The sequence below is a fragment of the Rutilus rutilus genome (genome assembly GCF_951802725.1).
Source record: "Rutilus rutilus genome assembly, chromosome: 4".
Lineage (NCBI taxonomy): Eukaryota > Metazoa > Chordata > Actinopteri > Cypriniformes > Leuciscidae > Rutilus > Rutilus rutilus.
Genome location: NC_140212.1, coordinates 42,811,220 through 42,955,398, shown reverse-complemented (window position 1 = coordinate 42,955,398; position 144,179 = coordinate 42,811,220). Strand labels below are relative to the sequence as shown.

Genomic DNA, 144,179 nt, shown 5'->3' with positions numbered 1-144,179 from the left:
CAAGACCAACGAGCTAATAATCCACAAGAAACTGTTAACCGTAACTGACTGTCATAAAACTTTGAACTGCGTGGACTGACGTCACTGCCGTTACACGATAGGATGAGGTGCGTACATGATCCAAGTTAGCCGTTATACAGCTCTTTTAGTGTTTGTGTTATTTTTGTGTTAAAGTGGTCATCAAAATGTTCTTGATATGTACACATCAGAACCCAAAACTTACTCACAGTTTAAAGTATTAGGCTAATAATTATTTTCAAATGCCCAGATTTAAAATCGGGAGTAACAAAAAAATCCGTTCTGGACAATGTTCCCTCTAAAAAAAAAATGTTTTTCTTGCTATCTGAGCAAAAACATTCTTTATATCAGACCTGTACAGAATAGGCCACCCACAGTGGCAGCTGGCACACCTAAAAATAGTTGCAGTCTTAATTAAAAATGTTTTTCTAAACTTGGGCTATTGTTGTTTACTTAGAGTATTTGTTCCTTTATAATGTAATTTAATGTTTAACCCTCATGTGGTGTTCATGTCATTTTTGACTGGAGAAGATTTTCTTTTTCCTGAAAATACTAGTTAATGTTATCGCATTGAACTGAAACTTAGTGACTTTGTTCACAGAGACTATAACAACTTGTCCAAATTTTTTATTTATTTTTTTTACTTTTTTTGTTGTTGTTTTTTTCACCTTGTTACACCTATGGTGTTCCCGGTCAAAAATGACAGGCCTACACAAAATAGCTTATAAATCCCTCGTTATGCTATATTATCCCCAAAAATTGGATTCAATCTTTTTATCAACTTGTTTTCTTTCAATTAGGACTGGTTTTGTATTCAATTTTCAAACAGTTTAATTGTAGGAGTCATTTATCCGAGCTTATGCACCTCAGTTTTTGAGTGAAAAAAGCATTATTTGTTAATAATTTTGGCAATATTGAGAAAAATGCCTACTATCAAATAAATGAGGCCTATGAATAATCAGATGCAAATATAAATATAAAACCAGTCCTAATTGAAAGAGAACAAGTGGACAAAAAGATTGAATCCAAGATTGGGTGAAAATATGGTATAATGCGTGATTTATAAGCTATTTTTTATAGGCCGGTCATTTTTGACCGGGAACACCACAAGTGTGACTATGTGCCATATTTTTTACAAAACAAAAGTTTCAAAACAAAATTCCTGGTGAAATATTAGAGTAGACTAGTGTGATCAACAGTAGCCATTTTTTTTTTTTTTTTTTTTTTTTCATATTTCCAAATTTACTCATAAATTATTTGTTTTTTACTCAAAAAATGAGATGCCTACTCTCAGATAAATGAGGCCCATGATTAATCAGATGCAAACAGAAATATAAAACCAGTCCTAATTGAAAGAGAACAAGTTGACAAAAAGATTGAATCCAAGATTGGGTGAAAATATGGTATAATGAGTGATTTATAAGCTTTTTTTTATGGGCCTGTCATTTTTGACCGGGAACACCACAGGTGTTATAGGGTTTTGAACACCACATGAGGGTTAAATTATTATAGAAAAAAAAATAAAAAAAAACTGCCGACATTCGGACTGCCAAACAATCCACAAACAGCCGCTGACGGTAACAAGATTGTGTTGTTGAGGCTCGCAGTGCGAGTTCCCTTTCGAAAGGGAAATGTATTTAAACTGATGTATTGTAACTGATGTATTTTGAGTTTGTGGTGGGAGCTTTGTTTTATATGTATAAATATTCTTATGCATTTATATAATTTGTATATTTAGACTATACGAGTAATATTCTTTATTATAGGATAATTAGATGTGGGCCACATCTGGCCCGGTTGTGGCTGACTTCTTGCAGACACACTCGGGTTGAATAATGTGTGAGATGTGTGCCACACGACTGGGCCAGATGTCATTTGCTATCTGGGTACATCCATTGTTCTCCTCATTTGTAAATCGCTTTGGATAAAAGCATATAAATGATTAAATGTAAAGGCATATTTATTTATTTTTTTATATTACTCTACGTTTTTGTGCTGGATTAATTTTGCTTTTGTATGCTACTAAGTGAACAATAGATAAAAAAAATAATAATAATTCTACCTAAAAAAAAAAACGTATCAGTATTAACTGGAAAACATCCCCCTCGAAATTCAGACCTTTTATTTATTTATTTATTAAACAATATAAATTTACAAACTCAAGAAGGGAACAATAATATGCATGAACATATATACAAATATCATGTAATTAAATCTCCATTTGATATTTGTGCATATACAGTAGGCCTATAAAAAAAAACAACATCATATTAAGTACAATAAACAAAACACTTAAAGGGGGATTGCAAGGAAGAACAAATAAATAAAATAATTTAAGAATGTACAAATTCTTAAAAAGAAAGTGCATGACTTTATACAAGTCACCAAGGGATTGATTATCTTTTGGATAAGTATTTTATGGATGCTAGATAATTTTTAGATTCATTTTTTAAACATGTTGCAGAATGTTTGCTGTTACTCCATTTGCTTTTATGTACATGATATTTACCCCATTTCCAGACCTGCTGTACGGTTATTTTGCACAGGTGGTTTTATGCTGCCACTTCAGAAGTCATAAGAGCTTGTTGCATTCAAGACTTCTTGCTGATGATTCTGTAATTTCGGTCAAATGCAGGCATTTTCGCTGTGTATAAAACATACAATACGCTTCAAATGATCTCACATATGTAAATATGCACTACATTATTAACAAGACAAGACTGATCTACACTGTAAAAAATTAAACCGTGATTTTTACGGTAAAAAACCGGCAGCTGTGGTTGCCAGAACTTTTGCCGTCAAAAATACGGTAGCAACGTTATTGGTTTTACAGACTTAACTTAAAATTTACAGTAATAAACCGTATTTTATTATCTGATATAATGTGAATTTACCATCCTATTGAACTATTAATATCTGTTTTGTACCATTGTAATACACTCATAACCACCAATCACAGCAGTGATGAGAGTCACATGATCAATCAAAGCTCATCACAAGCAGCTCTTCCACAAGAAAGTTAATACTAATTTATAAAAGCTGCATAGTGTCATTCACACAAACATTAAACACCATCATGGTAACACATGAAATTTAAAAAATGCAATAAACATTAATTTACCAATATTAAATGTAACATAAAACCCTAATGTACGTAACTGATTAGAAAAAATGGAAAAAAAAACTATGAAGAAACAGTTATTTCAACAAAAATACATCAAATGTGAAGTGTCACACAGGGAATTGTGGGAATGCCAATTTACGGTTTTTCACTGTAAATTATACAATGAGTTGTTCTTTTTCACTTTCAAAAACTGTAAATTTAACGGTATTTTACAGCAAAATTACATTAAATGTACCGTTAGATCTATCACAGTTATTTACCGTATATAGTACGGAAACTTTCTGTTAACCAATTAACAGTTTTTTACTGTAACATTTTTACAGTCTTTTACCGTTAAAATTACGATAATTTTTTACAGTGTAGCTGTTGTGTGGAAAACTCATCAATTATTCCCGTGACAGCAGCAGTTCTGCCTCCAACAAGTGCACGGCACACCCATCTCTAATTGAGTTGCTATCGTCCGTGTAAAACAGCGCGTGAAGGTCGAGATCGGCTTCTTCCACGACGACACAAAACACAAGAACTTCGATCAAGACTGCAACAAGATTGAGCTCGTCCAGGTACTCGTTCATGTACAGTTTGTGTTGTCAGGTCGTAATTAACAGAGTACTGAGTTAGTGATGCGCCGAGATGAAAACGCTTCAAATCGAGACCGAAACTAAACATACTGAGACGGAAAAGTATACTTTTAATTCGACTTTGATTGTAAATATTGTAACATGTGTCCAGTATTTCCTCTTTGTATATGGCATTCCTCTCAGAAGTTCTGTCTCCAGCAGTCATTATTGTGGACATGTTTGGGGCGGGTCGACTACACATTTTCTGATGCAGATTTCATTTCTATCGACTGAATCTCCTGGAGACATTATTAAGAGCGTGCAAAGACTGGATGCATTTAACACGCCAAAATATTTAAATAATACAGGACGCGCGTGTGGCTGTGATTGGTGTTTGTGGTGTTCATAGTTAACCACAAGGTGGCAGTGGAATGCCGAAGTGTTGAAGTGCTGCTTGGGGAGTAGAATGAGAGGTGATATGTTCTAGAAGACAAGTTTGACATGTGTTAAAATAAAAGAGCATCGAAGGAATTACTCCGGTCTTGTGTTTAATACTTCAATACAACAACAGTGTTAAGATTTCATAATTTTATGGGGTTTCAAATCAAAATATGACTTTCTGTTACGAAACAAGACATAAATTTCATACATGTCCACTGGACACCGGAACTTTTTTTGGAAATAGGCTCATTTTCCAACTCCCCTCGAGTTAAACAGTTTTACCGTTTTCAGCCGATCTCCGGGTCTGGTAGCACTTTTAGCATAGCTTAGCATAGATCAGTGGTTTTCAAACTTTTTCTAGAGCGACCTTTTAAAAAAAAAAATTTATTGATGCGACCCATAGGCCTATATAGGCCTATTCTTAAGCCAAGCATACATAATACAATGGGGCTAAAGGCGCATTAGACTTTATTCTCATTTAAAAGTGCTCTGTTGTGCACAGCTGGCACAAAAATTCAGCTCAGCACTTTTCTTAAAGCTACACTGTGACATTTTTTTTGTTGATTCTTAGCAAAAAACACTTAGTTCTTTCAAAAATATATGTGCTCATTAATGTATATTTACTTATTTCAAGTAATAAAGTATTCTCGTAAGTTTATAATCTGCCATTGAAAGTACATACGGGTGAGGGGTTCGAATGCCGGTCGCCATGTTGCCCCTCCATCTTGAAACTACATTGGCCAAAGAGGGACATACAAGCTTCGCCTTTCGCGTTTTTACACGCAGTGGCACCGTGACAAATGTGAGGGGGAGATTACTCGCGACTGCCGGCAGATTTGAAATAATACGGCCACCGTAGCAGTTAAAACGCCTTCGGAATGGGAGGAGCTAGAAAGTAATATTCAGTTGGTAGTCATATACAATTTCACCGCTAGATGGGAGTAAATCCCACACAGTGTAGCTTTAACCGCTTTTGATGATGCACGTGCAGTGGCTTATCCGTGACGCGATCGCAACGCAAAGTTGATTCTGCACTCTTTTGATCTAGCTAAAGCTACATGGATGCTAATTAACGATTAACCATAGTAAGAATTTGGTAACACTTTATAATAATGTTCAGTTGTAAGGCATTTATAAGTGGTTGGTTAATGATGAACTAATCATTTACAGAACATTCATAAATGATTAGCAAGTGATATACTAACATTTTATGTATGTTTTGTAAATTCCGTTACAAGTCATTTACAAGTGATTAGTTAATGATTAACTAATCATTTACAAAACATGACTATGCGTTCATAAATGATTAATTAGTGATATGTTCATTATTTTATGTATGTTTTGTAGATTCAGTTAGAAGTCATTTACAATTGATTAGTTAATAATTAACTGATCATTTACAAAACATGACTATGCGTTTCATAAATGTTTAATAAATTATGTTACATTTTTTTTAATGTTTTGCTCACATCAGGAGCACAGTGGTTAAAGACTCCATGTGTTTCAGAGAAGACAGCTGTCTATACCCTAACCAGTCAGCACTTACACTGCAGTGCACACTACACTACACACTACAGAAGACAGCTGTCTATACCCTCACCAGTCAGCACTTACACTGCAGTGCACACTACACACTACACTACACACTACAGAAGACAGCTGTTTATACCCTCACCAGTCAGCACTTACACTGCAGTGCACACTACAGTGTTCAACACCTGTTATAGATGTGTAAACGCATGAATAAATCATTTACAACCCTTTCTGCATCCCCTAATCTAAAGTGTAAACTATTCATCACTTGTAAATGTGTTACACATCATTCGTAGATTACCACTTCAAGAACCAAAAAGGCATAAGATCAACGAATCGAATCTACGAATGTATATGTAACACATTTACAAGTGATGAATAGTTTACACTTTAGATTAGGGGATGCAGAATGTGTTATAAATGATTTACAACACTTTCTGCATCCCCTAATCTAAAGTGTAAACTATTCATCACTCGTAAATATGTTACTAATGATCTGTACATGTATTCAAGGCATTTACAGCACTTTCTGCACCATCTAATTGCTACATACATACAAAAAATACATTATTTATTAAACATTTGTATATGATTAGTTAATCATTTACTAATCAATTGTAAATTACTTCTAACTGAATCTACAAAATATACATACAATAATTCATATATCACTTATTAATCATTTATGAACGCATAGTCATGTTTCGTAAATAATTAATTAATCATTTACTAATCACTAGTAAATGACTTGTAACGGAATTTACAAAACATACATAAAATGTTAGTATATCACTTGCTAATCATTTATGAATGTTCTGTAAATGATTAGTTCATCATTAACTAACCACTTATAAATGCCTTACAACTGAACGTTATTATAAAGTGTTACCAGAATTTTAACCAATTAATATACTATCGTTTGCTGTACGCTTAAAAAAATCACTAAAAATATTCCACAACAAATCCTTTAAATTTAATCATATTCAGAACAGAACAAGAATGAAAAAAATATATATATAAACAAGCCAAAACGAAATAATTTAAAGCGAAAGTGAAAGTAAGCGGCGTTGGGCGTAACTCTCTCATTCGAATAAATTTTTTTTCCATATTCGCGATTTATTTGGATGCTAAACTATTATTTATTATAGGCTTCTAAGAAAAAATGAAAATGAGTATCCCCCCAAATTTTAAATATTTATTAGGCTTCAAAAAATCTAACAACTTTTAATTTAAGTGAACTTAAAACAAACCTTACATAAACCCATTATAAATGTCATATTTACCTGTGCCTTTCCTGTCTAACAGGTATGAAATATACAGAAATTGAATAAGATTATCAAAACATTCCGCACTGCATAAATTATAAACTAAATATAGATAAATCCTTATTAAAGCTACAAGCATTCTTTAGTCAAGAGCAGTTAGTAATTTCCTCTGTTTTCTTTGTCCTTTGGTTAACTTTACTGACAGAGAGAATTAGCTGCTGCCACTTTAGGACCAGCCGCTGCTGACGATCTCATGCATCCCATTCTCTCACTACTCTTTACTTTCATTTAAGATTTTATTTAACTCGTTTAAGACTGTTCTTGTGAGGATACTCGACAAAACGGACATTTTGGCGTGTTGGTCGTGTGTGTGTGTGTGTCAGGAGGACATTCACTGACAGCACATTCTCTTTTGTCTTGTCGTGCATGAATGGTTTAAAAGCATTTGCATGAATAAGAGCGGGATCATATAACGATAGCTTAAAGTCACCTGTTGTTTCTGGCGTTTCATCGCCACGTGCCGCAACCGCGATACCACGGAGGAGCAGGACCGAGCCTATGTCGATGCGCGCGTCAACATCCAGAAACATCACGTGCACACTATATAAATAAATAGCAAACAGGATTTTGGATTTTGAAAAGTGGCCAACCTTCTAACAACGTTTTATCAACATGGGCAAAAGGTTGCTATAAATATGTTGTGTGGTGAAGGTTGTTACAGCGTTGTCAAATGTTGACATTAATCCACCGTTGAGGGCCATTGCTTAAAGTTGTGCCAACGGTGTCTTGACAACCACTGGACTACATATGTACTTGTCACTGCCCTGAAGCGCGAAAATCAGCCTTTTAAATTTCAACCGTAATGGGCTCATTGTGTTGTCTCGTTCTTCATCGAGCAAGGATACGTGAGTATATTGCGTTTTATTTACCTCAGCTAAATAAGATACGTAATTATTCAAACACAACCTACAACTTCATTTTCTAATGTGACTAATGTAGCCTCGCTCGCACTGTTTAGTTTTTAATTTCATTTGTCTGCTATTTAGTTTCATTCGTTTCTTTGCTCCTCTGGATTTGTGGATGTTTCCTGATTCCGTTTACCGAACTTTATCGTCCAGCTTTCGACTACTGTCTGCCATGTACAGAACCGGCTTTGTTCATTAAATGTTCTGATCTTTGCTTTTTATGTTATATTTGTTATACTTAAAAGAAATTTGTATATTCATATCTTTTTTCATTTTTTTTTTTCACAAATGTATGACTTTTGGAAGTGCAATTTGATTACCATATATGCAGTTAGTTTTAATAAAGTTGAATTAACGTAACCTTCTGTAATTTTTACTCTTCAAAGTGTACACTTGCAGGTGATGATTGTAATTAGGCTAATTTACTGATAGCCCCATTAAATAATAATAAGGATAAACAATATTTTAAAAAACGATATAATGATCTAACATATGACTAATTAAAAATTAACCTCAAAACATAAAATGCTAAATGGGGGATATCTATAGGCCTATCTAGCATAAAAACAAAAAATTGTCAGAACGTCATCTGTCAGTTGCTGAATGTCGCGCAACAACATTGCTACAACCAGTAGCGGTTTTTGGCACGGGCGAACCGGGCAATCGCCCGGGGCGGCATTTTTTGGGGGGCGGCATTTTTTGGGGGGCGGCGCCGCCGTCACAGAAAAAAATGAAATAAAATAAAATCTGCGCCGCAAAGCGGTTTTCTATTATCTATCATTTCACTGTGTGGGGAATTGCCAAATTTGCGCCCCCTGCAGCTGCAGGCGCCCCTGCTTACTGAGAAGATGCCACGCACAGAAGCTGTTTGTTTGAGAAGGGGAAAGGGGAAAGGGGAAAGGGGAAAGGGGAGGGGGGGCGCGGAGGCGCGGGCGCGGATGACAGTTCACCTCTGGGTCTCTCCCAAATGGAACGGACAGGGGGGACGGGGGATCCATATAGTTATCTAAGTCAGTCACACCTCGACTTTCTTCCAAATAACGCACATTTCATTCATAATATTATAAATACAGGCCTCTATATTTCCTGCACATTTTAGTTTTTCTGAATTGTCTGAATGGCTAATAAAAATAGGTAATTGGTAAAAAACAATTACTTGGTCACCACCACCAAGGTGAATTGGTTTAGTCTTGACTTCTGGTCGTGACTCGTCTTGAGTGACAGTTGGTATGGGGGGGGATCAGGGGAAATCTGTTGATTGTCGATGTCGAGTGACAAATGAGATGGACAAGAAAGGTCAAAGCCATCAGGTGCCCAATTTAGAAATGAGCGAAAGATAAAGGTATTTATTACATGGCTTGGCTGAATTCCAATGTAGAATGCGGTCTGTTATTTCTTGATAACAGATCGCTGCGAACTATAACAGACTGTTGCCATGCAAAACAGCGCGTTGCTATGGACGTGGAACGGACTATTTTCTTTGGCGGAAGCAATACAATCGTTTTTAAAACAATAAACTCCTTTTTAAATCAATAATGGGGGTCACGCCCAGGGTGTAATTCAATGTTCAGTTCAGTCATTTAGGTGACCAGGGCATTGCATGCATTCTATTAAAAGTCCAAGTATTCAACTGAATTAATAAACCCTGGTTGGGACTAAGTTATCACTGTTCACTACGAATGAATGAATGACATTAGCAACCCAGCAAACATTTGGACGTTTAATGACCGTTGAAAAGACGTCCGTCCGACACGTCCTGTCATGGTTGAAAAATAGTTCCAAAATGAAAGTTGAACGGACGTCTTCGACGTCATCTGACCGTGAATTCCACGTCTCTTCTGCGCGTCCCTGGACGTCTAAATGCGTCGTCATCTGTGTTTAAATGTGTTGCTGCATAATTTAAGTGTAGAAGCCTGCATATAAAATAATCACACACCTATTGTGTAACATCGTGAAAGGCAATCAAGTCTTGAGGTTTACACATCTTGACAAAGGTTCTAAAAAGGTCCAAAATTGGTCCAGTCAGACCTGAACGTCAATAAAACGTTTTAATTACGTGTACATCACAAACAAGAACACATTATTTGTGGACATAAGCAAAAAAGAAGCATGTTCTGATTTAGAACAACATTTTATTGATCTTGAACAGCCAAAATTTCTCTTTATTTTTTTCAATGTTTAACATTTGTTAACCAAACTAAAGTACCAATTACAAAATACTGAATTATTATATAAAGGGATAGTTCACCCAAAAATGAAAATTCTGTCATTTACTCACCCTCATGTTCCAAACCGTTATGAGTTTCTTTCTTCTGCTGAACACAAAAGAAGATGTTTTGAAGAATGTTTGTAACCAAGCAAATAGAGCAACCATTGACTACCATTATTGGAGAAAAAATTATTACGGTAGTTAATGGGAAGCGACATCTGCTTGGTTACAAACATTCTTCCAAACATCTTTGTGTTTAGCATAACATAGAAAGGTATACAGGTTTGAAACATGAGGTTGAGTAAATGATGACAATTTTCATTTTTGGGTGAACTAACACATTGGTTGGCTCATTTTTTTGTATCCACCACCCCCAGCTCTTCCTGGAGTGTGTTTCAGGTGTTCTGCCATTGCTGCATCAGTTTCAGAGTCTGTAGCATTTGGGCTCCACCTCTTCACAGCATCTAAGGGAAGAGAATATATTTATTTTGAAAATAAATTAAATTAAAAATTTGAGGTAAATGACATGCACTTATTTTCGAAATATTTTTATGGTCTACAGCCAAATTTAAAAAACCATTGAACAAGATGAATGAATCATGAATGAAACATTAGAAAAAGGTAATCAACATGCATTACATTTTATTTTATTGTATAAAGATGTTCTGCTTTAAATTGGTGTTAGATCAGTTTGGGGGGAACAGCATTTGTCCCCTGCCTCTTCAATACCACTGTGGTGCCCTTGAGAAAGACCCTTAACTAGGTGTGTAACTGTGAGAAAGTGAACAGGACATTTCTGATAAAGACAGGTGGGCGGTGTTGTCCCCTGAATAGATAAAGAGTACCAATAAAAATTACATCAATATACAAGGAACAAGAGATTTTTTAGATTGGCATATGCCCCAAATTACCTTGAATTACATCATATAAAGGTGTGACTACTTTTTCTTTTTTTCTTTTGTTTACCTTTATTTAAATTAATTACCAACTCACAATTTAATGCATAAAACCTTTTAATTCAGCTCAAAATTTCTTACATTGGGTGTCTTTGTCGACCTCTTGTGGAAAATAAATAATATAACATGATATTTCATGACTCTAGATGGCCTTATATCTCTATATGGAGCAAATGAACTGTTCCTCTGGGTCCTTAAGTCAGTTTGTCTTCACTATGCATTCAGATACACATTTAGACATTATACAATTATTTTTTGGTAAAGTTTTAGTATTTTTAGTTTGAATTTTGAGAATTTTTTGGTTTTTCTATGTGTACTGAGCAATTCCTCGCATTCCATTCATTCCTAAAGGGGTCATTTTGACCCACGAGGGAGGATTTGTTACTTTTTAAATTTCAAACACAAAACTCCTCGAATCTATTACTTTTTTGTTTTGTGTATTCATGGTTCAAGTGCGACAAAAGTCCTGGGGTCTTTAACACTCAATTTTGAAAACCATTTAGCAAAAAATGTCCAGGTCCAATGTAGGCAGCTAGCGGATACAATTGAAATGTATCTTGAAATACAATGCGCTTTTTTACAGCAAATGCTGTACTTGAATCATCACTGACTTGATGAAACTTTAGGTGCTAGGACCCCTTAATATAAATAAATCAATTTAGCATTAAAATCTTTTTCATTTGAATTAAATCATTGCTGGTAAATAATTTTACTCTCTCGTGGAAAAGATTTGAACTTACCCTGAATACAGCCATGTCTGAACCTCAAGACCTTCACAACTCGCTAGCTAAACTCTAAACACAAAATAAACCATTACATTTATTCAGAATACATTGTTTCTCATCACTAATGGCCAATAATCACTGAAGCAGTGTTGCAGTTATTGAGATAATTAACCATGAGACACCGAGCAGTGTTAATTTAACACCGGATTTTACTATGTACAATTTTTTTTTTTTTTTTTTGAGAGTGTAGATGTCTTTGTCTGGATTCCTAGAAAACATCACTGATTCTTAGGATAAGAAACAAAACATGTTTTAGATGTTAAAAACTAACACTGTCTACACTATTAAAAAAATCTTTTTTGTAGACAAAGGTCTCAGATAATGAACCATAAGGGAATCATTTAAAAAATATATATTTTCATAAAAACCTAATATATATTCACTTCATAACTTAATGTGTGTCAACTCCTTCAGACGCACTAAAAAGCATGCTAATTTAAATGATTCAATCCAAAAACAGTGTAAAGTCTTCAATTATGTAAAATTGGTGTTCAGTAAAGGAGCCAAGTCATAAAATTCATAAAACACTATTATGAACAATCCAGTTCCTAAATTCCTTAATTCTCCTTTTAATATTAAACATATCATCAATGTTCTTAGGTAAAATACAAATAATATGATGTAGTTCCATTGATATTTTAAAATTTTTACATATTAAATTGAAAAAAGAAAAAGACATTTCAAAATGAACAAAAACCTTTACCTGACGGAGTTTAACACTGATGGAGTTGACAAAGGTCCAGCTGGGGCCACATACAGTATATATAAATCGAATCATGAAACAATATTAGAATAATGCAAATAAACATATTTAAAAAAAATAATCCCCCCACCTTAACCACGTGTTGTACAGTCAGCCGCGGCGCTTCCATTTTCTACTATGGTTTTGTACGTTTCTTCATTCGGATCTATTTGCGATCCATTCCATTCTAAACAAACAACGCAGTTTACATGCTTCGTCCTTGTTACATTATTCATTAAGATAATAATTAATAACGCATAATTATCAGTGAACTTGATAAATGTTGCAGAAATGTTTTACTATGCATGCAAACAAATGCCTTTCAACTTATGCGTGCAAAATTCAGAATAAAATGAATGTGCAGCAATTTGTACAAATAGAGAGTCTGTAGGCCTACTATGTGTTGTAGCCATTAAGCAAGCTCATTTAGTTTAATATTTGTTAAAATATTATAATGTTATTTTTTCATCTATGTTGATTATGAAAAGTGAACGCACGGCACGAGTAAGATAGGATGCGCAATATATCGAGAGATGTGGGTCAGACATGATTTTGACCACTTTTCGTTTTGTATAAATTGTATCTTAATTTTAATAATTTTTTTATCAACCAATTGCCAATTGGATTTAATAAATAAGAAGAAAATATAGCAGACAATAAAATCATGGAGGCGCCCGCGCGCTCACTTGCATTGCTCGTGAACAGGAGCGCATCTCATCCTAACGTAACGAAACTCAACGTATGCCTCACAGACATGAAATATATCTTAAGAAAGCTTGAAATGTCTTTTTAACAATTTAAAACGAAAAGAAAAAGGCTACTCTCTGATTATGTAATCCAGGAGTGCGTTTCCCGAAAGCATCGTTATCCAACTATGATCGCAGTGTCCATTGAACTCTATTGGTAACGACGGAACTTGCGACCATAGTTGGCCATGCTTTCGGGAAACGCACCCCTGGATGTGCATTTCTCTCTATAGGCGCGTTCACTATATGGAGATGGCGATCGTCAACTTCATCTTTACAGCTGTTGTTGCTGTTAATAAACAAAAAATAATAGGCCTATAATTTTATTAAACAATAAATTAAATTAAATTGTAATTGTATTTAAAAAAGCAGCAAAAAAAATCCGTTTTTTTTTTTTTTACCTATGCTAATTACGCATTAAATTCAGGTAGGCTAGTGAGTCGCGGTCCTCAGTGCCGCAGAAAAGCGCTGAAACGGAGATGAAGGGGAACCCGTTTTTTTTTTTTTTTGGGGGGGGGGGGGGGGGGGGCTTATTTTAACTGGCCCATCCAGTTTTCTGGAGGCCCACCTACAATCAAAATCCTGGCGCCGCTAGTGTGTACAGTGGATCAATTTAGTTGTCAAAGAACAAAGGTAACAGAGAAAATTATAGCTATTTAATTTATAATTTATGCAGTTAAGACTATAAAGTGTTTGATAACATTGTTCAATTTCTGTATGTTTCCTACCTTATTATAATAGGTTTATGTGAAGATTGTTTTAAGTTCACTTAAATTAAAAGTTGTTATTTTTTAAAGCCTAATAAATGTTAAAAGTGATAGCTTTCAATCATACTGTAATGCTGAATGTCTATCATTAATGTTTAAAAAAAAAAACAATGTCATAGAGACATCGGTAATACAGGCCTTCAAAGCTTCAAGTCAAGTCACCTTCATTTATATAGCGCTTTTAACAGTATGGATTGTTTGAAAGCAGCTTTACTGTGATCATAGAAATTAGCGTAACAGTGAAGTTGCGAAGATAATTAGTCATTAACTTAGGGGCCGCTAACACGACACCAGTGCCCCGTGTCAACAAGCTTGGCCCCCCCTCTGGCCCCCCTAAATTTGGAATCGTAAAATCACACCAAACAACTGCGCATTTATTAAGTTGCGGCGCCTCCATCTAGGCTACACTGCAGTGCACGACGTATATTCACATCAAATGTTAATGCAGAGGAACGGGACACTGCAGTTCACAAAAGTTCATTATTTGCATGTGCTTTAAAGCCTTGCCGGTTAAACATGTCATTCGCTGCTGATGCGCTGTTCAAACATGCGCTTTACTGAGGGCATACACTCGACGCGCACATGCACTAAAAGCCTGTTACTGGACTAAGTTATCTTTTGAGTCTTATATTGCCTAATACTGTCAAATACAGACATTGTTTACATAAAAAGTTGGTTATGTCTAAAGTGAAAGCAAACAGAGAAAATTAATTAAAATCTGCTTGTCATGCGTGTATATTTGACGCGTCGTGTGCAGTTCTTAAAGAGACAGTAGCCCTAATAATAAACATGCTGCCGCTTGTCCTTAAAGAGATAGTTCACCCAAAACCAAACAGTTGCTGGTCCCCATTGACTTCCATACATAGTAGGAAAAAATATATACTATGGAAGTCACAGGGGTACATCAACTGTTGTGGTTACTCACATTCTTTCAAATAACGTTTATTTTCAACAGAAGAAAGAAACTTATTCGGGTTTAAAACAACTTAGAGTAAATTATGACTTTTTTGGGGGGAGAACTATCCCTTTAATGTTAATAAAACAACAAAACACACAGAGGAAATCATTCACTGCTCTTGACTGAGAACTTTAAGTCTGTTGTGTTTTATTTTCATATTTGTTCATTGAATTACTTTCTCATACTGTTAAATACACCTATAGCTGAAAAAAATAAAGCAGTTTATTTCATTTGTATATTAAGTGGTGTATGTGTAATATGTATCTCTGTCCTTAATTTTTAATAACAAAGAAAATAATGACAAAGATTTTTATCTTCGCCACTTTGGCCTAAATGTCTGCCATTCTTTTTTATTTTATATTTTGTTACCTATAAAAATAGTTTATATAAAATTATATAAAAATAATTTTCCTGGAAAAAAAAATCGTGATATGATATTATTGCCATATCGCCCACCCCAGGTGTAAAAAAGTGCCTAGATGTACTTAGATGCTAAAAATGTGTTATTATTGATCATTATATCACACTACAATTAAACATAATGAAACATTCATTTGAATTGAAATTGTTTTATTAGCTTAGCTAATATAATTTATTAGCTTTTTCTAGAGATTGCAGTCATACATGACATGGTGAAAAATGACTTGAAATAATACTGAAAATAGGTTAAGATGAATGTTAAAGGTGTGCCCCCTAAAAGCACAAGTGGCCCCTGCCTGGCCCCCCCAGTTACTGTGGTCTAGAACCGCCACTGCTCGGTTACATATGGTAACCCTTGTTCCCTGAAGGAGGGAACGGAGACGAACGTCATGACCGACTAATAGGAATCTCGCTAGAGAACCAATCTACTTAGAGTGAAACTAAACGAGCCAATACACATTGGCGTACAATCATTTGCATCAGCTGCTCAGCCTCGCAGCGCAGGTTACCATATGTACCCGAGACGTTCCCTATCAGTCGGGTCACTGTGATGAACGTCGTTGATGGACGATTAGGAATCCCTACCAAAGTGCCACAGCTGCTGCACCCCATCCAGCACCCTGTGCAAGCCTCTACCCCTTCTTGTCTGGAAGGACGATAGGAGGCGGCTACACACAGAGTGTATCTGTCACTGTTGTTCCGTGATAACCCATACAGTGAGTTTATTGGATAACACTGGGAAAGCGTGCCCTTTCTGAGGGGAAAGGAGGATGCTGCGGAAGCCACTTCCTTCAAGAGTTATGTGGAATACATATGGACTAGCCCAAAGGTTTGCTTAAACTGTTTCATAGGGGTGTGCCGGTTTCAGAATTGGTGATGACGGTTATGACGTGAGTCAAATGTGATGGTTCGTAACATAACCGTCATCGGGGGGGGGGTGCGACGTTCGTCTGTTATAGGACAACTTAGTTTGAATAAAATTTATATTTGTGTAGTGTTCAATGTTGTTAGCGGATGGGGTATTAGTTCATCCGCAACCGCTTCACAAAACTCATCATCCGCACCAACGTTTTTTGACCAGATTTCAAAGCCGCACCCGCCCGCCATCCGCTGATTGTTTTGTGGTCTATGGACGATGCAATGCTCTGCTGATGCGAGCCGCAAGAAAGACCTTGTCTGTTCTAGAAAGGATGCAGCAAAGATATTTAATGCTAATGTATGAGGCATAGGCCTACGCTGAGTTTCATTCATTTACGATGAGATGCGCTCTAGTTCAACTTCACAATGCAATGCAAGTGAACGCGGCGCATCGGAGCCTCAATGTCACGGTAATATTGTCTCCTATATTTTTATTTATTAAATACATGCAATTGGTTGATGAAACATTTATTAAAATTAAGATACAATTTGTACAAAATGAAATTCGCTTTAAAGAAATGCTTTCTACAAAGCTAAACTTAATGAAGTGGTAAGTGGTTTCAGTTTATTTTCATTCTCATCATGTGCTCTTTTGTTCAGTTTTCCTGCTCCTCATTATTAGTTAATTTGTGTCAGCTGTGTTCTATTACTCATCCTCATTTGTGTTTGCTATATAAGTTGGTCCCTCAAATTCACTGTCTGTTCGGTCTACGTTACATTTAGTGCATGCGGGTGGGCAGATCGAGGCTTCGTGAAACACTGAAACAGTTGAAGCAAATGTGCCGTATTGTGTCGAGTGACCCCGGTGACCCCTAGTGGTCAGAACAATGCAACAGAAACCCGTGCCAAACATGCAAAAAAAACACCTTTTACAAATCTATTGCAAATTTTTTATTGAAAGTAAAATTTAATTGGAATTATCTAATCATCTAAGATTATCAAGTGTATACAGTATATGTTATTTTAGCCATTGTCAGTGTTTGTTTTGTTTGTTCTATGAATGTCTCAGCTAAACAGGCCAATAAGACTCTAACTACCAATATTCATTTTAATTATACTAATGTCTAATTAAAACATCTACAAATGTATAAAACTGATCAGAGATCAGGTAAAACCCACAGACACTTGGGTTGACAGAGATCATCGCCCCCAGTGGTGAACCATTGAAATTTCGAAGTGTTTCGAAACAGTTGTGACGTAATGAAGCCTCGTTTACTGAAATCACGTGACTCCGGCAGTTTGATGCACGCTCCAAACCATTGATTCAGAACAAAAGATTCGTAAAGGCTTCGAAGCTTCATTAAGCAGTGTTTTGAAATTGCCATCATTAATATTCGGTCCTGCAACCACCCGTAATAACATGAAATCAGAAGTTATTTATATCGTCTATTATTTGTTCTGTTGTGACAGGGCCAAAACCACTTGAGGCCTGTGTCCTCAAACTGATGAGTCCAAAATGAAGGAATTGTATCAGATTCAGGAAGCTGTCAGACAGAACATAGACAAGATTGAGAAATGGAGAGACTTTGAGTTTACAGTCAACAGAGATTTCACAAAAAAAAATCCCCACGCTTTCAAAAGCAACCAGCTGCAAAATTAGTCAACAAACCTGTCATGACCTGTCATGATGATTTACGCTGCTGGTGGGTTTCTCCCAGAAGTCTCTCACGGTGTGGAGTCATGAAAGACGACCACTGCACTGTGTGTACAGGGAAGTGTCATTACAGCCAACACGTCTACCAAAAACATGTGACAGAGACCAGCGAAATCAAGATGTCATTTAATGAACTTAAAGAGAAGTATGGATACATTGGAGAAATACCTGCAAACAGAAATGCAGAAATAGAAGAAAAACTGTTCAGTGATCTGGAGAAGATTAAAACACAAAGGTCCGTCCTGCTGCATGAAGCTTATAGGAACATCATGAAACTGTCTAAGATCCCGTTACATGCATACTGCGCTTTAACTCTTCATCATCGTTTGTTCTTCATTGACAAACTGAGAGAGGAGGGAGAAGACGAAAGGGTGAAGAACCTGGAGGATGTCATTTGTCAATATGAAAAAACCTTTAACAAAATGACTTAATTTAAAATAATTGTTACAAATTGAAATCTAAAACTGCTAGAGCCCTATGAAATACATTTAAAAAATGACTAAAACTGCTAGAGCCCTATGAAATACATTTAAAAAATCATAAAAAAAAAAACTATTTATTTCCATTTAATTTTTTCTGGATTCCTTTTTTTTTCCCATTTAAAAATTTTTTTGGAGTCAGTTTTAATGGTTACATTATTTTTTTTTGTAAATTAAAAACCAAACAATTTCCATAATTTTCCAAAATGCATAGAAACCCTTACTGTTTTAACTAAAAGTTATTTAAATATTTATTTATCGGATCACGAAAAGTCCCCGAGCTGGAAATCCGAACTAGTGTCGCCCGAAGCACAACCCCACTTCACCAAATAATGATATTATCTATACAAGCCATATTTTTTTCAGTGATATTTACGAAGAAAAATCGATAGCTAGACGGTAAAATAGAAATAACGGTCTTCTCAAGTAATGAGATAAAGAGATTGTTACAGATACAGGATCCGCTGCACTCCAAGTGAGTTGCTTTTACTCAGCAGAAACATGATGAATCATTTTCGTCAATTACATTTTTTCCACTGACGAGAACGGAACGATAACTTAACAAAAAAGCTGTTTTTAAAGACGAAATCTATGACGAGAATCTACTCTCATTTTATGAAAACGTTAGGGAGGGATGATTTGGGAAGAAATCCATCCAGAACTGATGTCCAATGTGGAAAATTATAACATCGCATTCTACAGTCTCGCGCAGCAGCGCTTCAGACTTCTTCAGTTCACAAACAATTGATAGCACACATTAATGCCAAGCGATTGCTTATAAAGTAATGTTGATGAATTCTGACAATGTTTACTTTAACAGTGTTTATTTAGGAATATGTTTTAGACGGTTGTAAGGAAGCATATTTTTTATCTCCCTCATCTATACTTGAACGAGCAGCTGCAACAGTACAGTGCAGAATGAGACATTTCAAAATAAGAGTCACGTTGGATTCGGTCTTGTTTAACATTGTGTCCTAACTACACGCGATGTGACATGCGATAAAAGGAGTTTTTGCCCTAACCAGCCGCAGCGGCGACACGAGACGATTCCATATTTTTAGTCCATCTCTGCAAAATGGACTTCAGGGTAGGAGATGGACTAAAAATAAACTCCCAAAACTTATTAAAACGTATTCTGGAAGATGAATTCTTCAAACAGTGGTAGAAGAGGATCTGGTGCTTGTCCTTCAAGAGTCACTCTCAATCTGTCTGTCTATAAAGTCTACAAAAAACAGTCTTCATGTATTTCACAACACTTCAGCTTGTGATTTTTTTAGGATTCTTTACCTAACCCAAGTCTCTGAGACCCTGACACCTTGCACTTCTGGAGACTCCAGGTAGGTGCAGTTCTGGAAAATGGTGGCGCTGGAGACTAAAGGGTTCCTGATGGTTTCACACTTAATTCTTCACCTTAATTCCTAATTCTTTTGCAGTTAACATGTGTTTTTTCTTCTCCACCTGTTTTTGTCTGACCCTGCTGACCCAATGAGCATTTCACTGTCCAATGGTCATGCCTTAACTGTAATCACTAGTATTGCATTAGTATTGTATCCTTGTCTTGGGCATTTAATAATTTTTGACTTTTAAGTCTGAATTAAATCTCTTTTTTGGCTTATTTTATCTGTAAAAGAAAACTTGCCTAATAATTCTGCACACCTGAATATAAGGCGTTTTTCATTTCCAGCCTTCATGAACAATTCTATATCGCTTATAAATTATTAAATACAAAATTAATTGTAGTTATTATGATTAATGTGGTTTGGAATTGGTAAAATGTGCCTGGAAAAAAAATATGATCAGAAAATCAACATGCCTAATAATTCTGCACGCCCTGTATACTGTGTGTGTATATAAATGTAAACTTATTTAATTTAGTTTCTAAGCTTTAGCTTAACCTGATGTACTAAAATAACTAAAGAAATTACAATTAATAACATTTAAAAAAAAATCTAAAAGACTCACAACACACAAAAATGTAATCTAATTGAAAATATTAACAAAAACTCTGATAGTACCTCAATGCTAAGTATGCGTCAAGCAGTGTCAAGTAGTGAATTGAGCTCTCTTTCGTGTCTTTTTGTGCTTGCATGGTCAAAAACGCACAGAATTATGTTAAAATGTCAGTTTTGGTGAGTAAAGTAACAGTTGGTTATGTCTTAAGTGAACGTAAACAGCCATTAGAATATTGGATATGAATATTGTACAACTATGGTAATTTCCAAATAAGCCTACAACAAACATGAAAAATAAAAAAGAGCTATTGACATTCACTGTACAATAATGAAACAACCTAAGATTTGGTGTTATAAAGTAATAATTTTATTATTAAATAAAGAAAGAAAATTTGGTTAATGTTATTTAAAACAAACGATACGTCTTGTGAAAAAACACTTCATTGTTTCAACAAAAATGAACAAACAAAACAGAATAGAACAAACTTAGAACAAAAAACATTAAATATGCCTATTAGGCTACAACAGAATTTGGTTAATTTTAACGAAAGCAAAAATTAAATATGTTAAAGTAAATTTTAAACAGAATAGAATAAACTTTTAGAACAGAAAAATAGAATCAAAAGTTGAGACGACAGCAATATAGCCTATATTTCATAATGTAGACGTCGGTGGGCATCAGAACCCTATTCCTCGGGGGAGCAGCGCGATAAACTAACAAACATGCCTATCTTGCAGTCAGTGAAAATAAATTAGGTGCAATGACGCTGATTAAATTATAAAAGGAACACTTTTTTTGCCCCCATTTTTCATGAGCTGAACTCAAAGATCTAAGACTTTTTCTATGTACACAAACCTATTTCTCTCAAAAATTGTTCACAAATCAGTGTGCCTTAGGTTGGCCACAAAAAAAGGCCACTCTAAAATGTGCAGTTTTATCACACAGCACAAAAAACACTTGTTGCAACTGGTGCCGCATTGCGCCGATAGAGTTGCGGGCCCATAGAGTTTGAGAAAAGCACAGATACACACCGTCACTCATCGTGAATCACAAACACACACTGATCTTCCTGTTTATATAAGGGTTCATTACACACATTTATTCTTACACGTTATTTCACTGTAGTATTAATGTAATGAAGAGAAAATAAGAGACTCTATAACATCTCACTGTTACTTATTTACCATGCAGCTCAAAGCATTATGGGTAGAATCTCTCTACAGTCAATTCTGATTCATCAACACAGTTTCACTAATGATCTAACCCGATGCCCAGGATAAACAGTAAACCCAGGATAGAGCGGTTGAGTGAATGTGGTCTGGACTGTGTGTATGAGGCTCAGTGTGTCAGTGACGCTGTAGAAGGACAGAGTTCCTGCACTGTGATCCACATACACTCCTATTCTACTGCTGATATACTTTACAGGGAGATCAATGTCTATGTTATTGTGTGTGAATGAGGAACTGAAAGAAGTGCAGGACAAACACCAGGACTGATCATTAAGTCCAAACCGACACTTATTACTCCGTCCCTTCCTGCTGATGCTCTTATATGACACTGATATAAACACACCATCATCACCACTCCACTTAATCTCCCAGTAACAGCGTCCACACACACTCTCACTACACAACACCTGCCACACATCATCAAATCTGTCTGGATGATTAGGATACTGCTGGACGTTGCCAGTGAATGTAATCACTCTGTTCCCCTCAGACAGACGGAGGAAGTCATTCACTGTGTTCAGATCCAGAGTGAACTGATGGGAATCTGATGGAGAGAAAACACATCAGAATCAGGAATTATGAATCTGTCTGGTCTTTTAATCTAGCTGAACTCTTCATGTTTGTAGGATTGAAAATAATCAAAGATATTTGCTTTACTGTTTTCAACCCCCTCTTTCTACCCTAAGGACCATTTGGAATTCCTAAAGACAGAGGTGCTGATAGTGATCATAGGCCTGCAGGCCAAGATGTATGTACATACGAATTGTCACACCTTTAGTATGATGAGGGAAGTTGTAATTATCTGATTGGTCAGTTTGAACGTCTCACATTTGAGTTACAGTCACATGTTCAAGGAAGGGATAGAAGAAGATTGAAACAGTTGCTCTGTCTCTATTATTCTATGGCTCTTTTTTGGGGGCACTCTTTCTTTGTCTCTTACTCTCTAAACACTCTCTCTATATAAATAGACATATAAATGTTATATCTCTCAGGTAACATTTTACATATATGCTGGTTACAATTAATGGTAAAAGTTTTTATCATCTCCTACATCTATTTTGTAACTATTTTAAACATGAACACACTATTTTAAAAATGTTTTTCTGCTTGTTTTCTTAGTGACTTACATTGTAGGAAGTCGTTTCTGGTCCTGGGAACAATGTTGGTGACTGTGGAAATCAACAGACATGAAGAGTGTGATTATCATGTCAAGAGAAAATGATCCCTGCATCTGTTCCTAAGACATTTCTGATGGAGGATCAATTCTGAGAGCAGAATCTCCAGGACTTTACCTCTGTCAGAGATCTTCTTCTCTTTGCAGAAATCCTCCAGTTTTTCTCTCAGCTGAAGGACAGATTCTCTCACGACATCAAAAGAGGAGAGAGAACTGAAGGGATTGTCATTTACGTCTGTCGATTCAGGAGGAGCTGAGAGCGACTGGAAACTCTACAGAAAACAGAAATCAAAGCTCAATGGCGTCACATGTCAGGGTTGAATAGATTTGACCAGGAAAAGCAGTTCAAAAGCAAGGAGTAGATTGACCATTATATATGACTTTTGAGTAGTTTGTGGCTCTGAAATTCACAATGACTCTTAGGACACAATCCCAAGGTCAGGTTTTGTGGTTTAAATACACTGAAGCATCGCTAATATACAGCCTTACTTTCTGATGAGGAGTTCACTGTCAAATTCATTAATGTTAATGAAAATTATTATAAAAGGTTTTAAGATCTGATTTTTGTCATTATTACAAAAAATGTGTAGGATAAGTCAAAGATTGTAAAAAGATATGTAAAGAGATGATGGGAAATCTAGCTGGGGGAAACTGGCACAATCAAGATCATGTATTCCACATTGTTGTAAAAAAAAAAAGTTTAAATATTAGTGAACATCAACATTGTAGAAAGAGCTTGGAACATATTTTCATAGAGATTTCCAGAGCTTTCAAAAGTAGATGATCAGATGAGAGTCTGACTGATGATGATATAATAACCGAACACACAGATCAACACTTCAGTCAACGGCTCATTCTGCTCTCATGAAATGTTTCTCTGTGAGTCTCTTGCTCAAGTCCACTATGACCCTGTTCTTCTAGATCTCTGTTACCTGCAGGAAATGGATGTGATCCTGTGTGTGTGAAAGCTGCTCCAGCTCAGCGTCTCTCCTCCTCAGATCATTGATCTCCTGCTCCAGTCGCTCCAGTCGTCCTTCAGCTCGACTCACTGCAGTCTTTTCCTGATCTCTGATCCGCTGTGTCGCCTCAGAGCGGCTTCTCTCAATGGAGCGGATGAGCTCAGTGAAGATCCTCTCACTGTCCTCCACTGCTGTCTGTGCAGAGCGCTGTTACACACACATCACAATCACACAGTGAGCTTCAGTGAGTCCTGACTGAGACTTCTCAAACTTCTCTTCTTCTCCAGACTCACCTTATGAGACGCCACAGCCTCTCTCAGCTGCTGAAGATCTTTCTCTTTCTGCTGGATCCTCTGCTGGAACGACCTCTGCGTCTCCTTCAGCTGGTGCTAAAGGACAAACCAATGACAGGTGACAATCAAATATGGTGACACATCAATAACATGAGACTGAGAGGTTAAAGATTTTGCATGGTAAGATTATAGGTTTCAGCATTATTTCATCAGTGCCTAGTTCTATAGGGATAGTTCACCCAGTAATGTATATTCTTTCATTGTTTACTCATCCTCATGTCTTTCCTAACTTGTTTTATTTTCTCTTGCAGATATGACACCTGTTACACAGAACACAAAAGTTTACAACCTCAATCTTCTGTTGTGTTCTTACTATTTCTATTATGACTGCTTTCTGAACCATGTAGTCTTATGCAGGTCAAATGTTGAAGTTACAAACGTAGGTTCAGGAGGAGCATTCAGTCCTGTCAATCATCATTACGAGTGTATTTAACCAGAGCAGACTGCGATTTTCGGAAGGCTGGTTTTAAGGAAACTGACACTAAAACAGAGTTTTTTTATATTAAATGATGTAAATGTATTCCAGTAGACCCCATAAACAACATTATGAACCTGTAAATAAGCATAATGGAACTCTTTAAGTTCATACCTGTTTCTCTGTCCTCTGTGCTTCAGCTGATACAGTGTCGTGGTTTTTATGTTCATCCATCGTACACAGTAAACATATACACTGCTGGTCAGTGCGGCAGAAAACATCAAGGAGCTTGTCGTGTTTCTGACAGATCATCTCCTGCAGTCGTCCAGTGGCATCAGTCAGATTGTGTCTCTTTCTTTTAAAGAAACTCTCATGTTGTTCAAGGTGATTCAGACAGTAAGAGTTCAGACACACCAGACAGGACTTGACAGCTATGTGTTTTCTTCCAGTACAGACGTCACACTGCACATCTCCAGCTCCAGCGTAACAGTCAGCAGCAAGTTTAGTCTTCAGTTTCTCCACCACTTCAGCCAGAATGGTGTTTTTAGCTAAAGCAGGTCTTGGCCTGAAGGTCTGTCTGCACTGAGGACAGCTGTAGACTCTCATCTGATCCTCCTGATCCCAGCAGCCTGTAATACAGATCTTACAGTAACTGTGTCCACAGGGAATAGCCACTGGATCTTTCAGGAGATCCAGACACACTGAACACAGGAACTCATCCTGATCCACTGAAATTCTGGCCATTTTACCGCATGAATACAGAGACACAAACACACAACAGCTCAACTACACTTCAGTTTCCCTGAACTCATGCGATTCCTGTTTCCTGGTTCTGTGTTTGAGTGACGTGTGCAAAACAGGTGTGTCTGGAAAGCAGCTTCCTCATTCCTGGTCCTGAAGAGCCTCATTCCTGCTAAGTTTTTACAACCCCAAATTCCATTGTAAAATGGAAGAAAATCAAGACTCAAAGATTTGTTTATTATCTTTAACTGACAAAAAGTTAAAAGAAAAGATATTTTTTAAGTTTTCACTTACCAACTTAAAGTCCCCATGAAATCATAATTTTTTTGGGGCTTTTAGTAGGGCTGCACGATTTGGGGAAAATGTCATATTGCGATTATTGAGGTCAATATTGTGATATGCGATTGCGATATAATAAACAAATGGTTTCATGAGTCAACTTGCTTGGTTCTCAAGTAAAATGCACACACAGATCAGTGATAATGCTGAAATGTGTATTTCTCAACAACTAAATGCACAGTGCTTTTAAATTAAAGTAATATTTTTTACAAAATGAAATAGTGACATCTTTGTATTACTGCAAACGTGTTATTGTCTCAATAGTACAGTAGTATAAAATAAATGTCATATTTACCTGTGCCCTTACTGTCTAACAGGTAGGACATACAGAAATTGAACAAAGTTATCAAACAGTCTGCACTGCATAAATTATAAATTAAATATAGACTAATTCTTATTAAAGCTACAAAATTTATTTAGTCAAGAGCAGTGAGTAATCTCTGTTCCCTTTGTTCTTTGATTAACTTTACTGACAGAAAGATATTTAATGATGTTAAATATTGAAGGTCTACATTGCAACTAACTGAACAAGTAACAAAAAAGTATTCGAAGAAACTGCTGTCAAAAGTTATAACACTAAATCACTAGCCTACTATTGTAAAAATCAATCACACTGTCAGTCTAAATATCTAATATTTATTATATTATACATATATACTTGTATACATTCACTGCTCAAGAAACATTGGTCCCTGGTAATTAACCATAAAACGTAACCTCGGTTCTCTCTAGAAGAGGGAACGAGTACTGCGTAATATCTTACGCTAGGGGAAAAACTCTTTTCCGCGAGATATTGAAGCCAAAAATTATCCTTAATTTTGAAATAATATAAAACGTGTTGGGGCAGCATGCAGACATAGGCAAGACGGCTCGCGCGCCTATTGGCTGCCCTGCGGCAACTGCAGCAGCCTATCGAGAGAGGCCCTTCTTGACGTCAGATCCAATGAGGGCGCTTCGCGCCCACTGTGTCACGTCCCGCCGAAACGGGCGTGGCTAGGGCCTATAAATACCGCTCGAAGGCTGATAGAATCTGATTTTTCATCTCTTCAGCGCAGCTCACGCATCGCTGGATCCCTCAAATCTGGATCCCTGGATCTGGAGACCTCACATAAGAGAACAGCAATTATGCCAGATCTGGGCTGCGTTTCCCAAAAGCATCTTAAGCCTAAGAAGTTGGTAAAAACGATCGTACGACTTATCTTAATATTATGGTCTGTTTCCCAAAAGCATCGTAACTTAAGTAGCACTTGAAAATCTTCGTAGAACTACAAGTGCTCTGGAGTAATCGTAAATCCCCAAGTGCATCGTAAGAAGACAGATTTACGAGGTCACCTGCAGGACAACCGGCAGATTACACTTTTATCTAGATTTAACAGATTACACTGCAAAGTAAGTATTTGATTGTACTTTTTTTTTGGTACACTTTATTGAACTTGTTTTTTGTTTAAATGAATGTATAAATTAAATAAAAAAGGGAATTAAAAATACACATCTAAATTAAATGAATGAACTAAAAAAAATCATAAAAGAACGAAGTAATGTGGGAAATATGCTTCAAAGACTGGGCAAAATATATATAAAAAAATCTGTCAAAGACTTGCTGACGTGCACGAAAACCAGCCATGTATTGGGCATTTCTTGCAGACCGCCTTCCCTTATCTTTGAACACCCCGGGTTGCAGTTAGTTTGCAATGTCCACCCAGATGTTTTGTTTTTCCTTGTTTGTATGGTGTCCTTTAAATCTGTTAAAAATAACATCTTTGTTTCGCTCTATCTCCTCTAAAATTAGGCCTACATTAATTTAATCTTTTTTGAAAGGTATCTTTTCTTGTTTGTTTTTTTGTTCATACATTTTGCCAGTAGGTTATCTCCGCCTGAATGTACACTTTAGACTTGTCTTGATTGCTAATCCACAGATGACGATTATTAGGTTAAACCTAATAATTAAGGCTAAACATTCAGAATACGATTCCATATAAGGTTATATTACAGCACTTCGCGAATGGACAGCGACTCTTAAGTAGCATGTAAAACGCGTTCATGTTAAGTGCATTTTTGGGAAACGCTCGTGGAATTGCTGCGAGCGTTCGTAACATTGCACGTAGAGAGCGCTCTTAACCCCCAATTTCCACCGGCTGTGTTACGGCTCTGGCACGGCGGCGGAGTCAATAGGTTTCCATTAAAGTCAACTCGTGTATTTCCACTGAATGCGGTACAGCTGCGTTCCGACTCCGGCGATCCGCAGCCCTCCGGAGCAGATACGCAGAGCTTCTATTTTTGCCGGATGCCGGAGAGCTCCGCAGCAATTCAGCACTTATATCGCGCGATCATACGTGAATATGCGAGATCTCGTGGGTCCTTGTGACTTCAGTTGTCAGTCATGACCGCAGCCGTTCCGCAACAAATCCGGACCTGGTGGGTATTGACGGACGACGGAACACGGAGCTGTCACGCAGCGGAGCCGTTCCACAGCCGTTACGCATCTGGTGGAAATTGGGGGTAAGAGCTAAGATACATCGTTATCGGGAAACCCGGCCCTGATCTCTCCAAAGCTGACAGCCTTTGAGGGAGTACATGGAAATTGTTCCATGGAAACGGCTGGGAATGGCTCCAACCTTCAGCAGCAAATTATGTTAATAAATGTTTATGTTTATGTTAATAAACATAAAAAGTCATTCATGGTTCCCTTTCGTTGTCACTCGGGGTTTCGCTTAGAAATCCTATCATCTTCGAGTATTAAAACACGAGCCAATGGCAAGGAAATGCCATGGGTCTGCGGAATTTGCATAGCGTAACTCCGCCCCACCCTGGGGGTATAAAGGAAGTCGCGAGCAACATGCAGATATGTTTTCGCTTCGGAGCCAAGTTCAGTACTTCACTCCACAAGCCTTTTGAGTGTCATCTCAAATCTCTTCGAGACGAGCGGCTCTTCAGTGTGTTGGTGTGACGGCGCTTCCAGCGAGATCGCATTTCCTGCTGCTGATTTGTGCAGTAATCTGCCGACAGTGAGTGTGTTTCTCCCTGGGTGCTTCAGCACTCTGCTGAGCTTTTCCACTCTCTAAAAAGAGCTGCACGCGGCACGTCTTTTTCAAGACGGTTCGCCCGTGTATTTTCTGGATGTGTGTGCGTCAGTCATCTGCCTAACGGTCGCGAGCGCTGTTTTGCGTGTTGGGCTTCATCACGCTTGGCAGCGCTCGTTGATGAGTCATGTTTTCATTGCGGGAACATGACCATCGCGATGTTTATAGATCAAGACTCAATGATCTCCATGTGAGTAGAGTCCCCTCTGCCACACCCCAATTTATCTCTTCCTCGAGAAGGGATACTTTGGCTGGTGGCCAGGGTGATCTGAGGGTTTGGTGTGGCACAACAACCGACGATTCAATTCCTCGGGCCACACCCCCCTCCACATTGCAGACCATGCACTCACAGCATCACAAGGCGGGCTTGATTCCTCTGGAAATGAAGTTTCGACTGCGTTGCCTCCCACGGGAGTGCCATCGTTGCCGGGACCGATCCAGAGCTGTCAGCCATGCTTTCCCGGGCAGCTGAAAGCATCGGCTGGAGTGGCCCCGCCCTCCCCCCGAGCGCTGTAAGCTTCTCCCGGACGTGCATCAGGACGCCTGCGCTGCGCGAGACTCCACGTGACTTTCGCGGCCCGCGGGTGTCCTCCGCCTTCGCTGTTTTCGATCGCACGGCGATCATGGTCTGTATGTTCCCTGTCACTATAGTGGCACGGTCATGCAGTGCTGTGTGTCGCCTGCGCCTTCGATGCAGTGCTGTCCCGGGAGTTCTGTCGAACCGGCCGCAGTGGAACGCTAGTCCTTCCCTGGCCAACCCTGGCAGAACGCGGAAATTCTAACCACGCCCCTACGCTGGGACGCTATGCCTCCCATGCCCGGCCTGGTTGTTCCGCCATGCACACTACTGACCTCGCTTTCGGGCGACATCGGTACCTGCGTGATCCTGGGTCAGGTGATGTCCACTATGTGGTCCAGACATGGGCTTAGCCAGGTTGATGTGGCAGGGTCTGAGAATTCATTTTCTCAGCTCCCCCATGTCCCAGGCTGAGCTCTTTGGCGGTGTGGCTTCGACCACCTGAAGCAGACTCGGGTCCGGCACCGATGGTCATCCATCCGTGCGGCCTCCTCAGTCTGCTTCCCGCCAAGCCCCCCTCCATGCGGCTGCTCCCCTCGGGCCTGCAAAAAACGGACCTGAGCAGGAGGAAGCCGCAGGAGGGCGGCGCTGCCCGTCTCCGCCCCTTAGACTGCCACGCCAGCCTAAGCAGCACCTTGAGGCGGGCAGCCTGGTCGGCGGGCTGGTTGAAGACTGCGCCCAACAGTCTTTGATCAATCCAGAAGCAGACTGAGGCTTCTGCACTGACGGTCATCCGTCGGTGTGGTCTGCTTAGTCTGCTTTCCGCCGACGCCGCCTCCTTGCGGCTCCTCCCCTCGAGCCTTCACTGGCCTGAGCACAAGGAGGTCGCTGGAGGTTGGCACCGCCTGTCTCTGCCCCTTAGCCGGCTAACACCTGGCTGAGCAGCACAAACTTGAGACAGGCAGCTTGGAGTTAGGGCTCAGTTCTTCAGGAGCTGGTAGCAGGACCACTCCTTCCCCCGCTGGAGGGTCGGGGCAGAATCTCTACAGAAGAACTGGTGCTCTTTCTCTGAGCCCCAAGAGGCTATGGATGACAGCACGCGCCGCCCACGGGCCACGCTCCTCTCATCCCCCTCTGTCGCCAGACCCCTGCCAGAGCACGCCCCCGTGGGACGCTGGTCCTCCCCCGGCCTCCTCTGGCAGGACGCGGTTATGACCGTGCCCCCGCACAGGGCCGCTATGCCACCCTCGCCTGGGCTGGTCATTCCGCCTCGCTGCACCCCCGACGGTACGTCTGTGGTTCGAATAACCCCGCTGGCGCAGTTTCTGGAAGCCTGGCTAGAGCTTCCCAGACTGTCCCGCTGGGTCGCGAGAACCATCAGGCTCGGCTACGCGATTCAGTTCGCGCGATCTCCTCCCCGCTACAGAGGAGTCCGCTTCACTATGGTCGGTGGCAATGCCCCTGTCATGAGAGCGGAGGTCGCCACCCTACTGGCGAAGGGTGCGATCGAGATTGTCCCTCCAGCCGAAATGAGGTCCGGCTTCTACAGCCCTTACTTCATTGTTCCGAAGAAATCGGGTGGGTTACGACCGATCCTGGACCTGCGCGTCCTGAACCGCTCCCTTCACAGGCTGCCGTTCAAGATGCTCACGGCCAAACGCATTTTCGAGTGTGTGCGGCCACAGGATTGGTTTGCAGCGATCGACCTGAAGGACGCCTACTTCCATGTCTCCATTTTACCTCGACACAGACCGTTTCTACGGTTTGCTTTCGAGGGGCGGGCATACCAGTACGCGGTTCTCCCTTTCGGGCTAGCCCTGTCTCCTCGCGTCTTTACGAAGGTCGTCGAGGCAGCCCTTGTTCCCCTCCGGGAACACGGGGTTCGCATCCTGAACTATCTCGACGACTGGCTGATCCTAGCTCACTCTCGAGTCCAGGTTTGCGAACACAGGGATCTTGTGCTCCGGCACCTAGCTCGTCTGGGCCTTCGGGTCAACTGGGAGAAGAGCAAACTCTGCCAGTGCAGAGGATCTCTTTTCTCGGTATGGAAATCGACTCGGTCGCCATGTGCGCGCAGCTTACGAGCGAGCGCGCGCAGTCACTGCTGACTTGTCTTCGCCAGTTCGAGGGCAAGAGTGCGGTCCCACTGAAACTTTTTCAGAGGCTCCTGGGGCATATGGCATCCGCAGCCGCAGTAACGCCGCTCGGATTGCTTCATATGAGACCGCTTCAGCTTTGGCTTCGCGATCGAGTCCCGAGGTGGGCATGGCAACACGGCAAGCTCCGGGTCCCAGTGACTCCGTCCTGCCGTCAGACCTTCACCCCGTGGACGAACCTCAGCTTTCTACGGGCCGGAGTGCCCCTGGAACGAGTTTCCCGGCATGTTGTTGTTACAACAGATGCCTCCACCACGGGCTGGGGCGCCATGTGCAATGGTCATGCTGCCGCGGGCTCCTGGACAGGACCCCAGCGCCTTTGGCATGTCAATTGCCTCGAGTTGCTGGCTGTACGTCTCGCCCTGCACCGCTTCCATGCGTTGCTCAGGGGTCAGCACGTACTAGTCCGATCAGACAATACCGCAACAGTAGCGTACATCAACCATCAGGGTGGTCTACGCTCCCGCCGTATGTCGCAACTCGCCCGCCACCTCCTTATATGGAGTCAGAAGCATCTGAGGTCGCTTCGAGCCATTTATATCCCGGGACACCTGAACCAGGCGGCCGACGAGCTGTCTCGAGTTCAGCCTCTCGCTGGAGAATGGCGACTCCATCCCCGGACGGTTCAGCTGATTTGGGATCAGTTCGGCGACGCACAGGTAGACCTGTTTGCCTCCCACGACTCGTCCCACTGCGACCTGTTTTATTCCCTGACCGAGGGCACGCTCGGCACGGATGCACTGGCGCACAGCTGGCCGAGGGGCCTACGCAAGTATGCGTTTCCCCCAGTGAGCCTTCTTGCGCGGACCCTGTGCAAGATCAGGGAGGACAAGGAGCAGGTTATATTGGTTGCCCCATACTGGCCCAGCCACACCTGGTTCTCAGAACTCGTACTCCTTGCGACAGCACCTCCCTGGCCAATTCCTCTGAGGAAGGACCTCCTTTCTCAGGGACGGGGCACCCTTTGGCACCCTCGTCCCGGTCTTTGGAACCTCCACGTGTGGCTTCTGGACGGGACGAGGTAGGTTTGAGTACCCTACCACCAGCGGTGGTGGCTACCATCACTTCCGCTAGAGCATCGTCCACGAGACATGCCTATGCGTTGAAGTGGAACCTCTTCGTCAACTGGTGTTCTTCCAAACAGCAAGAACCCACGAAATGCCCGATCAGTGTCGTGCTTTCCTTCCTGCAAGAAGGGTTGGAGCGAAGGCTGTCTCCCTCCACCCTGAAAGTGTATGTTGCCGCCATTGCCGCACATCACGATGCAGTTGAAGGTAAGTCTCTGGGGAAGCATGACCTGATCATCAGGTTCCTGAGGGGAGCGAGGAGACTAAATCCTTCTCGTCCTCCCCTCGTACCCTCTTGGGACCTCTCAGTGGTTCTAACTGCCCTGCAGAGCGCTCCATTTGAGCCTTTGCAATCCGTGGAGCTTAAGTTCCTGTCTATGAAGACAGCGCTCCTGGTTGCATTGGCCTCCATCAAGAGGGTAGGGGACCTGCAGGCATTTTCGGTTGACGAAGCGTGCCTGGAATTCGGGCCGGCTAACTCTCACGTGATCCTGAGACCCCGGCTTGGATATGTGCCCAAGGTTCCTACCACACCCTTTCGAGATCAGGTAGTGAACCTGCAAGCGCTGCCCTTGGAGGAGGCAGACCCAGCCTTGGCACTGCTCTGTCCAGTACGCGCCCTTCGTGCTTACGTAGACAGAACGCAGTGTTTCAGGACCTCAGACCAGCTCTTTGTCTGTTATGGTGGGAAGCTGAAGGGAAAGGCTCTCTCCAAACAAAGGTTGTCTCATTGGATAGTGGACGCCATTGCTTTGGCATACCAGCAGCAAGGTCGACCGTGCCCCCTTGGTGTGACGGCCCACTCCACTCGGAGTGTGGCCTCCTCTTGGGCTCTAGCGCATGGCGCCTCGCTAACAGACATCTGCAGAGCTGCAGGCTGGGCGACACCTAACACGTTTGCGAGATTTTACAATCTCCGAGTAGAGCCAGTTTCTTCTCATGTACTCGCTTCAACTAGCCGGTACTAGATTCTGCTCAGGTGTCTTCGCTTGCTCGCCATTCCTCTCCACGGACGGGATACGTGCGATATTCTCCTCAGGTGAGCCTCATAAGCCCTGAGTCTCCTCCAGCACTGACGACGTCAGCGCCAGAGTTATGCCACGGGCAGCTTTCGCGCTTGGCTAGGTGCCTCCATGTGCATGGTTCCCTTCGGTGACCCCCACATGTGTATTTCCACTGTAAGCCTCCTTGAGCATGTGTCTTTCCCTTGGCAAGCCACCTTGCCACCCCTGGGGTTGAAATATTCCACCTGCGGCTGGACACCCCAGTGTTACTCCGTATGCAGCCCTTCGGGGTCATATGTGTATTCCAAGTCCCCCCCTTCGGGTTGGGCATGATTGCATATTTCCACTGGATATGCTTCCCAGTGTACCTTGGTATTCCTGTGTTAAGTAGGACTCCTTCGTCCGTGCTAGTTTCACGACAGGGAGATCAGACTTACGCAGGGCACTGGTAGACAGTCGAGAGGTGGCGTGATTTTACGGGAACCCCATTCGTCGTCATCCGACGTAACTCGGAGTGACAACGAAAGGGAACGTCTCGGTTACGTATGTAACCCTCGTTCCCTGAGTAGGGAACGGAGACGTTACGTCTCCCTGCCACTTCCGCTGTACCGCTGGAACGCCTGAGTTCAGTCTCGGCTCCTCAGCGAAGACATATCTGCATGTTGCTCGCGACTTCCTTTATACCCCCAGGGTGGGGCGGAGTTACGCTATGCAAATTCCGCAGACCCATGGCATTTCCTTGCCATTGGCTCGTGTTTTAATACTCGAAGATGATAGGATTTCTAAGCGAAACCCCATTCGTCGTCATCCGACGTAACGTCTCCGTTCCCTACTCAGGGAACGAGGGTTACATACGTAACCGAGACGTTAGTTCATGTTGGTTCACAGTGCATTAACTAATGTTAACAAGATTTTAATAAAGTATTGGTAAATGTTGAAATTAACATTGATAAAGATTAATAAATGCTGTATTAAGTGCAGTTCATTATTAGATCATGCTAATTAATGTAGTTAACTAATGTTAACTAATGAACCTTATTGTAAAGTGTTACCAATATTTCTTTTGAGCTAATTTGCTACACAAGCGTTTGTGCTGGTGATATAGAGAGCACTGCTCTATTATACTCTGCTCCAGAAAGCATCCTGCTTCTTTTACTCTTTTATTTGTATTCTGCCAGAATGTGTCTTACATACACATACACATCCATATACACATACCGGTACACACCAATTCAAAAACTGTGTAAAGATAATCTGAATGTACATGATTAATTCAAAGTGAATGATCTTATTTGTAGTATGATCCATGAAGCTGTATTTGCAGAGAATCCTGGGCTGTAAGGAGTCAAGTCATCTTCAATTATATAGCACTTTTAACAATGTAGATTGTTTCAAAGCGGCTTTACAGTGATAAACGGATAATTTAAGGTAACAGGGATTGTTCTGGCTTTATAGCGGTTCTTGAATAAAGATATTTTCCAGCTAAAGTTATTTTTGATTGATTCACTTCCGTCGCAACGATCATTAGTTATTAAATTAGGGGCCGCTAAGACGACACCGCTCTCTCTACACAGACTTTAAACGCGAACCTGTGATAAACGCTGATGGTGGCCACGTGCGCATCAAGAATTAATTCTATAGTTATGAGCATTTGAATATGTGCGCAGGTTTGTAATTCCCTACAAACCAAGCCTTAACAAACGACTTGTCTGGCCTAAAAAAATGTATACAGAATTTTATCACTTCGGGGTAGATACGCAAAAACTAAATTATCCCGACAACGCTTTATTTGTAGAGTGGTAAAGGGTTCCTTCACAGGGGAGAGACTAGTTGGCCCTTCAGCACTGCGTTGTCATCGGGTCCAGGTGCAGGTTCCATCTGGATACGGCCTGGATCCGGCAGGCTGCGGGAAAACCTCGGGATAAACAAAGATACTAAAATTAGCGTAGATGCCATTCTTCTTATGATGTAACGAGTACATCAGGATTTATGGGAGGTGTTCCCAGTTCCAGCTGACCTAATCTATGCAGCCTAACATTGAGTGTGTCTGCTTCCCGGACAATGGTAGGAAGTTCCAAAGTTCCAAAGTTTTGGTGCTATATAGGAAAAGGATCTATCGCCAGCAGTCGATTTTGATATTTTAGGTATTATCAACTGGCCGGAATTTTGAGATTGCAATAGACGTGAAGGACTATAATGCGTTAAGAGCTCGCTCAAGTACTGCGGAGCTAAACCATTTAGTGCTTTGTAAGTAATAGGGAGTCAATGCAGTGTTGACAGAACGGAGCTGATATGGTCATACTTCCTGGTTCTGGTAAGAACTCGAGCTGCTGCGTTTTGGACTAGCTGTAGTTTGTTTATTATGCGTGCAGGGCAACCACCCATAATAGCATTACAATAATCTAGCATTGAGGTCATGAACGCATTAACTAATTGTTCCGCATTTGTCAATGAGAGCATATGGCGTAATTTAGATATATTTTTAAGATGGAAAAATGCGGTTTTACAGATGCTAGACACGTGACTTTCAAATTAAAGACTGGTATCAAAGAGCACACCCAGGTTCCTAACCGACGACGAAGACTTGATAGAGCAGCCATCAAGTGTTAGACAGTATTCTAGATTATTACGTGAGGAAGTTTTTGGTCCAATAATTAGAATCTCTGTTTTTTCAGAATTAAGTAGTAGGAAATTACTAGTCATCCAGTTTTTTATATCAGCTATGCATTCCGTTAATTTTGTGAATTGGTAGGTTTCGTTAGGTTTTGAAGAAATATAGAGCTGAGTATCATCAGCATAACAGTGAAAGCTAATTCCATGTTTCCTAATGATATCTCCTAATGGTAGCATGTACAGAGTGAACAGCAGCGGTCCTAGTACTGAGCCTTGTGGTACTCCATACTGAACTTGTGATCGACAAGACATCTCTTAATTTACTGCTACAAACTGATAACGGTTAGATAAGTATGATTTAAACCATGCTAGTGCAATTCCACTAATGCCAACATAATGTTCGAGTATTTATAAGAATGTTATGGTCGATAGTGTCAAATGCAGCACTAAGATCGAGTAACACTAATAGCGAGATACAACCACGATCGAATGATAAGAGCAAATCATTTGTGACTCTAATGAGAGCTGTCTCGGTACTATGGTACGGTCTAAATCCTGACTGAAAATCCTTGCAGATATCATTTCTTTCTAAAAAGGAACATAGTTGTGAGGATACCGCCTTTTCTAGTATCTTTGACAGAAAGGGTAGATTCGAGATCGGCCTGTAATTTACTAATTCTGTAGGATCAAGTTGCGTTTTTTAACAAGTGGTTTAATCATAGCCAGCTTAAAGGTTTTTGGTACGTATCCTAGAAACAAAGATGAATTAATGATATTAAGAAGAGGATCTATGACCTCTGGAAGCATCTTTTTCAGTAGCTTAGTCGGTATAGGGTCTAACATACATGTTGTTGATTTAGATGATTTAACGAGTTTAGTAAATTCTTCCTCTCCTATAGCAATAAATCAATCGAATTTTTCCTCAGGGAGACTACAATGCACTGCCTGATGCGATACTGTAGTAGACGGTTGCATAGTTATAATTTTGTCCCTGATATTATCAATCAAGTGAAGAAGTTCATAAAGGCATTACTGTGGAGCAGATGATAAGGAGAGAAAGCAACATTGTCATCGAGCTCAACATATCTCAATTCTGTAACCAGTTTACACAAACAACATACTTTCTACTAAGCCTAACACTGATCTACCATCCCATGACAAATGCACTCCCTCCTGGAACATGTTTTCTCTACTTATTCGTTCCATCATCAGTCCTGACTGCTGTTCCCTGAATACTAACTTGCTTTTTAAAACAGTGTAGTTTGGCATCTTGTGTGGAAACATGAGTCATTGAGATTTATGTACATGTATGTAGATGATTTGTTAAGTGGGAAAAGGGGAGGCAAGTCAGGATTTAGCTGAGTGAAATGTATGTTGTAATTTTAATAGTTATATGTATATAGAATATGTGTATATTAGTCAATTACATTTCTCTGTCAATTTAATATATTTATAGTAATATTTGTTTTTGATAATCACTTGAGCCCCAACATACATTACAACTGAACTATATCATGTGACACAAGGGATCAAAACCAGGCAGGCAAAGATACACTTATAGTTGAATGCAAGCTCTAATATAAATTCAGCAATTGTGTTACTGCCATTCAAAAACATGTTTTGCCTCAAAATCAGAAAGCTTGTCAGTGGTTCATCAACTTGTAATGGCACTTCTGCATTCGCTTTGATCTGTAGTTCGAATGAGACATAAGAAACTACAAATTAGACTTGCTTTACGGCAAGCGTTACAATAGGTTTGTTTGTTTTTCTTCGTTTCTGATGTCGCAATACATCATACTTTAATAGAATCATGCAACATACTCTACCTTGTCTGTGGACATTGTTATTTCCGAAGCCAGTGCTGGATAAACAAATAGCGTGCGTGCGACGGTAGGCTCAATTATTTACGACAGCGGTAATGGACAGTTCCGCTTCCAACCTGTAGGGGGACCGATGTGGAAAAGTGCTTTGGTGTTGCTTTAAGAATGAGCAGAATGAACGTTTCTTCTGTGCTCATACAAGATGTTCTCAATCAAGCCAAGTTGTTCATCGATCATCACTCCTGCTGCGTCCCAATTCGCCTACTTATACTACGCCCTAAAAGTATTTACTCTTTTTGTGAATAACAAGTACATACTTTTGAATGTGTAGCAAAAGAGTAGGCAAGCTTTGGGCCATACTACTTCGTCATCTTTAACGGACAGCTCTGTCGTGTGCGTCACCGTAAACTGTCCTGTCAATCATCTGTCACAGTTAAAATCCTCCATTCAATCTAATTTCCTACTTTTTCGGAGAGAAACACGTTGATCTGCCAGTCGTGGGTCTTTCATGCGGAGACTCCTCATGTGTTTCCAATTTGAATAAAGGAGTTCTTTGAATAAAGAACTCACCTAAAGGATTATTAGGAACACCTGTTCAATTTCTGGCAGTTGCTTCAATGCATTTAGGGGTGTGATCCTGGTCAAGACAATCTCCTGAACTCCAAACTGAATGTCAGAATGGGAAAGAAAGGTGATTTAAGCAATTTTGAGCGTGGCATGGTTGTTGGTGCCAGACGGGCCGGTCTGAGTATTTCACAATCTGCTCAGTTACTGGGATTTTCACGCACAACCATTTCTAGGGTTTACAAAGAATGGTGTGAAAAGGGAAAAACATCCAGTATGCGGCAGTCCTGTGGGCGAAAATGCCTTGTTGATGCTAGAGGTCAGAGGAGAATGGGCCGACTGATTCAAGCTGATAGAAGAGCAACTTTGACTGAAATAACCACTCATTACAACCGAGGTATGCAGCAAAGCATTTGTGAAGCCACAACACGCACAACCTTGAGGTGGATGGGCTACAACAGCAGAAGACCCCACCGGGTACCACTCATCTCCACTACAAATACAGATGGTACGCAATCAGAATGCCTATTACCGCCGCGCCGGCCGCCGCTGTGATTTAATAAACCAGCCGCATTTCAAAGTCGTTTGCGAAATGACCGCCAGGTGGCGCAAAGGGGCATTGTGCAAAACAGCAGCAATTGCCGTATTTTAAAATGTAAGTGGGTTAAATATAAAACCCTAAGCCTAATAGGCATTTTTTTATATATATAAATAGGCCTATTAGGCTACAACAGAATAGAACCAAAGATAGAATCAATTTTAGAACTGAAAAAATAGAATCAAAAGTTAAAAATAGAGACAATATTAGGAGCAATGACGCTGAATATTTTTACTATTCTATTGAGGAATTAGATGAATGAAGAGAGCTTCTCTCTCGTGAGCGATATAATTGCATATTAATTTATAGTGATTTCAAAAGCAGTCCTGTAAAAAAAAAAAAAAAAACCTACATGGGGTAGGCCTATAGCCCTACCATATAGCCTACAGAAATAATTTTTGAGAGATTGCGCGGAGCGCGTTTTAGTTAAGATCCTGGTTTCAATGCTCTTAATGTATATAGGCTACTGCTTAAAAAAAAAAAAAATGTCACAACGCATTTTGAGATTGTTTTGAATTAAATATTGAAGTTTAAAATTTAGTGTTTTGGCACACCAGGCGAGTGGCGTTACGCATTGTTCAAAAATCAGGTTTTATTCTGGCATGTTGAATTGGCGTTAGAACATTTTTAGATTCATTAGATTTAGATTTTTAGATTTCGTTAGATTTATTTTTTTCATAACAGCTAAAATAACTTAATATAGGCCTTGTCTTAATATGACCTACTTAGGCATATAATAGGCTATAGGCTACTATTAATAAATGAGCAAAATTGGCCACTAAATACTTAATATTCAATTATTAAGTTTTAATTTTATTAAATTGAACAAGCGCAACATTCAGCATTCAATCAAATATTCTAAAAGATGTATTATTAATAATGTTATTTCAACATAATATCTCGTTATTTCGACATAATATGTGTGCGTGCAACAAGCAAGATGTGCATTTGTAAATCCGGTGACACGTGCATTGATTTTTATTAATAAACTAGTGTTTTCTGACAGTGTCGACTGCAAAGATGAAGTTGACGATCGCCATATTCGTAGTGAACGCGCCTGGAGAGAAATGCACATAAATGGATTACATAATCAGAGAGTAGCCTTTTTCTTTTTTCGTTTTGAATTATTTTGTTTAAAGACATTTCAAGCTTTGTGTATTTGATGTATTTCTCATGTCTGTGTGAGGCATACACTGAGTTTCGTTAAGTTAGGATGAGATGCGCTCCAGTTCACGTGCAATGCAAGTGCATTGCCTCCATGATTATATATTGGCTGTTATATTTGCTTCTTATTTATTAAATCCAGGCAATTGGTTGATGAAAAATTGATGAAAATTAAGATACAATTTTTAGAAAACGAAATTCACTTTAAAGAAAGGCTTTCTACAAAACCAAACTTAATAAAGTTGTCAAAATCATGTCTGACCCACTCCATGTCTCTCAATATAATGCACATCCTATCTTACTCGTGCTGTTCACTTTTCATAATCAACATAGATGGAAAAAAATAACATTATAATATTTTAACAAATATGAAACTAAATGAGCTTATTTAACAGTATAGTAGGCCTATATAGACACTCTATTTGTACAAATTGCTGAACATTAATTTAATTTAATTTCATGAAACCTTGTAGTTAAATGAATTCACACTGTAGGGTAGAGTGTGTACAGTTGAGACACCTTAAATAACTTGCATTCGCAGCAAGCACAAGTTGTGATTTTTGCTGTGCACTTGCATATTACTGTCCGCTGGGAAGGAAATATAGAGACCAGACCTCTTGGAACTTTAATTGAATACATAGCGTTGGTAAAGCATACTGAAATTACAGCCCTACAAATTTATTAGGCCCTACTGAAAATAAATGTATCGAATTTAAGCAAAGTAAATGTTAAGACTGTAAGCCCTTTTTTATGTAAAAGATGATATATAATATAAAAACATTTATATATATATATATATATATATATATATACATATATATATATATATATATATATATATATATATATATATATATATATATATATATATATATCAATGCTAATTCAATAGACCATATAAAATATATAAAATAAAGATATGCAACAGGCACGTTTAAACGACAAACAATAAAATCAGAACCAGTATTCTGTTACGTTCATGGTTCCAGTGGCAGTAATGCATACACGGCTTTTCAAAATGTCACAAAGCGTTTTGAATGAAATGTTGAAGTTTATAATTAAGTGTTTTGGCACACCACGACGAGTGGCGCTGCATTGTTCTAAAGCCAGGTTTTATTCTGGCATGTTGAATTAGTGTTCGACAAACGCGGCGGCGCGTTCATTTGAATGAAGAGCGCTTGAACACACATTGGAACGTTTGGGCATTTCGCAACGAGTAAAGTCATGGCCGAGTGGTAGAACTTACATTACGATCATTAAGATGACACGGGTTCAAATCCCGAACCAACTTGAACAACTGAAATTTTTATATTAGCCTATTAATGCATTTTATAGCCTATTGTTGATGCAGAGAGATTTGTCTAGTTCTAAAACTGTTACACCATAGTTTTTTGCTTATAGCCTATTTATAAAATAAAATTACCATGCATTTCCATTTTACACTAAGGAACAAATATTATACAATGACTTTACTTCTACTAATTCCAATCGTAATTTCAAAAGCAGTTCTGTTAAAAAAAAATTATATAGGCCTATATATCAATGCTAATTCAATAGACCATATAAAATATATAAAATAAAGTTATGCAAGAGGCACGTTTAAACGACAAACAATAAAATCAGAACCAGTATTCTGTTACATTCATGGTTCCAGTAGCAGTAATGCATGCACGGCTTTTCAAAATGTCACAGAGCGTTTTGAGATTGTTTTGAATGAAATATTGAAGTTTATAATTAAGTGTTTTGGCACACCACGACGAGTGGCAAACTCTTTGTTTTGTTTTGCAAACTCAGCTAGCCTGTGGGGGTTTGGAGAAGGCAGTTGTTTTATCGTGGGGGTGCAGGACAGAGGTGTTAATGTTCCGTCTTTCATATGGAGAGTGTCGGATAGCCAGCCTGATGAGCAGGAAAAGGCTCAATTCTTTTAAGTATAAATCTCAAAATCTCCCAAAGTCCATATGTGGGCCCTATATCTTATTAAATTATAAAAATTGTAGTTTTATTGATTGTATTTAAAGGTTTTCCACACACAATTTCAATTTAGCAGATACAGAGCTCTTTAATTCGCGATCAACCTCGTTTTATTGTAGCCTAAGGTGAATTCAGCAAGGCATGCTGTGTCTTTGAAGCAACAAAGGCTATTTGTTACAGTTTTTTCTTTCGTGATTTGTGTGGATGACACGCAGCGACATATACAGTATTATCAGCTGTATGGTGTGTTTTTACCCTGAAATGTTTAATTTCGAGAAAGACCCGGCGCGTGCAGTGAGGGAGACAAAAGAAACTTACTAAAAAAAGATCCAGCGCGAGAGAGAGGCAAAGAAAAATGCATGTTCTTAATTTATGTTGCTTTGAACTATTTTCGTTTTGTACCGTTTACATTTTTTTTAACTTAGCTGCAATTTCTTTGACAATAGAAGTTTAAAATGTTGTAAGAATAAGATTCTGTGTTTCGCATCGGGAATAAACTATCGATGCAACCCTGTTTTAAATAAATAAACTGTCCCGACACTTTATTTATACCTTGAAATGTGCGATGGGTTTTCAAACTTAATTCTTTTTCTTTTACATTTTCATTGTTTATTTTTTTAATTGAAAGCAATACTGTATTGAAAGTATTTTTCTGATTTGTTTGATCTGTTTTGAAAAATGTCTTCCGTTCCTATGGCTGGGTATCACTGTCAGTCATCTAAATTTTAATAAACATAATAACTTTAATAAACAGATACCTATTTAAGCATCAACAGATACATATTTAAGCATCAAGAATGTGTGACGGAGCAGTATAGGCTTTTAATAAATAATTTAGCTTATGGTGATAATTGTCGACTACGCCACCCTGAATCAATCAGGGAATATCTAAATAACCCAGTAATGAACACTAGGTCACACAGGTTCGTGTGTGCCAGGGAGGTCAGAGACAAGTACAAATAATTGGATAGACACTTTATTAATATTCAAAAAGTTAAAATATGTTCTGCTTTAAAAGGCGCCCAGCGCTACATTTACTAATAATGACACTTAGCAAGAGAAATCATCACAGAGGGCAGTATAAAATGGCAGCACCAACACAACAACACACAAACAACCAGGCTGAGTCTACCGGCGGAAGGACCACTAAATGGCTTTTCCAAAAGCGCAATCCTACACACACACACACACACACACACACACACACGTCACCGTGCACTTGGATCACACACGCAGGCACTTCAAGTGTCACCCACTGCAACACCACCACTACAACACTGCAAGAGAAGGTCCTTCCGCCTGGTCACCTCAGTTCCTGGGAGAAACAAAATAAACAATTGAGTTTTAATAAAACCCCAAAATAAACAAAGGAAATATCACAGCCAAATAACACATATACAATAATCAAGGTTTAAACACAATAAGGCTGAACTAAAGAAAATAACAAAAAAATAGAGCTGGTGCAGCTCACACACACGGATTCTCATACACTACCAGTCAGATTAACGTTATAACTTTTTCTGTCACTCTAGAAGGAAGGAAGTAGACGATACAAATCCTGTTGACGTGTTTGCTTTCCCAACGGCGCGATCACAGCGCAAACACCGTGGTTCTCAAAATGGACTCAGGTTATGCAAAGCGCAATCACTGCAGAAACGAGAGGGAGATAGAGAAGAACGGTCCGGAGGACGAGCGAGAAGAATGGTCCGAAGGACGAGAGAGGTGACCCATGCCTCACGAAAGCCTTAAAGGAAGCGAGATGTTACTAGTGCTCATTTTACTACAATTTCCAGCCATCTTACAGAACACTTACCACAAGAGGATATCCCTCATATATAATTCCCACAGGCTACTGTTTACAGCATTCATTAAAACCGCCGATTAGCTGGGGTACAGGAAGCAACACATTAATAGTAACATGCAACCCACTATACCGCACCCAATCACTGAATACAGGAACAGCAAATACCTGAAGGGTGAGCAGACACTCACTCCGAGCTGATAAGTGCACGGTCGGAAAAGTGCTAAGGGAAAGCTACAATTTGAAGAGATGACAACATCAGTAGTGTTCTAAACACAGGATTTAAACCAGCCGCTACAATCACATACCTGAGCTTCCAGTGAATGACGCACGAGGGGGCGGAGCAAAGACGTGACGCATCTCAGGATACAGCTAACCCGCATTAAATAGACCATACTCCCCCCTGATAGGACACCACAACTGTCAATCACAACTAATCCTGTCACAAACGGAAAAACGTAAACCCTGTCGGCTACACTGACATTCGATCTCGGATCGCTTGAAGCTCCGAGAGGATCATGCTGTTGCATTGACCACAGAGCTATCGTCTGAATACTGTTAAGTAATGTCTTATGCTCTTACAAAGCCTCATTGATGTGGCCTAATATTTTTCTATTGGAATGTTTTATGTTGAATTTATTTTCATTATTCAATTTATTAAATTTAATTTCAGTAATTTCAGTATTGTGATTATGAATTCGTTCAATGTTTCATTTGAATTGATTTGCTACCAGCTTTCAATCGCTCTCAATGAGCCGCGGCGGCAGATTACGCAATAGAGAGAATAAACTGACACTTTGCAAAGTCTGTGATTGTAGCGCCTCTTAGCGGTAAGAGGCTGCAAATACACACCCGCAATTTACCGCTGCGGGAACGGCGGCGGTAAAAGTATTATTCTGGTTGAGTACCATCTGTAGCAAAAAGAGGCTACAATTTGCACGAGCTCACCAAAATTGGACAGTTGAAGACTGGAAAAATGTTGCCTGGTCTGATGAGTCTCGATTTCTCTTGAGACATTCAGATGGTAGAGTCAGAATTTGGCGTAAACAGAATGAGAACATGGATCCATCATGCCTTGTTACCACTGTGCAGGCTGGTGGTGGTGGTGTAATGGTGTGGGGGATGTTTTCTTGGCACACTTTAGGCCCCTTAGTGCCATTTGGGCATCGTTTAAATGCCACGGCCTACCTGAGCATTGTTTCTCACCATGTCCATCCCTTTATGACCACCATGTACCCATCCTCTGATGGCTACTTCCAGCAGGATAATGCACCATGTCACAAAGCTCGAATCATTTCAAATTGGTTTCTTGAACATGACAATGAGTTCACTGTACTAAAATGGCCCCCACAGTCACCAGATTTCAACCCAATAGAGCATCTTTGGGATGTGGTGGAACGGGAGCTTCGTGCCCTGGATGTGCATCCCACAAATCTCCATCAACTGCAAGATGCTATCCTATCAATATGGGCCAACATTTCTAAAGAATGCTTTCAGCACCTTGTTGAATCAATGCCACGTAGAATTAAGGCAGTTCTGAAGGCGAAAGGGGGTCAAACACAGTATTAGTATGGTGTTCCTAATAATCCTTTAGGTGAGTGTAATGATGCATTTAAAAGTTAATGGCTAAACCAACGTATCTTTACAAAAGTTCACAATGCTGCTGCAGATGAAATATAATGTGGACAACATTAAATAAAGACATTTTCGTCAGGTTAGATACTGATAATTAATCACTCAAACCCCATTATCTAAACCTCTACATGAGAGAGGATTCACACATCCTCCATGTCTGTAGTTTATTTAACACATTTTTACTCTTGTTTGTAGTTCTAATCGGGGTTGTGGGCACTATTAGCTGTGTTCACGGTTCTGCACTTCGGATTCTGACCGGAAACCATCCGGGTATCTTTGGATTACTAATTTCAACATACTACGATACAATTTGGGACGTACCGTTTCTATTTTCGAATACTATTTAGGTTGGATAGTATGCCAATTGGGACACAGTCACAGTTTTCTCCCATCTTACATTTTATTGCAGCATTTTCAAGTGTGGCTCTCTTGTATTGTACACTGTAAGAAATATATTACTATACATATTATCTACTTTAAGTTATGGTAACAATATTACACAAAGTTTTTTTTGTGTGGAATCTACCTTGATAAATTAAAACATGATGGCACATGATGCATTTAATATTATTAGTGGAATGTGCTTTTTAATTTAAGTTGTCTCGCAAAAAAAACAAGTAAAATGTACTAATTTGAATGAATGAAAATGACTTAACCGTAAAGCTTAAAATAATAGCCGAGTCACAAACAGACGCCTATCTCTTTTACACGCCTGGTGTGTCTACAGGTTTGGATAAATAAAGGCCGGACTCAAATAGAGGCCTGGTCTGTTTGTTAGTTTCGGGTTGTATTTAATTTTCTAAAACCCGTCAGATCGTCTGTTTAAGCCAGTTATATGGTGCCGATTGCGCACGCAAAAGTGCACGCAACACGCACCTGTGCATCTGGGCAGGAGCTGTTAGCACAAGCAAGGCAGGCAGCGAGAGTTAGAGCCACGTCGCGTCTATGACAACTCGAGGTATCGCACACTGGATGAGAAGCGTCGCATCTATGACAACCAGGGGTGTGAAGTAACGAATTACAAATACTCACGTTACTGTAATTCTCTTTTGAGTACTTTAAAAATTTTGTAATTTTACTTTTACTTGAGTACATTTTAAGTAGGGTTGGGTATCGTTTGAATTTGAACGATTCCGATTCCTTGTTTCGATTCCGGTTCCTAACGATTCTCGATTCCGATGCTTTTAAGAGGCAGGGTAAAAAAAAGTACTGTCTATGAAAAAAGTTTAGATCCATTTTAATTCTATGAACTTTTTACTTTTTATTAACTTTACTATAAATTTCTAACAGGGCTGTTTTCAACTACAATATAAATATCAAATCTATTTTAAACAAAAAATTTAGGATATTTTAAATGAGCTAGCTAACAAACAGTCTTTCTGAAGGAAATAGTCTGACCTTCTCTATCAATTGCTATTTTCACAACTAAAATGGGCTATCAGGTAAAATAGGCTAATTAAGGTTGTTTACACTCATTTTTGTTTGTTTTTTCGTTTGCCGGCATTGCGCGCAGTTTTCAAACGGACGAGCAGAGGACGAGAGAATATGGTTGCAACTTGCCAAGATACCGAAGAATAAGAAAACATCATATAAGTACGTTTTTAAGGTTTAACGTCAGGGTTGTTTGCTCTGAATAAATGTTATGAGACAATTAATGAGTTATGAGTTAATAAGGCAACTCACACAGCGTCTCATAAAATGTATCAGTTCGCAGTTTAGCATAACAATCCATATACGCTTACACCTGTGCTAGTAATACACGCATTTACCATGCCGTGTGTACGTTACAGTTTACAAATGTTTAACTAATGTGGGGAAGTAGGCTACAGCTGTCAGTGTTCAGCGAGTTAACATTTGGCAGTTTGAAATCGATTAGGTAGTTACTTCAGTTCAGAATAGGGCTAAAAATGATCAAATTGGTAACTTAGACAGCGGTTTCTTCTTCCGATCGGCGGACTGTGAATCGAAACTAGGAATCGAAATTTAAACTTTTGAACAATTCCGGGAAAATCGCAAAGCTAGTCCCGGTTCCAATCAATACTCGATACCCAAGCCTAATTTTAAGTGATGTATCGGTACTTTTACTCCGCTATTTTCCTCCCGTTTGTGGTTGTTACTTGTTACATGCTTGTTTTAAAAATATATTTTTATCCATCAATGTGATTGGATCGAGTAATCGGTCTCGTGACTGTCATCAAATCAAATTCTGCATAGAAAACTATTCCACTTGTGTAGAACTCACAATGTACACATTTATGTGTGTCCGCGGTCAAACTGTAAATACAAACAATTCACATTTAGTATCCAGTAATGTTTTCACTTCTCCAAATAAGTTTCTACAACATAACATCAGCTTAGACGATAAACATTAAAGTATATATATATACTTATAAATCAAAGATATTCCCTACAACGCAAATATCACGTGTGGTATGTAGCTATTAGCATTAAACATTATCACATGCGTGTGATACACCTGACAACACACACTACTAAAACAGCATTACAACACATATTAGATCTGTTTAACAAATAAATGCAACATATATTGCTTTAATATTTCAATAGGCAATATAAACTATAAATATCAAACCAAACATAATAGCCTAAACAAACTTAACATTAGGCGTTTAAGCAAATAGCTAATGTTAGTTAATCGCAAATAGCGATCTACATAATGATTTTAATACACTTCTAACAACAAAATATATGTTACTCACCACGCTGGGAATATATAGTTTAGATTAAGGGTTTTATCTGTAGTTGTTATAGAACATTAGAAAGTCTGCATAAGCATCAACAGGGCTTTCACACTCAGATCGGTTCATTTCAGGGTTTTTTTCTACTTGCGCTCCTTCCTAGGTGATCACATGAGCCCACAGAATCAACGTCATTAAAGGGTACATCACCCTACACCGGCTGTTACTCGTGGTTGCTGTGAAAGTGCATTCTTCAAGGCAGGGGCGCCCCTAAGGGGTGGCCACAGCCACGGCCACCACTGTATAAACTCTGGCCACCCCGTGGCCACCCCTAGTATGATTTTGCAGTGGATAATAAAATAAAATAAAATGCAACACCTGCTGCAGCCACCAAAAAAAGATTGTAGATTGATTGGCGCCACCAGAGTAGCTGTTTCACTGCCCCTCCCCCTCTCCAATCCTGTCGTTGACTGCTCAGTCAGAGCAAGAAGCAGGACTGACTGATTCGATCACAGGACTCAGGAGAGCATCTACACTTTTTGGAGAGACGACAAACGCCATACAGTAGTGACAAATAGTGAAGACATTAATGTATGTTCTAAGTTAACTTTTCCTCAGTAAAGTTTTTATAGTGTTGAATTAACATTAGCTAAAATTAACGCTAGCGCTGATAAGCTGCAACATTAGTTTACTAGCTATGACTAGTCACACTGTGCTATATCAATTTGCAGAGGATTAAGAGAAAATCGACAAGGATCTCACATTTTTTTAAGAAGAAATGTAGCACAGGGGAGTGTAGGTCTGAGGAAGGAGGCAGGTGTGAGAATACACTTAAAGATAATGTCCAAAATGAGACAGAGCAGCAAGCCAGTGAGCAGGCAGAGGCTGCTAGGATCTTGCAGAGCACAGCGAGGAACAGGCAGAATCAGTGATGGATCCTGGGCCAGAGTCAGTGATGGGTCCTGGGCCAGAATCAGTGGCCCTGTCCCAAATGGCACACTTCATGTGCACTTTTGGTCTTGTGGACTTACAATGGCTGCCGCGTGCGCGTGTCCGTTAAGTCCGTGAGTGTGTCCTATTTGCAGAGCCGGACAGTAACGGAGTACATTTACTTGAGTACAGTACTTAAGTACAATTTTGAGGGATCTGTACTTTACTCGAGTATCATTTTTGGGGAGTACTCGTGACTTTACTCAAGTACATTTGAGAGGCAAATATTGTACTCTTTACTCCACTAAATTTCTATCCATAACCGTGAGTACCCGTTACTACTTCTAAAAAAAAAAAAAAAAAAAAGGAAAAAAGAAAAATCTCGGACACCCTCAATTTGTTGTTTCCCTCTCAAATGTGATTGGATTGTGCAGGCGCCACTGATTGGGACAGCCTATCAGCAATCACCTTAAGCTTTCCGCCAAAGTCAACTCCATGGTCAGATTTAGATAAGAGACGAAACCATGGATGAAACAATGGATGAAGACGTAGCAGCTCCATCCCGGGAAGCGATTTTTTTTTTTTTTTTTTCAGGATGGTAGGGGAAGACTCATGAATATTCATTAGGAAGTCATCCCCGATTGGTCTTAACCCCAGTGACGGGTAGGTTTTGGGGCGGGGTTAGGGAGGTCATAAGACCCCCAGTGATGGGTAGGTTTAGGGGTGGGGTTAGGGGTGACCAATCAGGGATGACTTCCCTAATGAATATTCATGAGTCTTCCCCTACCATCCTGGGAAAAAAAATATCGCTCCCAGGAATGTGCCAACCCGTGGCCCCACCTCGCCAGACTATTTAAATTTTCTGAACAATTTAATGATAGTTTTCGCTTCAAGTGTACCAATGTAAGCACTGTGGCAGTAGTAATGCAATATTTAGAAAATATTGATACTCAAGCACTTTTAAAAACAAGTACTTCAGTACTTTTACTTAAAGGGATACTCCACTTTTTTCGGAAATATGCTCATTTTACATCTCCCCCAGAGTTAAACAGTTTAGTTTTACCATTTTAAAATCCATTCAGCCGAACTCCGGGTCTGACGGTACCACTTTTAGCATAGCTTAGCATAGATCATTGATTCTGATGAGTCCAGTAGCATTTCTTTCAAAATGACCAACGAGTTTCAATATTTTTCCTATTTAAACCTTGACTCTTCTGTAGTTAAACCGTGTACTAAGATCGACGGAAAATGAAAAGTTGCGATTTTCTAAGCCTATATGGCTAGGAACTATACTCTCATTCTGGCGTAATAATCAAGGAACTTTGCTGCCGTACCATGAGTCCAGCAGGCGTAATGATATGACGCAGCGCCTGCCGCCTGATAATAGGCTACCGAGCTGGGGACTATTATCAGGCGATGCGTCATATCATTACGCCTGCTGGACTCATGGTACGGCCGCACAGTTCCTTGATTATTACGCCAGAATGAGAGTATAGTTCCTAGCCATATAGGCTTAGAAAATCGCAACTTTTCATTTTCCGTCGTAATGTATGTCCACCAATATGTCGGTCAGATGGACGTTTTGTGGTTGATTCCAGATCCCAATGTTGATTTATAGTTTTTGAAAACAAGCAAAAGAAAGATGTCAGAGTTTGTAGTGGAGGAGATAAAAGCCCAGCAGTGTTAAATGTGGGGAGGCCATATACAAATTTATGCTGGGTCGAAGGATCCTGAGAGTGGCAAAGTGGCTTTTGGTATAAGCATACCTGAAATAGGTTATAAAAAAGGTTGTAGGATTCCTGATCATTTGTCAGTATTTACTGCAGAGTTGGTAGCAGTTCTATGGGCAGTAAGGTGGGTAGAAGATAACAAACGGGAATATTCAGTCATATGTAGTGATTCAGCCGCAACCCTAATTACAATTAAAGATATCAAAACTAAGTCCAGACCTGACTTACATGTGAATTCTGTACAACACCAGCTAAATTTCCACAAAGCAGGGTATGAGGTGGGGTTTTTGTGGGTTCCGGCGCACATGGGTGTGGAGGGTAATGAGGAGGCAGATGAGGTGGCAAAGAAAGCAGTGTAGGAGGAAAGGGTTCAACTTAATTTGAAGAAGAAGAGCTGAGCTTGTGTTTAGCCATTTCTGGTTACCTCCTTGTTTTCCATTTTCTACCTTTCCCTGATGGAGTCGTGTAGTTTGGGTTACTTACTTATTTTATATCTCAGGTATGTGGATGAGTGTAAAGTGGCATGTGATTTATTTTTCTGTGTAATGTTGGTGTGTAACCTAAAGCCTGTTCTGCAGTCGTTACAGTGCAGTGAGAGCATGTTGTCGTGTATGTAGTCGTTTTATATACGTTGTTCTGACGCAGCGAGTATGATCTCTTTTTGGGGATTCTCTTATGCTTTGAAAAGTGCATAAACCTCACTGCTGCAAGTGTGTGTGTGTGTGTGCAGGTTGGGGGTCGTACCTAATGGCATGCTTCCAGCTCGGAGCTGTGCAAGTGCATCTGTAATCAGCAGGATACACGGACCCAGACTACGCTGCTGTTTTGTCGTCTTTATAAATATGTTGTTTTGTCTTCATTATAAATGCGTTGTTTTTGTCTCCCTTATAAATTTGCAGTGTTTTGTGGGTATTCTTTTTAGGGAGCCTGTAATTTAAGTGCTGTGGGTTCTCTCTGACACATTTGTGAAAGGCTATTTGGCCCACCCAATTTTGGGGTGTAGTGTAAACACACTTGAGTGTGGATTTGTTTCATTGCCTTTGTAGCATGGGATACTAACGTGTGGATGCAGTCTAATGAGTGGTTACTTACGAGGTGGGTCAGGGATTCCTTTTCCTGTCAGTGTCTTTGATTAACCCTCAGTATTTATCTATTTTTTTTGTTTTTTTTTTGTTTATTTAAAATACCTTTTTGTATTAACATCTGTGGGTAATTAAGAGGTAAATGTCTGGAAGGTATTTATTAGTGAATGTGTTTCTCAATGTGAAAAGATTGTTGTTATATATCTGCTTTCTTGTGTAATCAGATATCTCTTACACACTCTGCCGAATTAAATCAGTCACACGCTTGATAACTTTTCCAAATGGCGTCTTTACTTTTCTGCCTCTTAACGTGAACTTCCTTCTACATCCGGTCTTGCATACATATTAGTACACTCACATCTTAAAGATACAGACCATCATTCTAATACATGACATCCCCTCCAAAGTCGGATAGAGACCTTTAACACTTGACTGTTGTCTCAGTATTGCCAAACAAATAACATGTTCATCTAACTGATGATTTTCACATTCTTCAACTTATTTTAAACTCAATTATAATATTAACCATGAATATATCAACAACGTTGTCTGCATTTAATCTGCATTCAAAAGTTCAACCAACGATAAAGTCAGCAAATTTTTGAGGTAATTTTTTTTGTCTTTGGGGCTTGACATATGTAATGTCTTGGTGACACTTGTGATAGAAATTTTACATTTAGATGTGTTCTTTTACTCTTAGATGTGTTTTACTTTTAGAAGTGTACAACTTGTATTAACATCTGTCACTTTATTTTTTACTCATGAGCATTTAAAGAAATATATTCATATAAGCTAAAGCACGTTATTAAAGATATGTAACCAAGTTTTAGAAATGCATAAGTTAAGACAAGCTTGAGTGACAAAATGTTTTGAGTTATAGGAGACTTAGTAGCAAAGAGACTAAGAGTACTCAAGTGACCTATTGTTGGACTTAAAGTGTGAAAATATGTGCGCAGCTTCAGATCAAAATAACGATAGACAAAAGGTGTGAATTTTGAGCAGCAGCTAAAAACAGGAACTTGTATCTAGGCATGATATTGTTCTGTTTGGATATAATTTATGCAAGACAAAGATTTTGGACGAGATGCCTCCTTTTAAGGTAAACGAATGGTGAAGCCTAACCAGGATGTGTTTTGTGTATATAAGCTGGGCAAAAAGCAGAAGTCGGGACCTTCCCATACCAGATGCGTTCTGTATGTGAATGTCTATTTCTTGCAAGAAATAAAGATCTTTATAACTTTTGAAATCTCCAGCTGTCTTCCAATTATTATTTAAAGTTGAGAAAGAATTTCCACCACACACTCAACCATAGGCACAAGTCTCTCTGATTCCTCTGACAATGTCTGTTGATCTGAATCGGTGGAACAGTCAGCATTCCCTTTCTCGCTTTCTACATATTTCTTCACAAATGTTGTGTTGCGACTGTACTGGGCTCCGGTGGGTGACTCGACAGTTATTTTGTTCCCAGCTTTGCTGACCACTGTGTGAGGTGTTGCGTTAAACGGTGTGGTAAACTTGTCCGTCTTGTCCTGCCTGATCAGAACCCGATCTCCAACAGCTACATTTGAGAAATCTGCTTTGCGATGTTCATCTGCATACAGTTTATATTTTCCTTTTTTCTCAGCGTCATGGTCGTGAACTTCGAGATCTTTGTCTACTGATGTGAGTTCAGGTAACTTGCCTCTCATTTTTCTTTTAAACAGAAGTTCAGCGGGGCTTTTGCCTGTGGTGTTATGTACAATTCCTCTGTACACTGTAACATACTTCCTGAGTTCCTTTTGCCAGTCAAGTCCTTCCGACTGTGCAATGCGGATTCGTTTCATGATGGAGGCATTCTGGCGCTCGACTTCACCATTCGCTTGAGCCCATTTAGGCGTTGTTTTCAGGTGTCTGTTCCCGTTTTCTTCACAGAAACTCCTGAATTCATTTGATTTGAATTGAGGTCCATTATCTGATTTTAGTGTGGCAGGAAGTCCATGTCGGCTGAATATGTCCTCAAGGCTGTCAATCACTTTTGTTGCTGTGGTTGAGGTCAGTATGTCATACTCATAATACCTACTGTAGTAATCCACCACAACTAGGATTGAGTGTTTTGATGGCAGAGGACCCAATAAATCTACTGCTAGATCTTGCCATGGTCCATCTGGCAACGGTAAGGGTCGCAATGGTTCTGGCGCATCGGGACGAGAGACAATTTGACAGCCATGGCATGATTTGCAATATCTCTCGGCAGCTCTGTCCATGCCAGGCCACCATACTTTGCTCCTCAGGTGCTGTTTGGTCCCAACAATACCTATGTGTCCCTCGTGGGCAAGTGCTATTGCTCGTGGTTGTAATGTTTTTGGAAGAACAATGCGTGTTCCACGTAGTATTAAAAAACCTACCACGCATAGCTCCCTAGCAACAGCTGCATATGTCATACACTTTTCAAAGTGTCCACTTTCAATAGCTTTTCTCACCTCTATTAGTTCGGGATCTTTTTCTGACGCCTCCTCCACTTCCCTTGTGGTTAGGGCTCTCGGGGTGGCATTAATGGCTACAAATCTCACATACTCATCCGAATCATGTAAGTGCTTCTCTCTCATTGCTGTGCTTCCTAGAAGTCTTGACAAGGGATCTGCAATGTTCTCTTTTCCAGAAACATAGACAACCTTAAAGTCGTATGGTTGAAGACGCAAAACCCACCGCTCAATGCGGGCACAGGGCTTAGAACGTGGACTGTAGATTGTCTCTAATGGCTTATGGTCCGTGACCAGATCAAATTGTCTTCCATAGATATATGGGTGACGCTTCTCACAAGCCCATACAAGGGCAAGGGCCTCCTTCTCAGTCTGGGAGTACCGTCTCTCACAATCTGATAGACTTCTACTGATGTAGCACACTGGCACCATTTGTCCTTTTTGACACTGTGTCAATACAGCCCCCAACCCTACAGGGCTGGCATCGGCTATAACTTGGGTTGGTGCATCTTTGTCAAAGTATGCTAAGGTCCCTGATTTTGCAAGTTCTCCTTTCAGAGCCTTAAATGCACTTTTTTGTTCAGGACCAAAGATGAATTTGGAGTCTTTTCTGGTAAGACGTCTCAAGGGCTCTGCCAAGGTTGCAAATTGTGGAATAAATCTGCTGCTGTAATTGACAAGTCCAAGAAAACTCCGAACCTCTGAGGCGTTCTGTGGCTCTCGAGCCTCCACCACAGCCCTGACTCTCTCATCAGTGGGCCCGATACCTTTTTGTGTGAGTAGAATCCCCATAAAATTTAAGCGATCCATACTGAACTGACATTTTGCAGGATTCAGAGTTAGCCCGCATTCTCTCAGACGTTTCATGACAGCATGTAGACGGTGATTGTGTGTTTTATGGTCAGGCGCATGCACAATGACGTCATCAGAGATGTTTTCAACTCCCTCTATTCCAGCAAGGGCAGACGCGATCTCATGTTGGTATTGTTCACTTGCGGAAGATACTCCAAAAATGAGCCGCTTGTATCTGTACACTCCATTGTGAACTGCAAACGTCGTGATCTGGCGGGACTCTGGCGTTAACTCTAACTGGTGATATCCCCATTTAAGATCTAATTTGCTGAAGACCATAGACCCATTCATACTTTGTAGCAGCTCATCTACAGTGGGAATGGGGTATCTTTCCCTAATGATTGCTCGATTGGCTTGTCGCATGTCAAGACAAAGCCTAATTTCAGCATTTGCTTTTGGAACAATCACAACCGGATTAACCCACGGAGTAGGCCCGTTCACTTCTTCAATAATGTCCATTTCTAAGAGTTCTTTTATCTTTTCTTCAACAGGAACCCTTATATTAAATGGAATCCGCCTTAAAGGCTGGGCAACTGGCTGAATCTTCGGGTCTATGTATAAACTAATTTGCTTGGTTTTCAGCTTACCAACTCCTTGAAACACTTCTGGGTATTGTGAATGGAGCGACTGTTTGAGGTCTGTTACAGCTGCAACGTTTGTGCCGATCTTCAGTACTCCGAGTTTCATGGCAGTGTCTCTCCCCAACAGTGGCTCTCCTATCCCTTTAATTACAATGAATTCAGCATATACTGACCGGCTGCCTATTCTTGCTTCACACTTGAAAGCTCCCTTTAGTGGTAATGGCTGATTAGACGAATAAGAGAACAATTTCCTCTCTGTTTCCGGAATGTACGAATGGCATCTAATATTCTTTGCCTTCAGTTCCTCCCATGTTCTTTCATCAATGATATTGCTGGTCGCACCAGAGTCTACAAGCCAGTGTTGTAGTCGAGTCACCAACTGTCGAGTCCGAGTCAAGTCTCGAGTCCCCGTGTTCGAGTCCGAGTCCAAGTCCGAGTCACCAAAGAAGAGACCGAGTCGAGTCCGAGTCGAGTCACCATTACCTGAGTTCGAGTCCGAGTCGAGTCTCGAGTCCCCAGTGTTCGAGTCCGAGTCGAGTCATCAAGGTTGAGTCTGTGTTATATTTCAAGACTGCCAACATTTCTCTACTCTGGCACCTTTAAAGAGCTGATATAATTATAAAAGAGGGTCTACATTAAACAAAAATGACACCACTGTGTTGACAATTATAAATAATAAATACAATATAAATAAATATAAATAAAAACTTTTGATTTCAATAATGTAGGCTATTAGTAGGCTAAATGTTGAAATTAACATTAACAATGCTGTAGAAGTGCAGTTTATTAATAGTAGCCTAAATGTTAACTAATGTAGTTAACTAGAGTTTAATAAATGGAACATATTGTAAAGCGTTACCGATTTGTTATACACCGATTCAGACGTCTCGTGAGTTCGTTGTTGGACAGATGGTCAGTTGTTTTAACCATTCATTAAAGTGAATCGTTCAAAGGAGTCATTAGTTCGCGAATCGGACGTGTCATTAATGGACGTGTAGCCTATATGGCACGCCTTGTGTGATTATCTCGGCAGTTTAGGACAGGACAAGATTTGTGTCAACACAGAAAACATTTCATCACTAGATAGGTCTTTTCATTTATTGAAATTGTGGCTAATGTCAGCTGAATGTGCGGAACGCTTTTCAGAGAAGATAAGGCAAACGTTTTTTGTTTTGTTTTTCAGCACAATTCACACCTCGCGGTAATTCAGGAGAAAAAATCTCTGAATGATCTACGTGAAACTTCGGTCTTCCGACCTTTTACTATCGTGTCAATTGATTTTGATTAATATTAGAGGAGGAAGCACCGCTCGTGTTGTTTGAAGACGGTGAAAGCGCGCGCGCGGCTGGGGCTTTCTCTCTGCTCGTTCTTATATGCAGGAAAAAAAGAGATCCCGTCCGGTCTTGGAGCCCAAAACAGGAAAAGTGTAACATCTTATATCAAATTTTAAAACCTATTTAGTCAGAAACTTCATCCAACGTCATTCATTTGATGAATGCTCAAGTCCGATTTTATATCCTCGAGTCCGAGTCCAAGAACGAGTCATCAGTCCGCGAGTCCAAGTCAAGTCACGAGTCCTGAGAATAGAGTCTCGAGTCGGACTCGAGTCCAGAGAATAGGGACTCGAGTCCGAGTCCAGGACTCGAGTACTCCATCACTGCTACAAGCATTTTCAAATTGACATTTCCCAAGCAGATATTCATTCTATCAGCCATGTAGTCGTCTTGAATGACAAATGCATATTCAGCTTGCCCTTCAACATGGTTAACTGTTTGCTGCTTCACATTTTTAGTTTTGCACATTTTTGAGAAATGATCTCTTCCTTTACATTTGTGGCATGTCTGGCCTCTCGCAGGACATTTTAAATCTCGTCCCAAATGATCTGTATTTCCACATCTGTAGCATTGTTTGTTCAACTTACTGCATTCAGCTTGCTGTTTTCCCTTGAATTGTCCTTTCATCTTTCCCCCTTTTTTCCAGACGCGATTCACAGACTCAGTGTCAGGCTTTGATATGTCACTCACCGATGATGCAGCCATCTGTTCCTCTATCCGTTCACAGAGGGCAGCAACCTCCAACGCACGATCGAGCGTGAGATTAGGTCCTTCCTCCAAAAGTTTACGACGCACGTACATTGATAAACATTTGCCTACGATGGCATCCCGGATTTGATTAGTCATGTCATCCGCAAAGGCACAGTCCTTTGCTGCCTGTCTGAGACGTGTTGTAAACTGTTGAATCGTCTCACTTGGGTTTTGGGAAAGTTTATAAAAAGACTGCCTTGCATACGCAGTATTCACTCGTGGCACAAAGTATGCATTCAAAGCTGCAACGGCCGCGTCGTAATCGGCAGCACCTCCCGTATCCGCCAGAGTGGAGAATATATCTTGAACATCAGGTCCAGCGTGATGCAAAAGAAGTGCTTTACCGTCCGCATAAAGTTCAAACGATGTCAGCCACCTCGTCCATCTCGAACCAAGAGTCGTAGGATCTTTGTAGCACTCAAACGTAGGAATACCAGACTTTTCCATCGCGTGCAATCAGTGCTCACACCCACTTAGCTGCATCCTCGTCGCCAATGTTATATATCTGCTTTCTTGTGTAATCAGATATCTCTTACACACTCTGCCGAATTAAATCAGTCACACGCTTGATAACTTTTCCAAATGGCGTCTTTACTTTTCTGCCTCTTAACGTGAACTTCCTTCTACATCCGGTCTTGCATACATATTAGTACACTCACATCTTAAAGATACAGACCATCATTCTAATACATGACAATTGTATGTAATAAATTGTTTTAATTGTCAGAACAGTCTCAGTCCTCTTTGGGAAGAACGAACCTGTGTTGTCTGAGTTTTACAAAACATTGGTTTCACCTTGGGTGAAAGCCCCAAGGTCGCCACCTAGTTGGCTACATTGAAAATCTTATTAGAGTTTCATTAATGTGAACTTCCTGGCTGCTTATCTTAGCTATTATTTCTCTCCTTGCCCTTACCATCTCGCCACATAAGCATGATAACATTGTCATGATAGAATACTGGAAGCAAATGCAGGTAAAATAGTGTTTATTTCGAACAGCAAGCTCAAAGGTAATATCACTCAAAAGTCAATGCTGAACGATCTCTCGGGGACAGGCAATCCGATGCTCTCAGGAAACAGGTAAACAGACGCTCTCAGGGGGAAGACAATCAGGCTCACTCTCGCAGGGACCTCGATGGTCACGTGATGAAGTGCTCAGATGCGGTGAATCCGTAGTATCCCCAGTGCTCGGTGCTCGGTGCTCGTGTGCGGTGAAACAGAGAAGACGCGATCCACAGGAAGTACAAGATCCGGATGAGACGGCACAACACACACACACAGGACTGCAAACAACGGATGGACACTGGAAAGGAGAGGTGAATGAGTATTTATGGAGAGCGGGAATGGATTGCACCTGAAACAGGGAATTGGAGTGATTGACGACAGCTGGAGCACTGAACAACCACGCGAGCGGGACAACGCCCACTCGCGCACACTCACAGACATGTAAATAAACAGTGACACGAGACACAGAGGAAACAGTGCATAAATCAACCGTGACAAACATAGTCAAGAAAAAAATGACTAGTCAAAGAAATGCAACATACCTTGGCCACAAAACACAAAATGAAATGATTGATTGCCTGGCTGAAATGGTGCGAACCTCAATAATTAGCGAAGTTACTCAAAGTGAGGCCTTCAGCATTATGGTTGATGAGACCAAAGACATCAGTAAGAAGGAACAGATGTCCTTTGTAATAAGATATTATTATAATGGCTCTATATTAGAAAGTTTTCTTTCATTTGCAGCGCCGGAACGCCTGGATGCTACAGCACTTTCTCAGAAAATCATACAGATAATGCAGAAGTATGGCCTTGACTACAGAAACAATTTAGTTGGGCAAGCATATGATGGGGCCTCTGTCATGAGCGGTAAAAACACAGGTGTGCAGGCACGCATTAAATCAGAGGCCCCAGTAGCCTTAAATTTGGTATTGGTTGACAGTGTGAAATGCCTTCCTGAAGCCAGCTGTTTCTTTTCTCTGTTACAGAAACTGTATGTTTTTATGTCAGGGTCCTATGTACACCCAAGATGGATAGAGGTGCAGAAAGACATGTATCAGGGGGTGACAAGAGAATTACAAAGGTTGATAGAGACATATAGTGAGATATTTCAAGCCTTTATTTGTTATAATTTAGATGATTATGGCTTACAGCTTATAAAAACCTTTTCACAATATTCTAATTTTGAATTTGGGGTTTTCATAAGCTGTAAGCCATAATCATCAAAATTATAACAAATAATGGCTTGAAATATCTCACTTTGCATGTAACGAGTCTATATAATATATTAGTTTCACCTTTTAAGTTGAATTACTGAAATAAATAAACATTTGCACCATATTCTAATTTTTTTAGTTTCACCTGTGTGCTATATTTGTGTACAATACATTTGTGTTAAGTGTTTTTAAACTAAATATTGTCATTTTATTTGGTGTGCACATATTTGCTGATGTATAATTATTTTTAAGGACAAGAACTACACTGTAAAGAATAATTAATTGCCAATTAAAGCTACAGTCTGCAAGTTTTACCTCTTTGTCTCCATCTCTGTCTGAACCCTGAAATTGCAGTTATTTGCAGAGTTGGGGTTGTGCATCAGCATGGCTCCTCAGCGCTGAAGAATCTAATGTTTTGAGGTGTATGTGTGGGTTGTCAATCAACACACCAGTTGTCAATGATAATTGTCGTTTTGAACTTGCTGGATTACAAATCGCCATCAAAATGTTAACGCCATCAAAAATTACATTCCAGCAAATATTTTTTTCATTATTTTTCAATAGTATTTCAGGTTAAAATAGAGACTAGGCTTTTAAAATATCTTTTTTTAGAACCATGGTGTAACCACTAGATGGCATGTATAGCTCTCTATGGAGAGGCTTGCCACAGTTGTTTTGGACACATTTACTTAATTTTTTTTTTTGTTAGAAATAATGATTTGAAGTGTTAGTTTTTGCATTATAAATATGTTATAATACTGAACTAGCCAGGGAAGGACCAGCCGTGGAGAGACCAGCTGCTTCTTAATCTTCTTCTTCCTGCTGTTTTCTGTGTGTGGGCTCTCCCAGAAAAAAACTCCTCTTGTAGTTTGGGGCACTTTGTGGGATCAATTTCCCTCCATAGCACAATGCATTATAGGCAGACACATCAAGCATGTTACAGCAGAGTGCCATCGGCCAGCGAGCCGTCTTCCTCCCACATGAATATGTTGCAGCGATCTGGAATATTGCACACACACACACACATACACAAAAATGTAGTATATCTGCTGTCATCTGACATTTCAGTTCACTTTATATGCTATTTAGCTTAGAATAGAAGTTAACAATATCAGACACAATAATTATAATAATAAATACAAATTAGCAAATACCTTGTCAAGAGTGTCCACTCCACTTTTGGTTTTGGCATCACAGGCAGCTCAGATCTTGATGCCATATTTTCCAGTCTTGCTTGGGATGTATTGCCTGAAAGAGCATCGCCCCCTGAATGGAACCAGGCATTCATCCACCGTCACATTGGATCAAACCTTTCAAGGCCCAGAAAGGTAGTAAAGTAGGAGAAAGGTAGTACAGTAGGGCTGTCAATCTTTTGGGTAAACAGCAAATCGATTCGATTCACGATTCTTAACCCTCTGGGGTCTGCAAACGCGCTGGCGCGTTTTGCTGGATTTTCTTCACATTGTAGCACAATAGACTTAAATTACTCTGTCATTTATGGTCATACAGAAAAAAGAAAAATATGAAAAAAGAATCTGTGAGATGTCTACTTTTGTATGTGTCCACTTACAATCAAATCATATATAGTCTATAAACTGAAACAAAACTCAGCGAATACTTGTCACACATTTATGAGCCATATATCTTTATAAACATTTAAGTGTGTACTTTTAAATGATTGGATTCAAACTAAAAACAAATATTCTCTGTTTAAGTAATTTGTATAAAACCAACAAGATGTCCAGTTTCTCAAACCCTGCTCATTATTTTTAATGTGACCACGCCCACACGCGCAAAAGAGATTGACATGCAAATCTCCACATTAAGGAACGCGAACGCGCTCATTACCTCAAACACAAAGCACTAAACTTCATAAGTCTCTGCTTTTTTGGAAGACACGCCGTGAGCTTACATTGGATTTACCTCAGAAGAAGAAGAACGCGATTTGAAGACAAGAAAGATGTAAGGTAAGAAATTCTTAATTATATGAGTTAATGTTATTGTTGCATAAACTTCACATTGCAGTTGAACTGTTGCTAGATATATGGTGAATATTATAATATTTAGACCCGTGTTTATTGTTAAATACTGTGTTTGTGGATATCTGCTCAAACGTAGATATGTATAATATGGTAACCATAATGTTTCATTTTTTGGAGGCGCTGTGCGTTTGAATGTATCATATTCAAAACGCGTTGTGCGTTTGAAAAGCAAAACGCACCAAACATTAGGTTTCATGTTTTTACTCCAATCTCATTTCATAAAATCATAACGAAAGGAAACATTTGAAGTAACATATGATAATCAATATATTTTTCTCTAGCGTAGTTGTTACTGAAGTGTTCCTTTTGAAAGATTTATAGGCTGCTATAGGTTATTGTTATTATTATTTTATGCAGCACTGCGCGTAGCCTATGCCTAGAAGGCACAACAAACCTGGTGTTCATTATATATTGTTTGAAACATTTGTGTGTGTATTCTGTGAATTTTAAAAAGCAATTTTAACCAGAAAATTCTAAAATCTATTCCCAAAATCGTGCAGCCCTATAGTTTCTCTTGATATCAGCATATGCACAGGGGTTTTTTTTCCCTTTTTTTCAGGGACCAGATGCCCCACTGAGGTCTCTGTCTTTAGATCATTGTTTTCAATAATGTGCTTTTTTGTCATTTGTTGTGTATCTTTGGATTATGTTGTGTTGTAAATAAATCCAAACAATCAAAAAGCCATTCTGGTAACACTTTATAATAACTGCACGCTATTAATCATTAGCTAAGCATTAGTAAACAGTTCATTCATCATTTATAAAACATTGATAGACATGAATAAGCAGTTTATAAATACATCTATAAAGGCTTTATTCTTGATTTATAAGCATATATATAATAATGTGCTTAATAATTGTATATTCTTTCTTTATTAATGATCAATTTATCATTTCTAAATGAGGTATTGCATTATTTACAAACCAGTTATTTAAGAGTTGTCAGTGGTCCATAAGATCACTTAGAAAGTGTAAGTAAATTATTAATAAACTATTATAATGTACATTCATACATCTTAAATATTTGTTCTGTGTTCTGTATCACTGTGTTGTGTTTGTTTCATTTTTCTGTTTAGAAGATAACTGAGCCTTTAAATCTCCTTAAATGCTTTACAAGGCATGAATAGTCCTCACTTTAGATGAGCTCACAAAATAGTTAACTGACCACTAATAAATGCTTTATAACTACCTGAATTAATCATGAATTACAGTAGAAATGCATGTTAAAAAAGCATTTATTAACACACTAAGTAACTATTACTATATGTCTGAATAATAAGATGTATGAATGTACATTTAAATATTTTATTAATCATTTACTTACACTTTCTAAGTGATATTATGAACCACTGACAACTCCTAAATAACTGGTTTGTAAATAATACAATACTTCATTTCAGAAATGATAAATTGATTGTTAATAAAGAATGAAAATACAATTTTTAAACACATTATAGATATGCTTATAAATCAAGAAAAAAAAAAACATTTATAGCTGGATTTATAAACTGTCTATTAATGCTTTATAAATGATGAATTAACTGTTTACTAATGCTTAACCCTTAAAGACCGATACGGCCGCCCGCGGCATAAAATAACTATCGTTCTAAAATGTTTAATAACTTTTGAGTCCCTAATCCAATCTGTATGCTTTCTAAAGATGAGATTCTCAGCTTTCCAGTGATATCATGCTTGTCTCTATTAGTCATTCAGTGGCTCCGTAGTGCCGGTGATTGCGTCATCAAAATCTGCAGCAGTGATTCGTCAAGGAAACACATGTGGTTTCTTTCTCTGAGCCAAACAGGAACGATTGTTGATGCTTAGTCCCACCCCCATGCCCAGATTCGTCCAAACGGTCATCAACTCAACCAATAAACATAGTGATTGGTGTTTTTAACAACCGATCTCGTTTCTTTATACATTTTAACAAACGCAATGCATTGAAAACTACGCATGAAAACTAACGGATGCAAAGTTTTTGACCATAGCGCAAAACACGAAAGAGCACAAAACGTGAAAGAGCATGAGTATGTAAAAAAAAAAACAGCAGTACAAATCGGAGGATGTGTTAGAATTGATTGTTTTAAACGAGTCGTTAGATGATGACCTGGTGGTTGAACCTTCCGATTCAGAAAATTGTTTGAATCATTTGCACTGCTTATTTATCTATTTGTATTTAGTTTGTGAAGATTATTTGCACTATTTGTTCATTAGCACTCAGTATATTACCCTCAATGAACCATTTCTTCATTTGCACTGTTTATTTCTTTTTGTATTTAGTTTGTGAAGATTATTTAAACCATTTGTTCATTTACACTCTGTATATTGTATTGTTAGTATTTATATTGCACAGTTGTCACTACTTGTTATATTGTTTGCATTTGTTGTTCATGTTCAAATTATAATATAATTTTCTGAAGAAAAATGTTTGCTTCAGTGTTCTGTTGTAATATAACAACTTTTCTATTTACTTTACTTCCTGAACTTATTTGGACACATCTACATTGTCAGTAAATGTAATACACCTGTTTTTACTCAAAAACGCCTAGAATAATATTATAATAAATGGCTATAACTTGCTGAGGGATTGTTGCATGTAGACAAAATTTCATCTGGAAGTCTAAAACAACCAAGTCTAACTTTCTAAAGAAAAAAAACAAAAATTCACGAAGTTCTGTTTGAGTTCACACTGAAAACACCAAATTTTTTGCTGCCGTTTTTCTTAAAATCCTGTTAATTTCATAAATTCTCTGACAAAAGAAATGTAAAACTGTGACTTTAAATGAGCTAGATGGAAACTTTAGGCTCTCCTGTTTAAAATGATATATGGCACTTGATGCTTGCTGCTAGAATGGGCTAGAAAAACAAAGAAAAGTACAGGTGAGACAGGCGCCCCAAAAATGTTCTAGGTCTTTAAGGGTTAACTGATGATTAATAGCGTGCAGTTATTATAAAGTGTTACCCTCTTTTGTGTTTAAATACTTCTTGTCTTTAGCTGTTACCATTCCCCTTTTCTGCTCAGGAGGATATCCAGCTATGAGGTTAGTCAGGGGCTTGACGACTTTTGAGTAATATTTTTGGAAGCGTCTATAATATCCTGAGAATCCCAGGAATGATCTAAGTTCCTTTAAATTCTGGGGTCTCGGCCAGGTTGTAAATGCTCAAATTTTCTCAGGATCTGTCCTTACGCCTTCTCTAGAGACAGGTAGCGGACAGATTCAGATTTTTTTTTTTTTTTTTACTTGTTGGGAGACAACTTAAGTCCATAATCTCTGAGACGGTTAAGCACATGCTCCACTCAAGAAACTCTTCAGTTTTTACTCATTTAAACCTCAGCATTTTCATTGGCATCTGACAGCATTTGTTTAATAACTGTTTCGTGACTTCAATCACTTTTGAAATGTCAAAAGGAAGGGGCAAACAGCGCTGTTAGCTGATTGGTGCATATGTTGGAGGCGCCTTTGCCATTGGATGTGCAGTTGCTGCAGCACAGCCAATGAGTGAGCCAGTCTCTCACTGTGCTAGCTGTGGAGCTGCAATGCGCTTTACATTTTAAGCTTTAGTAAATCTGAGGAAATGAGTTTCCCCACTGCGTATAGCTACGCAATACTCGTTCCCTATCTCAGGGAACCGAGGTTACGATAGTAACCGAGTAGTTCTTCTCCGCTTTAGTCTGTGTTGTTGACTGTCAGTCATCAGTGCCTGAACCCTGGGATGTATGGTGGGGGTAGGGGTGTCAGCTCTGTGAGCTGTTATTTGTAGTGTGGAGGTGCTAGGCAGTGGTGTGAGGGTAGCCGATCTTTCGTCTGCCAGTAAGGATGTTGCAGGTCTCTGTATGGCAGGAAGGGGACTGAAAGGTGTAGTGAGTTCAGACAACTCTGGCTCCACTTCCTCCTCAGCCACAGTCATGTCCAGAGGTTCCAGCTCACTCTGAAAAGTGTGTCTGGAACTACAATTAAATTAATCAATATATGATATCAATATATATGCCACCAATACATAAGTATTGCTGTACATTACACAGAAGTAATATTATACTCATGCTCAGTGAAACAATATGTTGTACTAATTGTCTATAAAGCTCAGTGAAACAATATTTTGTACTAATTGTCTATAAAAGAAAATAAGAAACTAAATAGCAAGGTAAAACATGAGGTCAACAGCAATGTCATACTAACTTTCTAGGCTGCATCAGAGACTATTTATTATGAGACATGCCACTTCCTCAATCCTCAATACAACTATATAAGGAAAACCCGTAACGGCAAAGATGGCGGTTGTGTGCACATGTCCCGCCCCTCCCGCTGGTAAGCCAATCATCTGCTTTTAAAAGTCAAGCCAGGAAACATTTAAGCCTATCGTCTGGTTCCACTGGCGCATGCGCACAGTTGAGGTTTTGCGACAGCGGAGAGAGAGAGAGCGCCCCGGTCGCGCGCGCGCTCTCTCTCTCTCTCTCTCTCTCTCTCTCTCTCAGAGCCAGGCAAAAGTGTAAACAAGACTTAACCGTCTCCAAATAAAGCGCTGTCTTGCTCTCTCTCCCGCACGCGTATTAATCAAAATAAAACAACATTATGGTAAAAGGTCGGAAGACCGAAGTTTCATGTGAAGCATTCTGAGATTTTTTTTTCCTGAATTACCGCTGGGTGTGATTTGTGTTAAAATACGTTGCCTTATCTTCTCTGAAATGCATTCCGCACATTCAGCTGACATAAAATTACTCTCTAAATAAACGAAAAAACCTATCCAGTGATGTAATGTTTTCTGTGTTGACACTAACCTTGTGGGATGTCCATGTCCTAACTGATGGGATAATCACACAACCGTATGACACGTCCAATTCGCGAACTAATGACTCTTTTGAACCGATTCATGTAAATGAATAGTTAAAACAACTTATCTATACAATACATTGTTATTACTGATAAAGTGCAAACCTGCTTATATTTAAATAATGGAGAACAATATTGACATTGATTATTGCACAACACCGGCATTCTGGATAGAGACGTAAATGAAGTTGGTGTCGTAAACTCTTGCGCATGCGTAGTAAAGTATAACCTGTGGGGAAAAAGGCATTTTAAACCTTATTTTGGGGCAAAGTCATCAAACTTTTTCAGCGATTTTTATCATATTTTACTGCTGTTTCTATACATGCAGTTTTTATGTCCCGGTGACCAGTTAAAGTGCAGTTCTGACTCTCTGCCCATTCATTTAGATAGGAGCCTAGTCTTGTTAGTCCGAAATAGCTGCCCGGAGGCGTTGCCAAGATGGCGGCCGAGTGGCACGACTTGCCTAAAAGGACTTTGGCTGCATGTACGGCAACAGAAATGACATTACTCTGTCGTACTTACATTCCCTGACTGTGCCACCTGCAGAACCACTGGGCAAATAATTATTTTTTTGCTTCTTGTTTCTGACAAAAGCATCTCTCAACAACTTCCATCTTCGCTTGCATTCACTCACTGTAAAATAAATTATAAATATATATATACATATGTGAATTTATCCATATATATGTTATATAGAAGAAAAAAAACATATGTTATATTTATTTATGTTTTCAACAGATTTCTGGGAACTGGAGAGAGCTTCACCAGCCTGGCCTTCCAGTACCGTCTAGGGATAAGCACCGTTGCTGAGTCTGTCCACATGACCTGTAGAGCAATTGAGCAGCAGACATTTTCACCTGGTTATACCCAATGTGTAGATCTGTAGTGGTATTCATGCAAATTAGCACATACTTAATTAGATTATGCTCTGTTTGTCCATGTTAACAAACAATAAAAAAAAAAAAACTTTTAATACATTTTTGTTTGTCTTGATGCAAGTAATCAAGTCAGTAATTTTCATGGTGATATCTAAAGGTTACATTTTTTACCCTTTACCCAGAAAAATAATGAACAGGCGTATGAATAGGCTATATTTGGGTCTTTTTCGAAACTTTCCCCTAATGGGATTCTTCTGGGCTTTTTTTTTTCCTTACTCAGGACATATTGAGGATACAAAATCAGTTGAGTTTGCTTCTGTTGCAATTTGCTCTAGGTTGACCCCCATTTTAGCTTAAAATGACTGGACTATACAGACTGTCACGGGCAAGGATGGTGGTGGAATGTGGCTTTGGTATTCTGTCATCCAGGTGGAGAGTACTCCATACAAGGATAAATGTGAAGCCAGAGAATGCCGACTCTATAGTCACTGCAGCCTGAATCCTTCACAACTATCTCACAAACCCATCGGAAAATCAGAGGTGGGTGGATGAGGCAGAAGAAAAAGGGGAAGTACTAAAGCCCTACATTTCAACCCGAGCCTGACGGGCCCCCGACTTATTTACGCCCCTAGGGCTGGGCTTTGGGCCAATTTTCACGTCATAGTTCACTGGGGTGGAACATAGGGGTAGGCTGTGTAATGGAAGAAAAAAACGGGCTCCAGTCAGACTCAGGCTGAGAATCCTGATGAGCTGTCGGACACGGGTCGGGTTAGGGCCTGAGCGTCTCTGGCCAGGGCCGGGCTAGGGCCTAGATTTGAGGCCCGTGCATGGCTTTAAAAAGTACTACCACCTGTTAGGGGTGGGAATCTCTAGGCACCTCACGATTCGATTACGATTCAGAGGGCTGCGATGCGATGCTAAAACGATTATCGATGCATATTTTTTTTGTGTGACTACTTGGTACTTTTAAAGCAAAGTATTTATAATGACCCATAAAGAATTTACTTCCAATATGTTTTATTAATAAAATAAATGGAAGTGATTTGGCAAGTCAACTGTAAGGTTACATTTGCCACCATATGTCCCAACATTGCAAAAAACCAACAGGAAAAGAAATGTGTGCCTGTTCTAGCAGCATACTTGTAGTCAATGAATACAAACTTCAGCATCCTCCTGTTATGTGCAATGAGCAATATAATCCTTCAGACAAAAAATAAATAAACATTTTGCTGGAGCAAAATCACAAACAGCTTTCATACTAAAATGCTTGTGGACTTACGCATATTCTGAATAATTAGTAACATACAAAGCTGCTCTTATACACAAATAAATAATAAAGAGTCTAAGACTTATTACTTGAAATTATTGATGTATACCAAAATCAAAAACAGCTTATCAAAACAAGTAAATGAACATCTGCAGAGAGCACAGTCACTGGAAGAAAATGACCTGAAAATAGAAAACATTCTGGGTCAAGGTTATGATGGGGCTGCAAACATGAGTGGGCACTATAAGGGACTGCAGTCCAGAATCCTAAAGCCAAATCCAAAGGTTTTTTATGTGCACTGTCAGGCACACTGCCTTAATCTGGTATTGGTGTAGAAAGTGTGAAGTCAAACATCTGTTCTGTCAACTTTTTTAATCTAGCTGAAAAACGTTACACTTTTATGGCCAACTCATCAAAACAGCACTCTGCATTTATTGAAATGCAGAAGAGTAAGCACCCCGATCAGCGTCCACTGGAGCTGAAGAAACTGTCAGATACTCGGTGGGCCTGTAGAGAGAGTGCACTTAACCCTCTGGGGTCTGAGGTGTTTTCTGGCCCTGGAGGTGTTCTGACATTTGTGCTTATTTCTGTTACTTGTGACATTTTCATGGCTAAAGTCTGATACACTGTATTCAGCACAAACTCTGCTACAATAATATATCAGCAGCATGTATGTAAAAGTTTGTAGTTTTGAGATAATGACATTTATGCCTGGTTTGTGAAAAAAACTAAAAAAAATTCTCACTGAAATAAGTTCATGAAACCCATACTGATTATTTCTTCACACAACTTTTGAAAATTGTATCACGTAGCCTAGAATATTTGCTCTAAAACTATGTGAAAATCATCCTGACTGCTCATTCAGAGAAGACAATATATTGATTTAAAATTTGTAAGACATGTTTTGTGTGAAAAAGCTTTATGCGGGAGACACGTTTCGTGACAGTTTCAAAGTAAAATGTCCAGCGAATGGCGCTAAAAGCGTGTTTTTAGAATCCCTCACAATATCACAAATCTGCAAAACAGGGCTTCATTAGTTGCACAAGATTTGCTTGAGCTAGAACACATGAAATATCTGAACTGGTTAGGTTTATTGAGTGTCATATTTGACTGCATGTTAGAAATATGGCTAAGTCAAAAGAATGGTCCAAAAAGGTAAGAGAAGATATCATCGCCCTTTACAAACAAGGAACAGGATACAAAAAGATATAAAAGGCGCTAAATATTTCTAGAGACACCATAGGAAGCATATTTTGTTGCATAGGTGGTCCTGGAAGATTCTACAGTGGCCATCAGTAACCTGACTTGAACCCCATAGAAAATCTCTGGTGGGATTCGAAGAAGGCGTTTGCAGCACGCAAACCCAAGACTATTACTGAACTGGAGGCTATTGCTCATGAGGAATGGGCTCAGATTCCTCAGAAACGCTGCCAGAAGCTGGTGCCTGGTTATACATCATGTTTGCAGCAGGTCATAAAAGCAAAAAGGTGTTCTACTAAGTACTAAAGGTGCTTGTCATGAAGGGGTTGAATAAATTTGAGACTGCATAAGTCATTAAAATGTACATTTTCAGATGAATTTGGGGAAACCACTTTGTAACATTTGTTGTGTTAAGCTATTTGATTTGATACACTGATTGTGCACCACACTTTATTGATGTTCTTGCTGTAACAATTGTGTTGAAGTGAAACATATGGTTACATTTAATTACAGTTCATGTGAAATAGTAATCGATTTGTGTGTTTAACAGTAACTTGCAATTGTGCCATTTACCATATTAGAATCCACTGGCCTTTAGAGGAGGGTTACTTTATAATATAATAATACTATTTATTTATTTCTCTCTCTCTCTCTCTTATACACACATGTGTGATCCCAATATAGGCCTAGTTTTTGGGAAAATAAAAAACTGAGTGACAACTAGCCTAATAATTAGCCTATGTAGCTCAACTTCTGCAATCATGTTACAGTGCATAATTAACACCAAATTAGATTTTTTTTTTTCTGCTAAACTTACCTGACATGTTGACCAGTTGCAGATTTAATTGTAGAGCTCCGTATCTGGAATTCTTACAAGCTCTCCAATTCAATTGTTGCTTGTAGGATCTGATTTAGAGAGCTCTAATTTAATTCCTACGAGTAAAAACGCAATTGTAAAGCTCTCTAATTCAATTATTATTAAGGCCATGTGTCCAAAGCGCTTAGCACTCAGTGTGAAATAGACGCTCAGCACCTCGTCAAGCTGCTGCAGTTTTAAAAATGTGGCGCTCCCATTAAATTTTTTTTTTTTTTTTTTTACGCTTTGGTAGACACATTGTTACGGTATGGAGACACAGGAGAGGAAGAATTGATAATGAACAGTGATTTATACAAATACAAAGGTGCAGGGATGAGGTGAGCAGAGTAGTGGAGTCCAAAGGGTGATCTTGTTTGAACAAACAAGGTTGGACAATGAACTCTGGTGAGGAGTGTGGCTTTGTAGTGGCAGTGATGAGGGTGATGATGACGTGCAGATGTGTGTGATTGGAAATGACGTGCAGCTGGGAACCAAGGAGAGTGGGGAGGGTTATATTCTTATTATAGGATTTAAAGTATTACAATTCACTGTAGTAATGTTTCCAATGCGACAAACAACCTCCTGGCATTTGGATCGAGAAGCTCCCATTACGACCCTTGGCAGAAGACTACTCCTTGGCTTTCGCCATCCAGTTACACTACTTGACCACACGAGGGAGCACGCTAAGATTTCAAAATTAAAAATGGTTATATTTGATACTCTTTTACAGTTCCAGCCAAAAGTTCTGATACACTGCATGTTCCTAATAATCTGACCCTTTGATGTAAAGGTGTATACCTGAGTGCTTGAAATTTAGACTATTTAGATATCACAAATTTAGATATTACAAATATAAAATTAATTTAAGTAATATTTAAATAGTTAATTTGGACAAGAGTGAAGAAAAAGCACTCATAACAGACCCATTACTTTAAAGAATCTAGTTTATTATTATACTAAAGTGTGGTCTAAATGTATCATTCAACAGGATGACTGGTTTTTGTTTCCCCTTGGAGTCTACCATTAACATTTCTTTAACATTTTCATGTTAAAGTGAAAAAATAAAAATTGCATTCAAAATATAGAATAATAGTCTAAAATATAGACTGACATGTGTTAGGAATTCATTCACCCTTGTTATAAAAAAAAATCAAATGACCCATGAGTCCTAATCAGTAATTCATTTACACTGCAGGATAGATATAGAAACTATGAAAAGAAGAGTGATCTTTAAAGTCCTCCACTAGAGAGGTTTATTCTTAAGCAATTCAGCAACATATGTTTCTGATTAATTCAATACACAAAAAAGAAGCTACCATTAAATTAAACTATACGTTACCTTTAGGTTGGTTATCAAGAAAGTGAATTTATAAAGGACTCAGACCTAATTTGTCATAACATGTGTTGCTATTAATAATTTATTTGAAATAAATGATTTAATATACAAATATACAAAGCTCAGGACCGCAGTTAACTAAATTATGCCTGGGAATTAGTTGGTGCTGATCTAAGCTTGCAGCTGTTTGTTCGAACTCCATATGGTCCATGTTAGCAGTTGGCATGGTCAGAAATAAATGTAGCTTTGACAGCAGAAACCAGATAGAGGAATGTGGGTGTCCGGTTCAGACGCTTTTCACGAGTCAGGACAGGATCATATGATTGGGGTCACTGTACCCAAGTGTCATAACTCAGGACCTTGTATGGAACACGACCAATAAAAGAAAACTGTTGATGTCTTGTTGACTGTCTTGATAAAAAGGCATTAAACATTTTTTGTAGATAATTTAAAATGTTAACTTTGTTTAAAAAAGTTAGAAATGATAACAAAGCAAAATAATGTATACGTATCAACTCTAAATGAGGGCGGTTCAGTGAGTTTTTACATTTCACGTGTTAAAACATTTAATGCACTTTTCTTTAATTTGCAAAAAAATAAATACATTTGTACCTCAAAACACAATATGTGACCCTGGATCACAAAACCAGTCACAAGTCGCTCGGGTATATTTGTGGCAATAGCCAACAATACATTGTATGGGTCAAAATTATAGATTGTCAATAATCATTAGGATATTAAGGCCCCGTTTACACGATGGGAAAACACAGATATTTGTGCGTTTTGGCCTGTCATTTACACGAAAACGCCGTTTTTATCCCAGAAAACGATTATTTCTAAAAACTCCGGCCAAAGTGGAGATTTCTGAAAACGCCGGTTATGTGTTGCCGTGTCAACTGGGAGAAACGGGGTTTTAGGTTCTCAAACGTCACATTATGCGCCAGAAAATGCTTACGTCATGTGAGCGCCCTATGTTTAGAGTTTGTTTGGCTACTATTTGATCATGGATGCTGTTAAGGTGGTACTCATTTTTACTTTTGTGCAAACGTATTTGGCCTGTTTGCATTTGCTTCGCTGTCTGTCCACACAAACGAATCTCGCGCCATGTCTGTTGTTTTGAAAGGAACTGGAAGTCGCTCGTGCTATTCGTTGTTGTCGATTTTGAGGATTCTGATTGGCTTGCATGGCTTTATCCTTCTCCCTACACTGCCGCCCATAGGTTTGGCATAGTTATGATGTTGCTCAACGGCGTATTCATGCGGGTTGATGTAAACGACAACTTTTTTGAAAACGATGTTGTGTGCACGATGTTATTTTTGAAAACGGAGGGGGAGAAATATTCGTTTCTCTAAATACCCGGCTATGTGTAAATGTGGCCTTAGTAAAGATCATGTTCCATGAAGATATTTTAGAAATTTCCTACTGTAAATATATACAACATTTATTTTTATGAGTGAATGCAGCACAATCATGAACATAAATGGACACCTTTAAAGGAGATTTTCTCAATGTTTAGATTTTTTTGCACCCTCAGATTCCAGATTTTCAAATAGTTGTATCTCGGCCAAATATTGTCATATCATAGCAAACCACACATCAATGTAAAGCGTATTTATTCAGCTTTCAGATGATGTATAAATCTTAATTTAAAAAAATTGACCCATGTGACTGGTTTTGTGGTCCAGGGTCACATATATGCTGTGTGTAAATCATGTGTGTAAATCATGTAAATCATATCCCCTGAAGGTATTTAGGGTTGTGAGTGATGAGAAGCTTGATAGTTGTTGGCTGTTTGTGGCTGTAGAGAAGTATTGATGAGCTGCTGAACTCTATTTACACAATGAGAGCTATTCCAAAACAGTTAAAAACACAGCAGGTGTGAAGTTGTCAACCTCTCATCTTAATGTTAAAGAGTCTATGGAGCCAAGCTGCCTGACTGCATACTTCTCTAATACGTTTTGCCACGTTACTTACAGTACTTTCATACAGTTCATTACAGTAGACTGTGAACACACTCTGAGGGCATTGAAATTCAGGCCTGAATGTACTTTACATACACATCTATGTGCTGGTCATTCAAAATACTGCCCCTTACAAACATCTTGCCACTACCATACCTTGAAAATGTCGTATATACAGTGCCCGACCAAGAAAAATCGCTGGTGTCCTGGAGGAGACTTTGCAGAGTGCTTGACTCTTGCGCTGTCAATACAAGATCTTGACCAAAAAAACGTATGCACCTCTTAATGGAAATAAATGTTATTTCCATCAAGAGGAGCATCAATACTCCAGCACATCCCAGAGACTTTCAATGAATTTAGGTCTTGACTCAGAGATGCCAATTCATGCTCCCTTCCAACCATTTTGTTACAATTTGAGCTTGATGAAGCTTGGCATTGTCATCCTGGAATACGGCCATGATGCGTCTTCCTATATGGTTGTTTGAGAAATGAAAAGCTACACACTCCATCAATTAGGGTTAGAAGAACTGTCGCCAAACATGTAACATGCTAGAAACATTAAAAATCACTGCAATAATGATTCAACTCTAGACCCTTAAGCAGTTGCCTATTTAAATCCAAACAGCGACTTTTTTTTTTTTTTTTGGCCCGGCAGTGTATTTTTTCACTTTTTTGTCTCAGATATATTTTACGTTTTTTTTTTTTTTTTTTTTTTTTTTCAGGCAGGGTTGTAACCATCACTGACATTGACAACATTCAGAATAGAAGTTGATTTTTAAACGGATGTTTGTCTTATATATTTTTTTTTTGTGGATAATTTACCATAATTGAACAAGGATTGACCCCACCCTCTGAATTTTTTTGAGCCACTTGCATCACACAGGCACATATTACATGTCATTTAAGAGAAATGGCCTAGGGAGCAAGTATATATATATATGTATGTATATATATAGTACATGTTTCTGTAGACTGTTTGGCTCGTACAAGACTGAGCTGCAGGGCACAACAGGGCAGTCGTCACGGTTGGCATTTGGCAACATTTGCAGGAACGGGCAAATAGGATGCAAAGCAAGTTTTGAAACATTAAGGAAATGGCTTTGAATGCGGTAAAGACCTTAATATATATATTATTATTATTATTATTATTTTTATTGTACTAATTGGAAGTCAATTTTGAATATTTATCTAACTCTACTTACTGGGGTGGACTTCCATTAATATGTCTTGTCTCAGTCCTTACTGGTTGTATATAGGGCCTACATTATGTAGGAATTATTATAGGATTTAAAGTATTACAATTCACTGTAGTAATGTTTCCAATGAGACAAACAACCTCCTGATATTTGGATCGAGAATGTTGCTATTTAAGCTCCCATTACGCCTCTTGGCAGAAGAGTACTCTGTATTCCTATTAGAAATGGTTGCTAGCGAGTAACATTCGTCATCCAGTTACACTACTTGACCACACGAGGGAGCATGCTAAGATTTCTAAATAAAGAAAGGTTATATTTGATTCTCTTTTACAGTTCCAGCCAAAAGTTCTGATACACTGCATGTTCTTAATAATCTGACCCTTTGATGTAAAGATGTATACCTGAGTGCTTGAAATTTAGACTTATTACAAATATAAACTTAATTTAAGAAATACTGAGTGAAGAAAAAGCACTCATAACAGACCCATTACTTTAAAGAATCTAGTTTTGTGATTTTAATACACTGCATAATAGCCATACTTAATTTTTTTTTTCTATTATTCTAAAATGTGGTCTAAATGTATCAGTCAACAGGATGACTGGTTTTTGTTTCCCCTTGGAGTCTACCATTAACATTTCTTTAACATTTTCATGTTAAAGTGAAAAAATAAAATTTGCATTCAAAATATAGAATAATAGTCTAAAATATAGACTGACATTTGTTAGGAATCCATTCACCCTTCTTACATAAAAAAATCAAATGACCCATGAGTCCTAATCAGTAATTCATTTACACTGCAGGATAGATATAGAAACTATGAAAAGAAGAGTGATCTTTAAAGTCCTCCACTAGAGAGGTTTACTCTTAAGCAATTCAGCAACATATGATTCTGATTAATTCAATACACAAAAAAGAAGCTACTATTAAATTAAACTATACGTTACCTTTAGGTTGGTTATCAAGAAAGTGAATTTATAAAGGACTCAGACCTAATTTGTCATAACATGTGTTGGTATTAATAATTTATTTGAAATAAATGATTTAATTTACAAATATACAAAGCTCAGGACTGCAGTTAACTAAATTATGCCTGGGAATTAGTTGGTGCTGATCTAAGCTTGCAGCTGTTTGTTCGAACTCCATATGGTCCATGTTAGCAGTTGGCATGGTCAGAAATAAATGTAGCTTTGACAGCAGAAACCAGATAGAGGAATGTGGGTGTCCGGTTCAGACGCTTTTCACGAGTCAGGACAGGATCATATGATTGGGGTCACTGTACCCAAGTGTCATAACTCAGGACCTTGTATGGAACACGACCAATAAAAGAAAACTGTTGATGTCTTGTTGACTGTCTTGATAAAAAGGTATTAAACATCTTTCCTTCAAACATAATAAACAAAATATTCAAACATTTAAGCCTTAAAGAAAATGTAGATGGCAAAGATTGTTCTTTCTACCGCAACCTTATGCAGCTGAATTATTTAGTTTGAGGATCATTTAAAATGTTAACGTTGATTTAAAAAGTTAGAAATGATAACAAAGCAAAATAATTTATATTTATCAACTCTAAATGAGGGCGGTTCATAGAGTTTTTACATTTCACGTGTTAAAACATTTAATGCACTTTTCTTTAATTTGCGCAAAATGTGTAAATCATGTTCTGCTTTATCTGTTTATTTCTGAGCTAAACACTATATCCCCTGAAGGTATTTAGGGTTGTGAGTGATGAGAAGCTTGATAGTTGTTGGCTGTTTGTGGCTTTAGAGAAGTCTTGAAGAGCTTCTGAACTCAGACTATTTACACAATGAGAGCTATTCAAAAACAATTAAAAACACAGCAGGTGTGAAGTTGTCAACCTCTCATCTTAATGTGTTTTAAATTTTGGTCTATGAAGCCAAGCTGCCTGACTGCATACTTCTCTAATAAGTTTTGGCATGTTACTGACAGTACTTTCATACAGTTCATTCACTCTGAGGGCATTGCAATTTAGGCCTGGATGTACTTTACATACACATCTATGTGCTGGTCATTCCCACTACACAGTCCCTTACAAACATCTTGCCACTACCATACCTTGAAAATGTCTCACATATTTCTCCACTTTTTGTCTCAGATGAAGAAAAAAGTGACTACATTTTAATTTAGTACATTACTGACATTGACAACAATCAAAATATCATTTAATTTTTAAACCTATGGTTTCCCTTTTTTTTTTTTTATAGGATTATTTACCATAATTGAACAAGGATTGACCCCACCTTCTGAATTCCTTTTGAGGCACTTACATCACACAGGCACATATTACACGTCCTTTAAGAGAAATGGCCAAGACAGCAAGTATATATATATAAGTACATGTTTCTGTAGACTGTTTGGCTCGTACAAGACTGAGCTGCAGGGCTCAACAGGGCAGTCGTCACCGTTGGCATTTGGCAACATTTTGCAGGAACGTGCAAACAGGATGCCAAGCAAGTTTTGAAACATTAAGGAAATGGCTTTGAATGCGGTAAAGACCTTAACACATAGCAGATTTAATTTCTTCAATAACATCTGACTTTTGCATGGAATGACAAATGTAATTTATTACTCAAAGCCAATTAGTATTGAATGCATGATGGTAAAAAATATTTATTTTTTTAACTTTACTTAACTTTACTAATATATATATATATTCTTATTTTTCAATTTCTTTATAGAAACATAACATTGAATACAAACATCATTATTGACCAGGAAAAAATATAGTTTTTTTTTTTAAAATGTTTTTTATTTATAAAATGTGTTAGCAATATTTTAAGCAAGTAAGTTAATTGTGGAAACACATTTAGTAAAAGATCAAAAATGGAAAAAGTAACATACTACTAGAATTTCGGTGGGGAAAATGTCAGTGGTGAATGCCCTTGCGAACGGATTAAAAAATCCAACTTGCAAATTGTTAACTCAGTTTAAAATTTTAAGTTGAGTGGGCAAATTTTTGAGTGCAATGTTGAGTTTACTTATAAAAACTATTTAACTGCAAGTGTACTAATATTCTTTCCAATGAACACAAACAATTAAGTTGAGAAAACGTATTATTTTGATTTTATAGTTTAACTTCCCGTCATCGCGCATGCGCAGTCTGTCTCGCTGTACGTTACTCGGGGTTTCCTCCTTCAACTACGCTATGGAAGGGACTTGATTTCATCTGATTGCGGTAAGTTTTCTTTAAGCTTTATGAATGAAAATAGGCTATAAATTGCACACATATGTTGATAAAATAAAGTATTATGATACAAGATATATTTCGTGGTGACGATAAGTTTCTTGTTAGAGATTATCCGCGTAGAAATATTGCTACTTATCGTTATTGTTACCTAGACTAGAGTGAGGAAACGTGCTTGAATGAGAAAAGAAGGACAAGAACTTGCATGGTGTTCAAAAGATGTTAAAAATGTTATGCTCAGTAAGTCGTGAATAAAGACTAAAATGTCTTTCGTGGCTTATTGCGATTTAATAGTGAAATACACATACAAGTATGTCAACAACAAACAAACAAACAAAAAACACAGTGTGTATAGTATTCAAGTAAACACAGTCGGCAATGTCTTAAGTGAACGTAACCAATTTGGTGAAACCCAGATGTTTCAGTTTAAGATCCGTGCATGAGCTCTTAAAGTGACCGCAGTCTGTTCAATTAAATGTAATTTCAAGTTTATTTGTCATGTATACAAACGTCAGTTACAATTTGTTCATGCTTAGGTTGAGGCTCAGGCATTCTACAGTAGTGCAATATGATTAAATACAATACAATTTAGAGGAAAAAATTATAATACATAGGCCTATTTATGCAAAACTAATGTGTTATGTTAAAAATATGTATGTAAGCTTTGTATATTAAATAATAGATGGGGTAGTATGTGTGCAGTATGTTTTAAAGTGAATATTGGATAAGAATATTGTGTATCCTTAAACAAATATTAGGCTAAATCCTTAATGTTAATCAGTTAACAAAAGACAAAAGTGCTCACTGCTCTTACAATAACTTTTGTATCTTTAAGAAAAAATATTTATCAATAGAAAAAAACCCCCAGAAAATTAGGCTATTCACTTCAGAAAACCTTTAAGATTTTAAAATTGGGTCACACAAGCTGAACTTTGCAGACTCATATAAATATCTAGGTTTCTATATTGATGAACATACGAATTTCAGAAAAGGTGTTAAGGTTCTTGCTGATTCAGCACGTCGAGCTTTGGGAGGAATTATTGGTAAAAGCAAGAATCTGAAAGACATTCAAACTTATTCTAAACTGTTTCAAGCTTGTGTGTGCCCTATACTTGATTATATTGTGGGGGTTAGAGGACTTAGAAACATATCTAATTGTGAATTAGTGCAAAATAGTGCCATAAGATATTTTCTGGGTGTACACAAATATGCTCCAACATTGGCGATAGTGGGAGACATGGGATGGGAATCATGTGAGGTTCGTTGTAAGATATGTATGGCCCAGTTATGGAATCGGTTTTTAGATATGGACGCAAATAGGTTGACTAGGAAAATATCTCTTTGGTATATAAACATATTCTTGGTCCCTGGTCTAAAGATATATGCAAACTGTTTTGTAAATATGGGTTTGGTGAGTTGTTTTCTAATAATGAAAAGCTGAATATTGGTTTGTTTAAAGAATCTGTGTTTGTTAAAGACAAAGAGCAGTGGGCCGACGATATATGGGCTAAGCCAAAATGTCGTATTTTTGTGATGATAAAACCGGAATATGGCACAGAGAATTAGGTTGTATATAATTTGTCAAAAAGGCAAAGATCTCTGTGTGCTCAACTGAGATCAGGGCCCGTATGTATAAAACTTCTAAGAAATGCTCTTAAGAATAGTCTTAAGCTTTGACTTAAGTGTCAGAAAATACTTAGTAAAGAGTAGGACTTTTCTAAGAGTAGGAGACTTTTATAAAGCAGCTAAAAGCAACTTTCAGTAAAGTATACGACTGATTCTTAAGTGCTGACTGAAGTGGGACTTAAGTGTTGTGAACTAAGGACTACAGTGATGTCAACCCAAAATGGCCGCCCTCAACCACTGAATCAGCCAATAGTGAGCCTGCAAGGATGAGGTCACTGCAGCATGACACCAATCATTTAATTTTATTATAATAAAATCGTTTAATTAAGACACTTTAATATTTACATTTATTTAAAAAAATGCTTTGCATTGTGCAAAATTTTCGCAAATTAGTATTTATGCTGTGGAATCCTTTTCTATTGATGTGTGTCTCCTCATTTACAATTATGCAAACATGTGTTCCATCAATGGATCCAACAACTCAGGAAAGCCCGAAATACTCATTAAAGTGGCTTTATTTTGCTGCGAGATTTGCAAAGTCAATGAACTGCCATACAGTAGTGGCCAAAAGTGAGGCAAAGGAAAATTGTCAGATTCACCCTTTATTCAAATAGGGTTAAAAATGTGTTAAAGATTTTGTACGCGTATTGTGTAGTTGTGCTTAGAGTCAATTGTTTATTTGTGATAACACAATGAAACATGTCAAATTGTACAGACATAATTTTTAGCCAGGCTGTCAAACAAATGAACAAGAGAGGACAATTAAATATTAATAACTGACTATGTTGCAGACAATGTATGATTTTTTTTTTCTCCTGTGAGCTCTTTAGTGTTTTTTTTTTTTTTTTTTTTTTTACCTGTAGCTGTAGTTTGCCCTTTTTTCAGCCATATTATTGATCTGCCTGCATTGACACCATTGTCTCTGAACTGAACTGAGCTGAATGATGACATCACTGTTTTCTCCAGAGCTACTGTATAATGAACTAAATAGATAACTAATGACTAATGATCTTTTACAATGGAAATGAATCATCATCGAACTTACTTAAGCTGTACAATGGCACTATGTTCTTCTAGAGCTGCTGTACAGCCCAAACTAACTTTGTTGCATTATTTTCCTGTTATCACTTTAAAGCTGCTTTGAAACAATCTGTATTGTAAAAAGCGACTTGAAATAATTTAGTCAGATAAATATCTTCACTAAGTTTATTTTTATATTTATATATTTCAAATATTGTAAAATATGAGGGAAGAACAAAACACCATTTTCCTCATATTTTGATGGTTTAAGCAAACTTGTAGGGTCATTAAAAAATTAAAAATAAAAACTCCGCACATCACTTTTAGCCACTACTGTATTTGATGTGGTCAGTGCCACAATAGTGCTATTGAGGCCCTACTTACAGTGGACTGATGAGCTCAAGTCATCACTGGTGTACTGCTGCTTTTTTCCAGTCAGCAACAATGTAATTATTACTACTTTCCTTTAATTTCATTGCTATAAAATTTCTTAAAAGTCAGTTCGAAAAAGGATCCCTTTATGATCAAACTTTTATTGTTTGATCAACTCCGTCATCATTTACTGTAACTCCAATACATCATATTTTCATTGAAAAGTGCGTGGCCTCCTCCTCTCTGTGGCCATCTTGTTACACCTAACTAGGTTAGGAGACCTCTTCAGCTCTCTTAAGTAATTTAGGAGCTGAGACCTAGTCTTGACACTTAGGAACCTTTATGAATCACACTTATTTTTAAGTCTAGGAATAAAAGTAAAGTGACGTCATTCTTAGAATTTTGAGAGACTTAAGACTAAAATTTTACTCTGAGTGGCTTTATACATACGGCCCCTGGTGTTTTACCTTAGACTGTTGAAACAGGACGATATGTTAATTTAAAAGAGGAAAAACGGATCTGTCCCATGTGTTGTTTGAATGATATAGAAAATTAGTTCCATTTTGTTTTCTATTGTCCATTTTATTGTGAACTGCTTGATTTTTTGTTTTGTAAGATAAAATCAGAGATTGATATTGGGTATTTTATGGTATTTTTACCATATACAATAAGCAGCTAGCTAACAACAACTTGCTTTGCACTTTTTTTTCTGTTTTCACCTCACACCAGTCTAAACTAAAAGATTGTTTTGGTAATTGTTCTACACACTGTCATATAAATAACCTGAAAATACAGTATTAAGGTTAAATCTTGCTAACCACTCGTACTAAAAGAACACTTACATTCTCATTTTAAGAGGTGTTAAATGTGGTTTAATTTGTTTACATTAGTTAATGTATTAGACTAACTAACATGAACCATGAGCAATATATTTGTTACTGTATTTATTAATCTTTGTTAATCTTAGTTGAACAAACAATTAACAGCTGTATTTTTATTATGTTACTTCACACAGTGCATTAGGCTAACTAATGTTAACAAATACAACTTTTGATTTAAATAATGTAGGCTACTAGTAAATGGTGAAATTAAGACTAATAAAGATTAATAAATGCTGTAGAAGTGCCGTTTATTAATAGTTAATGTAGTAGTTAACTAAAGTTTATTAAATGGAACCTTATTGTAAAGTGTTACCGATTTGTTATACACCGTTGGACAGTTGTTTTAACCATGGAATTGGTTCAAAGGAGTCATTAGTTTGAGAATCGGACGTGTCATTAGCGGACTTATACGCATTGTGTGATTATCCCGGCAGTTAGGACATCGCACAAGATTTGTGTCTTGTGTCAAGGATAGTTTTTTTATATATTTTTTATTGAAAGTGTTTTTCATGTCAGCTGAATGAGCAGAACGCTTTTCAGAAGAAGATAAGGCAACGTAAATTTTTTTTTTTTTTTTGCACGATTCACACCCAGCGGTAATTCAGGAAAAAAATATCAGAATGCTCTACATGAAACTTCGGTCTTACGATATTTTACCATTGTGTCAATTCTCAATTGAGTTTGGGAGGGAGAGAGAGCAAGACAGTTTGAAGACGGTGAGTGCGCGCGCGCTACCGGGGCACTCTCTCTGCTCGTTCTTTGGCTTTGGCGCCATAAAAGTTTCAATGCAGGAAAAACCTACCCTGGTAACCCAGAGTTCTCGCAAGAGCACAAGTTGAATTTGCTCAGCGAGTTAGGGTGCTTTCACACTTGGTTCGATTGTCTGTTCCGAACCCGAGTTCGATTGCTCCCCCCTCCCCCTGCCCCCGATGGACTGTGTTCACATTATATTATTTGCATCCGAACCGTGGTACGCTTGCATCATTAAGCTGCAGCTGGCGCGTACTCGTGTTGCTTGGTAACTGCTATGAAAAGGCGTCAAAATGGATAGAATTGCTCGCTTCACATTTCTTTTTCTTTTTTTTAACATTTGGTTTTGTTTTCAAAGAAAATATACAGAAACACACTTGCGTCTGTCTGCCGCAAAAGTATTAAAACCGTTCCAAAGACAGCGGGATGTCCGCCGAAGACAATTTTTGTGGAGGCAAGCAGAAATCATCTCTCTGCTTGCATGCGTCAATCCCTGTTTTCGTCAAGGTAAGCGTATAGACCCTTTTACAGTTGTTAAACACACACGCACGCAGGCACGCACCACATTATACGTCATCAATAGCGGTTCACTTCCGCGATTTGGTACGATTGCGTTCATATCAGCAGCGAATCGTACCCGAGTTCACATGAACCGTACCCCAGACCACCTTTTTAAGCGGACTCGAGTACGGTTCGCGGGTGCGCACCCGAGTTCGGAAAACAGCGTTCACATTATCCAAACGAACCGAACTATGACGTCATTCGAACCCGGGTGCGCACCAAAAGTGCTAGTGTGAAAGCACCCTTACTCTGGTGTTGAGTAATGATGCTCATTAAATATGCCCCTCGAACTGAGCTGCACCAATCACATCGGGTTATCTGATATAGGCGGGCCAGAGGCGAGCTAAACAGATGACGACAGCGCTGCGACGTCGAAGTCATTAGTAAACATTGCAAGATGGCTATGGATGAACACCAGTTGTTTGAAACAGCTTTGGCCGCTACAATGATGAAGTTAGACTTGGCTTTTTATCTAAAACAGGAACAGAAGACGGCGCTCGAATCGTTCCTTTGCAAGAAGGACGTTTTTGCTGTTTTGTCCGACCGGATACAGTAAGAGTCTAATCTACCAGTTAGCTCCGCTGGTAGCTAAGCGTATGGGGTTTATTGTTGTGATTGGTCATAGTGTTATCCAATTGCGTGCAGTGAGATTTTCAAATGCATGCTTGGTGCCACCTCTCGAGCTGGACGATTTTCATTAGTCGATGCCAAATCTTTTAGATTTAGGTCTGGATTTCCAGGCTAGGAAAAACCCTTATAAAATAGGCTTCCAGGGATGATCTCATTTTCATGGAGACAGACGCACGCGGTGTGCACGGTGAGGAGGAGCTGTGCGTGTGCGTGTGTGTGTGTGTGTGTGTGTGTGTGTGTGTGTGTGTGTGTGAGTGAGAGAGAGACGCGTGAGTGACAGAGAGACTGAGGGAGAGCAGGGAAAGGAAATGCAGCTGAATGAATACGCTGCGTGTTTTAAATAGTGTACTTTTTTTTTATAACAAAACGCAATATGTGGCAGCTGGTGTTGATTTTTGTATTTCCCCGAATGATTTGTAGATGTGACCGGAAGATGTTTGCTTAATACGTTTTTGGTGTCTTGTAATCCCATGTGGGATGGGCCAAATGTTTAGCATGACACAGAAATAAAATGTAACTAACTAACTGTTGTTTTGTTTAATATATATCTTTGTTCTGTTGTATTTGTCCTTTTTAGACTAAAGAACATTAGTACAGTGATAAGATCCTTGGAAGTGCTAAAACAGTGGCCTTTGTTTTTTAAAAGATCAGGTGAGTTTATCATTTTTAATTAGCTGAACTGAATTTACTTGGTCTACACTTAATTCTTACTGTTTTAACAATGTTTTTTTTTTTTTTCAGGGTGTCTGCTGAGTATTACAGGATCACGCAAACTAATCCGAAGAGAACCTTTCTCTTCGTTAGATGAATACACATCTAGTTGTACAGAGCAAGTGGTGGAGCATATGGAGATGAGATGAAGATCCTCCTAGACCAACTTGATCATAAGGTAATTATTTTGCACGTGATCATATTTCTCTGGTTAAAGGCTGAATGGTGCCATCTCTTTGTCAAGGTAATTTTCATGCTTCTCTTTGGATAATAACTTGTTCCATATTTGTTTTTCTGTCTTTCAGACACAGTGCTTGCTCAAAGAAAGGCTACAACTCTTAAAGGTCTGCCTTTAACATCCTTAAGACTTTCCTGGTAAGAAAATGTGTCATGAGCATATACACTCACACCTGTTCCCTTTCGAGTATACACAGTGGGGAAACTCAATTTTCTCAAAATACTAAAGCCTAAAATGTAAAACACATTTGCTGCTGCACAGCTAGCACAGTGAGTGTCTGCCTCACTCATTGGCTGTGCTGCGGCAACTGCACATCCAATGGTGAGGTGCCCCTGGCATGTGTGCCAATGAGCTAACAGCACACCAGCACACGTCAGAGACCGCCAAAATGGGCGTGGCTACGTCTATAATAGTGCCCGAAATCGCTATTTTATCAGATTTATCTCCTTCAGCGATACACTTCACGTCTCTGTCTCCTCTGAAAGCCTTCACCGTCAAAACAAGCCTTAAACAGCCTGAAAGAGCCATTCCACAGCAGTAAGCACCCTCACTCACCGGAAGCAGCTTCTCTCCTGTTGCCATTTCCTGTGGCCACCTTTTTCTGCTATTACTACTGTGTGCTCGCTGCTATGTTCGCATAGTCTAAAGAGCAAGCAAGCATTATTTCAATTGCCTCGCTCTACATGTGCCACGTGCGGATGCCATCTGCACCAAGCGACGGGCACACAAAGTGCATCTCATACCTGGGAGCTGCCCATGCTGAAGCTGCACTCTCTGCCAGTGGCTGCTCTGTCTGCGAGAGCATGCCTGTCTCTGTGCTGCGGACATGGCTAGCTCTCTCCAAAGATGGCGACGCCGCTTCTCCTGCTCTTCCTTTTCCCGCTGTACTTCTGACGAGGAAAAAGAAGTGCCGCAGCCAACTGCAGCCCGGATATAAGTGAGCCCATGCCAGCCATGTCCCCGCGTGCCTCGCTTTCTCCTGCTCAAACACCGTCACCGGTCCTGTTCTCCCAGGTGGACCAGCGCCCCCACATCCACATGGCGGGCCTTGTCTCACTCGGACGACGAACACGACGACAGCCTCTCCATCTCCATTACCAGGACTAACTCAGACACGGAGATGCTGCGAATCCTCACCGCGGCCGTCTTTGACTTCCTTGAAGTCAGCTGGACGGCTGGTTTTTGCCGATTCTTCCCTGAGGTACACGAAGAACTGAAGAGGCTGTGGCCACTCACCTCTGCCCACACACCGCTGCTAGTTGGTGAACTAGAGTGGTTCACCCGATAAAGCTGTGCCGGAAAACCTCAGTTCTCGCTGGACACACTTTCTCCGCCTCTGGCCAGGCTCCTTTGGCCCTGCAAACAATGGCGGTGTTGCAGGTCTACCAGGCCAAACTCCTCCAGTCGATGGATGAGGCTGGCCCAGACCCTGAGCTAAAAGCTACCCGCTGCCCCGGCGCCAGGGCCCCCGACACAGCATTGTTTTGGACCCTAGGCCTCCGAAGACTTCCTAGCAACGGGGGTAAAAAGAGAGGGCTCGAGTCTCGCGCTAGCCGGACCACCCTCGATGAAACTCAGGAAAAATCTCACAGCTTCCTATTCAGCTCAGGCAGCTGGAGAATTGTATATTGTAGAAAATGGGCCCGCTGCACTGTGCACGTCCCTACAAACAAATAAAGCACATAAAGAGTATGTTTCAAGCACACAATACACAGGTTCCCGGTCCGCCTTCACTAAGTGGCCCCTTCCCAGTTGTCACTCTGACTTTGCCCAAGGCAAAAGCCTTTACAGTCAGCCCAATACTAAGTATGAGCACAAATCACAATATAAGGGTATCAGGTCCCCCTGTGTTAGGCAGCCCGTCCCCGAATATGTGTCAAACCCTAGCCACACAAGCCCTAGCCTGGCAAGCTATCCCCGGTGTGTCGAGTTGGGTTATAAACATAATAAAGTGATGCTACTCGCTCCAATTCGATCGCAGACTCCCAAAATTTCAGGCGGTCGTCGAGACTTCGGTGAGAAGCAGCGTGTGTCACATGCTTCGCTCCGAAATACAAAATCTGTTAGCAAAAGGGGCGATAGAAGTCCCTTGAACCACATCCCCCCCCACCCGCGCTAAAACACTCAGGGTTTTACAGTCGCTATTTTCTAGTACCGAAAAAAGACGGCGGTATCAGTCTTAAGGCATTTGAACAAAGCCCTCAGGAGAGGGTCATTCAGAATGCTAACTACCAAACACATCTTTGCGCAAATTCGCCCTGGAGATTGGTTCTTTACTGTGGATCTGAAAGACGCATACTTTCACATCCAGATAGCCCCTCGTCACAGGCCATTCTTGAGATTCGCTTTCGAGGGGCAGGCTTATCAGTACACAGTTCTTCTGTTCGGCCTGTCCCTAGCCCCCCTTACATTTACGAAGTGCATGGACACGGCGCTTTCTCCCCTGAGGCTCTCGCTGACTGGCTGGTTCTGGAAAATTGAGAAACTCAAAAGAATCTGTTCACGCAGCCGAACGGGGCGATCTGGTATCCGCGCCCCGACTTATGGGCCCTACATGTGTGGGCCCGTCAATGGGTATCCAAGGACCGCAGTTTGAACCGCTCCAGTAGGTTGATGTCAAACCACTTTCATTAAAAACTGCTCTCCTGCTGGCACTTGCATCTATCAAGTGAGTGGGAGATCCCCGCCTGTTTGGAGTTTGGAATAAGTGATTCTAAAGTCACTCTCAAACCCAGGCATGGCTATGTACACATTCAACATTAAACACCGTTTAGAGCACAGGTTATTACATTATTATCTCTTCCCCCTTCCGCAGAGGATGGGGAGGCTAATCTGCTCTGCCCTGTTAGAGCATTGAAAATCTATTTGGAGCATTCTGCGCCCTATAGGCAATCAGAACAGCTCTTTGTCTGCTTCGGTGGCCGATCCAAGGAGTCTACAGTCACAAAGCAAAGACTGTCCAGATGGATAGTGGATGCCATATCTCTGGTGTACACCTCATTGGGTCAGGTTTGCCCTATAGGTACTAGAGCCCATTCGACTAGAGGCATGGCTTCGTCATGGGCTTGGTCCTCTGGGTTTCCTATTCAGGACATTTGTGCGGCGGCCGGTTGGTCTTCGCCCTGCACATTTGTGAGGTTTTATAACATGGAGGTCCCTTCCCTGCAAGTGAAGGTCCTTTCTGTATGATTTAGACCCGACAGTGTCTGGTCTTATCTACGTGTCATGTTACTGTTCATAAGCACATTATCCCTTATTATAAAACTATAGGAAAACTCTTAACGCGCTCCGGCTCATTCTCACAAAACAGTGCCTGGTGCATGAGAACTCGTATACACAGTACCTACTGAAAATTTTGATATATAAAACATCACAGTTTTGCTAAATTTATAATGTTTATGTTTAATTTTGCTTGGTGCCAATCCGTGAAGTTGAAGCATATTTTCTACAAATGTGCCATATTTCATGGTCTACATTCACACTTGAGTATATAATGCACCAAAACCTGTCTCAAATGTTTAGGTACATGTATAAATGTCAGTTTGAGAGATATTTTGTGTTGCTTAAATTAATATAAATATAGTTACAAACAAAACCAGCAGCATAAGATTTTCGTTTTTTTCCAATTCACAATTATATACATTTATGGATTGTGACAAAAAACTGCAGGGTATTTTGCGGAGAACTTTTAACATAAAGTCGATAATGGTTTTGTCTATGCAAAAATTAATTTAAAAAGTAGTGCCCAGGTGTGGGAACGAAAATAATTTTCTAGCCACTTTTTCCTAGTTCACCTTATAGCCTATTAAGAACACTCTGTGGTCTAATGTAATTCAATAAAAAAAAATGTGACCCTAATTTTATGCTGATTTATTTTTTACTGCAGGACACAGAGCCAGAAGAAATTCACAAGGGGAGAAGATGAGGATGTTAACTATCGTTGAAGATGATGTTCCCACTATCCACTTAAACCCAAATATAAGTCCCTCTCTGTAGTACTATAAGAGTAGCCTGGCAAGCCAGACCTACATCAAGATGTTAGGTCTGGAAACTCACCATAGACACGGCTCAATCCGAGAGGCGGGATAAACGGCTGTCTTTCAAATTCCCTCTGCACACAATAGGACAGTGCTTCAACCAACCAGAGCGTTTTCCCAACAGCGGAGCATAGTTGATAGATTCAACTTTTGCCATATCTGGCCGGCAAAACGACGAACACATCTTCCTTTTTTTAAGAATGACTTAAGTGCCGTTCTTTGTTCTTTTCTCAAAGAAAAACTTAACTCCAAGTCCTCCAGAGTCGCGGCCAAAGCCGATTCGAAAGACCGTTGTTCTCCAGCAGCCGTCATTCTTTGTTTTCAAGTGGCAGCCGTCGCAACTCTGTCGTCATATGTTAAGCCCGCCCCCGCCTACTCTATACACGACGTGATTGGCCTGACCCAATTTAGGTTTTTGCAGCTAGAAGGTCTATTGAGAGTTGCTAGACCCACCTGGCTGCAAAATACATTTTGCTGCCGCTAGGGTGCGTCTAGATTTCTAGGCTACTATAAGAGCAGATTGGGCCGGATAATGTGGAAGACCTTTGCCACAGCTGTTACTCTCCTCTTTGGCTTGATTTATGCCCTCAACTTGAACTATCCTAAAGTTTTGAAAAAATTTAAAAGTGTTTATTTATCTTGACATAAAGTGCTCCGCAAGGCTGATTTTTTGCATAGTCCTTCAAAAAATTGTCCATGTAACTGCAATCCATATGGATAATTGTAAGGTTGAGCATTTATTTATTCCAGTTTGTACTTTATTTTGTTCATAGTCTTTTGTTTTAAATAAATCTTGAAGAGTGGAATAGAACTTCATCACCTTCTAATATGTGTACCTAATGCAGATAGAAAATGTGCTGTTTTGCAGAATTGTAAATAAATAAGTTCTGTAATGATAGCAATGTCTTTTGTATTGTATTGTAGTTACAGTATGGTTTATTCACAGGATTTGGATTCTTAATGTGAAGGCTATATACTGTAAGTGTCTCGATGAGATATTTGAAGAAGTTGAATCAACTTAAAAAAGTTGTCACGGTTCATGGATCCGTGTGTTCATTTTGCGTATCTGTCTGGTGTGGCTGTAGGTGTTGGGTCTGTGTATGTGTGGTGGCTTGTTTGTTGCCTAGTAACCAGCTGATCACTCAATCATTCATTCAGCTGCAGCTAGTCAGCTGCCTATATCTAGCTGGACTGAGATATGCTTGGTGTTGGTTCGTCACTCCTGTTTTGTTCTCTTATCCAGTGTCGGTATCTGAGTTCCCAGCGGAGTTTCCTCCATCTCGTCAGTGCTTCCTTGCAGCTTGGAGAGCGTCTTGAGTTTTTCTTCAACCAGCCTTCCGGACTGAGTTTCCACGCTGTGTTTGATTCCTGTCTCTTCATCTCTCTCCCTTGGATTGTGCATTGAATGTTTGCTAGCCTTAGTCTGTGCTGTTATGAGTATTTTCCTGCTGTCCTGTCTGTCATATTAAACTGCTCACTTGCAATTGGATCTACGACTCTCACTCTGACAGAACGAACCGACCACAGATAGATCAAGCAAGCACGGCGAAATTACAGCAACAGGAGGAGCAGACTATGGCCACGGGTCGTGCTGTTCAGGCACTAGTCAGCCAAGTCTCTGAACTGACGAAACAGGTACAGCAATTAAGAATGGAGGCTGCTGCTTCTCAACAACAGGCCGCAGCTAAACCACTGGCTCCAGTGATCCAGACCATCCGTTCCACTGAACCTTGTCTTCCGCCTCCCGCATTCTACGCTGGTGAGTCCCAGTTGTGTCGTCCTTTTTTGGCCAATTGTTCATTATACATCTCGCTTCAACCTTCCGCGTTTCCCACGGAGGAGTCCAAGGTGGCTTTTGTGATCATTTTACTCGCAGGAAGAGCGGGCAGCTGGAGAACGACTGTTTGGGAGCAGAGACTTCCGTGTTGTGCGTCCTTTCAAGCTTTCTCTAATGAACTCAGAAAGGTTTTTGATTGCGCTGCTTCTGGCAGAGACGCGGCGCGTCTTCTTGCAGAACTGCGATAGGGGGAACGAACAGTAACCGACTATTCAATTGAATTTCGTACGTTGTCTGCAGAGTGTGGCTGGAATGCCGAAGCACAATGGGACATGTTTTTATACAGACTTTCTGAGTACATAAAGGACGAGATTTACGCGTTGGAATTACCCGCCGGGGTGGATAAACTGATTGATCTGGCGATTCAAGTAGATACCAGATTACGTCGACAAGGTTGTCTGTCACCGTGAGGCTGCGTTACTTATGCACCAAATCCTACTTTTAATTCTCCTGATGGAACTACAGCATTTCTTCCTGATCCTGAGCCCATGCAACTGGGCAGGTCTCGTTTATCATCACGGGAGAAACAGAGGTGGCGAGAGAAGGGATTATGTTTATATTGTGGAACCGCTGGTCACATTGCTCTGCAGTGTCCAGTAAAAACCAGCACCCGTTAGTAGGTAAGCGGTTACTGACGAGTGGGATTGCACGGACTGAATCCTCTTTTTCTGCCACTCATCTTCCAGTGAGTTTAAGACTACAGACTCAGAATTTCGACTGTGAGGCTCTAGTAGACTCAGGAGCCGAGGGTAATTTTTTGGATACTGATCTAGTACACAGACTCCAGATACCAGTGGTGCTCTCCCAGCCCATTTCTGTGGTTGCACTTAATGGTCAACTCTTACCCTCCGTCACACACTCTACCGTCACCTTAAGATTGGTCACTTCTGGTAATCATTCAGAGAACATTGACTTTCTATTGATTGACACTCCTTCTACTCCTTTGGTGCTTGGTTATCCCTGGCTGGCACTCCATAACTCCATGCTTCTTGTTTAATGTCTGCGTGTTCTTCTGTGTCTTGTTCTGTGTTTCAGGATGAACACACGGATTTATCTAACGTGCCATGTGAGTATTTTGACCTGAAGGAAGTGTTCAGTAAGTCCCGGGCTGCTTCTCTCCCTATGCATCGTCCCTATGACTGTGCTATATAGATTTACTGCCAGATATGTCTCCGCCTAAGGGCAAGTTATACTCACTTTCTGCTCCAGAAAGGGAGGCCATGGAGAAATACATTTCTGATTCCGGACTGAGTTTCCACGCTGTGTTTGATTCCTGTCTCTTCATCTCTCTCCCTTGGATTGTGCATTGAATGTTTGCCAGCCTTAAGGGGGTCGCACACCGGACGTGCTGCGCCGCGCTGCATCACGTCTAGGACAACTCGAGGTATCGCACACCGGACGCGCACTTTCTCAATTTATGGCCAACAATATTGTCAAGTTTAAGGACATTATGGAATTAAGATAATGTCTGTACTATGTTATGATTGTACTGTACAATTAAATAGAATCGTTGCTTAGTCTGCAGTCTGAACACTTTACCTCAGAGCGTCCGTTAACTGAATGAATTGAGAATATCACCTGAAAATCCGATAACATCATCCATTTTTATTCAAGCAGCTGATTTCTGTAAATTAATGTAAAACTAAATGTATATTGCAGCACAGGGTGAAGTCAGTATATACATTAACGACGATTTGAGACAAATAAATGTACATTTAATGTAAAACTATGTTAATCGCACTCTGTGGCGCGGCAGGATTTTGAACAAGGTCGATTTTGAACGTGGTGCTGCGCGTCAGGTGTGCGACCCCCTTTAGTCTGTGCTGTTATGAGTATTTTTCTGCTGTCCTGTCTGTCATAATAAACTGCTCACTTGCAATTGAATCTACAACTCTCACTCTGACAAAAGTAAAGCAACCAGCTGCAAAGCTTTTTTGAGTTTACTGAACTTCAGGACATCTGTAGTTGTGCTTACTTGTTTCTTTGAGTTGGACTGGTAGTTGGAAGAACTTATTGAGGAAGGAATAAGTAACTTAATCAAATAAGTTTAGTGAACTTTAAAAAATTATTTGGCACAACCTCGACCACTGAAGTTGAGTAAACTCAAAAATGCTTTGCAGCTGGTTGCTTTATTTTTTAAGTTTACTCAACTTTTTATTTTTTACAGTTCAGTGGTTTTAAGCATATTGCTATGCTGTTTCTAGAGTGTGCTGGGTGATTGCTATGTGATTAAGTACTGGCCAAAGTCAAATGAACCTACCCCAAAGTCTCTATATGAGATTCAATAGATCTGGCTCTGACCCCTTATTCATGGCAGGTTTATTTATTTTATTTATTTTGAAAAGTTTTAAATATGAGCCATTGTTTTGGACTTCAAAAATTTTAGTTATTGATATGGATAAAATTACAACGTGTACAGTACAACAGAAACAAATTTGTCTGTGTATTTATGTGTGAGTATGAGAAATCAATGTGACATGTACGAACTAGGGGTGGCACGGTACATGAAAAAACAGCCAGACGTCCAGCAATCGATTTAAATAGTACACTGGGTTTACTTAGACATTTAATGAGATCTACTCCACTATATGTTGTTTTTTCACGTGAATAAATACATAGATCGACTGTTTCACGTATGTACTTAAATGGTCCAGTGGCAGAACTTGGCAGACCCAAGCGTCATAGGTTCTGAGTTCTAATCCGCACTTGTGTATATATATTTTTTCTTTTTCATCAAAAACGATTATTTTTTCATTTTATTTTGTATATAAAGGAGGGACAGATTTGTATGGATTTTGTTTTGTGATTTCACCGGAACGAATAGAGAGTCTCCTCAACGGATTGAAGCGCACGTCCGAGTGAAGACTGTACGGTGTGTGCGCGAACCACAAGAGAACACTGTATCAGTGCCACTGATCGCAGCGGCAACGAACACTTTCATCACTTGATTAAAAAAAAAACATTTCAGCGCTAGATTGCTTCTTATTTAACAAACGAACGAAACTAATACTTTGCTAGTTAACTGGAGATGTTTTATTTATTTGTATTGGTACATCCGTGCCGCGAGATGTTTCAAAAGTGGTGGGGACAATATCGACCCTGGCAAAAAGTGGTGGGGACATGTCCCACTCGCAAATTACGCCTATGATGACGAGACACGAGGAGAAATTGACAAAGAACTGTCCGACACAGTCCACGCAGCTCTCACTACAGATGGATGGACCTCCAGGGCCACTGAAAGTTTACTCATGGTGACCGCTCACTATATTACTTCGGAATGGGAAATTAGAAGCTGCGTTTTGCAAACACGCCCCATTTATGAAATAAATTAATTAATAATTAGATAATTAAGCTATATATCATATGCTGAAGTACATTTTTTGAGTGTTAAAGATTAAAAGAAAAAATAACAACAAGAAATGTACAGAACCGAAAACCGTGACCCTAAAACTGTGATACGAACCGAACCGTGGGTTTTGTGAACCGTGCCACCCCTAGTACGAACAAGTTTTGTTAAACTTTTCAGGTCAGTGATATAGTTAAGAATTGAGTTGCCTGGCCTTTAGGCAAGTTTACTCAATGAAAAATTATTAAAGAGATGTTTAAATGTGGCAAAAAGGTGTTTGAAACCAACATAGACGACATTGCTAGACAAAAAGCTTTTATGCAGTTGGACTTGAAAATGCTCAAAATTATGGGAGTAACTTCTGTTAAACCAGGGGTGTCAAACTCAGTTCCTGGAGGGCCACAGCCCTGCAGAGTTTGGCTTCAACCCTGATTAAACACACCTGATCAGCTAATCAGGTCCTTCAGGCTTATTTGAAAACTGCAGGTGAGTGTTGGAACAAAACTCTGTAGGGCTGTGGCCCTCCAGACACTGAGTTTGACACCAGTAAACGCTTCTCATAAAAATCAATATTATGTTTTGTATTATTATTATTATTATATTATCAATACAATTACATTTTAATGCATCTGTGAAAATAAATCTGGAAGGAGATGTGAGGATTTATGAAGAAAAACAAAAGATTCTTAGTGCATTTCAGTGTATCATTCATGGATATTTCATAAATCGGGGGAGCAGACCACAAATGCAAAAAAAATAAATAATAATTGTCTTTATTCATACTGTTATACAGTGGAATACAAAAGAAAACAGATAAAAGAGCTCTTGCCATAGATATTCTTGTTGTACCATGTCATCCTCAACTGACAGATTATTTGTAGCACAACCTTATGATTTGAAATGATTTGTTTCAGTGTTTATTTGAAATGAACCATAAGTGCCTCCCATAATCTAAAAAGTAGTAGGCTCATTAGGAAAAAAGGTGCATAGCCTTTGTGACAACTAGCCACTGTCATAGGAATAAACACACATGCATCCACTAGTAGTCTATATGGCCATTAGTATGTTCAGTCTTAAGACAAATATTTTTAAACAGTACCAGATTAGGGTCCCTTGGCTTGTAACAATTGCAAAACAAACAACTCTTTTTTCCCCCATAAAGAATTATGTTTTGAACTGTGCTATAAAGAACCTTAATGGTTATGGTGTAATAAGCAATACATTGTTATAAGCAATAAGCCCCAAGAAGCCATGGTTTACAGTGAATGTAGAACAGCTAAGGGTCTTTGTTAAATCAACTAAAACACTCTTAGCTGTTCTAAATTCACTGTAAATCACAGCTTCAATGGGCTTATTGCCTTTATAAAACGGTTATTTTGCATACCTGGCAAGGTTTCATAAAATAAACAGGCAGACACAAAAATGTAAAGCTATTGATAAACAAAATATTCTTCCGCCAAGCAATGTGGTTCTTCAGAAGTGGAATGGTTGCCAAGCACAAAACACAAGACTAAGTGGTGCAGTAATACTGATGTAATGAGGCCACGGGTATGTTTGTAGATTAATTTACAACGGCTTCGAACGTGGCTCAACCAGTTATAATCAATGATATTGATATTATTTATTGATAATGTTTTGATATCTTCAAAATCCTCAATAATGTCTTTACATCCTTCTTTATGTGTGTATTTTGGTATAATTGAGTGCAGATGATAAGGTTGTTGGTTATCTCTCTGGGTAGAAATACACCTTTTTGAGTATTTGCACCTCTTCAAATAAGACCAGTTATTGTTATGAAAGCCTGAAGAAGCAACTGTAAAATGACAGTATGTGAACCCTTCATACTGAAACAGTTGCCTCAATGTTGAAAGCCCAAAATTCTCTGGAATGTTATGCTGTAGCATTTAGATTTGCATTTTTTTATTACTAGCCAAACCCATTATTTATAATAGGATGTCCATATATTTCTGATCAAGTTTACATTTTCCAGGCTTGCATCTTGTCTTCTTTTTGTGAAGTTTTGCTGCTACAACATTGTACTTTTCCCACCCACAGAAATGAATAAAGGCGAACCCTACACACTTACATTTCCAATGAAAGTGTGCGTTAATGGTTTTCATTATTTGTAACTTTCAAGCTGTATTTATATAAGTCCACTGGAGAGTTCCTAGTACCCAATCAGATCAAGAATGTCTGTTTTAACCTGTTTGATGATTCTGTTGCATTTTATTTGAAATGTTCACAAAAATACACAAGATAATAAACAGATTAGAGATTATTCCATCCAAATCATAACTAATTTAGGCAAGTTAATTCATTCCCCTGATCATGTTCACAGTGTGTATATCAACTGGTTGTATAAGCTGAAGTTTGTTCAACAATGTACATAAAATCCTGAAGCATTCTTTTGCCCTATAAAACAACGAATGAAAAAACAAACAATGTATAAGTAAACGAAACACCAACATGAGTATCTTCCTGTATGTCTAAAGAGACATAAGTGTTTTCCAAGCACATGTTTTTGCTAGAGTGGTAGATGAGCTAAAAACACTTTACCCCCCTTTACCATTTACCCTTTACCCTGGCCTCAAGTAACATCAGGTCATTTTTACCAGCATGCAAGTCCATCATCATGCAAGTCCAATGGCCCCTTAAGTCGTACTGATTACATTTCTTTCACATTGGTGATTTAGCTATTTAAAGATCCCCTGAATATTTTGCATCCCCAAAAAAACGCATACGAAAATTTTGGACTCAGTGTGCAAGGACCTCCGAAATTTTCATATGCATTTTTTCGGTCCACCTTAGCCTTGCAGTTCAGTCCAAACTCATTAAGGGTCTATGTGCAGAGTAATTTATACCATGCCTATTCCTTGTCACATTCAGCATTTGTGCATGAAGGTACACTGTAAAAAAGTAAATCCTGTAAAAAAACGGTAACAGTCTGGCAGCAGAGTTTCCAGATGGATTCCAAAGTGACTTACCAATTAAGAGAACAATAGCAGCAACAAGTGCAGTGACAAGTCCTAGTTAGTACAGTACACATAGCAAGTTTTTATTTTTATTTTATTAAAACAAAGATTTAGTATTTTTGGTTCAAGTGTTTACGAAAAAGATGGATCTTTAGCAGTTTCTTGAAAATGAAGGAAACAGTCGAGGTAAAGGTCAGTGAAAGTGATTTTGTGTCTCTTTGGGATGATGGCACCACAATGCACCGTCCACTTGCAGATCACAAGCTTCTGGAGGACACATAGATCTGAAGTAGTGAGTTTAGGTATAGGGCTACCTTTAAAGACCACTCTTGCTGCAGCATCTGGCTCAGTTGTAGAGGTTTGACTGATGCTGTAAGGCCCGCCAAGAGAGCATTACAATAGTCCAGTCTGGATAGAACAAGAGCTTAGACAAGGAGTTGTGTAGCTCCGATAGGAAGGGCCGGATCTTTCTGATGTTGTATAAGGCGAATCAGCAGGATCACACAGCAAGGATGGTTTGGCTGAAACCATAAGCAGTTCTGTCTTGGCAAGGTTGAGTTGAAGGTGAAGGTCATTCATCCATCAATAATTTTTCATCAGGTAGGCTGAGATGCGAGCAGCAACCGTCAGATCATCTGTCTGGAATGAAAGGTAGAGATATTATTTGGGTCATCTATAGAAGTTCTGTGACTGTGGAGAGCGAAGGTTTGTTTCTCACTGGATTTGTCATCTATAAAGGTTAAAGAAAAAATTAGCCGGGGTGCCCCTCACAAAAATGTGGGAAAATTTTGTGAGCCCCCTATATCCAAAATGGCTGCCGTCAGTCAAACTGGAAATTAACTTTTTAATGGTTTTGCCCACAGTGCTACATAATACATGGTTTCTGAGACCATTTGGGCCAATAAATTCATAAATGATGTAGATTTATTGATTTAACCTATTTTTTGCCTTCAAATTCAAGATGGACGCCAATTTTTGGTTCTTTAAATGTCAATTTTCCAAAATCGTCATAGAGCCTTAATATTAGGCTCAAATGAAAGCTCTACTCACACTGAGTTCAGTTATGGACAGTAAAATTACAGCATAAACATAGGTCATCAGATGTCTGGGGTGGAACCAATGAAAGCAGTGAGACAGATGAGATTATTTAGCTTGGAGTTGTTTTTATTAACATTTTATTAACAAAAAGACTCTTCATCTGAATCTGTTGAATCTCCACACTGACTCCTCTCATCATCACTGAGCAGTCATGAGGTGTGAGCTGCTGGGGCAAGGGGGGCAGGGTGTGATGCACTGGTCGACACTTTCCGTTCACTAGTTCCCAGCCATGACCAATGGGAGAAGGATGCTTTTGCAGGTTGTAATGGAGCTGGCAATATGTAAGGTAGGTGACCTTTCAATATGAAGATTCAAAGAGTCATCATCTGGTGGGAGATGGATTGTACACTTATTCTTCAGTTTGTGCCATTTGGAAACTCTGGCCTGCCCGCAGCTCACATCTGCACTCTCAGCATAAATGATGGAGAGGACAAATGCCTTCATATCCACTCTGACTTAATGTTTTAATTCCAGACTCTCACCCACTCGTCCCAGGAGCTCTCTCAAAATTTATCTTCACCTTCTCCAACATCTTCTTCTTCCCATGCCCATAGAACCCTGAGGTGTGGTCCCTGCCAGTGATCACATGGAGAGGTATAATGATATCTGCAACCTCTTCCGAGAGCATGGCACGGCAATTGATTAACGCATGCTTGCGTTTAATCAGCAGATCACCTCTGACTTGCTGAGAGACGTAAGCTTCTTGGACATACACATCTGTGTCCTCGCAGTCTAGAACAACAGGTCCAGTGTACTTACTGGCTCTCACCTTTGCATAGGCAGAGAGCAGCATTGCATCTGCTTCCCTTAGCCACGCCAGTGCTCAGGTTGGTTGACGTTTCTCCCTCGCAGTATATGATGTCACCCTGCACCTGACCCACTTGTCTTTTCAGCTGATCTTTTACAAGTTTCTGTAGTCTGACCTTGTTTCCAGAATTAACCATGAGTTGGTTGAACTCAGTGGCACCTGGGAACCTGTCTTCGGGCTTGGGGAAAACATTTGGTCCTTTTGGATGTTTTGCTGCCCGACGATCCTTGATGCTGAAAGATGACATCCTTGATGTCATACATGTAATTGACAAGGATGATGAGGTATGCGTTGGTGTGGCGTGAGAAGATCATAGCACAGATTTTATCCAAGTAGTCACGCCAGTGGTACTCTGAACCGTACCGCTTCCGAGACTCACGGTCTTCAGGTGTGGGGGTGGCAAGCTGCCAGATCAGCCCCGTGTCCACAAGGCTAACGTGGTCTCTTGGTTTTTCACTTACTGGGTCTAGCTTGAAGAGCTCCAACAACCATTTTGGATATAGGGGGATCACAAAATTTCCCCACATTTTTGCGAGGGGCACCCCGGCAAATCTTTTTTTTTTTACCTTTATAGATGACAAATCCAGTTAGAAACAAACCTTCTCTCTCCATGGTCATGGAACTGCTATAGATGAACCAACTATATGTATCATTAGGATAGTAGTAATAGGAAAAGCAATGTTTCTAAATGACAGAGCCTAGTTACAAAAAAACAAACAATAGATGGGTGGAGTCTAACACAATCGTGTTCTTACTGTAGCAAAACCAAACGTTGTGCAGCCACAGTGGCCTCACAAGGATCAAATGAATATTCACATGGGAAAATATACAGTATAAAACGGATTAACACAAACATTCGATCAATTTTTCATTTTATAAGCGTAATATATGCACCTATATGCATTCTATAGCTACGTGTTGGCAAGCAGATGCGGCCAGAATATGCAATTCATCATGTGTTCATATTCTAGTCTCATGTGCTTCATTATCAACAAATACAGTAGTTTACTGAAATCCGATTTCTTAAAGCTACAATATGTAATTTTTTTCACCGCTAGGGGTTGCTAACCTCTTACAATAACAAAAGCATTGGTTGATGATGCATAAGCAGATACATTGATGTTTTTAACATGAATGTGGAATGAAGCAGGTCGCGATTGCTAATGAGAGACAGATATCAGCGCCACACGCGAGTCCCGCGGATATAAAGGAAAAGTAGTGGTGGGTAGATCGAGGCTTCGCGGAACACTGAAACAATTGAAGCAAATGTGCCATATTGTGTCGAGGCTTCGAAACAATCCGACACCCGTCTCCACGGTGACCCCTAGTGGTCAGAACAATGCAACAGAAACCCGTGCCAAACATGCATAAAAACACCTTTTTCAAATCTATTGCAAATTTTTTATTGAAAGCAAAATTGTTCAAATGCAATTATCTAATCATCTAATAAGATTATAAAGTGTATATATGTTATTTTATCAATTGTCAGGGTTTAACAATCAAAATAGTTTTTTCTATGAATGGCTCAGCTAAACAGGCCAATAAGACTATTAACTACCATCTACCACCTCATTTTAATCATAATAATGTCTAATTAAAACATCTACAAATGTATAAAACTGATCATAGATCAGGTAAAACCCACAGACACTTGTTCATTGGTTCTCAGTGACTCCTCATGATTTATGGGTTGACAGTGTTTCGAAACAGTTATGACGTAATGAAGCCTCGTGTACTGAAATCACGTGACTGGCTGTTTGATACATACTCCGAACCACTTATTAGGAACAAAAGATTCAAAAAGGCTTCGAAGCTTCATGAAGCAGTGTTTTGAAATTGCCATCACTAGGAATAAGAACATATCATTCTACCGAACTACTTGCAAGTACTAAATTACTACTCACACTGGTCAGTTTATTTGACGAATTAAACTTGTGAGGTAATACAGCGCTGTTTCACTTGGTCTGCTACACTATAATACTACACTGCATTTGAGTGTGTTGAAAGTTATGTTATTCTATGTGATAGTTTGTTGGCTGTATGAGACTAGCAGTGAGCTAGATCAACATTAGAATAACATACTGATCATATTCTAACATTTCATAATTTTGAGCTATATAACATTGATTCGTTTTATGTACATTTGCTCACCTGTCTAATAAAGTACATGCAGGTGCGGCGTCTCTGTCAAGTCGAAGTTAGTCGCGGACGTGGAGCTCTCTGCATCCCGAAAACGCCATACCGATATTGATCCTCATTTTATTTCTCCTTTTGTCCCAAAGTATGCTTGCCATGATCCATAATATTGGAACGAAATAACAACATCGTGAGCGTGCCGCTAGACATTATGCAGTTGTCTGTCGCCATGGTTACTATGGCAGTACAAGCGGAAACCAGGGATAACGCGGATATTACGTCATTGACAGGCGACAATGACCAGGGACGAGCCATTATTTAAAATTGGAATTTCTCTGAAATTAAAAATCTTTGGGAACGTTTGGGATATTGTAACTACACAAGTGCAGAAAATCACACTGTGCAAGTGATTTTTGGATATTTTATTACAAAAATCTTACATATTGTACCTTTAACATTCTTGATAGAGTTAGCCATGTTAACCCTTACAAAAATTAACCATGGTTTAAAGGGACACTTCACCCAGTTAGAAACCCAGTCATATATTTGAATGGTCGTGCATTATTCTCTCATTTTCCCTGAGACAGGAGAAATAAGGATTTCAGTGTTGCAGTTCCTGCTTATAATGATGTAAAAATCGTCATTTCGTGTCATTCTAAGCAGGAAGTCTCATATATTTGTAGAAAGGTTGAGATTACAAACACTCGTACCTCATCTTTCCCAGGGGGTGGGACCCACTCAAGCTACAGACCAGTGGGTGGGACTTCACTTTCTGAAACTAAAAGCAATATCCTCCATCTTGTTTGGAAGCTAAGCTTACAGGCGCTGTGGGGCCATATGTGAAGTTACGACAATGGCGGAAGGTACTCAATATGATATGGAAGAAGAGGATTTCGAAAGTTCGTGCCTACTTTTAGAAGCCGCAATATAGCAAAGAGCAGCTGAGGCTGATGGAGGAACAGGAGGACCTGCCTGGCGCGGACGAGGAGCCCGGACTGGCTTGAGCTGGGGCGGATTGGTGGTGCCTGTGCTCTTACTGTGCGCCTACGGACACAGAGATAGAGATATCAATTTAGAGAGTTTATTAACACTAAATAATAAATATATTTTGCTAAAAAAAATTGTTGTTGAATATTTGTTGTTGTTGGTGAACATAAATGTGCTAAAGAATTTCAAACCTACCAGTGAATTTTTATTATATCAGTTTTGATTTTATTGGTAACACTTTATATTACGACCCGCAAACAACTGCGTAAGTAAACCGAAATTACGGTGTACGTTTCTGTAATTATTGTGTACTTCCGTGTAGGTATAAGGGAACAATATGTTACGTTTTGGGTAATAAAGGGGTAACAAGCAGATATACAAGCTGCAAAGAACTTCGTAAGTAAACCGAAATTACGGTGTATGTTTCTGTAATTATAGTGTACCTCCGTGTAGGTATGAGGTAACAATATGTTAAGTTTTGGGTAATAAAGGGGTACAACCAGATATACAAGCAAATTATTTATAATGTAATTATTTTAAAACTAACAGGTACCTATTCTGTTAATATATTCCGGGCAAAAATTGTACGTCTTTTGTATATAAAAGTTTTTATCACATTTCTGGCAAAATATGTTCTTGTGCAATGTAGTTACAGGGTAATTTTGACACCTGTGGGTTGTAAATTACACAACAGTATCAAACGTCTGTCACGCTGACACATTGAACCAGGGGATCTTTTGAAAAACTTTCAATTGTTTTACTCAAAGTCAATGAAAACCGAGCAGGACCAAGCCATTTTACAGATTGGCATCAAAAAAGTTCAGCGGCGATGTCCCAAGGTTGACAACAGCGATATCCCTATCAAACAATAGCTAGTGGTAACCTTGCTAAACAGGGCTATGGGTTTAATACAATCTTTTAAAAAATCTTTTAGGCCAACAAGTGATATAAAATTGATACTATAATATGTGAATATTTTTTCTTTCTTCTTTAAAGTAATTTGACAAAGTAGGCTACGTGTTTTCATTAATGCCAATAATGTTTTTGTTAATAGCCTACAGCGTATAGTAAATGAATGTAACATGCCAAAGATGAATGCACTTTTCATTTCATTTTGGAATTTATGTGATCTAATGAGATGTTGTTTCATTTATTGTTGTAATTAATTTAGCATTAACAAGATGACCCGTCACTACCCGAATTCATTTAAGGAGCGATGGCTGATTGAATGTATTTTTAGTCTAGTGCCTGTAAAAGGGATGATTATCAGCCCATGACCTAGACACACATGAAAGACAATACTTATTACACTCAAGAGAACCGCCAAAGAGAAAATGTCAACAAAACTACTTCTCACTGGCAACAACCTTTCCCTAACAAGCTTACTACTTGTTTGATAGGTTGTCTTGATGACACCCAGATCAGTACAACCATCCCTTGTCTTTGCTCATAAATACTTTCCGTATACACAGTTACACAACATTAAACTTCAGGCTAAATGATGCAACTTGGGTGAAAAAAATTAATAACCTACAGTATGTGGCACACATAATGTACGCGGGAAACAGCTGATAACACATTAAAGCAGAGATAATCTCTATGTAATTTTTTATTAGGTTAAAGGGCACACTGTGGGTTAAAGCAGTCCAAAAGGACCATGTGTGTTTCATTGGCTGGAATAGAAATGGGATTTTCCAGCATCTAAACTCATGTTTCCATTTAAGAAAGTTCTAATAGAAAATAACTAAAAAGATATAAATACCAGACATGAATCTTAAGATGTGGAAAAGCATATTGAGGAGGCTGAAATTACAGCTTGGTCAACTGAAAGGTCAGGCTAAGGGGAATGACTCTGAGTACTTTCATGAGGTAAGCTTGCCAGCAAGATCAGGGGAAGGTATCTGTTGGTGTAGAGTGTTATTAGACAACATATTTTTGTTATGAAAAGCAGTTTAGATCAGGTCATTAAATGAAATCGTTATTCGTATATGTGAAGGTCACAGATTGACCGCACATTTAATATGGACTTGAGTTATTAAATGTGCGCGCACACACACACACACACACACACATTACTGACATAAGAGTTTATTATGATTATCGATCTTTGGTTCCCTTTCAGTCGAGAACGTCAGACGTAGTCGATGTCGACTGAATAGGCTTCCTAGCGTGATCCCATTCAGTCGACGTCGACTACGTCCTCCGTTCCCTCCTTCAGGGAACGGTGGGTTGCATACGCAACCAGGACATTCCGCTAAGGATTGGAATCTACCACTTATAAATTAAGCATGGGTGTTTCAGAGACAACGCGGCCGAGTTGCTTCTGTTACTTCCTATTCAGTGAATTGTAAATGATATAAACTGTTGCATAAGAGAGAAAATTATCTATTTTGAACAGTATGACAAAATGTTTCTTCTAGACTCTATATTTATGGGAAACGCCATCAGCGTTCTCACAGGTTCGCGTTTAAAGTCTGTGTAGAGAGAACTTAAGCGTTTCCTGTTAAAACGGTGTTGTCTTAGAGGCTCCTAAGTTAATGGGCCTATCTTGCACCCAGCGCAATTGACTTTGTACACTGACGCATGTATCATTCCTATTTTGCACCCGCGAAAAGCGGTTGCCCTCCACAGACGCACGTCGGTAAACTAGCAAATACACTTGCGCTCCCCAGGGCGGTTCAGCGCAAAGAGGAGGCGTGTTCCGGCGCAAACGTTCCCTCATGCTATTTTGCAGGTTTAGAAAACAATTCCGCCAGTAACCAGGAAAAACCTAGTTTAAAGTCAGTGGCGCGTGTTATTCATGCTATTTTAAGGGCGCATGCTTGGCCATAATCAATGTAGCGTGTGCACCACGCGCATACACTTTGATTCTCTCATCTACACAGAAGCAGCAGTTTTCATTTTTGCAAATCATACATTATTACTAGGAAAAATATTAGGTCTTGTAGGTCTTGATAAGCCTAGGGCTTCTACCTATCCCTTTTTGAACAGTGTGATTATTATGCTAAAAAAAAAAAAAAAAAAAATTGTTTTGTTTTTCTTGATTTTGTTTTATTTTTATTGGTGGATATTTCATGTGTTGCTGTCTTTGGTTTAATTGATTTTTTAATTGTTCGAAATAAAGATTTCATTTTTATTCATTTCAAATAAAGGAAATCATTGTTGTGTCCATGAAGATGGGGAAAAAAATAGGCATAAATCTAGCTAACACATTTACCCAAATTATCATACGCCTGTTTAACCGAAGCTAATTTGGGTGTGTTTGTTACTTGCGTTTCGCGCTCGATACTTGCGTTTCAGATCGTTAAAATAGGGCCCAATAACTAATGATCGTTGCGACGGAAGTGAATCAATCAAAAATAACTTTAGCTGGAAAATAACTTTATTCAAGAACTGCTATGAAACTAAAACAATCTCTGTTACTTTAAATTATCCTATCACTGTAAAGCCGCTTTGTTAAAAGCGCTATATAAATGAAGATGACTTGACTTGACTATAAATGTGCTCGTCTGTGTTTAATGGGGTTAGTCTGTATTGGTTGCTGCAGTGGAGTGTGTGGCCTGAGTGTTATTTTTGAGGAAGTTATTTTTTGGAAACTTTGCGTTTGGCATTATTGCTTTTGAATCTAATGTGGATGTTTTTGGATAAGATTTTTCCCTTTTTTGTTTATTTTTTCCATTAATGTTATATATTTGGGTTAGGATTTTTTCATGATTTTGCACTTTTGAATAAATATTTATTAATACTTCAATCTTTTTGTATTCACTCTGCCTCTGTTTAATTGGGCCACCAATTTTTTTGGTGCCCAGTACTGGGTTCCTATTACAACTGGTGTCAAAAGTGGGATGGCCAGAAGAGTGCAGTAGTGATTAGTAAAAAAAATACAAATACAAATTTTCTTACTCTCCACTGCAGGCAACAGTGTTGGCCCGGATTGGCTCCTAAAAAGGTGCTGGCGGTGCAAGCAGAGGCTGAGGAACCTGCTAGAGCTGAGATGGATGGAGATGATGGTGAATCAGATGCTGAGTTGGGGCACGTCTCTGAGGATGTCTCACTGGCGGAGCTGAGAGACATGTTCTGATCACATCTTGCACTGCAGCAGGCTCGAGACCGCCGCATTGAGCAAGAGGCTGGCCGACAGGAGGCTCGATGGAGAGGAATGCAGCATCAGTTCTCTCTTCTACAGCATGAAGTGCACATGAGAATGACACTAGATCCAGGGCCGACATTGATATCCAGTATGGCCTTCCATCAAAACCAACAGTCTAGTGAGTACCCTCAGTTCTACAGGATGGTCCAAGCAGCAGACAGATGGCATCACCAGCAGCATCTCCTCTGGAAAGTCAAGGCCAGAGTCAGCTGAGAATTGAGAGGGAGCCACATCTGCAACGATAGAGTGAGACAGACGATGTAGAACAGTATTTAGCTACATTTGAAAGAATCGCTATGGCGTGTCGGTGGCCAACAACCGACTGGGCAGTTAGGTTAGTGCCCCTCCTGACGAGCAAAGCTAGGGCTGCATTTGTGCACATGGACATGGTAGACTCCCTTGATTATGAAAAGGTCAAGGCAGCAATTCTTGCCAAGTATGATATCAACTCAGAGACGTATCATTTTCAGTTCCGGTCTACCGAAGTGAAGGAGGATGAAACCCGAAGGAATTGTATGCCAGACTTAACATTATTCCAAGTGGGTGCAGCCACAGCATCATACTAAGGAGGAGATTGGACAGATAATTGTTTTGGAGCAGTTTTTGCGCATGCTGGCACCTGACCTTCAAGTCTGGATTAGGGAATGAGATCCTGAAGCTGCAAGCTTAGCAAACACCTTTGTGGCAGCTCGACGCAAGACTCAGCCATGGACATTCAAGTGATGGAAGGGGAGTAAAGACTCAAACAAGCTCCAGCACTCCTTCCCGACTACAGTTCGAGCCATCAATGAAGGCAAGTCTGCGAGTGATAAGGTTGGTTCGGTCAAACAAAGCCCTGATTTTAAAGTTTGTGTGCGTAGGAGTCTTATATGTTATCATTGTGGACAGGAAGGTCACAAACAGTCAAGGTGCTCTGGTAACACTTCTGCCCAGGCCAGTGTGTGTACCGTTCCAAGACCTAGCTGTTTGGCAACTCAATAGGTATTGCCGTATGTGGATGTAGTTATTAATGGTCAAAAGGTTAGGGCACTGGTAGACACAGGAAATATGCGATCACTGGTGCGTTCTGACTTGGTTCCTGTAGTTTTAAGTAGTACAGCACTTTCAGAATTTTGTAGAACTTGTCCTCAGTGCCAGAAGACTGCCAGTAGAGGTCCTCCTAGAGCCCCGTTAGTGTCACTCCCAGTAATTGGTGTGGCATTTGAACAGTTAGCGATGGATGTAGTAGGGCCATTAGAATGAAGTAAAGCTGGAAATCGCTTTATGCTGGTAATTACATAATACGCAACCAGATATCCTGAGGTTTTTCCTCTCAAGACAGTAAAGGCCAGTACAGTTGCAATTTGTCTTATGCAGTTGTTCTCGAGAGTATTCACTGATCAAGTATCAAACTTCATGTTTGGCATAAACACCTTCAGAACATGTTGAGACTCTGGAGCCTCAGCAGCCTTAACTGACTTGACACGAAAGAACTGTCCCGTCCAAATTCAGTGGATTGAGGAGGCTAAGAATGCCTTCCAGGACATCAGAAATGCCCTTGAGTTACTAAATGTGCGCACACACAGCTTACTGCCATAAGAGTTTATTATGATTATCGATAACCTAAGGGTTACCTAAGGAAGGCAAAGAGTGTTGCCAGTGAGAGGATGGTTGTGGTCACCCTCTGACCCTTGGTACTTTTAATTGAGTCTAATGGGCTTCTGGGTGTTTAAATTAGAATTTTAACAGTCATGGCTCACTTGAACATTCCATCAATGTAAGTCTATGGGATTTTTCAGAGTATTTATCATCATTTTAGGAAAACCGAAAGTTCAATCAGTTAGAAATGATATAGCAACCCAAGTCAGAACAGTCTGAAGGTCTATGAGAGACGGCAGACTAGATATTCTGTTTACAGCATGGTAATTAGCATTGTTTGCTGGCTTTGACCACTCAAGGGTGAACATATTGTGGTTTTGAATAATTTAAGTCTCCATGTGGCTGAGGTTTAGCTATTGAAGACCAAGTCCAAATGTCTACAATCTTTGAATATTTGGAATTAAGGGATTTTTGCAGGATGGGAATGTGCCATTTTTATCACTACTGGCTTTCTTCTACAAAGAAAAACGTCTTGATTACTTGTGTAACCCTCATTCCCTTAAGGAGGGAACGGAGATGTAGTCGATCATGTCGACTGAATGGGATCACGACAGGGAGCCAGTCATCTTTGAGTAGTATACAAACGAGCCAATGGACATTGGCCTGTGTGAACTGCATCACACGCTCCACCCCGCAGCGCGAGTATAAATACAGAAGTGGATGCACGCATAAGTTGTTTTTCGCTGAGGAGCCGAGCGGAACACGGTCAGCGGTGGTCCAGTAGTAAAGGCAAGGGGATTACGATCGTGTCGACTGAATCGTGCCCCCCCACCCCACAAAAAAAAAAAAAAAAAAAAAAAAAACCTAATAATATACATATTTTCATTTATTTATTTTATATAATACTATAATTTCATTTACTTTACTTTTTGTATTTCAGAACATGTTTTTGCATAATTGTTGAACAAAGACTTTCCTCCACAAAACAATCAAATTTAATTTAAAATAATCCAATTTAATAATCAGGGTTTTTCCTGGCTCAAAGTGAGGTGGTAAAATCCTGATCATGTATTTTAATCATAAGATAATTAAATGAGTATTTTTCATTTAGACCATCATAAAGCAACTGTGTATCCCACAGTGTTTTGTGGGTGGACCTTGGTACCTCTAAGTGGGTCCGGGGGCATGCCCCCCCAGAAGAAAATTTTGTACATTTTAAAGATAAATTCATTAATCTGGTGCACTTTGAGTCACCCAAATCCGCTGTTACAAATAAATAATTTACCCGCCAACCGCCCGAACCTATGATATTCTGATTTAGATATCTGAATCTGATCATCACATTACAATTATTCAAATTATCAGTGTTAAGCATGATAATATGGTAAAATATTACACTGAAATAGGCTGATTTAAAATTAAGATTTATTTAAAATTTTACTTTTGGTAAAATTACATTACCTTAATAGCCTCAACAGAGGCTTTACTCCCTTCAAACTTAAATTGTCAGTGTTTAATTACATCACTGTTGGAAAACACTTATCAGATTTTTTTTTTTACCTTTATAAAGGGCATTTTTTCCCTATAATTGTATTAAATGTATGCTCCATCTTTCATTTCAAATTCTTAAATTTGAATGTTAATTATAAATAAATGTTTGAGCCTCAACAGCGCAACTTTGTTACCGTCAGTAGGCCTACATTAGGTATGCCTATATTATTATCAACTATAGGCTATCAATCACCCCTTACATTAAATGAAATAAAATCAGATTCATCCTCACGGTTTCAGTGATTCCCTAGTTATTTCTTATTTTATTTTTTGATATTGAAAATTGTTTTAATCAGGGCATTTGTCCAGTTGGGCAAGTACAATTCTCTTTCACTTGTGCCTTAATAAACACACACACACGTGTCCCGGACAAGCGTTAATGTCGAGCCCTGATATGTTTTCCTTGATTGGTTTTCCCTGAAGAGAATTACGTTTAAATTAACGTAATTACTAAATTAAAAGAGTGACGTTTGTCCATTGCGTTTTACCGTGATGAGAGTTCCTAATCCTACCCAGGGGGTTTACAGTGCATATCATTTGCACGCAAATAATAAAGTGTTGGCCAGTCACACGTGACGTCGCGGTCTGTAAATTCCTTCAGAAAACAGCGTTTGGCGCACTTGAGCGTCTTCTCAGACGCAAATTTGAAGTAGCTTCTAATGGGAGCCGCAGCGCAATACTTTGATAAAAAATATATACATATTACCTAATAAATGATTTTTCTAGTATTTTAGTTTTAATGAAAAACCAGGGGGACCTTTTTGGGGCCTTATCGGGGGTCCCTTAATGCTTATGGGAGGTATATATATGCTTTTTTTTTTTTATAAAGTGCACCTGAGCTGTCATAACAATAAATCATTTATAAAAAAATAAAGAAAAATACAGGAAAAAAAAATAAAGAAAACAGGATTTCTTTGAACGTAAGAACTTGTTCTCTTCACTACACTCAGACACACACACTCACAAACTCACCCACAGATGCACACTCACAAACTCTTACACTCACAGATGCACACACTCACAAATCCTCACATTCAGACACACACACAAACACACAGACACACACGCACTCACTCTCTCTCACTCCCTTTGTTCAGACACTTTGCACTGCGCACTGCAATGCAAAAATGTGAGCATGTTGACATGCTCCTGGCTCAGGCTCGCTCTTTTCTTGGAGGCTATGTTTCCTGCTGCAGAAAACAGCCGCTCAGATGGTGTTGCGGTGGCAGGGATGCATAGGTAAGACTTGGCTAGCCTGGCCAACATGAGAAATCTGTCATTGTTAACCTTCCACCACAGTAATGGGTTTTCTTCCTTGGCAAGGCTCTTTTCTCCAAAGTATGTGAGGACTTCGTTCCTCACTTGGGTGTGGACATCCTCAGCTTTGCCTGCTCTATCCTCTTCTTCACCATCAGAACCAAGAAGTGAGTCAAGTAGAGTGGCTAAAGGTGTTGATTCAGTAGCTGTAGTATCGGTGGAGGTAACACTGCAACTGCCATGCTGCCGCACATCCATCTTCCTTCTCTCTTCAAGTGCCATTGTTTGCACTTTAGTTTGAACATGTAGGACTTCATCAGGTGAAAGAAACTTCTGTTTCCTAAACCCTGGGTCAAGGACCATCGCAAGAATCACTGTGTTTGGTGCTCTATCTGAGAAATCAGTCTCCCTTTTCCATCTCTCCTGCAACTGCTGCACAGCAGTGAGTTGGAAAGCCTGCAGCGGGGCTGACTCGTAGGCAGCACTCTGGGTGGACTTCAACAGCCCCTTCACAAGTGGAGGTATTGCAGATATTGTTGCATATTTCTGTCCACTCATGAATACAGAGACACATTCAAAAGGCTTGAGGACAGTTGCAAGCTCTTCCAGCAGGCTCCACTGGTCTGGTTTCAAATCCAGGTACCTTTTGCCTCTCTGTGTGACAGAGCTGTCGGACAGTGTTTCTGTTACAGGCCACCTTTGCTCAAGCAGTCTGCTTATCATATAGAATGTGCTATTCCACCTTGTGCTTATGTCTTGGGTGTGGCCATTTGTTGTTGTTTCTCTCTGAGCTTACTGCTGGCTAGCTCGCTTTTCTTAAAATGTTCTACCAGACATCTTGCAGCCCCGACAGCTTTTTCAATGCTTGGATGCTTCAACGCAGCATTGATCACAAGTTGCAAAGTATGGCCAGTGCAACGGACAGAGGACCACCCATGCTTCTCTTCCAGGATATTTGCCGCAGCCACAATATTAGCACCATTGTCATGGACTATGGCAATGATTTTGCTAGGACGAATTTCAAATCTGGCCACTACCTGCTCCAACCACTCTGCAATGCTAGATGCAGTATGTCTGTCCTGCAGTGGCAGGGTGGTGAGGCAGAATGACTGCATTTCCAAGTCATCTGTGATGTAGTGGCATGTAACACCAAGGTAGGCTTCAGTTGCAATTAACACACTTTTTTGGTTTATTTAGTGTTAAATGCTCCCACACCTTGGATGACTTAGGTCATACTGATTTCTCTGCCTCTGCCATGTTTTTCAGAACAATGTTACGGGTCTCACCGATGGTCTTTCCCCTACCTCCGCTCTTCTCTGCTCTTTTTTTATTTTTGCTCCCCTCTGCTCTGCTCCGCTCTGTCTATGAGGCGCCGGACTGGACAAATTTGAACTCCGCGAGTGAGCGACAGTGCGTGAGAGAGGCCGAGTGTGTCAACAACATATGGCATGTCACTGAGGTGGCTCCAACCAGAACAGGGGGAGGCACAACCGGTCACTGACGGCAGAGCAGCCTCTGCCAAGGAAGACACGGGCTCGCCACAGGGAGTAAACCGTGGAAGAAACACATATGGGATTACCGTAGGGATCACAACATATGGGCCCCACCTAACACAAGTTACACAAGCATACAAGTGATAGGCCTAGTATCAGACGCTCCGCCACGCCCAACACTGAAGGAGGTGAGGAGGAACTTAACAGGGTTCGGAAGGGGAACTCACTGGAGCAAAAAGCGAACTTATCCAGCCCATAGGAGGGGAATGGCCTAGCAAGCCGACACTACAAACCGGGCTAAGGTAAATTTGGCTTCAAGTGAAGGGAGCCTCCTAAGCAACCGGCTTAAACACATCATGTTCGGTGTCGCCCAGCCCACAACTCTTAATCTGTCAGTAAGGCACTCATGTCAACACCCAGGAAGGAGCTTCTCTCTTTTAATGGAGGAGCTCCTTACCCAGGTGGGCACGGTGCACCTTGGAATTTCACCAAGATGAAGGCCACACTAATCCTAGTGGGCCAACCTCTGCATGGAAACCGCTTTCCTTACTGCTGGTTTTCCGGGACAGACAAGAGCCGGAGAGGTCCTGCGACTTACCAGTAGGAAGTGATGACCGCACATACGGCAGCACTATCTGCACACAGATGTGTAACAAACAGTGCTGCACATAGGCGGGTGCTGGACGAACTGAATCGCCTCAGCCAAGTCTGATGACACGAATCGGCTGAGTCGGTCGGGAGCACTCTCGGTGCTACAACAGACCAACACAGGGGGTAATGTATCAGAGATATACTCAGAGTGAGGCAGCGGGTTAGAGACAGGGACCCAGCTCGGAAGGCCCAAAGGCGGCCCGAAGCGGGTTCTGAGTTGTAAAATACCTGTCTCTAGGTAGCGGCAGAGAATGCGTGAGAAGGTGTAAATGGGTCCTCGAACGCACTTCAAAGCCAGCTTATGCAGCCGAATCTGTAGTTACGGGGGAAACACTGGATCAGCCAGGAGCACCATATAGTGCTACAACTGGGCAAAACAGCTGAAGCTGGACACCACAGACTCTAGGCAACAAACAGGGACCCAGCTTGAAAGGCCCGAAGGCGGCCAGAGACAGCGTCTGAGTGTGTTTAGTGCAACTCTTAACTGTTTCTAGAAGACCCCAGCGAAGTGTGAGAAGGTGAAACCAGGTCCTCGAACTGCCGTCACTGTAGGCTGGTGAATCAGAGGTAGCTGACGGCTGTCAGTGTCGCACACCACTAGCTAACTTCTCTGGGCTCAGGAACAGAGGAAATTGCTCTTTCTTTGAAAATGTAGGTACCGCTGAAGGTACCATCCACTTTTTCGGGAGCCAGCGGCGGAACAGACATACACAACAAAGACTCCCCCCGGTCCTCCACCGAAGGAAGGGAGTGGATCGGTGACCATCTCCAAGAACTCTCACTCCGCTTCAGGAGTGCTTGCGCTTACCACCTGGCTTGGCAGCGCCTGCAGCAGGCGGGGCGTCACGTCTGCGCCCAGGTCCACGCTGAGATCTGGCTGGAGGCTGCTGCAATGACTCAGCGGGAGCAGAGGCAGATGCAGACATACGCCCTCGGTGACAAGCAGGCGGAGGATCTGCCCCAGGCCGCCAGGGCAGGATGTGCCGGATGGCCTCCGTCTGCTTTTGGACAGCAGAGAACTGTTGGGCAAAGCCGAATAACCCAACCTGGGAAATGGGGGAGTCCAGGAATCGAACCTTGTCCGCTTCCCTCACATCTGCCAGGTTGAGCCAGAGATGGCGCTCTTGGACCACTAATGTGGACATCGCCAGACAGACTGCATGCCCCATAAAACCCTCTTGCCCCATAGGCATATCCATGAGTGCTTGGGCCTGGTGGACCTGAAGCAGCACCATAGCATGCAGTGAAGATGCAGCCTGCCCACAAGCTCTGTAAGTCTTGCCCGTAAGGAAAGACTAAAACTTCCATGAGGCGGCAGTCGCCGGACACAGTTGCATCGCGACAGACAGCTCCACTGGAAGGGATCGCTTCGTAACCCTTAGCTGCACCTCCATCAAGGGTTGTGAGGGAGGAGGAACTACCAAGGCGGTTTCGGGCAGAGAAAGGTGCCGTCCACCCCCTAGTAATCTCTTCATGCACTTCAGGGAAGAAAGGCATTGGGGCGTTGGGCCGAGAACCAGCCCCGGGAAACCAATCATCCAACCGAGACAGTTCAGGACACGATGGAGAATTCCAGACGAGCCCTACTGCCTCGGCGGCCCTTTTCAGCATAGCTGACATCTCAGGATCTGGCTCGGGCAGCCGAGTCATCATGTCCAGAGCACAGCTCTCCCTCCGATGCTGTGATGGACATCCTGTCCTCTGGAAGAGCCCCGAATGAAACGACTGGTCGGTCCACTACAGAGGGACCAGCACGTTCCTTAAGGAGCTCTACCGGCTGCAGTGTGAGAGAGGAGGGAGGGATCCACGGGGCTTTGCCGGGCAGAATTCCTCTCACCGTAATCCTCAGATCACCCACACTCTGCGGCGCTCCACGCTTCCCCTGGGAAGTTGACCCAGAGGATGTTCTAGAGCGGGGCATAGGCGTGGGGACTGCGCCCTCGCTTCTAACGAAGGCGAGTCTCGATCTCAACACCGAGATGATTATGTCCCCACAATGAGAACATGAATTATACACGAAAGCTGCTTCAGCATGCTGTAAGCCCAAACACATGATGCATCTATCGTGACCGTCAGAGGGGGACAGAGCCCTACCGCACCCAGAAACGCACGGATGGAATGGCATCTTTAAAAAGACGCAAACACACCTGTGATGCTCTTTTAGAAATGTGATCCATCACCAGTGCCGGAGCACACAGGGGAATAACCACGGCAACACTTTTCAGGGAAGCACTCACCACTTCCGCCCTCAACCGGCCGTCAACAAAACAATCTTTAGAAAAAATGTGGAGCGTGTGATGCAATTCATGCAGGCCAATGTCCATTGGCTCGTTTGTATACTACTCGAAGATGACTGGCTCCCTGGCGTGATCCCATTCAGTCGACATGATCGACTACGTCGAACGTGACTGACTGAAAGGGAACTGACACTTGTTGTGTGTTTTCACTGTATTAGACATATTTTACAGTATTTTTCTGTATTCTTGAACTATATATCTTGTCAGATCTGTAACATATTTTATTGTTTAGCCCAATTGCTGCCTCATTAGCCTGCTACAAGAACTTCCATGGGTGAAAGGGTGAAATGTTTTCCGATTCAAAAAAGGGAGAGGGGTGGCTGAATGTACCCTCATCCCAAAAAAGGATTTATTTACTTCAGTGTGTGTGTCATATGTCAAAGTAAGATAGTAATAGACTAATAATAGACTAAAAATAAATAATTATAATACACATGAACTTTGAGATGGAAGCTGTGGCCTATATATTTTGAGGCATTAAATGTTTGACTTATAACTGATTTTATTAGGTAGGATGTCTGTGAGTCTGTCCATAAATTTCTTGTGTCAAGAAAGCTCATGGGTCAAAAAATGGGTCAAGAAAGCTCAAGGTTGCCCATGAATAGATTCTGCTTCGTGGGCATGATCAACTTCTATAAAAGCCAAGAGAGTAGAACAGAAGAGATGCAGAGAAGACCTCAGAAGTTCCATCAAGTGGTAAGAGCCTATGCTGACTGTGAATGAAAGGAATTTAACATCATCACCTATGCGTCTGTACTCAAAGTAATTGTGTTTTTATTTATATTAATACATTTTAATGAATTGATCTTTTTAATCCAAGGGTAGTGAACATTTCATCTGGTCTCAAGGACAAAAGGCAAGTGAGTTTAAGATTCAGTGTGTGGATTAGGGTAGATGAGAACAGTTGTTATAGTCGTATTATAGACGAAAACTGGAGAAGCATGCTGTTTTAAAAAACGTATGAAATTTATTTACAAAGAAATGTATTTAAAATGTATTAATAAGATGAATTTAAGTACATAGGCACCTATTTTATTTGTTTTTTATTGTGTTGTATTGAATTATATTTTTCTTCTTCCACTTTTGAGTCTATAAGAGCCCATAAAACCCCTTGTGGGAAAGTTATACAAATTTGGCCCAAATATAGAGGACATTCGACACATTTATGTGCAGACTCAGTTTGTGGAAACAGAAAAAGAAGCGGGAAAGGGCCAATTGATGATGCTATAATAGAGCGAAACATGAAATTGGCTCTAACTAGAGAACTGTTGGTTTGATTAAATTCAAAATTGGGATGCAGTGTTGCTATTATAATCCATGATTACATTTGCATAAACATAAATAATTAGAAATGTCTTCAGTTTTATCATAAAATATTGAATTAATAATACAAAAAATCTGTCACAGAAATGTCTTAATATCTGTTAGGAAATCGTATGCATCCATTGAGAGAAAAAAAAAAAATTACACTTATCTACAGAGGAGAAAAACTTCTCTTTAGCTCTCTTTGTGAGCATTAGTGAGTACACACATGCAATGTAATGTCCATTTCATTCATACTCGTAGCAGGAGGATGCACTCAGGCTGAGAGTCCACAAGACTAATAGTCGGCAGTGAAACTCTCTGTATTGTTCTGAAACTTCATATATGCCACAATTCATATTGCACTGTATGTGCCGTCCCCTGACACCAGCATTTCAATTTCATCACCAGAAAGACATATTCAATCGACATTTTTGCCATTAATGGGCCCCTTACCTGCTTCTTGCTTGCTATCTAAATGTCTATCTAGTATTGTTTTATGTGTCTGTATTCATGTGTAAGCCTAAACTTAGTAGTATGCCTTTTTCCTAACACAATTCATGTGTGTTCATATTTTATGTGTCTTGCCTTTGTTGAATATTTATGAAATTTGTAATGGATAAGTTGATATTTTCTCTCTTTAGTAAGCCGCCACCATGAGTACGGACGCGGAGATGGCCGCTTATGGCAAAGCTGCCATTTACCTTCGTAAGCCTGAGAGGGAGAGAATGGAGGCTCAGGCCAAACCATTTGATGGCAAGGCTGCCTGCTATGTGGCTGATGTCAAAGAGTTGTACCTCAAGGCAACAATCAAGAGCAAAGACGGTGGCAAAGTCACAGTTGTTTTGCTTGATACTAAGGAGGTCAATTTGAATTTCCATTTCATGTTTGATGCGCATTAAATTACTTATTACATTGTTTTCTTTTATATCTAATATCTAATTAATCAAATTTATAGGAGAGAGTTGCTAAGGAAGCAGATGTCTACCCAATGAATCCTCCCAAGTATGACAAGATTGAGGACATGGCCATGATGACCCATCTCAATGAAGCCTCTGTGCTGTATAACCTCAAAGAGCGTTATGCTGCGTGGATGATCTACGTAAGTTCTGAAACGACATAAAAAGCATTTAAGTTCATTTTTTCTGTGTTGTTGGAATCTGACCATGTCTCTGCTCATTTCAGACCTACTCTGGACTGTTCTGCGCAACTGTGAACCCCTACAAGTGGCTCCCAGTGTATGATGCAGAAGTGGTGACTGCCTACAGAGGCAAAAAGCGTATGGAGGCCCCACCCCACATCTTCTCTGTCTCTGACAATGCCTATCAGTTCATGCAGACTGGTAAGACATTATGGAATTGAATTCTATAGAATTCATTAAGATGAATTAGATGTTGCTTTTAATATAATAAATATTTACCGGATATGTTACAAATTTCAATCGACAGATAGAGAAAATCAGTCCATCCTAATCACGTAAGTATTTTAATTTAATTTCAGACCATGACAAAAATGAAAAGTATAACATAGATGGAACATTTATGGAGATATTTACAAAATAGATTTTAAGATTGAACAAAGATTGAATATACTTTGAAAAGTCCACATGTCTTTCAATCTTCGGTCTTCTAATCTCTTATAAACCAGTGGAGAATCTGGTGCTGGAAAGACTGTGAACACGAAACGTGTCATCCAGTACTTTGCCACAGTTGCAGTGTCAGGTGTCAAGAAAGAGGCCAGTAAAATAAAGGTACGAGATACAAAACTATGTCATGTATATTATTTTAAAAGATGATGATTTACACTCATCTCACAAACTATACGATATGTAAATTTGTGAAATGCCTATAAATTGTGTTTAGTCATGAAAATAAATGAAAACCCTTCAAACATCACAGGGCTCTCTTGAGGACCAGATCATTGCTGCCAACCCTCTGCTTGAGTCTTATGGTAATGCCAAGACTGTGAGAAATGACAACTCCTCTCGTTTTGTAAGTTAACTACTGTTTATTTACAGTACAGGTGGTCAGTTGTTACATTTTACTGTACAGAGTTTTCTATAAATAGATTATAATAATTATTATTTATGTATTATGCTATTATGATTTAAACAGGGTAAATTCATCAGAATTCATTTCGGCACCACTGGAAAACTGGCTAGTGCTGACATTGAGACATGTAGGTGGACATGATTTCATTGATCCATCCTGAACATTTGTCTTTATCTGTCACTCTTCAGATGATTGTGCCTCAAGTATATTCTCTCAACAGATCTGCTGGAGAAGTCTAGAGTGTCATTCCAGCTTCCAGATGAGAGAGGCTACCACATCTTCTACCAAATGATGACCAACCATAAGCCTGAGATTGTTGGTAGGTGCACATATTTCATAAAATGTTTCAGATAATATTGCAAGATGCTCTTTCATAAATGCTCTGTATTTCACAGAAATGACGCTCATCACCACCAACCCCTATGACTTCCCCATGTGCAGTCAGGGTCAGATCACAGTGGCCAGCATTGATGATAAAGTTGAGCTGGATGCTACTGATGTGAGTCATTGCTATTTGAATATTGACATTCTATTTAAATATGGCAAATCATATATTTTATTATTCTCTGTAATTTACAGGACGCTATTGACATTCTTGGTTTCACAAGTGAGGATAAAGTGTGCATCTACAAGTTCACTGGAGCTGTGCTTCATCATGGTAACATGAAGTTCAAGCAGAAGCAGCGTGAGGAGCAGGCTGAGCCTGATGGCAATGAGGGTGAGACTTGTGTTATCCTGTATATCAATAAATCTGAAAATAAAATGAAGAGTACCTGGTGCCTGATTTATTATAATATTACACAAAAGACTCTATAGAGCAAAGATCATTTATTTTAAAATGTATTTAACAGAGGCTGACAAAATCGCCTACCTTCTGGGTTTGAACTCTTCTGAAATGCTGAAGGCTTTGTGCTACCCCAGAGTCAAGGTCGGAAATGAGTATGTGACCAAAGGCCAGACCGTGGCACAGGTATAGTAACATTTCCAGCATGCCATGTGTTTAACCTAAAATTCTGGCTAATTATTGCAGAAGCAGAATAAAATGTCCACTCTATTCTACTTACAGGTGTACAACTCTGTTAGCGCCTTGGCCAAATCTATCTATGAGAGGATGTTCTTGTGGATGGTCATTCGTATCAACCAGATGTTGGACACAAAACAACAAAGAAATTTCTACATTGGCGTGCTGGATATTGCTGGCTTTGAGATCTTTGATGTAAGAATGATTATTTTATCTCTTTTTATGTCAAAATGAATGATATTCTGAAGGTAGTAAATGTTTCTGTCATTTTTTGTCCTCCAGTACAACAGCATGGAGCAGCTGTGCATCAACTTCACCAATGAGAAACTGCAACAGTTTTTCAACCACACCATGTTTGTGCTGGAGCAAGAGGAGTACAAGAAGGAGGGCATTGTTTGGGACTTCATTGACTTCGGCATGGACTTGGCTTCTTGCATTGAGCTCATTGAGAAGGTTATCAATGGTTTATGAATTTATTAATTTCCATTGATCCTATTCTCAAAATCTCCTATTTTTGATAATAAACAACATTCTTTTATAAACAGCCCATGGGTATCTTCTCCATCCTTGAAGAGGAGTGCATGTTCCCCAAGGCTTCAGACGCTTCCTTCAAGAACAAGCTATATGATCAGCATCTTGGCAAGAGCAAAGCTTTCGAGAAACCAAAACCTGCCAAAGGCAAGGCTGAAGCCCACTTCTCCCTGGTTCACTACGCTGGAACTGTGGACTACAATGTCACTGGCTGGTTGGAAAAGAACAAGGATCCACTGAATGATTCTGTTGTGCAGCTGTACCAGAAGTCTTCTGTCAAACTGCTGGCTTCTCTCTACCCAGTTGATGTTGAGGGTAAAGAAAAAATCTATTTAACAAAACTTTGATTCAGTTTTAAACTTTCTTTCTTGTTTTTGCATTTATACATGTTCCTTTGTATGTTTATCTCAATAGATACTACTAAAAAGGGAGGCAAGAAGAAGGGTGGCTCCATGCAGACTGTGTCCTCCCAGTTCAGGGTATGTATAGAGATGACATCACAGCAATATTGCTTTATTTAAAAAAAATTAATAAAAAAAGAAATACAAAGCATGCCAACCTTTTTCTATTCTCCACAGGAGAACTTGGGCAAACTCATGACCAACTTAAGGGCCACTCACCCTCACTTTGTGCGTTGCCTGATTCCTAATGAGACCAAGACTCCAGGTAAAGTTTTTTTTTTGTTTTTTTTTACGTATATATCAATATTTTAGTTCTCAATATATATGATGAAGTTAAATTACCAAGTTCATGGTGTAAACTGTTCGTTATAGGTCTCATGCAGAACTTCCTGGTTATCCACCAGCTGAGGTGTAACGGTGTTCTGGAGGGTATCAGAATTTGCACAAAGGGCTTCCCCAGCAGAATCCAATATGGTGACTTTAAGCAGAGGTAAATGGGACCACACGAAAACAACATTTCCGAGGAGGCTCCTAATTAAAAGATATGAAGTATTTTGATACATTTTCCACAGATACAAGGTGCTGAATGCTGGTGTTATCCCAGACGGACAGTTTATGGATAACAAGAAGGCCAGTGAGAAACTTCTGGGATCCATCGACGTTAATCATGACGACTACAGATTTGGACATACAAAGGTTTATATTTAGCTTTACAAATTTCAAGATTCAGTGATCATGGTCATGTAGCTTAGACAGTTTAAATCAATATATTTATATTTACTGTTTTACATAAATTCAGGTGTTCTTCAAAGCTGGTCTTCTGGGTGCTCTTGAGGAGATGCGAGATGAGAAACTGGCTGCTCTGGTCACAATGACTCAGGCTCTCTGCCGTGGTTTCCTGACGAGGAAGGAGTATGTGAAAATGATGGAGAGGAGGTGATTATTTTTATGAGTAAAGATGACATCAATGATAACTGTGCAAACTTAATGATGATTATGCCATTTAATGATGAATTATTCACAGGGAGTCGGTTTACACCATCCAATACAACATCCGTTCATTCATGAATGTCAAACACTGGCCATGGATGAAGGTTTATTACAAGATTAAGCCTCTGCTTCAGAGTGCAGAGACTGAGAAGGAGCTGGCAAACATGAAAGAGGACTTTGTAAAATGCAAAGAGGCTTTGGTTAAGGCTGAAGCCAAAAAGAAGGAGCTTGAAGAGAAGATGGTATCACTGCTGCAAGAGAAAAATGATCTGCAGCTGCAAGTAGCATCTGTGAGTATATTTTGTAATTAACTGAATTTTGGCTACATTAAAAATGAGCAAGGTTGTTTCCAATGAAATGGCAATCTATTTTACTAACAGGAATCTGAGGGTCTCTCAGATGCTGAGGAGAGGTGTGAGGGTCTGATTAAAAGCAAAATCCAGCTTGAAGCTAAACTCAAGGAGACAACTGAGAGACTGGAGGATGAGGAAGAAATCAATGCTGAACTGACAGCCAAGAAGAGGAAACTGGAGGATGAGTGCTCTGAGCTGAAGAAAGACATTGATGACCTGGAGCTCACCTTGGCTAAAGTGGAGAAGGAGAAACATGCCACTGAGAATAAGGTTAGAAATTGAGTTGGTTTAAGATTAGATTTAATCTCTGTCTTATAAATTGATATAGAATATGAATTGTCATATTTAAGCTTATTTGGAACAAAAAATCATACAGGTCAAGAACTTGACTGAGGAAATGACAGCTCAGGATGAGAGCATTGCTAAGCTTACGAAGGAGAAGAAAGCCCTCCAAGAGGCACATCAGCAGACACTGGATGATCTTCAGGCCGAGGAGGACAAAGTCAACACCCTGACCAAAGCCAAGACAAAGCTTGAGCAGCAAGTTGATGATGTGAGTTGATTATGTAAATTAATTATATTAATTCATCAAATCAACTGTTTTCTGCTGTGAACATATTTTATATATCATTGTCCTGTAGCTTGAGGGTTCCCTTGAACAAGAGAAGAAGCTCCGCATGGACCTGGAGAGAGCTAAGAGAAAGCTTGAAGGAGACCTGAAATTATCCCAAGAGTCCGTCATGGACCTGGAAAATGACAAGCAGCAATCTGATGAGAAAATAAAAAAGTAAATAAAGCAGGAAATCTTGGATTTCTTTTATTTTTTTAAATTTTGTTGTTGTGTTATGTTTTTTTGTTTTGTTTTTTTACAACTACTTATTGTTGAACACGAACAGGAGAGACTTTGAAACAAGCCAGCTGCTTAGCAAGATAGAAGATGAACAATCTCTGGGTGCTCAACTCCAGAAGAAGATCAAGGAGCTTCAGGTATTTTGAGATTTTTTCAAACATTACATCATTATGATCAAATGCAGATCACCAAAAATTGAATTAACTACTTTCCACCATAGGCCCGCATTGAGGAACTGGAGGAAGAGATCGAGGCTGAGCGCGCTGCTCGTGCCAAGGTTGAGAAGCAGAGAGCTGATCTCTCCAGGGAACTTGAGGAGATCAGTGAGAGGCTTGAGGAGGCTGGAGGAGCCACTTCTGCTCAGATCGAGATGAATAAGAAGCGTGAAGCTGAATTCCAGAAGCTGCGTCGTGATCTTGAAGAGTCCACCCTCCAGCATGAAGCTACTGCTGCTGCCCTCCGCAAGAAGCAGGCAGACACTGTGGCCGAGCTGGGAGAGCAAATCGACAACCTGCAGCGTGTCAAGCAGAAGCTTGAGAAAGAAAAGAGCGAATTCAAAATGGAGATTGATGATCTTTCCAGCAACATGGAAGCTGTTGCCAAAGCAAAGGTTGGGGAATATTCTAAAGAATATATGTGATCCATGCTGGCAAAATGAGTCGGAATACGCATGTGCTAATTACGAGCTACATTTTGGTCGAATTCAATTTTTTATTCACAAAAATGTGTTCAATAAGCCCTCTTCTACCGATCCCAGTGCTCCAAGTAGTAATTAAACATCTAAAATTATCTTTATTTTTACGTTTTCTGAGAGGTGTACCTTCCTAAATCTTTCCTTTGTTTTAATAATTCATGAAAAATTTCCATTTTTCTTTGCTCGCTTCTCAACGACTGGTGCTTCCCCTCACCACAAGTTTTAGTATTCATAGCGAATTCTCGATGGCATAAGTCTGAACCAATGAAATATGATTTTTAAACTCATGCTGATGTAAACAAAACGATCTTGCTGATGTAAACAAAACGATCTTACTCGCACTGACTGACAGATCAACACAAAGCACAAAGTGCGCACAAAGACGCCTCTCAGACAGCACGCAATCCCGATATACACATGTACACAGAATTGCAGTATTTCAAAATATCTGTCTTGGCAAATATTCACGCAAACATTATCTGTTATGCCTTAAGTGAACGTTTGGTTAACTGTTGGGGAAAAACATCTGATATATAACATTATATTAAATACGTGAATTACAGTAGGTCTCAATATACAGGCTGCTGTCTCACTAATGTTAATCAAACAATTGTGGTATCATGGAAAAAAAAAATATATATTTTTCCTATAGATATTTGGTTTTGATTTGGTGTGTGCCAAATTTGTTGGTATTACCAGGAATTTTAAGGTATGGTTGCAAGGTGATTTTGTTTTAGATCCTTCAGAAAACTGATTCCAGAATTATACATCATCATACATGAAGTTTTTTTTAATAACAATAAAAGTAAATAATAACTCATTTTTGAAAATGTGCTCATTGTGACTTATTTTGCCAGCACGGGTCACATACAACAAGTCTTGAAGTTCCTTCATATATCTAATGACTTTTGTATTTGCAGGGCAATCTTGAGAAGATGTGCCGCACACTTGAGGACCAACTTAGTGAAATTAAGTCCAAAAATGACGAGAACATTCGTCAGTTAAATGATCTCAGTACTCAAAGGGCAAGATTTCAAACTGAAAATGGTAACTCATGAACAAATTAATATTATATCAGAAGTAATTAATGTCAATAATTAACAATAAAATAAAAATAATCAATCAAAAATAATAGTGTATTAAGATTATACAGCTGTACATTTATGACTGTAACACTGATACAATTTTACATCCATTTGTTTTGAAATAAACTGATAGAGACATAGAAAAGTCTGACACACTGAATCTAAATCTATACAGGTGAGTTTGGCCGTCAGCTGGAGGAGAAGGAGGCTCTGGTTTCTCAGCTGACCAGAGGCAAACAAGCTTCCACTCAGCAAATTGAGGAGCTTAAGAGGCATATTGAAGAGGAGGTTAAGGTAATACAGCATAATCAATTCATGCACATATTTGTCAATTACTTTACTGTAGAGACAAGCTAATATTATGCGACTTTGTCCCTTAGGCTAAGAACGCACTGGCCCATGCTGTGCAATCAGCCCGTCATGACTGCGACCTGCTCCGTGAGCAGTTTGAGGAAGAGCAGGAGGCAAAGGCTGAGCTGCAGCGGGGAATGTCAAAAGCCAACAGTGAGGTTGCTCAGTGGAGAACCAAATATGAAACTGATGCCATCCAGCGCACTGAGGAGCTTGAAGAGTCCAAGTATGTATATTATTGTATAATATTCCCAATTCTCACAGCTATTTTATAGATTAGAATTCAAAATAATGTGTATTATTTAACAGGAAGAAGCTGGCTCAGCGTCTGCAAGAGGCAGAGGAACAAGTTGAGGCCGTAAACTCCAAATGTGCATCTCTGGAGAAGACCAAACAGAGACTCCTGGGTGAGGTGGAGGACCTCATGATTGATGTGGAGAGAGCCAATGGTTTGGCTGCCAACCTTGACAAGAAGCAGAGAAACTTCGACAAGGTAAACAGTTTTAGTCATATTATATTCTCTTTGTTAAAGTATTGCTGGAATGGGCTTTGTTCAACTTTTTTTAAACAAACTCTATCCTAAAATATCTCCACCAAAGGTCCTGGCAGAATGGAAGCAGAAATATGAGGAAGGTCAGGCAGAGCTGGAAGGTGCCCAGAAAGAGGCTCGTTCACTCAGCACTGAACTGTTCAAGATGAAGAACTCCTATGAGGAGAGCCTGGATCAGCTGGAGACCCTAAAGAGAGAGAACAAGAATCTGCAGCGTAAGAATGAAACCGTTAAATTAGAAAAAACTCAAAGGGATTATTCACCCAAAATGAAAATTCTTTTACTAAATACTCAGCCTCATGTCGTTCCAAACTCGTGAGACTTTTGTTCATCTTCGGAACACAAATTAAGATCTTTTTGATGAAATCTGAGAGCTCAATTCATATGGATTAATTTTATGATCTCTTTGTAACCTTTTTGAAGCGTCAAATAATTAATTGTGTAGCTGTCTATGGAGGGACAGAAAGCTTTCAAATTTCATCAAAAAGATCTTCACTTGTGTTCCAAAGATGAACGAAAGTCTTACGGGTTTTTTAATGACATGATGGTGAGTAATTAAGTAATGATAACATTTTCATTTTTGGGTGAACTATCCCTTTAAATGTTCTAATTCTCAGTGAGCATTAAAAAGTAAGCACATATGATTAATGAATGTGCATTATGATAAATATTATATGTTTTTCTTTCTATAGAGGAAATTTCAGATCTGACAGAGCAGTTAGGTGAGACTGGTAAGAGCATCCATGAGCTGGAAAAGGCCAAGAAGACAGTGGAGACTGAGAAGTCAGAGATTCAGACGGCCCTGGAAGAGGCTGAAGTGAGTATCTGGAGATCAATATGGAATTCTTGCTAGAACCATTATACTGTGTTGTTGTATTCATCAATACACTGTATGCATTTTCATTTTTATGTTTAAATGTTGCTTTATTTGTCATAGGGTACACTGGAGCATGAGGAGTCCAAGATTCTACGTATCCAGCTTGAGCTAAACCAGATCAAGGGAGAGATTGACCGGAAGCTTGCAGAGAAGGATGAGGAGATGGAGCAGATCAAGAGGAACAGCCAGAGAATCATTGAATCCATGCAGGGCACTCTGGACTCTGAAATCAGGAGCAGGAATGATGCCCTGAGAATCAAGAAGAAGATGGAGGGAGACCTTAATGAGATGGAGATTCAGCTAAGCCACTCCAATCGCCAGGCTGCTGAGGCCCAGAAACAGCTCAGGAATGTTCAGGGACAACTCAAGGTATGCATAGGAATTATTCTTTTCGACTTTGGGATGTATTCTTTTTTTTATTTTTTTTATAATCGAACATATGGTAAGGACAGCCTAGCAGAAACCACATCAAAAGCTCATTCTAAAGCTATTGTTATGTTCAGGATGCCCAACTGCACCTTGATGATGCCCTGAGAGGACAGGAAGACATGAAGGAGCAGGTGGCCATGGTGGAGCGCAGAAACAATCTGATGCAGGCTGAGATTGAGGAGCTGAGAGCTGCTCTGGAGCAGACAGAGAGAGGCCGCAAAGTGGCTGAACAAGAGCTGGTGGATATCAGTGAGCGTGTTGGGCTGTTGCACTCTCAGGTAAGGGCATATTGTTTCCCTGAAATTAAGGGAATTGAGAGCATCATTCAAAATGTTCAAACTGTTGCTTTCCATTTTGCAGAACACAAGTCTCATAAACACCAAAAAGAAGCTTGAGGCTGACCTTATTCATGTCCAGAGTGAAGTTGATGACACTGTACAGGAAGCCAGAAATGCAGAGGAGAAGGCCAAGAAGGCCATCACTGATGTGAGCAACAGTAGCTGCCAAATGTTTCATAAGCCGCTTACGTACTTAAAAAATGTGGATCTAATGACTTTCTGTATTAATGCAAAAGGCTGCAATGATGGCAGAAGAGCTGAAGAAGGAGCAGGACACCAGTTCTCACCTTGAGAGGATGAAGAAGAATCTGGAGGTCACAGTGAAGGACCTGCAGCACCGTCTGGATGAGGCTGAGAATCTGGCCATGAAAGGAGGAAAGAAACAACTCCAGAAGTTGGAGTCCCGAGTAAGCCTCTTTATAGTTATGATTTGGGCAAAGTGAAGTATGTTATATTATGATTTGTTTGAATAAAAATAATATTTTCTTTAGGTCCGTGAGCTTGAGACTGAAGTTGAAGCTGAGCAGAGACGAGGAGCTGATGCTATTAAAGGTGTCCGCAAATATGAGAGGAGAGTGAAAGAGCTCACTTATCAGGTACGGCCATATTCCTCACAAGTTTGTTCAGACAAAGGAGTCTGTATACTAGTGTATGTACTGACCATGCCTATTTTTAGTAAAGGATCAATGCTTAATTTTGTAAATGTGTATTTATTGAAGACTGACGAGGACAAGAAGAACATCACCAGACTCCAGGATTTGGTTGACAAACTGCAGCTGAAGGTCAAAGTCTACAAGAGGCAGTCTGAAGAAGTGGTATGTAAAATCTAATAGAACATTTTGACACTGTAATTATTTATATTGGAATGCTAATTTGATGAAACATGATACATGAACCATATAAAAAAACCTTTAGGAGGAGCAAGCCAATGTTCACCTGTCCAAGTTGAGGAAGGTGCAGCATGAGCTTGAGGAGGCTGAGGAGCGTGCTGACATTGCTGAGTCTCAGGTCAACAAGCTCAGAGTTAAGAGCCGTGATTCTGGAAAGGTTAGACTAAGTAGATGATTATTTTTCCCCATTATTTATTCAACTTGTTTATCCAAATGCATGAACATTTCAGCAGATGTAATAGAACTATAATAATTGCATTTTGCTGATTTGCACATCTGTATTCTATTCATTATGTAAAGTGAAGAACATTTTTGTTAATAAGACTAATGTTTGCTTCTTCCTTCTTTCCCAGGTCAAAGAAGAATGAAACTTTAACACTTGAAAGGAGCATTTACTGAAGTCATATAATATGAATGTTCATTGTAAAAGTACCTTTCTTAATAAACCTGATTATTTCAGCAAATTATTAGCCTTTGTGTGATTTTTCAACAAGATACTCTATTACAACACTAATATCTGATCTATATGATTACATTACGCCTTCTTATTCACATCATAAGAGTGCTGAGTATCTTGAATGTCTTGAATCCAAATGTGAACTTTAAAAGGTTACATAAAAGTTCAAAAGTTTTCATAAAATTGAATTCTCATGTTTACTGAATGCATTCGCTCAAACATTTCTGCTATAAAGTTTCCACCCTGGATTGATGTTATTGACTATTGCAATATTCTTTGAACTAGCCTTCCAGTTAGCACAATTAAGCCTGATGATCCAGAGCTCTAAAAAGTAAATATAATACCTGGAAAAAAGCTATCTGTTTGTTCTACATCTCACTGACTACCACTGTGGTCATGTTGCTTTACTGTTTTATATTGTAATAATTGCCTGCCAAAGTCCAATACGGTTTACCTTGACATAGACATATTTTATAAATTCATAAAAAAAATTAAATCAAATTGTTTTCTGCAAACTCCACCGGATTATTATATGTCAAGGTAAACCATATTGGACTTCGGCAGGCAATTATTACAGAATAAAACAGTAAAGCAACATGAAATTCCCCACAGTGGTACTCAAGGAGACATAGAACAATAATCTGGTGGAGTTTGCAGAAAACAATTTGATTATATTTTTTTATGAATTTATCAAATATGCCTATATGTCAAGGTATACCGTATTGGTCATGATTTTGGCAGGCAATTATTAAAGAATAAAACAGTAAAGCAACATGAAATTCCCCACAGTGGTAGTCAGTGAGATGTAGAACAATAATCTGGTGGAGTTTGCAGAAAACTATTTGATTTTATTTATTTTTATAAAGATTTTAAAAAAAGTCTACCGACACCAAGCGCACACCTTTAGCCTACCACGCAACCTCGTGTAGACGCGCAATATATTTTTAGCGTAGATGCCGTGACCACAGTGCTCTGACGTAGCAGCATTCAATGTTCGATCATGGGAGAAGAGAAATGTCACACCATGAAATGTATACAGAAAAATCAAGCAATACATTGACAGCATTTTTATAATCGTTTTGGTCACATTTGGTCAGGAAAAAAAATAATTAGCTATTATTATTATTATTGTAGCGTTGTGTAATTATCGCGGCAGTTTAGGATATCCACAAGATTTGTCAACACAGAAAACATTTCATCACTGGAGAGTTTTTTTTTCGACACCATCGTGTCAATTTTTGATTAATATGTGCGAGGGAGAGAGAGCAAGACAGCGCTCGTGTTGTTTGAAGACGGTGAAGGTGAGTGCACGCGCGCGCAGGGCTCTCTCTCTCTCTCTCTCTCTCTCTTTCTCTCTGCTCGTTCTTATATGCCCTGTCAAGCGCGCCCTGTTAAACTGACAGGACTTAAAAACACATGCAAATGATAAACTTTCACTCTATGATGGTTAAACTGTGCAATTAGTCCGCGAATCACATGCGTCAAGGGCCGGGGAGAAGCTGGCCCATACGGTTAATGAATCACGGATCAAGTACAATTAGCCCACCTATTCTTGACATCGCACATCCTGCGATGTGACTATCGTGGATTCATACATCGCGATACATTGTGCAGCCCTACTGGCAAGACAGAGACACATTTGAGTATCTAGTCAGTACTAGTTAAAAATATTACAAATCATCAGCACGCATTTCACCAACTCACTGGAGACACCAACTATCCCAGCTATTTTTTTCCATGCCTCGTTCTTTTGTAACTGGTCCCTATATGCAAACAACGTCATATCATAAATGATAGGAAACCCAGCAACGGCAATGATCAGCTTCTCCTCCATTTCCTCTGAACTAATGTTTTGGTAGGAACGAAAGTTTACATCGTATGTTTCTCCGGAATCATCCAGGGCGAAGGACGTCTATATTCTGATTGGTTGCTGCCGTTTTGCCGCTGAACCGCGTCATAGCTCATTACCATAAAGTTGAGCTACTTTCAACTTTCTGATTGACGCTCTGGTCGCTCAAAACGTCCAAAACACGACGCCGATGGATTTGATGCTCCTTGCAGCTGAGAGAAGCCAGCTTCCATTGAAAATGATTGACTTCTGGTAACTTTGGAAGCTCAAGTCGGCGGCGGTGTGTACGTACAGTAACAGTCTTGAATCAGCGTAAATGATCATCTCAACAAAATGGTGGTTTATACACTCCCTTTTTTTGAACCAATAGCAACTTTCGTTAATTACCATGCCAACTTATCACCTGATCCATGAACAAGGAACGCCCATTAATTTGATTTGCCCCGCCCACTTTTAAAATAATTTGTAAAATAATTTTTTTATATATAATAAAAAAAAATCTTCATAAATTTTTTATTGTTTTTTTTATATATTTTTTTTCATTTAATGTGTTTATGCATTTTTTTTTGCATCAAAAAAGACAAGACGATAGGGACTTTTCAAACATTTATTATAAAAAAAACACATTACAATGGAACACAAACAAAACTAAAACAATTCTGTTTGTTTACGCTGCCTTGCTCAGGAGCTTCTGGGAGACCTTGTAGGGTGACTTAAGTGTGGACAGCCGGACCTTTTAGACCCTTTGCCGCCGCTTCACTGGGCTCAGCTCCTCCTGCAAAGAGCGAGAAAGGCAAAGAGTCAGTGAACACGCCCACTCATCAGTCTCAAACGGTTAAACAGACCCACCAAAAGATGAACTAACCGAAGTGGACTCCCTGCCATCTGCGGAGGGATGGTGGCGTGGGTCGGCCGCTTACGGGTCCTCCTGGCCTCCTTTGGCCCGGAGGAGGTTGCGGGGCGCTTTATCACCCACCACGGCTGCCTCAAACGGGCAGCGTTGTTCTGCCGCCTGCTTGGCGTCCAAATTCAGGACGTAGAAGCACTCAGCCATGGAGGTGTCACGGCACATAAACTGTGCCACGTAGTGCCGGTCCCCGGGGCTGTGGGTGTTCTTGGCCTGTACAGAGAGAGGAAAGCATAGTTAGAAACAAACACACGCAAGTCAGAAATTCACAAGGCAGAAACACGCGCGGGAACGCTCATGTGGGTGGTGCGATAGAGGTCGGTGAAGTTCCTGGCAGGCGCATCCCAGCCCATGCCTCCTGAAAGTACTGGTTCAGGGTTCTTGCATGAGCTGGGCTTTAATGTAAAAAAATAATAATAGTGGGCCTCTCCCTTCTCGGGGGAGCAGAGAGCGGACAGGAGTCTACTGGTGACCCGGGCAACCTGGGCGGAGGGGGTGGGCCTTGACCTCCTCCTCAACAGGCGGTAGCGGCGGGTCACATCTCTGAGGGCCTGGCTCAGAGTGTCCACCTGCCTGTTGAGGTCAGCCACCTCATCCCTGACCTTCAGGCAGCCAGGGTTGATGCAGGCCTGCACCTCCTCCTCTGACGCCTCCTCCTCCTCCTCCTCCAGAGGGAAGGTGAAATTCTCCAGGTCGCCAGACTCAATTAGATCCAGGGAAGAGGCCAATGCCACAGTCAGGTTGGTTGCCCGCAGCTCGGCGAGGTCAACCAAGACCTTCTTCCTCTTCAGAGCCAGCATTGTCTCTCGCCGAGCTGCCACCGTTAGCTCCATGTGGCCCATCAGGTGGCGGTCCATGCGGGAGCAGGACTTGCTGCAGGCTGGCACGGGGCAGGTGCCCTTGCAGACGTCCACTCTCCCGGACGGAATCGCAAGCAGCAGCTTGCGTTCTGCCTTGTTTTTGACCCCGTGGGTCACCGTCAGGTCTGGCTCAGCTGGTGGTACAGCCTGTGAAAAAGAGGGCAGTCTTCAATGCCCATATTAAAAATAAAAAGTAAAATCCAATAAAATGGTAGTGAGGAACGTGTCGAGAACCTGGTGCAATGTGTGTGTGTAAAAGTGAATGCAACGAGTAAAAATGTGTTGTGGAATATGAGTGAGAATGACAAAGGTTGACCCGTGCAGGGATCATTTATAGCCTTTTGAGGTCTGCATTCAGCTTGAGCGGATGCGAAATTGGACTGAGGAAAAGGATGTCCAATCACCAGTCTTTTTGAGCTCACTTTCAGCTTGAGGAGATGCAAAAGTGGACTGAGTTTGATGGCATTTTTTAACGCAAATTAAGCACTGAAATGGCCCCAGGGCCCCAAAATCGCTCACTCTGTTGCGTCGGGGCCCCCCGATAAACATACCGAAAGTGCTCGAGTCTAGGGCCTAAAAAGTATTTTTTATTATTTTTTATCCATCACCATTGAAAGTCAGACACCAAATATCAAAACTAGATACTGTATGCTTTCAAAAGATAGATTTTCTTTATTTTTTTTATTTTTTTTTTTGAAAAACAAAAGGGACAATACATATTAATGAACATTTTCACCAATGTCAGATTATAGCCTTAGGCTAATTTCCATCTGCAGACCCCCTGGCAGGTTGGTGTTACACACAAGTTAATAAATACATACAGATACACTATATACAGACTATATACAGAGAGACAAGGATAAGAACAGTGATCATATCATGTTAGAACAAACAATAACAACAAGAGTGGACAACAAAGGACATATAAAAAAAAAAACAGGAAAGCATCAACTGTATTGCACAAACCACAATTTTGCACATGCCCTGACTGACCTGATATTACACTGACCCATATTACACCATTCTATATTGCACTGACCCACATCACACTGACCCCTATTGCACAACCCATGTTACTGACTCTTATTGCACAACCCGTATTACACTGATAATTGTATCCCTTTTTGTAATGCTCTAACTCTGTTTTACGTCTGATATATAATGATTAACTAAACATGATCACATGTTTGTGTGTCCCTCAGCCACACTTTTAAATGACTCCTAAAGGTAGGAAGACTTGTGCTTTCCCTCATTGACAGTGGAATACTATTCCAGAAGCTTACTCCCTGATATGACAGGACGTTCTGTGAAAAGGCGGTCCGCCTAAATGCCAAGTCACAATCACCTCTCATAGTGGCTCTAGTCACTCGAGACCCGGCAACACTGCTAGACTTTTGTTTAATAAAATCACTCAATGGTGGAGGCGCAAGACCATGTATAACCTTGTAGATTAGACAGGCTGATTTAAATAATTTGAAATTAGCAAAATTTAAAAACTTATATTTATCTAAAATTTGACAATGGTGATATGACGAAGGTTTCTTGTCTAATATTTTCAATGCTCTTTTGTAGCATACTTCGATTGGCCCAATAGCAGCATGACTCGTATAGGACCAACTTGTGATACAATATGAGCCAGTATCATAGAGTGCAGGAAAGTAATCGCTGCTGTATCCGTTAATGATGTACGAATATGTCTAAAGTTCCGTATATTAACATTTACAGTTTTCACTACTTTTTTAACGTGTTTTTTAAAGGATAATTTCGAATCTATTAGCACTCCCAAATACTTAAATTCCTCAACAGTAATTAATTCTTGTCCACCCAAGTGAACTTTTACTGCGGCCACGGTTGTTTTAGGTGTACTAAAAAACATTGATACGGTCATTTTAACATTAAGGCACAGGCATGAATCATTCAGCCATTTTTGTAAGTCATTTAAGGCTAATGAAAGCTGATGGGCTGCAACATCAGCACTTTTGGCTTGTGTAAAAATTACCGTATCGTCTGCATACATAATCGTGTCCACATTTTTGCATACATTGGGCAAGTTATCTACATAAAGTGAAAATAGCAGGGGACCTAAAATTGATTCCTGAGGGACACCTTGCGTATAGTGAAGATAGGGTGACTTACTATTCTTTATTTGCACGCATTGTTTTCTATCTGATAGATAAGACTGTATCCATTTAACGATTTGATTACTAAAGTTAAATGTTGACAGTCTAGACAAGAGCTTAAGGTGATTCACAGTATCAAACGCACGCTTAAAGTCAACAAAAACAGCCGCAACATAACTGTTTTTGTCTAAATAAGACTTCACCTTCTCAACAAAAACACAGACAGCCGTTTCAGTTGAGTGAAGAGATCGAAATCCGAATTGCATAGGGTGCAAACCCTGATTGGAATCATTAAGATGTGCAATAATAGAGTTAGCGACCCACTTTTCTGCTATCTTTGAGAAGATAGGGAGTATGCTAATAGGTCGATAATTAGCAGGGTCTAATTTATCACCCGATTTATATATTGGTATGACATTTGCCACCTTCCAACTCAAAGGGACGACTGCCTGCGTGATTGATAAATTAATAAGATGGGTCACAGGCACCAAGATACACGATTTATAATGCTTCAGAAGATTGGTATCAAATCCAAACACATCCCTTGCTTTAGAACTTTTCAATTTAGAGATTATGTTTTCTACTTCATTTTCTGTAATTATTTGAATATTAAACTTTGAATTTTGAGTTGAAGCATCCATATGGAGGTCGGTGTTGCCAATATTTTGTTGAGAGTCACAAGAATTAGAAAACAGTTGTGCAATCTCATCAATGGTACTTTGGAAATAATCATTTAATTTAGTTGCTAGGCTGAAGGGCTCTGATACCAATTCATTGGCAAATTTGAGTTCAAGGTCTTTATCAGCATTGTGCTTACTTTTACCAAGGAGTTTGTTCATATTTTCCCAAATTAGCTTACAATTGCCTTTGGCACCATTAATTACAGTCATGAAAAAAATAGCTTTTGCCATTCTCAAAGTTTGTGTGACTTTATTCCTTGCGGATACAAAATTTAATCGATCAGTAGTTAATCCAAATTGTAATGATTTTTTAAGTAATTTAAGTGTCATAAGCTGTTTACACTCACTATTGATCCAAGGCAAGGAATAAACTCGTTTCTTTAAATGACCCACTTTCTGAAACTGAGACAGAACCCCTTTAATAGAGGAGTATAGTAGATCACAACATTTATTAGTGTCATCACAAGATAATATGCTAGACCAATCAAGATTATTTAGAGCTGCAGTTAAACGTTGTTCTTGGCTCTTTGGAATAAATGTTTGTTTTATATTAGTGCTTTTACTGACACTTCTCAATCGTTTTTTAGTCAGCTTTCTAGAGAAGAATATGGCATTGTGGTCAGACAAGCCAGTCAAGAAATGTTATGTTTTTATCGTTCTATCTAGTTTGTTAGAGAACACCAGGTCTATTAGAGTTTTAGAGCGATTTGTTATTCTAGTGGGATCACTGATCATTTGTGTTAGTCCAAAATTATCTGTAATTTCTTTCAGTTTCTTTCTGTCACTTTTGTTGTCCCAATTTACATTTAAGTCTCCCATTAGAATAACCTCATTATTAAAGTCACAACAACTCAGAAGTGCCTTAAATTGATCATAAAAATCTACTTTTGCTGAAGGCGGGCGATAAAGACATAAAACAGTAAATGACATTTCTGCTGAGAGTGACACTTTAACTCCAACACATTCAATTGGGATTTCATTAGGCCAAATTATTTGTGTACATTTTAAAGAGTCCTTCATATACAGTAACACCCCTCCCCCCTTTCCTTGATGCCTATCCTTTCTAAAGACATTGTAGCCTTGTAATGATACCACTGCTTGTGGGGAAGAGGGTTTAAGCCAAGTTTCTGAAAGTCCCAAGAAATCTACATTTGAGTTAATGAGAAGATGCTCCAATTGTTCCCTCTTAGGGGCCATACTGCGTATGTTCAGATGGCCACCTAAGAGCCATTTGTTTTTACACTGTGGATCCCATATAGTCCTGGCTTGATTAAGAGTCTGAAATAACTTAGACGATCTATGTTTTTTAAATACAGGGTTCCTCTGTGTACGCATGGGTGTAATGGGTTGTGGTGAAATATAGTTTGTCAATATTACTTTAGGTTTATACTTAGATATAATCGGTTTAAATGTAAAACGCAGAGTCACCCTTTACTTTTACTTTTCACCCTTTTTCGACCTTTCGACCCCTGAACGAGGTCTTAGGTCCACCAAACTTTTCGGCCCGCACCAGGGGGCCATGGCGAGACGGAAAATGGAGCCCCCTAGTCGATCGGCCCTTTTGAAGTGGTGTCCGCGAAACGTTGCATTCAAATTCATCGTAATGTACAGGTGCCAATAGATGGCAGTAGCTACATTGGATGTAACACGGGTCTCATTTAGTGCTAGTGTGACTTTTCAACAACTTTATTGAAAACGAACTTGTTTTGAGGAGCATGGAACCCAGACGAAAATGTGATTAAATTTGTTTAAAATAAAGGCATGCCTCTAACAAAAGCCTGCTTCAAATAAAAGTCTGTTACCTTCTGCAGTTCAGGTAAATAAAGGCCCCGGTTTTTATTTCAGGAATTACGGTATGTGAACTTTGTTCAAAAAATGTTTATCAAGCCTGTTTCTCTATTGTACTTTTTTCATGCATCTTTGTTTGTACGTGCTTAAATAAAAATATAATAAAGCAAAATGCACAAATGTGAAAGTTCTGGATTATTCAATTATGAATTAAAGAACAATAGGTTACACTTTATTTTAAGATGTCACTTTTATTAACCATCACCCCCAATTCGGGGCATAGTCATGAAAATGCACTATACAAACTCAAACTGCTGTAATTCATGAATGCTTTGGAATACAGACGTAAGGTTGGTCTATTTTGAAAGAAGACACTTGGAGGATTATTGTTTAAGTGGAATAATAATAAAGAAAATAGTAATGAATGTTTCTAAAAGTTATTTAAGTTTATTGTTATGAAAATGTGCTGTAATATTTGTTTTATTCTATTCTATATAATATCATTATATATATTAATAAATATGTTTCAGACAAAAAATGCAAAAAAGTAAAAGTTTTCAACAAAATGAGTTTAAATTTTCAGCTTGATATCCCCAAAAAAAGAGAGGTTTCTGTGAGACTTTCAGTTGGCACACCACAAATGGCCACTAGGAGACACACTTGTTCATTGGTGATTCCCAAAGGTCACTTAGTTGCTTGAACTGACATCTGACGCCACAGCACAGAGAGAGAGAGAGAGAGAGAGAGAGTGAGAGTGAGTGAGTGAGTGAGTGAGTGAGTGAGAGAGAGAGAGAGAGAGAGAGAGAGAGAGATTTTTATTTAAACTTTTTTTTCTAACTTTTCAAAAACATTTTCACTTTTCTATACAAATTGCAACTGAAACATGAGTAAGACTAGTAAATAATGAAAGAAAAAAATAAACTATTTCCTTTTTTTTTTTTTTACTATTTACAAACTATTTACAACTATATACAATTTTTCACAACTTCTGAACACTACAATCTATTTACATCATTCCAGTAATTGAAGCATCTCATGTTGCTTGGAAACACAAGTACGATGCACATCCCTGGCAGAACACAAGCGCTTTCCGATGGCACACTCGGCATCTTCGCCTGGGGTCATCACCTTTATTAGTGGTGTACATTGGCCTGTGGCAGCCATGGCCTGAAGGTTCTCCTGTCATGTGAGGTGCTGGAGCAGGAGGAGCAGGCTCACTTGGAGGCATCCAGTCTGCAAGCTACATAACCAAATCTTCACTGAATTCCCGCTGTGTTTTTGCTCTTTGGTTATGAGCAGCAGCCAACTGCTGGTGCACGATGAAGGAATTTACCACTGCGATGTCAATAAAGTGGTAGAAAATCGAGCGGAACCAGTTCCTGGTCTTTTGGAGTACTTTGTAATACCTGACAAGGACATCAGAGAGATCAACTCCTCCGTACCTGTGTGGAAATAATAGAATATATTTCAAATCTAAATGCAAATGTAACCAAGTAAATAAAATATGAACTCATTTGCACAATTTTTGTACACAACACCACTGAATAAATTCAACTCACTTGTTATAGTCATGCACTGCAGTAGGTATAGGTACAGTGAGTTCTGTCCATCCTCCAGCTACGGTGTGATCTCCATCTGCTGAATGGAAGGAGGAGCACATGAGCACCTCCCTGGTGTCCTTCCATTCGACAAAGAGGAGCCTGTTGTCTCGAATCCACCGCATACTCCCATGGGGAGCATTTCTGGGCAACTTGTTTTCAGTAGTTTGTGGGAAGCCCACCCGGTTGCTCTGAATGTTCGCACAGGCCCAGATGCCCTTCTGGAGGAGGTCTCTGAAAAGTGATGGGCTGGTGAAGAAATTGTCTACATACAGCTTGTAGCCAGTTCCCAGCATCCTCTCATCCACAAGCACCATCACAGATTCGTAACTCAGCCCCTTACATTGTCAATTTTGACCTTCAGGGGATTTGCCCTCATAAATAAATAAAAAATCCCAGGTGTGTCCATGGGCTGAATCAGCCAAAATGAAAAGCTTGTACCACCACTTCGTTGGCTTCTCTTTTTTGGCACTGTTTCAGCCCAATCCTTGCTTTGAATGCCACCACCCTCATCTACTGCGATATGTTGATGAGGGTGAAAAAAGGTCTTGCAGATATCTCTTATCTCCTAGTATACTGGCTTCAATTTACCCAGGCGATCATAGGCCGGATTCCCCTTCATTTTCACATTCTCAGCATCCATCATAGGATCGCTGAGATGCGGTGCTCCTGAAATGGACTGAAATTTCCTGAGATAAGATAGGGCAAGATAGGGCCCCATAAGTCCTTGGCACAAAAAAGCAAACATAACATAGTAGCCATTTGTTTAGACATTTTTGTGGAAAAGTCCTTGTGGCCAATTGTCATTTTGTAGAAGCATGTACTTAGAAATAATTAAATGTGTATTTATTTACACACCTGACGGGCCATTTCGGGCCATAGATCGGCCATTTCTAGTCTCTGTGTCCACCCGTAGCAACCATTGAAAGATCCTTTTTCTGCCAAGCAGGGGTGTGTTTTTACCAGTGCCTCTGATACTTCACTAAAGTCTGCACTGCTGGGGTAAGCTTTATACTTGTAGATCTCATCGCAGACCTTCTCTAAAATGTCAGATTTCATTTTTGCAGTTGTTGTGTTGACAGAAGACCCAAATAGGAAATCTTCTGTTAATTCCCTCAAACTGGAACCTCTTCTAAATGATTTACATGTTTCAAAGGTAACTGATAAAATTCAAATATTTATGGACAATCTTTTAGTTGAACGACTTCAGAAAGACCACGCCAGAGAACTTCATAAAGCCAAGAAAATGGAGAAGAGGAAGAAGACAGGCAAGGACCCATCTCCCCCGTTTAATGTCACTTTAAAATCTGGCAAGGGGCAACAGATAAAAATTAGCCTCTTGGGCTAACTGGCTTATTTATAGTGTCTGACTGTTGATTGATGAGCACTGTCCCTTTCAAATAACTAAATAAATAAAAATAGTATGATTGCAAGAAAAAAAAAAAAAATATATATATATATATATTTCGTTTTTTTTTTTTTTTTTATTCAAGAAACAATTTAATTAAAAAAATGTGAAAGCTGCAGTGAATTAAAAAAATGTTTTAATAAGAGATGCTCAACCAACTGCAGTGGAGTTTATCTCAATTGAAGAAAACTGAATTTGTCTCACTGCCACTCACATCATTCTCTTTCTTTGGGCCTTTAAGCCGCAGATTTAGATAGATAGATGCACTGGCAAGGTATTCCACAGTCCCCACCACCAAAAAGGCTCTATCTCCTCTGCACTTTAGCCTTGAGCAAGGGACTATATATATATATATATATATATATATATATATATATATATGCCTAGCGTTATAGTTCCCTGGCAAAAAATGACTACCATTTTTAACAACAAACCTATTGATAAAAATAGGCTGTAATGCTGTATATTTTGTGACAAAACTTATCGAACACCCAAACAATGCTGTGTGCAGTTGTATGTGCTTGTATGATGGTATTTTTTACCAGCTGAGAAAGTGAAAAGGTCGTTGCACAATGAGTCCAAAATTCTTGTCCAAAATGTTCGCAAGTTAAAAAATAAATACTCACTTTGTCAATCACATTTACACACTACCTTCGAAACTTCGTCCGTCGTAAAAAAATAAAAAATAAATTGGGTAAAATTTTCTGCGTTTTTCGCATCCGTAGCAAGCATTTTGAGAGGTGTTTTGACAATTCAAAGCCCCACAGTACAAGTGAACACCAAGATCCAGAACTGTTCAGGAAATTGGTGGTCTTCTTTTTAATGTGACTCCAGTATTGCTAGCAAAGCATCAAACTAAGCCACTGACATCCTGAAGTAAACATAGTGGCCGTTTCTCAATACCAAGTACGCAAACTTCGGACTTGCGTCCTTGGTAGTTCGGACTTGCTAAGTTCGATGGACCCAATATTTCCTCTTTCTTTTTCTCTTTTTAAGAAGAGAGAGGACAACAACATCATCCTCACTGCTTGAAGACTCCATTTTGTATTGTTTTTTGTATTTTTTCGCAACTGATTAATTAATATGTATCGGACTTAGTGTGCAAGGGGTCTGTGTATGACGAATTTTTAGGATGACGAATACAAAAAAACACATACGAAAAACAGCAGCAGGAATCTCTCCGTCACACACACAAACGAAGATGGTGACTGGGAGAAGGTGACTGGGAGGGGACAATTAAGAAATTATTATATTAACATATTGCCTATTGAATTGTATTGCGCGTGACCACGACAAAACTAGTGAACCAAACATGTCCCCTCCTGGTCATCGTAAAGATCTGCCGCAAGGAGACGTGATTCTGATGCCTGTACCAAACTATGATGGGCAACATTGCGACTATGACGAGAAAAAAACATGTGCTTGAGCATTCAGTCCTTTTTAGGGTCGCATTATATGTCCTGTTTTTGGTTCGTTTAGATGTCTTGGTCTGTTTTGCGTTCCTATTTCAGTTGAACCGCACCAGAGTTTCACTAGTTCGCCTGCCCATTCAACTTTAAAGGTTAAAGGGATAGTTCGCCCAAAAATGATATTTAGCCCATAATTTACTCACCCTCAAGCCGTTCGAGATGTATATGTCAATCTTTTTTCAGACGAACACATTTTCAGTTATTTTAGAAAATGTCTTAGATGTTTCAGTGGTTATAATGTGAAGCAATGGGGTCCAGCTCGTTGAAGTCCGCAAATGAGCATGCATCCTCCACAAAAGTAATCCATCCGGCTCCAGGGGGATAAACGAAGGCCTTCTGAGGGTAATCCGTGCGGTTTTGTCGTAAAAATATACATATTTAAAACTTTATAAACGAAAATAACTGGCTTCCGGTCGCGGTCGACGCGCGTTCATGGAGATGGATGCTGGCATATGGCGTAGGAAGCGTCGTGACGTAGAACGAACGTAGAGTTTTGTTTTGCTCTGCTCTCTGGCTGCACTGTCACGTTCGTTCTACGTCACGACGCTTCCATCTCCGTGAACGCGCGCCGACCGCCACCGGAAGCCAGTTATTTTCGTTTATAAAGTTTTAAATATGTATATTTTTACGACAAAACCGCACGGATTACCCTCAGAAGGCCTTAGTTTATCTCCCTGGAGCCGGATGGATTACTTTTGTGGAGGATGCGTGCACATTTGCGGACTTCAACGAGCTGGACCCCATAGCCTCACACTATAACCACTGAAACATCTAAGACATTTTCTAAAATAACTGAAAATGTGTTCGTCTGAAAAAAGATTGACATATGCATCTCGAACGGCTTGAGGGTGAGTAAATCATGGGCTAAATATCATTTTTGGGCGAACTATCCCTTTAATAGTAAGCAAGCCAGCAGCCATATCTCCCTGTAGCCCAAGACTGGTTGCCCACTGAAGCTAAGCAGGGCTGAGCCTGGTTAGTACCTGGATGGGAGACCTCCTGAGAAAACCAGGTTGCTGCTGGAAGAGGTGTTAGTGAGGCCAGCAGGGGGTGCTCACCCTGTGGTCTGTGTGGGTCCTAACATCCCAGTGTAGTGATGGGGACACTATACTGTCAAAGAGCACCGTCCTTCGGATGAGACGTTAAACCGAGGTCCTGACTCTCTGTGGTCATTAAAAATCCCATGGCATTTCTCGTAAAGAGTAGGGGTGTAACCCCGGTGTCATGGCCACACACCATTGGCCCTTACCAATCATGGCCTCCTAATAATCCCCTTACATTGAATTGGCTCTATCACTCTCTCTCCTCTCTCCACCTATATCCGGTGTGTGGTGAGCGCACTGGCGCCGTTGTACTGTGGCTGCCGTCGCATCATCCAAGTGGATGCTGCACACTGGTGGTGGTTGAGGAGAGATCCCCTGACATGATTGTAAAGCGCTTTGGGTGTACAGTAGTACATATGAAAGCGCTATATAAATGCCCGATTCTATTCTAATAGTAAACTAACTTGGCCTGCTGTTCTTGGAGGTGGCTCGAACCCGAGGCTCGGCTTGTGCTCGTTAAACCCCCCGTTCACACTTATTCAAATTAACCGCACTAACAGAGCAATCGCACCAGAGTTTGAACCAGTGGGGATTTCTTTAAGACTGCAAGGAAAGATCAGCTTCCCTTATTATGTCAAATTAAATGGTTTAATTAATAACCATTAATGGTCAAATATGTACTATTGTGTTAACATTTTATTGACTAAAAATGTGTTAGAACATGTTCATCTCGAAGACGAGTTCGTTCAGAATCAGTTACATAGCAGGTCGGCTGATTCGATTTCCTTCTCATACATTCGCGTAGCGGCACAGTGCATTTCCCCGTTGAAGCCCAGCATCCATTGACATCAATGGGGCTGCCTTGAATTTTTTTTTTCAGTGCTTCGAAACTAGACGGTCATTGGACAAATTCTGCGATTATGGGGGTGAATGAGGAGTGGGCTGGCCTGGACTCCGGGCTTCTGCGTGATGATTGGAGGGTCTGTCGAAAGGCTGCATCTCCTTTTGATTAACAGCAATTTCATACAATAAAAAGTCGCTGACGCTGAAGCTATTCGAGCTCAGTCCCATCGCAGATTTTGCAAGTGTAGTCGAAAGACAAACTGCTGCAACCTATTTCTTGGTATTTGCTTGTCGAAATTGCTAGCCAATTTTCATAATACCTTTCACACAATTATACATTTATATCTTTATTATATTATGACTTA

At 39.8% G+C, this 144,179-nt stretch overlaps 2 protein-coding genes across 4 annotated transcripts; one reads left to right on the top strand and one right to left on the bottom strand.

Annotated features, from left to right (window-relative positions):
* Positions 1–20,992: 20,992 nt before the first annotated feature.
* Positions 20,993–25,430, bottom strand: LOC311289279 (E3 ubiquitin/ISG15 ligase TRIM25-like). Its single transcript, XM_084407119.1, has 6 exons — positions 24,795–25,430; positions 24,146–24,241; positions 23,826–24,059; positions 23,012–23,165; positions 22,847–22,888; positions 20,993–22,263 (listed from the first exon to the last, which is right to left on the bottom strand). The coding sequence occupies exons 1-6, from the start codon at positions 25,362–25,364 to the stop codon at positions 21,728–21,730; spliced, it is 1,632 nt and encodes a 543-aa protein (XP_084263245.1). The 5' UTR covers positions 25,365–25,430; the 3' UTR covers positions 20,993–21,727.
* Positions 25,431–78,269: 52,839 nt separating this feature from the next.
* LOC311289267 (myosin heavy chain, fast skeletal muscle-like) lies at positions 78,270–129,259 on the top strand. 3 transcript variants are annotated; one of them, XM_084407103.1, is made up of 43 exons: positions 78,270–78,396; positions 107,018–108,065; positions 116,589–116,775; positions 116,900–116,935; positions 118,026–118,244; positions 118,340–118,483; positions 118,567–118,723; positions 118,830–118,857; positions 119,029–119,131; positions 119,280–119,372; positions 119,496–119,559; positions 119,653–119,751; positions 119,828–119,931; positions 120,012–120,150; positions 120,284–120,402; positions 120,499–120,648; positions 120,736–120,906; positions 120,999–121,299; positions 121,399–121,463; positions 121,563–121,650; positions 121,758–121,875; positions 121,958–122,081; positions 122,185–122,321; positions 122,410–122,665; positions 122,756–122,998; positions 123,105–123,281; positions 123,370–123,515; positions 123,625–123,715; positions 123,799–124,188; positions 125,193–125,319; positions 125,533–125,651; positions 125,738–125,934; positions 126,018–126,201; positions 126,308–126,473; positions 126,951–127,075; positions 127,196–127,504; positions 127,639–127,842; positions 127,925–128,050; positions 128,139–128,309; positions 128,394–128,498; positions 128,622–128,717; positions 128,818–128,949; positions 129,146–129,259. In XM_084407103.1, the coding sequence occupies exons 5-43, from the start codon at positions 118,038–118,040 to the stop codon at positions 129,158–129,160; spliced, it is 5,790 nt and encodes a 1,929-aa protein (XP_084263229.1). In that variant the 5' UTR covers positions 78,270–78,396; positions 107,018–108,065; positions 116,589–116,775; positions 116,900–116,935; positions 118,026–118,037; the 3' UTR covers positions 129,161–129,259. The 3 variants fall into 3 exon arrangements, with proteins under 3 accessions (XP_084263229.1, XP_084263231.1, XP_084263230.1); XM_084407105.1 differs by having other exon boundaries at positions 116,900–116,939; positions 129,146–129,258; XM_084407104.1 differs by lacking the exons at positions 78,270–78,396; positions 107,018–108,065; positions 116,900–116,935 and having other exon boundaries at positions 116,736–116,775; positions 129,146–129,258.
* Positions 129,260–144,179: the final 14,920 nt, after the last annotated feature.

Coding starts and splice junctions, on each gene's coding strand:
- LOC311289267 (XM_084407103.1), top strand. CDS start 118,038: ATGAGTACGGACGCGGAGATGGCCGCTTATGGCAAAGCTGCCATTTAC. Junction 118,484..118,566: donor ATGCTGCGTGGATGATCTAC/GTAAGTTCTGAA, acceptor TGCTCATTTCAG/ACCTACTCTGGACTGTTCTG. Junction 123,716..123,798: donor AGAAGATCAAGGAGCTTCAG/GTATTTTGAGAT, acceptor TTTCCACCATAG/GCCCGCATTGAGGAACTGGA.
- LOC311289279 (XM_084407119.1), bottom strand. CDS start 25,364: ATGGCCAGAATTTCAGTGGATCAGGATGAGTTCCTGTGTTCAGTGTGT. Junction 24,242..24,794: donor CACAGAGGACAGAGAAACAG/GTATGAACTTAA, acceptor TTTGTCCTTTAG/CACCAGCTGAAGGAGACGCA. Junction 24,060..24,145: donor AGGCTGTGGCGTCTCATAAG/GTGAGTCTGGAG, acceptor TGTGTGTAACAG/CGCTCTGCACAGACAGCAGT.